The 144,179-nt window shown below is 36.8% G+C and overlaps 2 protein-coding genes and 1 pseudogene across 2 annotated transcripts in view; 1 reads left to right on the top strand and 2 right to left on the bottom strand.

Moving 5' to 3' along the window:
* Positions 1-16,455, top strand: part of ARID2 (AT-rich interaction domain 2) — a 165,581-nt gene extending 149,126 nt beyond the window's left edge. Inside the window, exons 17-21 of the mRNA XM_021704874.2 lie at positions 534-672; positions 766-851; positions 3,168-3,291; positions 3,379-3,470; positions 14,832-16,455. Coding sequence (XP_021560549.1) covers positions 534-672; positions 766-851; positions 3,168-3,291; positions 3,379-3,470; positions 14,832-14,976 — 586 coding nt within the window. The 3' untranslated portion in view covers positions 14,977-16,455. The remainder of the gene's footprint in view (positions 1-533; positions 673-765; positions 852-3,167; positions 3,292-3,378; positions 3,471-14,831) is intronic.
* A 12,779-nt stretch (positions 16,456-29,234) lies between these two features.
* On the bottom strand, positions 29,235-105,149 carry SCAF11 (SR-related CTD associated factor 11). The gene is made up of 16 exons (XM_021704794.1): positions 104,833-105,149; positions 85,074-85,127; positions 77,451-77,532; positions 74,715-74,872; positions 64,213-64,290; positions 58,266-58,366; positions 56,062-56,123; positions 42,214-42,272; positions 41,955-42,064; positions 40,893-40,994; positions 38,886-38,992; positions 35,504-38,206; positions 34,401-34,744; positions 33,168-33,386; positions 32,691-32,810; positions 29,235-32,426 (listed from the first exon to the last, which is right to left on the bottom strand). Exons 3-16 carry the CDS (start codon positions 77,509-77,511, stop codon positions 32,280-32,282), a joined length of 4,371 nt encoding a protein of 1,456 aa, XP_021560469.1. The 5' UTR covers positions 77,512-77,532; positions 85,074-85,127; positions 104,833-105,149; the 3' UTR covers positions 29,235-32,279.
* A 9,345-nt stretch (positions 105,150-114,494) lies between these two features.
* Positions 114,495-115,124, bottom strand: LOC110593583 (annotated as a pseudogene).
* Positions 115,125-144,179: the final 29,055 nt, after the last annotated feature.

The raw sequence follows: 144,179 nt of genomic DNA, 5'->3' as shown, positions 1-144,179 counted from the left end.
TTAGAGAAAGGGCTGTGGCTTCTTAAACATGGACAAATAATGTGAATTCAACTAAAAAGCCAGACTTAACCAAAATTTGTAACATTTAGATTGTTGGATCTAATATGCTAGAATTTATTATATGTAATATGAGGTCTAGTAAATGTTTAAGCAGCTTCTAAAAGTATAAGAGAATATGGTATTTGTTTGTAAAATAGTTTTCTATTGTGTTTTAAAATGACGTATTACTTTCAAGAGATTCTTAGCTGACTTTCACTGAAGGTAGGGAATTGAGAATGAAACATAATAAACTTAGAAGAAATTACCAAAAGTTTTCAGTATAGTTGAATGATTTGATTTAGAAATATAAACAAATTTTTAAAATAATTTCAAAATATTCCTTGAAATAAAATGAATGTGAGATTTGCCTACACTGTTATGCGTAGTATTTTTGTATATTGATCTGGGGCTTTTGTATTAGGAGAGCAAGTGTTCTGATTTAAAGAATATATGCAAATCTGCCAGAAAATTTCTACTACTTTTATTTTTTGTAGATGGTTTCAGACACCCTCACAGGTTTTCTACCATGCAGCAACTGAACACGGAGGCAAAGATGTATATCCAGGGCAGTGTCTTTGGGAAGGTTGTGAGCCTTTTCAGCGACAGAGGTTTTCTTTTATTACCCACTTACAGGTATACACTTCCTTCATACTATTTGGTCAGTAACTCACCTGGTTGCATTAAAGATCTTGATGCATATTCTTTTACTTCCTCTTTCTCAAAAAGGATAAGCACTGTTCAAAAGATGCCCTGCTTGCAGGATTAAAACAAGATGAACCAGGACAAGCAGGAAGTCAAAAATCTTCTACCAAGTAAGGACCATGAGTTTACTTCCCGTTGCACATACAAAAAGAAAAGTCAGGAAACTAGGCAAAACATAGTACCAGTGAAAGACAGCGTAACATATTGGGAGACCGAGACCTAGATTCCAGTTGAGCTCTACCATTAACCACCTGTGTGACCCTGTTCAAACTGCTTAAATTCTCCAAGGCATAACTTTTCATTCTGGCTAGAACACATAGTCTGTTAGAACTTTGTAGCTGTAATGTTTTGATTCTAATTTGTAGACAAGTCATTAGAAGTAATGACAGATGATATTTGAGAAATGCTTTGTAAACTGGAAATGTGTATATGGTTCTTTGTTCTTTGAGAAAGTAATTGAGTATGTATTTGATAATGGCAAAGAGATTTCTTCCTACAGCTACTCCTCTGAGGACAGGCCACGGTGTCATGTGAGAATTGTATACATATTACATTTACTGTATCGTTATTCATTTACCTGTTATTTCATGAGCCACATACTTGTAAGGCATGTAGTCAAGTTCTAGTTGGGTGTAGATTCCTGTAAGAGCCTTATTAGATTTGCACAGTTTTTATCTCCTATTCTGTTTCTAACTGAGACCTTTAGTTGTAGATTCTGTAACCTAAATAATATGCTTAACTCTCAAAATGTGAAGAGATATTAAAAAAAAAATGTGAAGAGATATTAATTTGTCACCATTATTGAGATAGAGTTGTGTACTTGGCATTGTGCCAGAGATACAGAAGTCTAAGAACAAGATCTAGTCTATAACTTCACAGAACTGAAATTCTAGAAGAAGAACTAGAAGTATGGGAACACAAGCTGCTTACACACTTCATTCATACCATTACTATTTAATGAGCATCTACTATGTGCTAGGCACTAAAGTATGGTATGAGGTATTTGTGACCAAGGTACGTTTTGCTGTTCAGTGTCTAGAGATCAAATGAGAGATATAAGTAATTCTTACTATCTAGTGTGATCACTACTAAAATGAGGACATGCTCAAGACACTGTGAGGGCCCATGCCAACCAATGTAGGAGACCAGGGAAGGCTTTCTGATAGAAAGTGCATCCAAACTGAGACTCTAAGAATGAGGAGTGATTAGCCGAGAGTCTCATTAGCCATAGTCATGAGTTTGGATTGTACCCTAAAGGCAGGGAAAGTCATTTTCCTGCCAAATGTATTTTTCTATAATTTTCACTGTACTTAATTTGTATATATTATGTAGTGTATAAGAATATGTTGGACTGTATTTGGTTTTGCTTAAATTTGGAGGAAAAGATATTTGGGATCTCAATTGCAATCAAATAAAAAATCTTTGTCACTTATACCTAACATCCAATAACACTTGTATCTGTATATAGATAATCGTATCTGTAGACGTATATCTAGATATGGATGTGAAGTGGTTTACAATTTTAAGATTGCTTTACATTCAGAATTAGTGTACTTATATTTAAAAGTGCCAGAAATTGCCACGCGTTACAGACGCGAAACCTGGAGCACAGAGGGGCAAGTGGAAATTTTCGAAGTCACACAGGTAGTTAGAGTGTCAGAAATAGACTGCATTTCCTCATGTGCGAGTCATGGCTCTTCCCACCATTGCCTCATGAGAATGCAATGGATATTGATGCAGTTTTTCTCCTTGACCAAGGAAATCTAGCATAGTTTGAATCTTTTATATAAAATCTGTCTCTGCACTCCCTCCATTCTGTATCTTTCATAAAGGACAGTAGAAATACACTGAAAGGATTGATTGATATTGTCAAATAATGATGAAAAATAAGATGATGTAACAAAGTAATAGTTTGAAATACAGTGGTTAGCATAATTTCTTGTTACTATCATGTTAGGTTATCTTTTCCTGGATGACCTATCCCTGTATCAACACATTCTTAGGTAATACTATTTTACTCTCAGATATTGTTTAGCAAAACTAACTTGCAACTGAAATTGTAGACTATTTTCTTCTTTGGTAAAATCTTCACATTACATTCAAAGATGTGAACTCCACAGCTTTGATACCATGTTGTATTGATTTTGATTGCATGTTTACTGGCACAGTAACTTTAAAGATGGAGTACACTAGAACAGCTGTTGTTTGCTTTAAAATTGTTAGATTGGAAAATAAAAGACTTGAAACTTCACCCTGATACTAAGAGCCCCTTTGGCTGGGCTGACACAAAGTAAACATTAATGCTGGGTCATGGGAGCTTTTATTTATTGCAAAGTAACCACCCTAGGGGCTGGCAGGTTGGTCATCCTTGTCAGTCTTTCTGTAGCATCATGTTAACAATCTCTCTCACTCTCTCCTCAATTTAGGCAGCCTGCTGTAGGGGGCACAAGCTCAACTCCTAGAGCACAGAAGGCCATTGTGAATCATCCCAGTGCTGCCCTGATGGCTCTTAGGAGAGGATCAAGAAACCTTGTCTTTCGAGATTTTACAGTAAGCAAGCCTTGAAAGCCTTATCTGTAAAGGTGTGAGCACTGTATGATTTAGATCTTTATTCTTTTCTTTTCCTTTCTTTTTAAGGATGAAAAAGAGGGACCAATAACTAAACACATCCGACTAACAGCTGCCTTAATATTAAAAAATATTGGTAAATATTCAGAATGTGGTCGCAGGTGAGTAATCTATTTTCCATAGCCAGAGTGAATTTAGATTATCTTACTTTTACATGTAAATCAATAAGATTAGATATCTGTGTTTTTATTCACTGTTTTTTCTCATCAATTTTGTGAATATATCCAAAAGCTTATGCCAAGGTCAGGCCATCATAATCTCTTAAAAGCCAAAAAAGTAGAAGTTAAAACAACCAAAAGGTGATCTTTTAATTTGTTTTATTAGGTTAATTTTCTTGCTGACCATAGAATTTAGAGCAAAAAGTAGATTTACTAAAGAGAAACCTTAGAAGTTTCTGGGGGACGGGAGGAGGAATGAATTGGAAAATGAATGTGTGTCATTTGAATCGTGTGGAATTAGGATGGAATTTAGTTTGGTGATTGGCATTTTCATGAAGCCATCAAAGTCATAGATATTGCTAAGATTCACTATAATGCTCTCAAGTTTAAAACTGACTTTCTGGGCTCCAGGGTGGCTCAGTTGGTTAAGTGTCCAACTCTTGATCTCAGCTCAGGTCTTGATCTCAGAGTCAGGGGTTCAGGCCCCACGTTGGGCTCCAAAACAACCAAACATACTTTTTAATGGATTTAATCAAGCAAGAGAAACTCAGGATTTTATACATCTGTAGAAAGTAGAAACTATAACTCTAATCCTGAGAGAGCAAATGTGGAAAGTCCTGTTGATGCCTTTTGAACTTTGTCTCCCTTGGAGCTTGTCTCTAATTTTCTAGTATTCCTTCTACATCTTCAACTGACTCATTTTAGGCTCTTTTGTCGAGAAGTTGTCCTTGGAGACATCCTGCCTTCTGGCTAGTGACTTTCTCTCTGTGTTTCGCTCCTCGGACATATTAATAGTCCCGTCTCCTAGATGTATCCTCCATCTACCTTACTTCTCCTCCCCCACTCCCAGTTGTACCTTGCCTTATTAGTTCTTTTACGTTTCTTGCAGTAACTTTCCAGCTGAATTTTCCCACCATGAAAACGGTGGACCAACCAAAGAAAGAAAAAAAAGCAATGATTTTGAGTATATCAAACTTCTGTAAAGTAAAGATGAATAAAACTTAAAACTGAAGTTTAAAAAACAGTATTTGCAATGCAAAAGTTACTGTATTTAGTGTATCCAGTGTTCTCACAGGTGAATAAGAAAAATTCTTAACATTCAAATAGAAAAATAAGCAACGTTTTTCAGAAAGAAAGAAGTATGAAGGTTTAGTCACCATACAAGAACACCAGCATCTTCCTTTTTCATTCATAACATGGTTTCTTACTACCTTTCTCACTGTATTTTCCCACCTTCCTTGTGCTTCATAGTTTACATTGTAGTTTCAGCCCAAATAAGCCACATACAGATTCCTAATCAAGTTAGACTCTTTCAGGTCACACTTTTGTACCTTTGGTTCCAATGTTCATACTATTCTCCCTGCCTAGCATGCCCTTTTCCCTGGGGTGCTGGCCTGCTGAATATCTGGAAACCCTTTGTGACTCAGCTCACATAGTAGCTTTTGTGTGCTGCCTCCTATGCTGTGTTCCCCTTCCCCATCGAGTTCATTCTTCTGTATTTTTGTAACCTGTCTTGTAACATTTTTTTTTGGAAGTTCTCAGTATTTTATTATTTTTCTAAATTTAAATTCAAGTTAGTTAACATATAGTGTAGTATTAGTTTCAGGAGTAGAATTTAGTGATTCATCACTTATATTTATAACACCCAGTGCTCATCCCAACAAGTACTACCCTCCTTAAGACCCATCACCCATTTAGCCCATCCCCCACCTCCCTTCCAGCAACCCTCAGTTTGTTCTCTACAGTTAGGAGTCTTTTATGGCTTGCCTCCGTCTCTGTTTTTATCTTATTTTTTCCTTCCCTTCCCCTATGTTCATCTGTTTTGTTTCTTGAATTCCACATATGAGTGAAATCGTGTGGTATTTGTCTTTCTCTAACTTACTTCACTTAGCGTGGTACAGTCTAGTACTATCCACGTCATTGCAAATGGCAAGATTTCATTCTTTGATGGCTGAGTAGTATTCCATAGTATATATGTACCACATCTTCTTTATCCATTCATCTGTCAATGGACATTTGGGCTCTTTCCATAATTTGGCTGTTGTTGATAGCGCTGCTATAAACATTGGGGTGCGTGTGCCCCTTCGAATCAGCATTTTGTATCCTGTGGATAAATACGTAATAGTGCAATTGCTGGGTCATAGGGTAGCTCTATTTTTAACTTTTTGAGGAACCTCCACACTGTTTTCCAAAGTGGCTGCACCAGTTTGCATTCCCACCAAAAGTGCAAAAGTGTTCCCCTTTCTCCACATCCTCACCAACATCTGTTGTTTTCTGAGTTACTAATTTTAGCCATTCGGACAGGTGTGAGATAGTGTCTCATTGTGGTTTTGATTTGTATTTCTCTGATGCTGAGTGATGTTGAGCATGTTTTCATGTATCTGTTAGCCATGTTTATGTCTTCGTTGGAGAAGTGTCTGTTCATGTCCTCTGCCCATTTCTTAACTGGATTATTTATTTTTGGGGTTGATTTTGATGAGTTCCTTATAGATTCTGGATACTAGCCCTTTATCCAGTATGTCATTTGCAACTACCTTCCTCCATTCTGTTGGTTGCCTTTTAGTTTTGTTTGTTTCCTTCACTGTGCAGAAGCTTTTTATCTTGATAAGGTCCCACCAATATTTCATTTTTGCTTTTGTTTCCCTTGCCTCCAGAGACGTATCTAGTAAGAATTTGCTGCAGCCAAGGTCAAAGGGTTTGCTGCCTGTTTTCTCCCCTAGGATTTTGATGGTTCCCTGTCTTATATTTAGGTCTTTCACCCACTTGGGATTTATTTTTGTATATGGTGTAAGAAAGTGGTCCAGTTTTATTCTTCTGCATGTGGCTGTCCAGTTTTCCCAACACCATTTGTTGAAGAGATATAACATTAATTACCATTTTGTAAGTAGTTTTTAGGGGTGCCTGGGTGGCTCAGTCAGTTAGGTGTCCAACTCTTGGTTTTGGCTCAGGTCATGACCTTATGGATTGTGGGATCAAGCCCCACGTCAGGCTCTGCACTCAGCGGTGAGTCTGCTTGGGATTCTCTCCGTCTGCCCCTCCTCCCACCTATGCACAGGCTTGCTTGCTTGCTCTCTCTCTCTCTCAAATAAATAAATAATCTTTAAAGTAGTTTTTATATGGCTGTTTTCTCCTGCTGACCTATGTGTAGACTTTGTCTGAGTAATCTTTGTAGCCTGAACACCTAGCACAGCACTTAATATGTAGTAGATAATCTCTACTTTCTATTCATCCTTAAGATTCAACTCAGGGGTTACCTCTTCCTTTCCTGACATCTTCCTCACTAGCCTGCCTATGACCTAGGGTGCCATAGGTACTCCCTACCACCTCACATGTTCCATATTACCACCCTAGATGGTGAGATAGTTGAAAGCAGGGATTGAATATTGATTTTCATTTTTGTGTCCTCAGTGCCTGGCATTTTGTTTGGAATGTACTAGCAATTCAGTAAGTATTTGATTGATAGATGGAAGGAAAGAAGCCTCACAAATTCACTCTTTTCCAGAGTTCTGATCTGGAATTTGTATAGATAATTGGAATTCTAAAAGTAATATTAAAAAAAAAAAAAATAAATAAAATAAAAGTAATATTATAACTTTTTCTTAGCATTTTTTCCTCACATTCAAATTGCACATTCTTAGGCTTATAGCAGAGCCACTTTGTCTAGATGTAATGTAATTATTGAGCCAGAAGTTTTCATTTTACTGTTTTTGTTTTGTTGTTGATTTTGTTATTTTATATTTAACTCTAAACCTTCCGGATGTCTTCTGGTATCTTTATAGTTACTATGATCTTAGAATAGCAGAATCAAAAGAATGAAAACAATCCATTAAATTCTTACCATTCATCCTCCTAGTGAAGGCTGAACTGTAGAACTTCATTCAGACATCTCCAGTGATGTGGAGTTTTGCTTAGCAAGAATACTGACAGAATCTGGCAAAACATATGTGTGAAGAAGAGAGTGTAGGAAATCACGTAGCTGCAAAAGATAATTCCCCATTGAGATTTCTTTCTCAACAGAGATGAGAATGGAATGAGTAACAGGGTTTTTTTTTTTTTTTTTAAGACTAAAGCCAACTCTGTTGGCAATAAGAAAATTGCACGATGATAAGAAGATATATGGAAATTTACCTTCATTCTTGTAGTATTAGTATACTGAACAATATGAAATGTGAGCATATTTAAAATTTGGAATTCAGAATCTGATTGTTTGAATAATGTAAAATGTTTAAATCCAGTTTATCTCCATTCTGATTAAGTTTGAGCTCTGGAGAATTGCAATATATTTCTCCTCCTTTTGATTTATATACCTTTTATCAAAACAATACATGGATCTTATTTAAAATCAAATGGTACTTTTCTATACACTGATAATGAACATAAAGAGATAAAGAGAATAATTCCATTTACAGTATATCAGTCTTGGGAATTCCTTCAATATTGAATCCATTTTTCTTTCTTTTTTTGTTTTTCAAGATTTTATTTATTTATTTGAGACAGAGAGAATGAGAGAGAGAGAGCACATGAGAGGGGGGAGGGTCAGAGGCAGAAGCAGGCTCCCTGCTGAGCAGGGAGCCCGATGTGGGACTCGATCCAGGGACTCCAGGATCATGACCTGAGCCCAAGGCAGTCGCTTAACCAACTGAGCCACCCAGGCGCCCGAATCCCTTTTTCTTAAATCTGAACTATTTCCTTTACTTGATTTATTCCCTCATCATACTAAAGCATATCCTCCAATAATTTTAAAACCCCACATATCTGAAAATGTCTTTATTTTTACTCATGATAGTTTGGCTAGATATAGAATTCTAGACTGAAAAGTTGTTGTTGTTGTTGTTGTTTTAAGTCTGTGAGGGCATTGCTCTTAATGTGTTCCAGCATGCAGCTTTGCTCTTAAGAAGTCTATTACATCCTGGTTCCCTTTCCTGTGTTTGTGATCTATTTTCTCCCCTAGAAATATTTAGGATCTTTTTTTTTTTTTTTTAACCTTACTTTCTGATATCCTGACGTTTTATGATGATGTGTCTTGGTGTAGGTGTTTTGTTGTGATCGCTCAAGTGGGCATTTCATTTCAGTGGATCCTTTCAATCAGGAGATTCAAGTCCTTCCATAATGGGAATTTTTCTTGAATGTTTTTCTTTTTATAATTCTCTGCCAACCATGGTCTCTATTCCCCATTTCTTGAATTTCTGTTGTTTGGATGCTAGATCCTCCTAGATTGATCCTCTAATTTTCCTTTCTCTCTTAGTTTCCATTTTTGTCTGTTTAATATATTTCCTGGAAATTTCCTTGACTTTATCATCAAATCTATTGAATTTTTACTTAGGCTATCCTACTTTCATTTCTAAGAGATCTTTCTGAGTGCCAGTTGTTGCTATTTTATTACACCCTGCTCTTCTGCTCCCTTTAAGTATAGTTGCTGTTTCCTCTAAATTCCTCAAATGAGCATTTGGGCTTCATTTTCTATATTAAGAATCAAATATCAGCAAGCCAATTAGAAGCTTTGAATGCTTGATCTCCACTTGTCACTGGTGATTGCCATTTTGGGTGACCCCTAATGAACCAATTTGTTTATTAGAAGTCCTTCAAATGTCAGTCTCTAGAGAGAGATTGTTTCTCCAGAGAAAAATCTCTGATTTTCTTGCCTTTGGAGGAGGGTCAGTGTAAAATCCTGTGTTATGGAAACAGAATGGGAGAGGGGACCAGGAGGACCTTACCATGTTAAGTATGTTACTTTCACCCAATCCTGTTTTTTGTCTGATTGTCCTACACCTCGCCTTTCTGGTTTAGTTTCTTCAGAAAATTTTCTTTAACTCATTTTGGTACTATTTTGGGAGGGAAAGGAGAAAAACCTGCATTCAAACTGCTAATTTGTGTCTTAAATTGTTTTCATTAATGCTTACAAATTATTTTTCATTATCTATTAAGTGTATTAAAGTGCCACAATATTTATCCTTTGTTAAACATATCAAAAAAACCTTGAAATTTGAAATTGAAAGAATACCATTTTATACAACAAAAGAGGCATATTTTATCTAGTGAGTGCTTATTTTTTAAAACGCCCAAAAGTAGAAGATATTAATTTATATCAAAAATGGAATTGTTATGGGGTGCCTGGATGGCCCAGTTGGTGGAACATGCAACTCTCGATCTCAGAGTTGTGGGTTCGAGCCCCATGTTGGGCATAGAGATTACTAAAGAAAAAGTAAAATCTTTTTTTTTTTAAAGAAAGAAAAAGAAATTGTTACTTTAAAATCATCCTGGTGATTTAAATTTAGTCTTCTAGTTTTATCCATGTGACATAAAAATAAAAGAATACTTTTTTTTTTAAAGATTTTATTTATTTTTTCATGAGAGAGAGAGAGAGAGAGAGAGACAGGCAGAGGAAGAAGCAGACTCCCTGCTAAGCAGGGAACTCGATGCGGGACTCAGTCCCAGGACCCTGGGATCATGACCTGAGCTGAAGGCAGATGCTTAACCATCTGAGCCACCCAGGTGCCCAAAAGAATACTTTTTAACATGTGGAAAAATTATTGTAATTTGTGAAATTTTTCATACTGAAAGATTTTTCTTTTTCAAAATGTTCATTAATTATAGAGGGAAAATAATTTGATCCCACTTTGTGATTGTTTTTATTATTGATGTTAGTTCACATACAGTGTTGGTTTCAGGTGTACAATATAATGATTGAACAATTTTATACATTACTCAGTGCTCGTTAATGTAAGTGTACTTTTAATCCCTTTAACTATTTTACCCATTTCCTCACCCACCTCCCTGCTGGCAGCCACCAGTTTGTTCTCTGTTTTTAAGAGTCTGGTTTTTTGTTTGTCTCTTTTTTTCTTTGTTTGTTCATTTGTTTTGTTTCTTAAATTCTACATGAGTGAAATCATACAGTATTTGTCTCTGACTTATTTTACTTAGCATTATATCCTCTGGGTCTACCCATATTCTTGAAGATGGCAAGATTTCAGTCCTTTTGATGGCTGAGTAATATTCCACTGTGTATATGTGTGTGTGTGCGCACACACTCATGCACTCACATTACATCTTTGTAATCCATTCATCTGTGGATAGGCAGTTGAGTTGCTTCTGTGTCTTGGCTATTGGAAATAAAGCTGCAACAAACATAGGGGTGCATGTATCTTTCAAATTAAATAAGTTATTTTTAAATCAAGTTTTATAGGACTATTTTTTCTTTTCCAGAAAAAATTGTAGAAATTTCATAGTTCATTTAAAAATTTGTTTAACAAATTTTTGAAGTAGATCATACCTAAAGTATTAAAAAACAGAAGTATAAAGCTCAATGAATTATCACAGAGTGAACCACCCACATAACCAACCATGCAAGTTCAGAAATAGAGGAACACCAATACCACAGAGCCCCTTTGATTCTCCACCTGTCTTTATCCCATTTTCCTCAATGGGACCACGATCCTGATGATACACCATAGAATTTTGCCTGATTTTGAACTCTATGTAAGTAGAATCGTATGGTGTACATTCTTTTGTACTAGCTTTTTTATTCAGCATTATTTGTGAGATTCATTCATGTTATATGTAGCAGTATGTTGTTCATATTGTTGCAGTATAGAATTCTGTTCTAAGAATATACTCAATTTTGTTTTTTCCATTTTACTTTTGGTAGGCATATTGGTGGTTTTCAGTTTGGAGCTATTAAAAATAGTGGTTCTATGAACATTCTATACATGTTTTTGGTCATATATATATGTATATTTCTATTGACTTTTAAGAAGGATTGGTGATTCATAGGATATTATAACTTGAGTACATAATGCCAAACAATTCCAAAGAGATTTTATCAATTTATAATCCCTCCAGCGATGTATGAGAGTCACAGTTGCTCCACATACTTGCCAACATTTGGTATAATTTTAATTTTTAGTTTTAGCCATTGGGGGGGTATGTACAGTATGGAAACTATATAAAAGCGAATATCAAAATAACAAAAAACATGAAAGATGCTCAACTCCTTTGTCTTTAATCTCCTTTTTTTTTTAAAAGATTGATTTATTATTTGAGAGAAAGAGAGAGCATGAGCAGGAGGGGCAAAAGGAGGGGGAGAGAGCCTCTGAAGGAGACTTCACACTGAGCGGGGGGGCCAGACGCAGGGCTCGATCTTATGACCCTGAGATCACGACCCGAGCTGAAACCAAGAGTTGGATGCTTAGTCAACTATGCCACCCAAGGGCCCCAATTTCCTTTTTTTTTTTTTTACAGTTGTTTTACTTCTTCCTTTGCTTTCGAATGGCAAAAATGGTACAATCCCCATGCGTTCATTTTGGCTTTGAATTTCTGTGTCTGTTCCCGTAAATTGTTTCCCTACAATGTTCGTTCAAAATGTAGAAGTCAAGCTCCTCCCTCTTCTTTAGTTTCTTTTACCCAGGGTTATTTTAATTAAGGCACTGCAGCTCTTAGATAATCTCATGCTGGTTGATTTTTTTTTTCCTGACATTTTTCTGACATTTAATGTAAAAGTTTTCACACATAAGGTAAACTTGACATAATTCTGCAATGAACACCTATATATACCAATCACCTAGCTTTTTTTATTGACATTTTACTATACTTTTCTTATAACTATTTCATCTTTCCATTTTGGGCTTATTTTTACCTTTTCTCCTCACCCCTCAGCATCACTCTGGTTTTTTGCTGGGCAGTTCTCACTTTTATCATTTCTCTTCTTTTTTTTTTTTTTTTTTTAAGATTTTATTTATTTGAGAGAGAGAGAATGAGAGACAGAGAGAACGAGAGGGAGGAGGGTCAGAGGGAGAGGCAGACTCCCTGCCAAGCAGGGAGCCCGATGCGGGACTCGATCCCGGGACTCCAGGATCATGACCTGAGCCGAAGGCAGTTGCTTAACCAACTGAGCCACCCAGGCGCATAGCCACATCAGTATTGTAATTTTAGGGGTAGAAAATTTCTTTTTTAAGTTTACAAATTAAAAAGAAATAGCTGCTTTTATGAGTAATGTCTCATTCAGGTGATAAGCTTCACTTAATGAAGGGAAAGAAACTTGAATCATCTCTAGAATATAATTTTTATTTTCATATAAAAGCAGCCGTCTTAGGGGCACCTGGGCGGCTCAGATGATTAAGCATCTGACTCTTGGTTTCAACTCAAGTCATGATCTCATGGGTTGTGGGATTGGGCCCTGCATCAGGCTCCATGCTCAGCAGGGGGTCTGCTTGAAGATTCCCTCTCTGCCCCTCCCCCCACACACACGTGCTCACCGTCTCTCTCTCTCTAATTAAAAAAAAAAAAAGCAACCATCTTATTTCTCGCCAGCTGTTTTCTAACATGATCTGAATTTTTATTTAATTTTGCCTTATTGTGGCAAGGACACTTAACATGAGATCTACCCTCTTAACAAATTGTTGAGTGTATAATACGTTATGGTGGAGTGTAGGTACAGTGCATCTGTACATCTCTCAAGCTTATTCATCTTGCTGAACTGAAACTTTATGACCATTAATCCTCATTTCTTTCTCCCCCAGCCCCTGGTAAACACCATTTCACTCTTTGATTCTATGAATTTGACTTCTGTAGAAACATGATCTGAATTTTCTGGAAGCATGCATGAAGCTTGTTACAGAATTATGCCTGGCAGTCTTCCCATATTTAGAAATGTACAACGGAGAAAAGTCAAATAGATGATCTTCCCTAATTCTGCTACTACTGTTTAGCTAGAAAGTCATTTCAGTTTGGTGTGCCTCAGGATAGCCTCAAATTCCTCTGTAAGTTGAATAGGTTAAATTAGTCATTTCCCAGATTCCTCCTCTTCCTGCATTACTGGGTGCGGAAGTATGTATAGTTTCTTTAAAAACTTTATATAATAGAGTTTTGTTTTCTCAGTTTTTTAGATTCCATATATTAGTGAAATCATGTATTTGTCTTTTTCTCTTTGACACTTTGCAGTTAGCGTAATACCCTCTAGGTCCATCCATGTTGTTGCAGATGGCAAGATCTCATTCTTTTGTTTCATGGTTGAGTGATACTGTTTGTTTATATGCCACATCTTTACCTGTTGAACTGTGGTTGGACACTTGGGTTGCTCCCATACCTTGGCTATTGTAAATAATGTTTCGGTAGACATAGAAGTGCACATATCTTTTTCAAATTAGCTTTTTTATTTCTTTTGGGTAAATAGTCAGTAGTGGGATTACTGGATCATATGGTGTTTTGTTTTGTTTTTAATTTTTGAGGAACCTTAAATATTTGGCAGAATTTACCAGAGAACCCCTGAACCTGGTGCTTTCTGTTTTGGGAGGTTATTATTTTTTTATCAATTTCTTTAATAGATATAGGCCTTTTCAGATAGTCTGTTTCACTTTGTGTAACTTTTGGAAGCCTGTTTCTTTCAAGGAAGTGGTATGTTTCATCTGGAGTTTCAAATTTGTGGGCATAGTGTTATTCATACTAATTCTTAATTGCCTTTAATGCCCATGGGATCTGTAGGGATCTTTGGTACCTTTCCCTCTTTCATTTCCAGTATTAGTAATTTATATACACACTCTTTTTCCTTAGATAGCATGTCTTAAAGACGTCTTGATTTTATTGATGTTTTCAAAGAATCAACTTTTGGTTTCATTGATTTCCTCTTTTCAGTTTCATTGATTTTGGCTTGAATTATTTCTTCTACTTACTTTGGATTTAATTTGCTCTTCTGTTACTAGTTTCCTAAGGTGGAAATTTTGATTATTGATTTTAGATCTTCTTTTATGATAATATACATCCAGTTAATGCTATAGATTTCCCTCAAAGCACTGCTTTCACGGAATTCCACAGATTTTAATAAGTTGTATTTTTATTTTATTTAATCCAAAATATTTTTAAAGTTCTTTTGAGATTTCTTCTTGACCAATGTATAACTTTGTGTTGCCCATGTGTTGTTTACGTCATGGACTTGGGGATTTTCCAGTCAACTTTCTATTATTAATTCCTGGTTTAATTCCATTTTGGTCTGAAAACTGACCACATTGCTACTAGCATTCTTTGAACCATCTTTTATACATGCGACTTCTCCGAGTGTATTAACAGCAGCAGTATGTGGTATGTGGTAAAAACATTTGTTCACTGAAAAATCGCTACATGGATACAAGGAAATTCTGTCACGCTTGGAAACATCTTTTATCCAAGTAAGTTTATAGTGTATTCCATTCACCAAAGTGTGCTGAACACATGAAATAAATATCTCAATGAAATAAAAAATGTTAGTTTTTAAATGTGCAAAGTCCATAAGAATCATCACTGACCTTGGAACCTCTGTTTTTTTTTTTTTTCCAGATTGTTAAAGAGACATGAAAACAACTTATCAGTGCTAGCCATTAGCAACATGGAAGCTTCCTCCACCCTTGCCAAATGCCTTTATGAACTTAATTTTACAGTTCAGAGTAAAGAACAAGAAAAAGACTTAGAAATGCTGCAGTGAAAAATAATTCCACTTCTGTAGTGGGGACTCAAAGTCACATACATTTCACATACTGTTACTGAAGAAAGCACCAAGTCTTAATGGAACAGAGACCATAGAATGAATTATTTTATCTCCTCCCATGATGCTGAGAGGAAGCTTCGTATTCTGATCTCTGAGCGAATCCCTTTGTTCTCTGTTTAAAAAAATCTAAAAAGAAAAAGAAAAAAAAAACTGCTGTGGGATTGTCAACCAGCTTATCTGCAGGATGTCTCTCAGATCTGATAAATCCTGATGGAGACTGGTATGATCAGAATTCAGTACCATCCACATTGGAATATACATGGAATATTGTAAAACCTACATGAGCAGATGAAATAGAAGCATTAAATATTTTTATCTATATCCAAAAAGGAGCACATTTTTATATTTACAAAACCGTTTAAGCTGGTTTGAATAATTAAAAAAAAAAAATTTTCAGCACACCTATACCCCTGATCTCAGAGGGGGCCACCAATATCTAACTATGGATTGTGTGTTTTGTTTAGAAATCAGTAGCTTGGTTTTCTTACTTGAGCCAATATATTTTCACTTATTTATTATCATAAAAATTTACCAGTCTGAATAGATCCTGTAAATATTTGTGAATAGAATGAACACCTTTCATGCCACTGCAGCCACTGGAAGTACATTCTGTGGTGTCCTAGAAGCATTATTGGTAGGTTCTAAAGTTTTCTAGACTTTCCTGTCAATTGTAAGTAATTGTGATATATTCTACGCAGTGGATGAATGTTCTTTAAATTTGTGTAAATATTTCTGCAAAGGTACTGATGCTGTAAAGTCAAAACAGTTTTGTGGAACTGTGATTTTTTTTCTTTTTTTTTTCCTTTTTTTTCTTTTGTTTCTTTTGTTTTGTTTTGTTTTGTATTATACACCTTGTAGAACTCATTTTGCTGGCTGAAAGAGTATGGAATAATATATCTCATGTCATTTTTGTAGAAGAAAAACTATTTGAAGGTATTTTTTGGTTTTCCCTAACATGTATCCACTGTAAACGTTTGTCATGTGCAAGCTCAGAGCTTGGACAGAATTTTTTGTATTTGTAAATTGGTTTAAATACATGGAATTTTATACAGGTTTTCTCCTGTGTTATATATGCATTATGTGCAGGTATGATATTTTCTTCACTACTTTTTCTATCTTAATATAGTGTGGAATTTTATCGTATTATTCTTCCATTCTTAATACTGTACCACATTCCTGCTCAGAAACTGCTCACTTCCTTAAATTGTCTTCTTCCCCCCCCCCAGCGTGAAATGTATCCATTTATAACTGCCTATTGCCTGTTCTATTAGCATCCAAAAATGTGGAAGGCCTCCCAACCACCATTTCTGCTGTGTCCTTAGGATGTGCAGTAAAAAATATAGACCTAACAGTTTATGTTATAGAATGGCTTTATTTACTTTGGTGACTGTTTATAGTTTTTAAATAAAAGACTGAACATTTTCTTGAGTCCTTCATTTCTGAGTATGCTGAAGACATTCTTTAAAAATATAGAGAGAATCCCAAATTTAGCTGAAGACAAGGTGCAGTCACCTATTTAATTATATGTCCATTTATGATACGTTAAATAGAGAACAGATAAAAGAGGTCCTTTACATGACAGATTTGCATGAGATAGCAGAAGATGGAGAGTATTTTCCATTTGTTATGATGTAAAGCAGAGCCAGGTTATTGTTTGATACTGTGTTTCTTTGATTGTTCATTCAGAACCACAACGCAACCAAATCTTCAACTTGAATTTAGGGGCAGATTCTTAGAGTAAAAGGATGATCTCAGTTTGGATACAAAAAAATTTTTTAATAGTTTGATTCAACTGGTATTGAAAGAAAATCTAATTTCTCCCTGCAGGGGGATCCCTGGAGCTACACTCTGCCGAGTAGTAATGAACGCTAAAGAGACTTTGTCAGCCAGCGTTAGCCACCATCATTTCCAAGGGTTGTGGGGTTTATTCTTGGCCCACCTCCCAAGATTGGGGCTACCCAGTAGATGCCACAGAGATCATGTGGATAACACTAAAATGGTCCTCAACTCCCGCAAACTTAAAAGGCTCTCAGTTGTTGATACCAGTTGGAGAGTATTCGTTGTACTTCTCTAAAAAATCTCAAATTTTTCTAAAGTAATTTTGTGTAACATCACTGTATGTTTTAAAGGTACATGTTTCTTTGCAAAATAAGAAACTGCAAGGTAATTAGAAAAGAGAAGAAACTCCGGGCTCAGAAACATGGTTTTCACACTCACCATTCATCCACCTCATTGGAATTGCATGCCGTAGTTCTAGCTTCTGTGCTATGATATGTAAATATGTCTGTAGTCCCTTTGAGCATTGGTCTCAGCAGAGAATTTTCTAAATGTATTTGACTTAATGAAACCAATTATGGCTTCCCACTTAGGTTTTTCTCGTGTAGCTTTATAGAACTATTATATAATGAAATAACGACTTTCTGGGTAATGGAATCAAAGTGCTCTTGCACAGTAAGTTCTGCATAACCCTCTCATTCATGAAAAGGTGCTCCTCGCTAGACAGAAACTTGCTGATTTCCAGTATTGTTATTTTGTCTAAAGTTCTGTAAATACATGCTTTAATGTTACTTTGAGAAATCTATGTAAATAATATAGTCTACAACATAGAGACTGTACAATTCTGTGTTATATATGTGCCTAGTGCTCTGTTGGCACTCAATAAATTTTAAGTAACAAAATCGATAATCATATAGCCAAGGCATATTTTTCTTCCAAGGTCTAGACAGGATGTGACTATATACTAATGAGACTCCGTAGTATAAGCCACACATGAAAACTCGTCTCATTACTTTATAGTCATACCATGTATGTTTTTTTTAACCAGAAAATGACAATAAAAATGATTTTTAAAATGAGAATGTTTTGGGTAAGTGTTCTGTCCCGATCTTAATCACAGTGATTCAAATATCAAACACCCAACAAAAAACACGACGTTCTTCATCTCTGAAACAGAAGCTGAAAAGAAGCAGGAGCATGGTCACTGGGTTCACCACGTGGGGCACCTGACACTTGACTGTTGGATCATCTTGGCCAAACAGTAATAAGGTGAAAGAGAAAAAAAATCCACTGTCTATCCTAGGGAAATTTGAGCTTGTCATGCTCATCTTACTTTAACTGTCTTCAGAGTACTTAGTCACTGAAATACTCAAAATTTTCACTACCTTTTCTGAGGCAGCAAAATGAAGACAGTGTTACTTTCTAGTTACATTACAACCAATGTTCACTTTCTCCACTCCCTTGGTATTTGTGACTCTTTACTTGGATTCCTAGATTCTCCTTTCATGAAGGAAAGGAACAGATGCTTCTTGGTAACAAGTCCAGGACTGCATTGTGTGCAAGTTAAGAAAGGCTAAGGCACATTGTCATATTCCTAGGTAAGCAGACCCATTTCTTCTGATAGTACACTTGAGTATTAAGAGAAAAAGCTATCGTGGTAAGTCAAGTCCTGGTTCTTGTGGATTTCAGTCTGAGACACAATTCACTGGATACATGTATTCAAAAGATCAACTGCTTTTAAAAAGTTAACTTTTGTGAATAGGTAATTCTACCGCACAATTCGAGAATCAAACAGTTGTTAAAAGATATTCACTGAAAAGTCTCCCACATCTTTCCCATCTCCTGGCTCCCACCCCCACTTCCAGATAACCGCTGGTCATGTTTCTTAAGTACACCTCTGGTATTGATTTTACAAAAGAGCAAATATGAGTGTGTAATTTTTATGCAAAATATTTTATACCACAAACACTGCTGCACTTAAAAAATGCTTAGTATCTTAAGACCTTTCCATATTCGTATATAAAGATCGCTCATGTCCTTTTTTACAGCTGTATGGTACTCCTTTATATGGGTACACCATGATTTATTATTTGGACCCCTTATTGACAGATATTTAAATTGTTTCCAAACTTTAATTATTCTGGTCATTAACATTTGCTTAACACAATTCCTGTCATTCACTACACTAAGCATTTTACATGTATTGTCTCAGTCTTTATAAAAACCCAATGTTAGCTAATGTTACAAGGTGGGTAGAGAGGGTTGGGATGACTGACTACCTTGACCAAAGTCAAATGGCAAGTAAGTGGAGCTATTTAATGAGCACACATGAAGCTAATTATAGAGTAATTAGAACTCTTTCCAGGAGGAGTCAGACATGAGACACTTGTTTTTGGTACAAATCTTTTTATTTGCTGCATTGTTTCTATTAAATATTTTCTTCCTATGTAGTATGTTGACTGTTTAAGATTTTCTGTAATTCCTCAGATTTTTTCCCCAAGTATTCCATTTATTAATTTGGCATCACTTAACTTCTTAGAGCCAGAAAAACTTTCTGGGAATTCCCTTAACAAAGGAACATTACTAAGACAACAGTTTATAGTAAACTGAAACCACAGTTTCCAACCAACAACTATCCACTCTGGTGTATAATTTGAACAACTGTTAGCTCATTCTTCTGGATAAAGTTATTCTAAACTTTTTTAGGATGTTAATAGGATTTTTTCCTCTGTTTATACTTCCCTTACATCTCATTTAGCTTAAGCATTGATGGAGTACCTCTGCTCTTCGTTCAGAAGATGGAGATGACAGTCCTGCTCTGAAGCTGAGACAAGCTTCCCAAGGCTGCCCAGTAACAAAGGTAAAACACGGGCTGTTATGAGAATTATAAAGTGTTTCATGAGTTCAGTCATGCGGTAGCCTTCATTTAATTGACAAGTGGGATGGGCTTCGTGGAGAAAGAAAAATGTCTTTTGGAGACTTTCAGGGCTGATAGAAATTTGACAGACCTAACAGTGATGAGAGAGTGAGTTTGGAGAGGTCTTGTTCAAGAAGAGAGGTTATAGATTAAATGGTGCAGTGTTAGATGTTGCTAAAGCAGAGAAATGCTTTGGCCACCAAGCAGAGAACCTAAAGGGCTTCATGAAGTGTAGTGTGGAAATCAATCATAACAAATAGGTTGAAACACATTCGGTGGGGGGTGGGGGAGGGTTTCCAGAATCTCTGGACTGTACTCTATGGTTTCCCTAAACTGATGGGGAAATGTTTAGCCTTGGCTTTAGGGAGCATTTACTGATTTTAATGATGGGATATGCCCTGTTTACAGGTAAACTGTGTGAAAGATAATGACTAATTTTGGGGTTGACCCTTTAAACAAATTCACTCTTGTTGGACTGGGAACAGGCAACTTTCTGAGCTGTGCAACCTTTGAAAATTGACATAGTTTGTTAAAATAATAACTGAAAGAAAGGAACAAAAGCTGCCACAATCTAATACAGAAAGCACAATTTTAAGTGTATACACACAATGACTTCACTCTTGCACGGAGTAGGCTCTGGCACATTTGGTGCTCTATTTTTCTGGTTCCAAACAGAAGGATATTTTATGTGATGCAGAATTCTTTCAGTGGCAATTTTCCCCCCATATGATTTTCTTTCCCCATCGGGACTGGCTTGAAAGAAAGGAAAAGATAAAGAATGGTAGATTGAATACCACAAATCTAAACAAGGGCTCTGAGCTAATTGTTGACCTTTTTTTTTAACACAAAGTTTTATTGTGAAATCCCCACCTCAGGGCGCCTGGGTGGCTCAGTTGGTTAAGCGACTGCCTTCGGCTCAGGTCATGATCCTGGAGTCCCTGGATCGAGTCCCGCATCGGGCTCCCTGCTCGGCGGGGAGTCTGCTTCTCCCTCTGACCCTCCTCCCTCTCATGCTCTCTGTCTCTCATTCTCTCTGTCTCAAATAAATAAAAATCTTAAAAAAAAAAAAAATCCCCACCTCAAACGCATATAACAAAGTGCATAAAATAATGAGTAGAGCTTTTTTTACTGTAAAGCAAATCGCTCTGTAACCACTGCCCAGACCAAGCAGTAGACCTTGGCAGTTCCCCTCCTCCCCAGAGGGCTTTTGTTCCAATCACCATCCCTCCCTTCCCCACACCAGTGACCACTCTCCTGATTTTAAGGACAATCACTTCCTTTAAAGTTTTTTTTTTTTAATCACCTAAGTATAGATCTGTAAATGCTATAATATAGTTGTCTATTTTTGAACTTAATATAGAAATGCAGTATTGAATTGTATTCTTTTGTTTCCATCATCTTTCAACTTGACTGTAAGATTCATCTGTATGGTTGCAAGTAACAACAGTTCCTTTATTTTCATTGCTGAATAGTATTCCAACATTGATGGCATTTGAGTTGTTTCCACCTTGGGGCTATTACAAACGATACTATGAGCATCCTTATCCTTGTCTCTTGGTGTACTTGGGAATGCATTTCTGTTGACCGTTTTCTTAGCTGTGGAATTGTATCTAATTATCTATTAAGATACTACCACAGAGAAGCCTACAAGAGTTAGCAAATCATGGATATAGTCCGTGTTCAGTGGTAAGAGATCCTGGAACTATCCAAAGATGCCACAAAGTCAGTTGGGTTGGGGGATGGGTAAGAGGATGGCTTAGCAGATTTGCTGCCTTCACCTGAACCTGGGCAGACCCATTCATAATGGTTCAAGATTTTGTTTAGAAGGTGTTCTGTAAAAAGTTTGTTGGCAATACAGCATATGGGAATTACACTGCTCAGACCAAGTATTTAATATTAATGGAATTAAATGGTTAAAAGAAGTCTGAAGGATGAACTGGAAGAGAAGACTAACTAGATAGAGGGACCAGCTGGTTAGACAGTTGAGTAGGTGAGTGATTGATTATAAGAACTTCATGTACCCTGGAGAGAGACAATAGAAGTAGTGAGTATGAACAAGCCATTTTTGGTGCCCAGACTGGGTGTATGTTAAGTGAGTAGGAGTAAGTGTGGAGCACATATGGTTGGGTAGATCTTGTGATGAGCCAAGAGGCAGCATTGGGACATAGTTACAGGCATAGACTTTGGACTCAGCCACCTCTGTGAGGTCTGAGTGATCCTGGCTAAGTAACTGAACCTCATCCTCATTTGACAAATGAGGTTAATAATAGGACCTACTTTAAAGGTTGTTATGAAGAGCCAGTAAGAAGCACTTGGTGTTAGTTCCTGCTGCTGTGATTGGTAATCATAATTGCACTTGCTAGAGCTAAGGGGGACATGCTATCAGCTATTAAAGTGTAAAAGAAAGACTTCCAGAAATGATTTAGAAAAAGCCATGTTACAGCGATAATTTTAGAAATGTCTAGAATTCCTTAGGCAAGTGTGTAAATAAAAGCCTGTTGAATTGAGCATACACAGGCAGACCTTAGCAACAGCTGGATTCCTACAAGAATTCCTACAAGAATCTTATTCCACCCTGGAACTGTGAGCACCCAGGAAATGTTCAAGATCTTCTCTCTCTGCTTAGTGGGATCTAAACCCCCTTGTATTTGAAAACAAGGTTTAAAAAAGAGTGAGAATAAACTGTCACGTGCCCTTGCTGCCTTTGAGAGGGAGGATAGAATCTAAATGGTTTTAAAGACAAGCTGTGATCTAATTAATTATGTTGTTCTAACAGAACAGCTGTGATCTACAGGGGCTCTAAAAAAGCTATATAGTGGTTTGCTTCTTGGCTACACATTAGCCTCCACCTGGGAGATTTAAACTATCCCAAACACAGAGACTGATTAAATTGGTCTGGGGTGACCCTATGTATTGCCTTTTAAACTAATTAATTCCAGTATAGTTACCATACAGTGTTATACTCATTTCAGGTGTACAATACAGTGATTCAACAATTCTGTACATTACTCAGTCCTCATTAGTATTAGTTAACTTTTAATCCCCTTTACATCTTATGCATATAGCAATTTATATTAAATCAATGGTGGCTTAAGTCTGAACCTATTCTTTACTCCTCCCCCCGCCCCGCCATGTTTGAGGTATATGGTGTCATACTTTATATCCTTTTATTTTGTGAATCCCTTGATGATTTTTATAGATATGCTTCATTTTACTGCTGTTGTGCTTCCTACTTTTCTTACTCCTACTTATGGTCTTTCCTTTCTACTCAAAAAGTCCCCTTTAACATTTCTTGTAGGGCTAGTTTAGTGGTGATAAGTTCCTTTAACTTTTGTCTAGGAAACTCTCTCTCCCTCTATTCTGGGTGATAGCCTTGCTGGGTAGAGTATTCTTGGTTGTAGGTTTTTTTCCTTTCAGCACTTTGAATATATCATGTCACTCTCTCCTGGCCTGCAAAGTTTCTGTTAAAAAACCAGCTGATAGGCTTATGGGATTTGCCTCTTATGTAACTGTTTTTCTTCTCTCACTGCTTTTAAAATTCTCTATCACTACTTTTTGCCATTTTAATTACTATGTGTCTTGGCGGGGACCTTCTTGGGTTGATTTTGTTGGGAGGATCTCTGTGCCTCCTGGATCTGGATTTCTATTTCTTTCCCCAGCTTAGGGGAAACTTTCAAGTATTTCTTGAACTACCTTTTCTTTCTTTCTTTTTTTTTTTAAGATTTTATTTATTTATTTGACAGAGAGAGACACAGCGAGAGAGGGAACACAAGCAGGGGGAGTGGGAGAGGGAGAAGCAGGCTTCCCGCGGAGCAGGGAGCCCGATGCGGGGCTCGATCCCAGGACCCTGAGATCATGACCTGAGCTGAAGGCAGGTGCTTAACGACTGAGCCACCCAGGCGCCCCCTGAACTACCTTTTCTGCCCCCTTCTCTCTCTCCTCCCTCTGGGATCCCTATAATGGGAATGTTATTATACATGATGAGTTGCTGAGTTCCCTAAGTCTATTTTTGTTTTTTATTATTTTTTTCTCTCTCCTGTTTGGCTTGATTGCTTTCCATTACTCTGTCCTTCAGGTCACTGATCCATTCTGCTGCTTCCTCTAGTCTACTATTTATTCCCACTAGTGTAGTTTTAATTTTTTTTGTTATCTCTGATTGGTTCTTTTTTTGTTTTCCATCTCTTTATTAAGGGTCTCACTGAGATCCTCCACTCTTTTCTGAAGTCCAGTGAGTCTCTTTATGACCATTAAATTCACAGACCTATTATTTATCTCATTTAGCTCTGTTGCTGTAATTTTGTCCTATTCTTTCAATTGGGACATAGTCCTCTGTCTCCCCATTTTGTCTCTCTCTCTGTTAGGAAACTTAGCTACGTCTCCTGCTCTTGAAAGTAGTGGGCCTATGAAGAAGAGGTCCTATAGTGCCCTGCAGTATAATGCCCTCTGTTCCCCAGAACCTGGCACTTCAGGGGTGTTTCTTACGTGTATTGCATGCTCCCTACTGTTGTGGCTGAGCCACTTTTCCCTCCAGTCCATCTGCAATGTCTCTCTTTGCCTGTTGTGTGCAGGGTTTGGTCCCCGTGTTGTTAGTAAGCCAGTCTGGGGCCACCTTGGGCTTGAGTGAGTCAGACCAGGTGTTTGCCAGATGCAGTAGCACCAAACTGCAGGATGCTTTCTGTGTTGTCCACTGAGAAGCTTTGCCCCTAGCCCACTATTGGGGCCACAGTTGAACTGGTGTGTATGGTTATCTTCCTCGTCCCCCAGAGGAGTCACTTTGGAGTGATGCTGGGCCCTGTGGGGGCTGCTTGCACACTGCCAGGCTCGTGGCACCACTTTGGAGGGGCTCTGGCCAGGGCATATTGGAGGGGTTAGGTCCACAGAGCACAGGGGTGGGACACGTGGTGGTAGCAAGGTCCGGCAGGTCTGCTGCAGGAAAGACCTGGAGCTGCCAGGGACCAGGGCTGGTGGTGTTGGATGGGGTGGGTGGATCCATAGAAGAGCTGGGGGTGGGCCATGCAGTGTCAGTAAGGTATGCACAGATCTGTTGTGGGAGGAGCCCTACAGGCCTGGCTGGAGGGGATGTGTCCACAGGAGAATGCAGGGGCAGGTGCACTGTTAGCAAGTTAGGTAGAGAGTGTTGCTGCTACACTGGTTCCCACAGGTGTCTGTGGGGGCAGGGCATGGGGGAGGGAGATGGCGCCAGCCAGCTCTTTTGTTCTTGGAAAAAGTCTCCCAAAGGTACCCGCCCTTAGTTTAACTCCCCACTATTTCTCTGCCCTTCCTACCCTCTTTGATGTGGCCTCTTCTGTGCATTTAGCTGTGCAGAATATGTTCTGCCAGTCCTCAGATCATCTTCTGGGTTATTTACACTGATGTGGGTGTTACCTCATTGTATCCATTGGATGTTAGGATCTTCCTACTCCTATAATCTTCCTGGAAGTCTCTGTATATTGGTTTTTTGTTTTAAAGCTCTGCGACCCTAAACGTGCAGCTAGATTTCAAGCCACTGGACAAGTGAGTTGTATTTCCATCATTATCAACATGGTGGGAAAACCAGTCTGGATTATAGGGCAGATTCTCCAAGTAAAAATACAGGAAATTACTTTCACATCTATTATCTCACTTAATCCTCTAGGTAGGTAGGCAGCAGTCCCTTTTATAGGCCACTCTGGCTCAGAGAAGTAACATACTCAGGGGCACAAAGTGTGCCTCAGTTTTTTGTGAGCTTTAAAGTCAAGACCCCTACTTACCTTACGTGGATTATCTTCTCTAGTGCTCACAGGATTGGGAGAAATATGCCCAAACTAGTTATGGTTTGGGAAGTCTACTTCCTTATGACTAAGGGATGTCTCAGCCCAGAAAGCCAGTGGGTATTGACTACTTACAGACCAGCACCCATCAGCTACCATAGGAGGCGCTGTGCTCCTCCCTGAGGAGCTGTGTATGGAGAGCCATCTATGAGACACCTATCACAGGTGCTCAAGCTGAGACCTTAGGCCAGTTCTAGAGTGGGAAGTTGGTAACTCCCTAGCCTAAAGCAAAGCCTCCTACCCATTCCACCACTGTCATGTCCCAAGCAATGAGGACTGCAGTTTTCTTAAAAAGTTTTTCTGATCATACAACTCTTACTCACTGTAGTGAAGTTGAAAGCTAAAGAAAAGCATTAAAAGAAGATCCTCTGCTACCCAGAAATAACCCCTATTAAGAATTTGTATTTTTTTTTGCCTTAAAAAAAGTTAAGTTGGAATATTACATATACAGTTACCCCTTAAGTAACATAGGTTTGGACTGCAGGGGTCCACTTATACATGGATTTTTTGATAAATATGCTACAGTACTAATAAATGTATTTTCCTTAGAATTTTAACATTTTTTCTCCAGCTTATATTAAAGAATACAGTGTGATAATACATGTAACATACAAAATACATGTTGACTATGTTGTCAGTTAAGACTCCCAGTCAAAAGAGGGCTATTAGTAGTTAAGTATTTGGGAGTCACAAATTCTATGGGGATTTTTTTTTTTTTTAGATTTTTTATTTATTTGACAGCGAGAGAGACAGTGAGAGAGGGAACACAAGCAGCGGGAGTGGGAGAGGGGGAAGCAGGCTTCCTGCGGAGCAGGCAGCCCGATGCGGGGCTCGATCCCAGGACCCTGGGATCATGACCTGAGCCGAAGGCAGACACTTAACGACTGAGCCACCCAGGCGCCCCTCTATGGGGATTTCTGACTGTACAGGGGTTTGGTGCCCCTAGCCCCTCGTTGTCCAAGGGCCAACTATAGTTTGTGTCCTGTTTTCCTCCATTTCATTTTTTTATCCCTGAAAACAGTTGCAACAGCTGCCAAATGCCTTCACATGAATGAACCACAGTTTAACCATCCCCTCCAATTTTCCACTGTTAAATACTAGAAAGGAGGACTATGTGAACCAGCATGTTTTATTATTATGGAAAAAGTATATGGCCCTTTTAAGGCTCTTTATACTTATTTTCAGTTGCCTTTCAGAAAACTTGTACAAATGGCCACCAGTACTAGTTCTTCATGGGACTCTTGCCAGAATTAAATTGATCAGTTTGATAAAAGAAAATGTGTAACATTAACTGTGAACACCTTTTCATATTTACTAACCACTTTCATTAAGCCATTGAAAGATTAGCAGAGTAATCTTTCAAAATGCAAATCTGCTCATATCAAATACCTTCTGCTTGAAAGATTTCAAAAGCTTTTCTTTGCAAAACTGATTGCCTTTAAGAACTCTCCACCAGTCTTCACTCCAGCCAATTTAGGCTTGGGGGTGCCATGCTTTCGGGCTCCAGAACTTTTGCACCTATTTCCTCTGCCAGCTTGTCTTTTCTCCTTGCCTAGGACCTATTCATCTTTTAGCTCTTGAGTGTCACTTCTTCCAGGGACTCTCACCAATCACTATTAGGTCCTATTACCCTATCACAGATTCTTGGATAATGCAGAGTCCTCTGTCATTCCTGAATCAGTTATTAAATATATAGCTGCTTTTCCCACAATATTATGTAGTTCTACGAGAGTGAAAACAGTATTGTTTTGCTCACTCTTCCCTAGTGTGTACACACACGAGGCTGGCACTGTGTGCTGAAATGTAGAATATGACCAAAGCTGTGCTACTGAAAGATGAGTCTTCAGTGTCTAAGACGAACTGATGCATACAGAATCTAAATCACAGTTTAGACTATTAAAAGAGGTCAGATGGTAACACTGCTAGGAACTAAGGGAGCTAGATTTTACTGCAAAGGAATTCCAGTTTGATATAGAGAAAATAAAAATTGAGAGAATGGAGATGGGATGAAAATGGAAAATGCATGAAGGATGGCTTCAATATTAAAAGCTTAGTATCTCCAGGACAGGAAATACAGAAGTGTTAAAAAGGCAATGAAACAACGTAGTTAGACACATTATAAATTTCCCTGCCTCACTTCTTCCCCAGTCAGCTGTGTCTTCCGTGTTCCCAGTATACTTTACTTTTTAAGTTCAGCTGTAACTCCCATGTGTTATAAACGTTCCATCTGGGAGCTCTGGGTAACACCCCACACCCCAAGTCAAGTACTGACTTCAGTGTCTATCAATCCCATATCTCAGTCCTGTCTCTATCACTAAGTAACTGTGTAACTAGGTAACTCAATGTTTTATGTATCTCAATTTTCTCATCAGAACAAAGATAACTATTAGAATTGGTTTTATAGGGGCGCCTGGGTGGCTCAGTCGGTTAAGCGTCTGCCTTCGGCTCAGGTCATGGTCCCAGGGTCCTGGGATCGAGCCCCGCATCGGGCTCCCTGCTCGGCGGGAAGCCTGCTTCTCCCTCTCCCACTCCCCCTACTTGTGTTCCCTCTCTCGCTGTGTCTCTCTCTGTCAAATAAATAAATAAAATCTTAAAAAAAAAAAAAATTGGTTTTATAAACCAAAAGAGGTGACACTTATAATGTCTGATAGCACACCTGGCACATATTACAAGCTTAATAAATATGCTATTACTATACTGTTCTTTTGAAAGATTGTGGTATAATTAATTCTGATATGTAAAGAATCCAAGAATCCCTGACACACAGTAGGTGTGCACTGTTTGATGAAATAGGTGTTCATTAAGACCTTATGACCAAAGGCAATCTTAATTTTACCTGTTCAGTCATAATATCAAAGGTGGAACTACACTCTAAGTTCAGCACTGTGATGGGACTATAAATTGGTATACCCCTTTCTGAGAGCAATTTGGCAACACTATCCAAATTAAAAATGTGCATATCTGAAATTCAGTGTAAGCACATACACAAAATAGGTTCCTAGAGCTAAGTCACAAAGGGTGCTCAGTAAAACATTGTTTCTAATAGCCAAAACCTGAACATAACTTCAATGTCCATCACCATGGGAACGTGATATAGCCATTATAAAACAGAACATGGACATTAAGATATATTTTCAATTTATTAAGGAGACTAGAGATGCAGAACAGTTTACAGAATATACTTCATGTGCTAGGGGAACAATCTGTGAAACCTATTTTCCTGGAAACTTAATAAGCATTTTTGTAAATGCATGAAGATCTAGGAAAGATACACAGAACTTTCTGACAGTTTTCTCTGGATAGAAAAATCAGCTTAGGAAAATAATGGAGTTTTACATTAAATATGATTGAATTTTAAAAATTATACGAGTGTATATATATATGTATTATATATATATATAATACATATATATATATATATATATATATATATAAAATCACATTAAAAATTCTTTTGTGGGGAAATAAAAACTGATCGGCCAAGACCGTCTACTTCTAGGAATTAATCCCCAGAGAATAATTTGAAATGGGATATATCAATTTATATACAAAGATGTTCACATCAGTCTTATGTTAGTACAATTTTTATTTTAATTTATTTATATTAGTAAAAACAACTTAATATCCAACAGCAGAGGGTTGGTTTAAGTAATGGTACAATATGTAACAGAATACTATATAGCCATTAAAAATCATGCTGTAGAATTTTTATTAAAATGAAAACTTCTAAATACATCATTAAGTGAAAAGGATAAGTTACAACAGTTATGGGCAGTCTGAGCAGTACTGTTACCTTTAAATGGCAGGATTACAGGTGATTTTTCTCCTTTTGTTTTTCAGTTTCTTCCCTCTTCTACAAATTTTTTTAAATAAAGCTTTCCTAATTTCCTACAATGATTTTGTAATTAGGAAAAAATGCTTATAGCTGACTCTAAGCTTGCTTTACAACTTGGAATTAATGTAACTATGGTGCTAGTTACTTTGGTACAAATCCAAGAAATACTTCAACATGGGTTTGGAAAGAGTTATAATGAGGTAAAAAAGTCACCATTTCCCAAGAATCTTAATAATAAAATGTTAAAGACACTTCTTTGTTTATCAAAAGAATTTATTAGAAAATATTACATACTACATATCTGTTTAAGAGTATTGTTTCAGTAGACAGCACTCCATCCTCGTACTACAAACAACGTCTCGTGGACCGTGGGGCAACCACTGTGCTTCTGAAGCTACATCTTTTGGATGGAACATTCAAACAGTACACACTGTGGCCATTTAAAGGAAGATAATGGAGAAAATGTGGTAATTACCAGAAAAAAAAAAATCACAAAACTTTTGGAATGTTAAAGTAATAAGTAATTACTTTTAGTCTCAATTTCTAGGCACTAGCCTAAAACACTGGTCAGTGTGACTAGTAAGTTAATGGGACCAAGGATTCAAAGGTCAAGTTAATACTGAATCTTAATAAATAACGAGAAATCTGTAACCCCACAAGATGTTTTTGTGCACATGCAAAATTAAATTTCTGAAAAAAGCAAGAATGGGGAATGTTAAAGCATTGTTTTTTGAACATAAAGCATGCACTTTCTAATACATTCTTAAGTATTTCTAAGTTTTAAAAGTCTGAATTCTAATCCAGTAACATTCTTCATTAGCATTTTAAATGCAGTCTAACCAAGTACCCCAAAGCAGATATGGAATACACACTTGTTATTTTCAAGAAAGGTAGAAATAATTCATGGCATTGCTACCAAAGATGTGAGACTTTAACTCTGGACCTCCACCTAGTTTTTTCTTCAAAACTTTTAAGCATGTTTGCAAAGCTAAATGGTAAAAGCAAATTTTAAAATGTAACCCTACTCCCAAACATCACTGAAAGAAAATGCAGGAAAAGTATGCCCTGTGTGATTATCTTAGGCAATTTGCTACAAAATTTTCAAAGTGTGAACCTGCTTTAACTGAAAATAGTTTGAAAGTTCACACAATTGTTTCTAGAGTTCAAAACAAACAAATGAGGTGTGTGCTGATATTTAAAAGTCCTAATATTTTATTAGAATATACTTCCAAACTTCTTTCCCCTTCGTATCTAAACACAAACTTTAATTAAAAATATATATATATAAATCAGTAGAATACCATATTACAAATGCCCAGAAATGCAGAGTAAAGATCAAGAACTGCTTGGATATATTTCTAGCACTTTTTGGGATTACATTCATAATCTAATAAAGATTATGAACTAGCACAATCATTATTGGGGCCAACAATTCAAAATATTTGCCTTATCAAAGCTAGCACCAAGAAAGTATTATGCACATAAACTTGAGAACCAGATCATCTTTACTTCAGAAAAGCACAGTCCTACAGAGTACTGCTCTCTAGTGTAGCTAGTAAAAGGGTCAATCTGTCTCACTGAGGCATACGTCTATCAGAGGCATTAACATCTTATCTGAACAGCTTTCCAGTTATTTGGTATCTATTGAAAATTGTTACTGGAATGAAAGACAGTTTATTATGGATATAACTCATTTTTCCTTCTAAGATGCCAATTAAAACAGTGGCTCTCTAACACTCTGAACTTACCTTTTGTAAAAATTAACATATTCTAGTATTTAAAAAAAGACAGTCAAATCCCTAGTCCCTGAAAGCCTAACCAAGTCCATTATTTAATTCCTCTCTCTTTCCAAAACACAGGTTTTAATGTCGAGAATTTTGCAACATAGTTAATGGCTACCACATGGTCACCTAATTAACACTTTATTCACTGTAAAGCATTTGGAGACTTCTCAAGTGTGAAAAGAATTTCATTAGTGATTAGATAGATGAGCAACTGAAAGCCACTGACGTGAGTTTCATAATTCTACCTTCGTCCCAAGGAAGGGAGGGTCACTACTCAACAGCAACTCTCCAGTTGGCACAAATAATTTATCATTTCTCTGATAGGTAGGAGGTATCATGAAAGAACACAATTTTTACAAATTTTTACATACGAACACTTTTTCCAAACTGATCTGTTAAATTCAACAGAGTTTTAGACTTCCATAGTTGTAAATCTAGCAAATCAAACTGCTTCATCTCAACTGGGGGGAAAAAAAGGCACAAAAGAAAAACAAGCAGCATAACCTTTATTTGGTGATACAGTAACAGTGTTCCAAAGTTTTGAACACTGAATTTTACTCATGTGATAATCTGTTTTCTATCTAGGCAATTTATTCAGATGTGTGCTTTAAAAATACACATTAGGAACCCTGCAATTGGTATATTCTGTTATTAGAAATATTTTTCATGGTAATACATTATTTAACTTTCTATAATTAGAGGGAAAAATCATAAAGATCATACTTTATTTTTAGCCTGACAGAATAAATGTATCATATATATCTTTTCCAAAACCAGTGCACTTAGAAGACTCTAATTTATGCACTCCATTGTTCAAATCAAAAAGCTGTACATCTTCCAGTATCCACACTATAACACAGTCCTAGTAAAAATGCACACTCCTTTAACCCCTTTACTTTCCCTTGAATTTGCTTTTATTTTCGGGAGGAGGAAAGGATGAAGAAGTTGCAGTGCAGAACTATATTTATTTAGAACAAAACTTTATATTCTACATTAAAAAAAATAATTTTATCAAAACCAAATTTCAATCACAGTTATGTATGATTTTCAGTTAAAGGTACATGTTGAAATTGCACTTTGCAGATATCTTGACAGTGTCCTTTATAGTGCTCCCCATTTCAACCTATGTTTTTTTCGGTAGACACAGGTTCTTCCAGAGTTTTCTTTTGGCTTCCCTTCCGTGAATATTTGTATTTGTCTACATAGGCTTTAACCAGATTTGCCACTTTAGTAGAATTTACTTCTCCACTCTTACTATGACAAACCTATGAAAAAAGGAGGGGGAATATTTTTCTCATACTTAAAAGGATTACAGCAAAATGGAAAGCTTTTTGAAAAACAACCCCTAAAAGATAATCAGACATTTTTGTATGTTTCATATCTCATATGAACTTATTTGAAAGGTAAAAAAGCAGACAAGAATTAGAAGTTAGTGCTTATTATTTTAATTAGACTTAAGCATTCCTTTATTAAAATAGAGATGATTCAAAACAATACATACATAACAATGCTAAAGCTATAGAACTTACTTTATCCACTGCTTTCCGTACAATCTCTTTATATTCTTCCTTGGTGATATCTTTATTTTGGTAAAATGGCTTAATGGCCAATTTTACCTCCTGTGCTGCTTTTTCTTGGATTTGTAATTTCTGGTAAGAGGAAAAAGTATAATTATTATTTGCCCAATCACATACTTTCAAAAAAGTTCTTTAAAAATATGAAATTGAAAACACACTTTTACATTATTGCAAAAATTCTTCAAATATTAGTATCATAAATACAAAAGTTATTTATTAACACACATATCAAACATTTCTAAAAATAATCATGAAATACTACCAGTAACTCATTGGACATCAACATATCTAGACAGAACCCTTCAAATAGCACTGGAATTTAAGACTATCAACAGTAAATTCCCTTTCCCAATTATACAAAACAAAACTGGTATTTTTTCATCTTTATCATATACAGAATATGTAGGTTGCTCTCAACCTTGAACTTGCCTTGTCTGTCTTCGAGCTATCTGCGCTGGCTTCCACTGTAACACTTACTTTGCTTTCTGTCAATTTTACAGCAGCATTAGAGGATTTGCTGTGACTTGATGACGAAGTATTACCAGAACTTGGTCCCTGAACTATTCCCGAATTTCCTGGGGCTGCTGTTGGAGCAGGCAAGGCTGGTGTACTCATGTTGTTACTTACATGAGAAGCACTAGGAATACCCTGTTTTAAAGAGTTATCATCAGTTAATTAATTACTTGTATTCAATAGAAGTCTTTTAGTCATTAGAAATAACAAAAAAATTCAAAGTGAGTCAACCTCAGTACTTAATTCTTATTTCAGGTCATGTATATCTAAGGGACTCCGAAGAAAAATGAGTAACATTCTTAAACAGAGACCTATGTAAATATGTTAAGTGACTTTTAAATTACACTTGCGAATTGTAATGTTCTGACAACACTAAAAACAACAAGAAGGAAAAGAACAGCATTTAAAGAATAGTAACTTTCCTGAAAGGCTCTTTATGAAAATTAACTAAAGTATGAGCCCTCACTTTAAAGATGGGAGAAAAGGAGACAGTGAAGTCAAATGGCTTGCAGAGAGCTGACAGGGGAAAAAAAAAAAAGGAGGTCCCAAATTCTGGAATCCTACTCCCCTTATCTTACAACTATACACTGCTTTCTAGGATTTGTGAAATGCAGGCACAGAACTATAAGGAACACAGTGTTTACAAACTATTATTCAAATTTTCTATATGCTTCAGTCACTTCTTTCTTTTTAGCATAGTAAACTCAGTGAAAATGAAACACAGATGGTAATGGATAATGAACAGCTTTATCTGGCATTTGTCCCAACAAGACAATGTAAGCTTCATCACAAGTTCCCACCCCCTTAAAAGTCCAATAAAGTAGAGAATTATTTTAAAGCACCCACCAGTTGATTCTAATTTGGCTCATAATTTGATCTTAACTTGAAAAAGCAAATCTGTTTGGACATCAATAACAGTATATATGTAGCTTAGATTTGATAATATGCATTCAATTCATTTTCTTATTTGAGGGGTGGGAGGTTTGAGGAAGGACAGTGAAGGGAGGCTATAAAGGTTTACCATAAACCTAATCAAATAAATAAATAAATGTTTGTGGATACCAGGAAGCCCTTTCTTGCACATCTGTCCCTAACAGTTAAATGCTTATAATGGCTATGTTGATTAAACTTTAGATGCTAAAAACATACCTGCAATTGCTTTCCATCTGGCTGTGAAGCAATGTAGCTGACTTGTTGGCATGGTGGGGGAGGGGGTGGTGGCGGTGGGAGTCCCTGAGATACACTAGTAGGAGCAGCTACCTGCATGAGAGGCACGCCTGTGTGCAGATGCAAGGGTAGCTGAGGATGAATGTTAAATGGACTGCGCTGGATGTTCATCAAAGGAGCATGAACACCCACTGGATATGGGAAGATATTCATAGGCTGTTGTGCATTCATCTGTTGCTGCATTACATTCATTTGTGGCTGCATCATATTTATAGGTAGCTGAGAACCATCTCCATGTTGGTTTGTTTGGTCTTTTAGGTTAGAATCTATCAAAAGAAAAAAGGCTTGTGAAGAAAAATCATGTGCAAACTTCTTTAGCCAGAGAAGCAAAGAACCAGTGATTATAGTAAGATTAAATAGCAATGAACAGACTCAGAACACCTAAACGAATCTCCAATCATTTAGTTTAATCTTGTCATTTCTAAATAATGTGGGCTGATTTTCTAACTAAAAAAAAAAATCAAAATTATTTTTAAGAATAAGTTCACATAACATCTGTTGACATTAGCAAAGAATCAGTACCTCACGAAATCTGCTAAAGAAATAATCCTATAAAATTTAATTAGATTATTGAATTAGAAGGTTAACCATTTTTTTAATCTTTAACAGCTTTTTTCTTGCAATGTTAACAAGAAAAGCCAAGGAAAAATAAATCGTTATTAGAAAAATAACTTATTTATATGAGAACAATGATCAATAAAATCTAAGTGTGCAGGCCTGAGATAAAAGAAATAGAAGTTAAATCCTGCACAAGAACGTCCCAAATTCTTCTATTGTAGCAAACTAGCAAACCGTACTTACAGAACTTAAGTCTTTGGCAAGGTCGGGGGGGGGAGAGGGGGGTGTGGTGAAAAAGGCAGTAAATACTGATGTGTATATATATCTATATAATGCAAAGTGACTGAGGGATTCAATTTAACATTATAAAACTATAAACACGGATCATTACAATTCATATAAATAAGATATTAAATTTATAATCTCTTTCTTCACATAAAACAGTGTTAATAAACAGAATATATTACCTTGTTCAGTTGTTTCCTCTTCTTGTCTCATCCATCCAGACTGTGGACCTGAAGAATTCCTCCCTCGTCGGGAATAATAGTTTTGCACATCTGCCGGTAGAGTCTTTCTCACAGCCCAACTAGATGCAGATGTCCACCCAGATCTATCTGCCGGTGTATCAAATGAAAACTCTTGCTCATTTTTCCGTTTATAGGGTTGTTGTTCCACAAACTTGAAAGACTCATTCCCTGAACTATTCGAATTCCCTGAGAGGGGTTTTCGGTTTTGCCACCGATTTTCACTTTGATCTGTAGAGGCAAAACCACCTCTGTAAGTGCCTCTGCCACGGTTACCTCTACCACGGTTAGACATCCAACCTGAACCAAAGTTTTTATTCCAAGAATTCCCTGAATTTTCATTTCTGTTTTCTTCCCAGTGAGAATCTTTTAACTTTTCTGGATTCCTGGTCCTTGGATCAGGCCCAGAATTTATTTTTTCTGTTACCCAACTGGGACAGTCATTTCTGTGTTTGTCAGCAGAATTTGGATCATCAGCATCGGAACTGTCATTTTTTTCCTTTCTTGTATTTTCATTCTGTTTCTCTGGGTCATTCTTTCTGTACCGATCATTTCCTTGTGGACATCTCCAACCATCATTTGCCCATCTTTCCTTCCACCGAGGAGAGTAAGTGTCTCTGTCATTTCTACCAAATGATGAACTCTTAATTTTTGTTCTAGATCTTGATGGTGACCTAGAACGAGATCTGGATCTAGACCATCTTCTGGTTCTCCTTTCTCGATCTCGATCTCTCCTTGGCCCATCTCTATCACTTTCTCTTTCTCTGCTCCGGGACCTGGATTTTTCCCTTGGGGAGGAATCTTTCACTCTTGACTGAGATCTTCTGTTTTCTCTAGAAGTGTCTCTTTTGGGGGAGAGTGATACAGATCTTTTGCCTTCCCTTGTACTATCTCTTTTTGGAGATCGAGACTGAGATCGTCTCCTTTCTCTTGCGATATCCTGTTTTGGGGACTGAGAACGAGATTTCCTACGTCCTCTTGCAGATTCTTTCTTGGGAGACTGTGATTGAGACTTCCTGCTTTCTTTTCCAGTTTCTCTTTTGGGAGATGGAGACTGAGACCGCTTCTTTTCTCGTGCAGTATCTTTGTTGGGAGACCAAGTTGTAGAGGGGGAGTGAAATCTAGATCTTCGGGTACGAGGCTTTTTGGCTTTCTCTATCACGTCTACTGGGCTTTCAGATGGTTGAGATACAGTTTCAGCTTTTCCACTGACAGGATCAGAAGATGGCGTATTACTTTGAGAACTGTGCTCCACAGAATTTTCCTTCAATTGTTTAGTATCAGCATTTACAGAAGGTTCAACTTCAGATTCATTCTGGTCACTGCAAAATGAATCACATTCCATAGGTATCATTTCATTATTGTCCTCACTAAAATGCTTCTGAATTTGTTCAATGTGTGTGTTAGGCAATTCTGTAGATGTGGGATGTTCAATAGGAGATTCAGTCTTTTCTCCTAAACATTTGTCTAATTTGGTATTATTTTTTAATAAATTATTTTCAGAGTCTTGAATACTATTGGAATTTTCATTCTCTGAAGTATCACATGCTGCAATTACTTCTACATCTTCAGTTTCAACATGCCCAGGCAATTGAACCTCTGAGCACTCTATGGATTTTTTGTCCACTGTTTGCATAATTTTACCCTCTGAAGATTCTAATTTAGGGCTGTCTACAAGCTGTTCTGTTTTTACTGTTGAATCTTTATGATCAATAATTTCTACTACAGGACTCTGCATAACTTTTGCTTCATTAACCACTGACTCTGCATTCTCTGGTAACTCACCTAAGCTTGGTACAGGTTCGTCTACTTTAATTTCAGATCCTGAACATGTAAGAAAATCATTTGAACGATGATTTGTACATTTATCCACCTTTACCTCTGATTCTGAAGGTCCAGATGTTTGGTCTTGATCTTCTAATGGATCATCTCCTTTTCTAGAAATATTTTTAGGAGTCTCACTTTCTAAATGTAAAACATTAGCCTCTATACTTGTATTCTCAACTTTTTGAATGTCCTCTTCCTCTCCAACTAGTACAGGAGGATCTTGGGTATGAGACTCAGAATATGAAGATTCCACTGCTTCCTCTGTATCATGGTTCTCAGTATGTTCCTCACTTTCTTCTACCTGCTCATTGCAACTTCTCAAGTCATTAGCAGACTCATTTTCTACACTTGCCTGCACAGTACAACTGTTACTACTTTCTACATCTGATTGGAGCTCTTTCTCTAACACAGGTGGTGTGTCAGATTCTGCTGTTTCTTCATCTACTGACTCACTGGAAGATGATTTTTCAGGGGGAGGTACAGAGCTCCTAAGTTTCTTTTTCAATAAAGGTGGTTTTCTTCCTCTTCTTACAGACTTCCGTTTTGGAGCCTGTCTTGTCTGCTTTTCTGATGCAGCTGAAGAGGAAACACTTACAGATGGATTGTTGTTATCTGGGGCATCACACCCAGAATTATTTGATATTGGGGATCTCTGAGACTGACTGACTGTTTCAGCTCTTGTGTTACGTGTCGATCTCCTTGTAGGAGTTGTTGCTGCAGGTTTTCGTCTTGTTCCTCTGGTGTTTGATGTACCAGAAGTTTGCTTCTTCTCTTCTCCTTCTTGAGTATGTGCTAATGCATATCCCTTGCAAGAGGTACCTAATAATATATATATTTTAAAAAGTAAAAAGTAAATATATGTTTCAATAAATGAGAATTGTTTGGCTTCAGGTTATGTTAGCATAAAATAAATGTCTATAACAGAGTGAAACAAAATACACTTATAAATCAAGTTATGAATAAATGCATAGCTACTAACATCTAAGTAATACCAGGTATTTATCAGGTTCTTTTAATGCTACAGAAATGAATTATCACAAGATTTGAATTCTTGTGGGCAATCTATAGGGGAGAAAACCAGAAGAAAATATGTTTGGTTTGATAACTACCACTGCTTTATGAATAGGCATTACCTAGGCAAAAAAACAAGAGAAAACAAGTTACCCACAAACATATAAAGACTGAAACTATTTGTTCATAATTAATAGGAGATGTAACTTCTAAAGATCTACATTTTGGACACTGAAGCCCTAAACAGAAGGAAGACTTCTAACCAGTTCCTCAAAGATTTGAAGATGTAATTTCTTAAAAGTAAAAAGATTTTCTACTTGGAACAATTTAAAAGTCCAGTCACTGACCAAATATTTACAGAAATATCTAGGACTTACTATCTTTACCTTACTTTATAGCTTTTCTAAGTCATTAACACTCACTTTCTGGATACTGAAAGAAACTAATAATAATTTTTTAAAAACTAGAAAAATTACACAAACTTTACCAAAATTTTCTAAAGATATGGTACTTGTTGGAAAAACAGTTCTTGGCAACACAGAAGAGATGAGAGGAAGCACTTGTGTTTCAATATTCCAGGGTATAAAACCAATTCTGAAAATTCAAAACAAAAAAAAGACATTTAAAAAATTACACCAACAATTTAAAATTATTAATTTCCCAAATCAGGTTAGCAACTTTAAAATACAGTGTACTTAAATCAGTTTTTGCCAAAATAACTAAAAATGTAAACTCAAGGTTACTCACTGTTCAAAGATGGCTAACAACTGGCTGCACAGACACAACCCTTAAAAGCATTAATAGCAAAAGGAGATCAAGGACAACTTCATATATAATACATGATTCTCTTGTAAATAATGTAGTATTTTGTGAAGACTTTCTTTTTAGCTTCTGCTTTTCTCCATTCTAAAAAAAATCAACTTGGATAATAAAATGTATAGATAAACAAAATACACAGATTTTAAGTGTACAGTTTGATGACTTCTGACTGATGTATATATCTGTGTAGCCACCACCATCCCCAACCAGAAAGTGCCTTCATGCCCCTTGCACCTACCCGTCTCCCTTTCTGGGCAAAGAGAAAATTTAGCCAAGTTAACCAAATCAAGGTTTAAAAGAAATCAGCAAGATTAAAAAGAAATCAGTCCATGAATAAATAACAAAACTTGGAAACAGAACTGTTATCACTTGAATTTGAAGCATATCATACATACATGGGTTATATTTTTTGCTACATTTGTTTTATAGCACGTATCAAAAGCAAAAATATCAAAATAAATACATTTTTTAAGAAGGAAAAAAAAAGAACTGATTTCTGTTGTTCTTTAGTATTGTAAAGTTCCTCAATCTAAGGACGATGGCTCTTCAAAGCTCCCAGTGTCCCTATTAAGTTTCTGCATCCAAAACCAATCCACTCTCAGCTTTTTTTCTGATTTATAATTGTTCAGTTCAGATCCCCTAATTAAAAAAAAAAAAAACAACTACTTTATCCCAGTATAAGGTTAGATTCTGGAGGAGGAGGAGAAAAGCTTCAAAAACAATGTGCAACTTACTACACATACACAAAAATATTTAACTCTGTAAGATCTCATACATATCCAGACTTCCTAATTTCACTTCTATTTATATTCCACTGTCATTCCTAGAGGGAAGGCCCTATGCAGAACTATATTACAGTGTTATATAAGATAAAGTTATAATGTTAGAGGAATGAGAGTGGCAAGGACTTCAATCTTTATGTAGGAACTTGATTTAAGTATATATAGAATACACCTAGCAATGTGCAGTAGCTTTAGGACTTAAACTAAGAAAAGAAAGAACTACATTATAGAAAATCATGAATGCCAGGGCAGAGTATAAAGACTCGGTCAAATAAATATTAAGAAGAATCTTTTGGAGGGGAAATGTCATGACCAAAGTAGTGTGTCAGCTAACAGCACACAGGTTAAAATCTGAATGGGCAAAACAAGAGAAGGATGACAGATCTGAATGCTATTATTAATAATGAATCTTATCATTTTGGTGCTCTCCCTTTTATTTCTTTTTAATTTTTATTTTTTAAATTTAAATTCAATTATCCAATGTATAGTACATCATTAGTTTTTGACATAATGTTCAACAATTCATTAGTTGCATATTAACACCCAGTACTCATCACATCACGTGCCCTCCTTAATGCCCATCACCCAGTTACCCCATCCCCCCACCCACCTCCCTTTCCTCAACCCTGAGTTTGTTTCCAGGATTCAAGAGTCTCCCTTTAAATGACTCAAATATCTACATTTATTAAACAGATAAAAAAGATACTTTTCAAGGGGGTCTTTAAATAGCCATCTTCTTTAGGCAGTTGAGACAACAAGTTTAATTTGCACAAAACTTTCTTAGAAACACAACTATTGATTAAGATACCTCTGTTACTTAAGTATAAGTATTAATGACATCTTTTGCTCATTGTTAGCATGTAAACACTTTGGTAAAAAAAATTTTTTTTTACCTTCCAATTCCAGGTGATGTATGAGGAAACCATGACAATTCCAATTCCTGTCTCTTCTGTCTAATCAATGCACTCATTTCATCGATCTCTATAAATTCTGTACTAAAAGATAAATTTCAGACCTTCATCAGAATTCCAAATATTTAAGTTCGGCATAACACCTAGGTTATATCATGATAGCAAAAATTTTTGTACCTAGCAATATAAACCACATTTAAAAGAATAAGAACCTTTTTCTAAACATTTCAATATGAACTCATTCCTAATGTAAAATTTATTACAAATCAAAATTCTATTTATCTGACTCACAGAAATAATGCTTGAATTGATATCTTGAAGTGACAGAATTTTTAAAAAGTCAATTCAGAATAATATCCTTATTACTGAGAGAAAAAAGCAACACTATTTTCTACCCCATGGATCAAAGCTACAGCAAGCAGTCCCAGCAGAAACTGTATCTGCAATAGTTTCCCATCTGAAACTAAGTGTAAGCCAAAAGGAAAAAATAAAGGAAGGTATAGTTCCTATAACCAAAATTGGGTATAGTTCAGCTTTTCAAAAGGCTACTCTGATGTAATTTTTGTCTTTGGTACCCTGAGCCAAGCACTAAAATTAAATCACACAATCTTAATCTGTCTTGTTCGTTCAACTAAAGCTAGGTGATTTTAAAACCCCAACTTAATATTCAAATTCCACAAATATTTACTTAGTAATCTACATGCCAGTCACTACAGATTCAAAGATTACTGGATCTACCCTAAAAGGGTTCTGCTTGATTACAATTTAATAAGTAGCTTACTTCTCCATCACATAAAAAGCCTGTGCAGAACAATTTATTATTAATGAAAACAAAACCCACTAGATCATAGGCAGTCACTGCATACTAGAGAGGGTCACAAAATAGCAGGTTTTCTCTTTGCTAGAACTAGTTTATTTTCCAAAAGAAACAGAAATAAAAAACAAGGTGGGCTTTCATGTTTGAGCCAGAACTTAAATTTTTACCAAAAGTTAATTATAATAATGAAACATCAAGAACAAACACATAAAGTAGAAAATACTAACCAGTAAGTTCTACAGGTAAAAGAAGATTCTCCAGTGTGACTACCAGAAGAAAACATATTGGAGAAAATATTTCTGAAGCACTGACTGGTACACTGATTTGATCTTCGAGGCTAGAAAAGTAAAAACAAGTTAGTGAAAGAGCAAACAAAAAATCCTCATAACTAATAGCTATATTTAAATATTTTGATATAGCTGAGTTATAGAGTTATGTACTAAACAACCAGAGTGTTTTTATCTAAAAGATTTTACATGAACAAACCTTATTTATTTTAATTGTTGCATTTTTCTTTCCTTCCATTTCACTGTGTGCAGAATTTCCTGTACAAAGACACAAAAAGACTCAGTTACCTTGTCTTATTTTTTTAATATTCATTTATTTATTTTAGAGCAAAAGCAAGAAAGTGCACTCAAGCGGGGGGAGGGGGGGGGGGAGGAGCAAAGGCAGAGGGAGAGAATCTCAAGCAGGCTCCAGGCCCAGCACAGAGCCCTACACAGGGCTCCATCTCACAACCCTGAGATCATGACCTGAGCCAAAACCAAGAGTCGGACGCTTACCGACTGAGCCACCCAGGTGCCCCTTAATTTTTATTTTAAAAGGTTGTACCCTACTACTCCCTCCCCTGCCCTGCTCTCTCTTAAAAAACAAACAAAAACAGTAAAAACAAAACAAAACCAAAAACAAAACAGAAAGGGGTGATCTAAGGTCATGATCTAAGGGTGATGAGATGGAGCCCCATGCTGGGCTCTGTGCTAGATATGGAACCTGCTTCAGATTCTCTTTCCCTCTGCCCTCCCACCCCCACTCTCTCTCTCTAAATAAATAGTAAAAAATAAAATAAATAAAAAAATAAAAGGTTGTAAACCAGAAAGTTAAAATACGTAGAAAAGTTCCAATTAAAATAATAGTACCTGCATTTTATAATTTTTCCTAATGCTAATTTTATCTTGTTAAGCTGCAGATACAAAGAAAATTTAAAAAGCCACAACACAGAAAATTGGTGTGAAACATGTACAAGTGCTGTGCTCAGAGCATGAGTATTAAAATTCTAGTCAACATTTTCTGGCAGCCAATATAAACTTAAACTACCTTGTTACAAGAAGTATATACAAGATGTGAAATTAGTATCAGTAATGCAATGAATATGTCCCTTCCTGCTATAACTTAAAAAACAGTAACTGTTAACCCACCTCAAATGGAGCTGACCCGAGGAACTGGGGCCATCAGCCCTTGTCAACCAATTCATTTAGCTACTGGCACCAATGTCAAGTACCCTGGTTCCTCCTCAAACGTTAAAAGTAGGAAGAGCAGAAGTGTTGATTAAAATAGCTTTCTGTTATAGCAGTGTTTTTGGCTGCACTGCTTATGCTTTGGGTTTTTTTGGTCTTACCTGTCATATCAGGAAATTTATTTCTATGGATACATACTTCCAGATTAAGGGAGATAAAAGACAGTTTCTGCTAACCACAAAAATTGTGTTAACATCTCTACGGATGACTGCTTTTAGTTTTTCTTCACCACGGAGCCGATGTTCTTAGTCTTCTCTACCTCTCAATGCATTTGTTGTCTGCGATAAACCGCTGCTGCTACTGTTGTCACTGCTCTCCCCTCAGAACTCTACAAAAAGTGCACCGTGCAAATGACAACAGACCTTTCAATCTTCTGCCCTGCTTGCCTCCCAAAGGGCCTAGTGACTTTGTTCAAAATAAATCACTCTAACGAGGAGGCCTGTTTCCCGCTATTTGTAAGACCATATGCATTTGGGGTTTCTTCTGTCAGTCCAGTTGATAATAGGTTACTTTCTACTTAAGAGCATACTGATTTCTTTTTAAGTTCCTATACAACAGCTGTTTGGTTTCCTGCTATTATCCATCCTTCACACATCCCATACAGAACTGTTCTAACGAATGTAATTTCAACATTGGGCAAAGGGGTACTAGCTGAGTTCCAGGAACTTATTTTCTTACTCTTCAATGTATATTTAAAAGACGATACTAATTTTATTTATAAAAAAGATTTTATTTATTTATTGGAGAGAGAGAGAGAGAGAGAGATGAGCAGGGGGAGGGGCAGAGGGAGACGGAAAGCAGACTCCCCACTGAGCCCGTAGCCTGACGTGAGGCTCGATCCCAGGACCCCGAGATCATGACCTGAGCCAAAGGCAGACACTTAACCGACTGAGCCACCCAGGTGCCCCAAACTGATTTTTTAAATTGCGCATCAAACCAGGAATAAAAATGTGTGATAGGTATCCAGCCACATTCCTAGAAGTAACTATTTTGGGGCACCTGGGTGGCTCAGTTGTTAAGCATCTGCCTTCGCCTCAGGTCATGATCCCGGGATCCCGGGATCAAGTCCCACATTGGGCTCCCTGCTCTGTGGGAAGCCTGCTTCTCCCTCTTTCACTCCCCTGCTTGTGTTCCCTCTCTCTCTCTGTCTCTCTCTGTCAAATAAATAAATAAAATCTTAAAAAAAAAAAAAAAGTAACTATTTCCTTCAACTCTGCTTGAATTGCTGTGTTGTTGCAATAGTTTCTTTTATACCCTAAGGGTATTGAGTTGTTTTCACTCAGGTTTCATTCACTTAATACTTATGAGTTTGTAAAGTTTACATAACACTCCTTCACTTGAAAACCTATCTCAGGAAGCCACCATTAGACAGAACGCTCTCTATGGGAAGAACTGTTCATTTTCTGGCCAATGCTAAATGTGAAAATTTAGTTCAAAAGGTATTTCACCTATTTCTGGGTAAATCTCAGGTAATTACTGAGCACCTCCAATAACAATATTCAATACTGGTAGATATATCTAAATTGTGATCTCCTAGAGACCATTTCACATATCCACCCTACTAATCTATCTGCCTTGGGACAGCAATGATAGGCCTTTACATTTCATTTTTTATCAAAGTAATGCATGTACAAACTTTAAGAAGTCAAACAGCACTTCTAGGCTTATAGAGAAAAACTACAGAAATTCCCACTCCCTGAAAGCACTCATCAAACCCCTTAACTGTTTCTTCTAATATTGGCCTCTTTATTTCTAAATAACATGCTTGTACTACTCTACCTCGATTTTTTTGGTTTCAGATATTTTCTAATTTTTTTACTATAGAAGATAAAGACTTTTCTCTTAGACCACTGCCCCACCCACTTCCTTAGCTGCTTCCACCGAATGTTCTTTTTTACATATCAACATTTGATATAAGCAATATTACATTAATATAACTGTATAAACATTATTCACGGCTGAACCATATACTAAATTAATATTATTTTTCTTGTACAACTGCTTGCTTTTCCTAGGGTTAATTAACTATTTTGTTTTCTCTTTTCCTTTTTTCTCTTTATTACCTATGAGTAATTTAGCTAACTCTACAACAAAAGTATAAATCTCCTCTTAATACATTCAAGCCCCTCAACTCATCCACAAAGTCTGTTTCCCACTCTCATGGAAATGCTATTCCTTTGTCCTGCTCCAGTCTGAACTGGTAACTCTCTAAAAGTTGTTTAATGGTCATTCTGATCTATCCTCTATCATCAACCTGATAATCCCATTTACCTTTTCCCTAAGCCAGAACTCATTTTTTGAATCTCACACTGTTCATTTACTTTCTTATTTAGTGAAGCATGCACATCCTCCAGCAAAATTCTGAGGAAGGGTGTGTGAGAATCAATTTTTGAGCTCTTACATGTTTGACAATGTCTATTCTACCCTAACACTTTGATTAACAGTTTAACAGGGTTTAGAATGTCCTGGGTAATTATTTTCCCCAGAATTTTCAAGACATCGCTCCAGTGCTCACATCCATTGTTGATAACATTCTTTTATACATAGCCTGTTTTCTCTCTCTAGAACCTCTTAGGATCTTATTATCTGCAGAGTTCTAGAATTTTATGAAGCACATTAGTTCTTTCCTCATTTACCAGGTATTAGGTTATTTCTTCATCCAGATACTCCCACCCAGCTACTCTGGGAAATTTTCCTTTGTAGTACCTTTTCTTGATAACTTTCTGCCTTTTAGCTTTTTTTCTTTCTGAAATGTTATTATTTGGTACTGAACCTCATAGACTAATACCCTATTGTCTCGTCAACTTTTTGTCTCACCTTCTCAGATTTCTCAGTTTATCCTCTATCCCTGTTGAATTCTACTATAACATTTTTGATTTCCAAGAGTTTTCTTTTTTTAGTCTTTCTTGTTTCAATGATGAACTATCCCTTATCTCTGAGAATATTAATTTTTAAATTGTTCCCTGTTTCCCAGCACTTGGTTTATTCTATCCAGTTCCTTTTGTCTCTGTTTTGATCTCTCTTATACTGGAGGTTTTCCCCCAAATATCTGGTGATCCTTGATTTGTGAGACACTAAAATACTGATTGAAAATGGTGAGGATGGGTGGTCAGAGCGTTTCGACTAATGGGTTTCACTGTAGGGTGATCAAGCAGAGATCTATTTCATTTGGAAATTCCCAAATATCAAAATCTCAAGTCTTTTCTCTTAGGTAAGAGAGTACCTCAGAAGATGCCTCCTATTTCCCAATCTGGGAATAAGCAACACTGCAAGTGCCATGGGTAGAGAATTAGAGGCCTTAAAATTTGACTTAATTTCCCTCTCTTTACTCTTTTGTCTCCTCTACCCTCATTTGTGCCAGAGTTTAATCTGATTTAACCACTCACTCTACAGAGTAAGGCTCCAGTCTTTGCCTGGGTGGAATCCTCCCCTACCCTGTTCAGCCAAGACTGCAGGATAAAGTCCTTTAAAACACTTTAACCAATTCTGTTTTTTGGCACCACCCATATCCCTGCTTTCAAAGATAATGGAGGTCCTCAGACCCAAGACTGCCTAAGGTTCTATGGTATGTAAACCGATTTCTTAACTCCCTGCTCCCCATGAAAGGTTCAGCTTACTGCTGAGACAATTTTTTTTTTTAAGTAAACTCTACCTGCAACATAGGGCTTGAACTCATGACCCCAAGATCAAGAGTCACAAACTCTACTAACTGAGCCAGCCAGCCGCCCCATCTGCTAAGACAATTTATCATTCACCTCACACAATCACTTGCAAGTTTTGTGGACATCTCTTATCTGCTGTCTCTTCTCCCTCGTTCTCTGGTCTTGTAGCTTAAAATTTTTCTTCTCATTCTTTTGTTGTCATTTTAGTAGGGTTCTGGGAAGGATTAGGGAATTAAACAGGTGCTATGCTTATCAATCTGTTACGCTTAGCTGGAAGCTTGTCTTATTTGTTTGAATTCAGCACATCCTAAACATGTTTCATGAAATACTAATCCCAAAAGATGTTTCATGAAAACATCTTTTCTACAATACAAACAAGTATGAAAAAGGCTCTTAAGCTTAGAGCCCATTACTTGGCAGGTACCCAATTACAGCTTGATTAATTGATTCCAAAGTTAATAAAGCCATAATTAAATGGATCTAGCATGTACTTAAAGAAGCACTCCATTAAGAAATGTCTGAAAAGGGGATACTTTTTACAAACTACATCAATTATAAACTATTAGCCCAAACCAAAGATTAATGTTCATTCTAAGAACTAAGTACATAAAGGACTTCAAAATTAAAAAAAAAAAAAAAAGTATGACAACTCAGTTATCTAGCATGAGTAAAGAAAGTAACATTTCCTTAACACATTTGCCAAAGGTATGCTATCTAACCTTTCCCAGTATCTTCAAGTGAGGCACCAGTATCTTTATCAAATGAAGAAACCAGAACAGTTTACATAATTTTACTACAGTCATAGATGATTTAATGGAAAACGAGTACAAAACCCAAGCAGCCCAACTCCCAATAAAATCTATTAGGCCTGCTACAATTTTAATGTATAATTTCTAATTCAGATAAAAGAATTTCACAGTTTCATATGCTCTATTCATTAGTTTGAGTAGTGTATAACATAAAGATAAATAACTTCAGGCATAAAGTCACACATAAATGTTCACAGAACAGTCCTTTCCTCCTTCAAAAAACTTTAAGAAATGGAAGAAGCTACACCGAGTTGCTTCTAAAATCTACTTAAGCAGTCCTAGGTAAAGAAACAAGGTTTTCTCAAGAAGTTTTATTATAAAAAGAAATTTAAATTATCTTTAGGACACAATGGCTCCTGTTCAATGTAACTGGGTAAGTAAATAAAGATGTATTTAATATGCTTAACTTGCCACTAACTCTACCTTCACCTTAATCTCTTTGTTCTGTGCTCAGTCATCAAATGCCTACATTTAAGGGTCCAAGGTTGCTTTTCTCTTGTATAAAGGTTCATTACTGCCCTAAACTTTGAGACAATTACAAGTGACATTTATAGGTTCTCTTAGGGTCTTCTAATGAGGCAGTTTGTTAATAAAAAGTATCTAAGAAATCTCATGCGGAACATGAAAAAAAAAATTTTTTTAAAAAGGAGAAAATTTTAATGTAGTAGAACCAATGAACACACACTTCAAAAGAAATGTTTCCAGCAAAGGGCAGTGATCAGACAGGAGCACCACTAGATGCTAGTAGCTCTCTATGTCACTGCCTTACATTGAATGAAGGGGCTGCTGACTCGCTTTTTTTTTTTTTAATTTAAATTCAATTAATTAACATATAGTGTATTACTGTAAAGTTCAGTGATTCATCAGTTGTAATATAACACCCAGTGCTCACTACATCATGTGCCCACCTTAATGCCCATCACCCAGTTACCCCAACCCCCCACCCCCCCTTCCCTCTCCCTTCCAGTAACCCCTCAGTTTGTTTCCTATGATTAAGAGTCTCTTATGGTTTGTCCCTCTCTCTGATTTCATCTTGTTTTATTTTTCCCTCCCTTCCCCTATGCTCCTCTGTTCCATTTCTTAAATTCCACATATGAGTGAAATCATATGATAACTACCTTTCTCTGAATGACTTACTTCGCTAAGCATAATACCCTCTAGTTCCATCCACATCGCTGCAAATGGCAAGATTTAATTTTTTTGACGGCTGAGTAATATTCCATTTTATGTATGTATGTATGTGTGTGTGTGTGTATATATATATACCATATCGTCTTTATCCATTCATCCATCGATGGACATCTGGGCTCTTTCCACAAGTTTGGCTACTGTGGACATTGCTGCTATATGCATTGGGGTGCAGGTGCCCCTTCGGATAACTACATTTGTATCTCTGGGGTAAATACCCTGGGTCGTAGGTGATGTGGGAAACAAAGGCAGAAGAAAAATTAAATTTACTATCTAGAGCCCACTGACAAGTCCTTGAAAACAGGCAGAGTGACATTCCTCTAGGGACTCAACTGGCAATCCTAGCCTGAGCTGTAAGTCTACTTTAATGTATAAGAATTCCTTTGGAAACTTCCTTTATCTCTAAACCGTCCAAGATATGTGATGGTAATCACCCCCCAAGCAGATGGCCCACCGATATACATCTGAAGGGTCTCATGACTAAGGTTTTATTAGATGGTAATAAATGACCTTTCCCCCACAATAGCTAGCCCGCTCAAGGTCCTGGAAATCTTGCTTCCAAAATTCCTTAGAGACTTGCGCTATCCCTAACCCCCTCCCAACTTGGAAGTATATAATGGGCCACTCCTCATGACCCTGGTACAGCTCTTTCTGCCCACGTGTCCTGTCCCCATGCTTTAATAAAACCACTTTTTTGCACCAAAGACGACTCAAGAATTCTTTCTTGGCCATTGGCTTTGAACCCTAATAATGTCTTTCCTATATCAGTAGGGTAGCTCTATTTTTAACTTTTTGAGGAACCTCCTTACTGTTTTCCAGAGTGGCTGTACCAGCTTGCATTCCCACCAGCAGTGTAAGAGGGAGGAAAGGGAAAAGTAAAGGTAAAAACTCTTAAAGGTCCTATTCCTATAGCTGTGGTTTATGAACTTTAGTCTGGAAAAAAAAAAAAAAAGACTGATAACACATTTCTGAAAGGTAAGGCAAAATAAGGTTAATTGATCTATTAAGTAGGGAACAGACATGATGCTATCAAAATGATAGTTAATTTTATATTAATTATTTTTTAGCTCAAAAGTACATCCAAACAAGAGCCATCAAAATAAATAAGATAATAATTTGAGTTATAAAGGCTGCAGACAACCATAAAGTGAAAGGCTTAAGATGGGGAACATTACTAATATCAGGCTTTAGTATTACTGTGTGGTGGGAAGAGGCACCGGATATGGAGTCAGAAGACTGATCAAATTCTGGCTGCTCCAACTGTTAGCTGTGTGATCTTGGCCAAGATACCGAGCCTTTTAAAACTGTCTGAAAGTTTACAATTATGAATGATTCTGAACATTCCATAAAGTACAAAAAATGACACCTACAAAGCAGATTTGACTAATGTTAACATTTAGCCATTTTTATTTAACATTAATCTGTCTCCTTCCTTCATTAAAGGAAACTATTTCCCTGAATTTGGTGGTATTGTTCTCATGCATATTTTTATTACTTAAGCTTCCTGAATCTCAGTTTTCTATCTGTTACACCTATAGATCAATTATCTTTTGTTATCGGGTAGTTGCAGCCAAGGACAATCAAATAGTAAGTAAGTAGTTTATAGTCACTACCACTTTGCATGATACCCTGGAAAATGCCATTTAGAAAATACCCACAAGAAACTTAGAATCATATAGGAAAAAACTCATACACCCAAGACAATACACCGTATTTTGATGAAGTTAACTATAAGGTCTTGAATAACTTTATGTAACAATATGGGGGGAGGGCGGAAACGGCCAATTAAATTCTCACAGTACATTTTTCTTTAATTACAGAAAACTTCAAACAATACAAAAGTAGACAGAATAGCATAATGAAATCCCCATATACCCACATCCCAATCTCCAAAATTATTAATTCATATCCAGTGTTAATTTATCTACAACCTTCTCAGGATCATTTGGAAACAATTCCGGACACTGTATCATTTAATACGTAAATATTTCAGTATATAATTCCAAAAAGACAAGTGCTCTTTGGGAAAAAAATATCCTTAATACCATTCTCACAAATAAACAAAACCCCAGTAATTCCTTAATATCAAATACCCAATGTTCAATTTTCCCCAATTGTCCATAGTTGTATTTGTTTTTGTTTTCTAAAAATTTTATTTATTTAACAGAGAGAGAGAGAGATAATGCACGCACAAGCAGGCAGAACAGGAGGGAGAGGGAGAAGCAGACTTCCCGCTAAGCAGAGAGTCTGATGTGGGGCTTGATCCCAGGACCCCGGGATCATGACCTGAGCTGAAGGCGGACACTTAACCAACTGAGCCATCCAGGTGCCCCAAGTTATATTTGCTTCCTTTCTTTTTATGACATGTTAGAATAAGGATCCAAATAAGATCCATAAATTGTGATTGCTTAATGTTTGTCTCTTTAATTGATGGGTTCTCCATCCCTTTTAAACTCCTTGAAATTTTCGGACTGCAGAAACCAGGTCATTTGTGTCTAAAATTTTGCTGATTGCATTCCCTTGTAGTTGCTTAATATGCTTCTGTGTTTCTATACATCCTGTAAATCAGTAGTCAGATTTTTAATCAGATACAGGGTTTTTTGTTTTTACTACTGTATATCTGTTATTTACTTCCGTAAGGAGGTGTTTAATGGTTGCTGCTCTCTCCTTTGTGATGCTAACAGCCATTGCTGATCACTGCCTAGGATCCATTAATTCATCAGAGTTTACAAAATGCTGATATTCAAAATCTGTAATTCCATCTAAAATTATTTGCTGAAATATTTCTAAAAAAAATTAACTTTCCTTTATTACTGTTCAATTATCCTGATGTACAGTTTACCTAGGAAAGGCATGAGAGATGCTTTGATATTTTTCTTCATATACCGGTTTTCAAAGTAAGTTAACCTCCTAAACAGACCAATTAGTTAGTCTGTTTGCTTATAAGGTAGCAAGATGAACTCTTGGACTTCAACATATCTGTAAGGTCTCAATAACTATAGTTATTACTCTTCTTGATGCTGAAATTGCCCCATTTTTGGCTACAGGGAGCCCAATCAAATTGATTCCAAAGACTTTTTGTTATGATGCAAGTAGTGTTTAAAAACTTGCTTTTAGAAAAATGTTCTAGGCACATCTTATTTATTACCTCAAACCTGGAATCAGTCATTTATTTCAAGGTGCCCTGGTACTTTCATTGGAAAATGGTATTTGGAGAACACAATCTAGGCACCAGGGCTGGGGTACACTGTTTTCATATCACTTAGAAATTTTATTTTATAAATACTAAAACAGCTCTTTAGTGAACTTGTACTGGAAAGAATCCCCCCCAAATTCATGTCCACCTGGAACCTCAGAATATTATGACATTTAGAAATATGATCTTGGGGCACCTGGGTGGCTCAGTTGGTTAAGCCTCTGCCTTCGACTCAGGTCACCATCTCAGGATCCTAGGACCAAGCCCCACATGGGGCTCCCTGCTCAGCGGGAAGTCTGCTTCTGTCTCTCCCTCTGATACTCCTCCCCGCTTGCACTCTCTGTCTCAGATGAATAAATAAAATCTTAAAAAAAAAAAAAAAAGAAATAGGATCTTGGCAGATGCAATAAGGTAAGACTGATATGAGACCATACTGGATTAGGGTGGACACTAACTAAATTCAATGAGAGTGTCCTTATCAGAGACAGAAAATTATATAGAGGGAGACACAGAGGAAGAACATATAAAGACAGAGACAGAGATTCCAGTGATGCAGCTACAAGCCCAAGAATGCCAAGGATTGCCAAGAGACACCAGAAGTTAGGAAGAGGCAAGGAAGGATTCTTCCCTAGAACCTTCAGAAGGAGTATGGGTCTGCCAACACCTTGACTTCAGAATTTTAACCTCCAGAATGGTAAGAAAACAAATTTCTGTTCGTTTAAGCCAGCAAGTTTGTGATTAATTTGTTATAGCAGCCCTAGGAAACTAATATTGATCTACTCATTGTTTTTTTTCCTGTTTTTAAATAAAATCATAAATAAAAATATACAGGTATAATAAATAGCTGAGGTATTTGTAAAACTTCCTTAAATGTAGAATCAAACTTTTTCTAATTACACACCTTCCTTGACTTACAATGGGGTTATATCCCAATAAACACACTATAAGTTGAATGAAAATACCTTAAGGTGCATTTAATACACCGAACCTACTGAACATCACAGCTTAGCCTAGGCCTACCTTTAACACACTCAGAACATTTCCATTAGCCTATAGTTGGGCAAAATCATCTAACACAAAACCTATTTTATAATAAAGTGTTGACTATCTCATGTAATTTACTGAATACTGTACTGAAAGTGAAAAACGGAATGGTTGTACAGGTACAGAGTGGTTTTAAGTATATTAGTTTTTTTACCCTTGTGATTGCATGGCTGACTGGGAGTTGCCCAGTATCACAAGAGAGTACTGTGCTATATATCGCTAGCCTTGAAAAAAAATCAAAATTCAAAGTGCACTTTCTACTGAATGTGTATCACTTTCACACCACTAAAAGTCAGAAATCCTAAGTCTAAGCATTGTAAATTGCAGACCATCTGTAAGATGGCCCGAAGATAAATAGATCTTATTTGCATATGACATGCAAACATCCATATTTCTTCAGAGCACCTCTACTTGGTTGTAGAGTAGGCATCTTACATAAGTTCAACAGAGAATTCCTGATTATACCCTTCTAATCATTCAACCAGCCTTCACCATTTCAGTAATCAGCAACTCCATTTTAACAATTCATCAGGCCAAGATCTCAGAATCAACCTTATACCCAACATCCAATCCATCAGCAAATCCTGTTAATTTCACCTTTACAATATATTCAGAATTGAACCACTTCTCACTACTTCCACTAATACCTTCTTGACCCAATCTACCATGATCTGTGGCCTAGAAAATAGCCACCTAACTGGTCTCTCAGTCCTCTTATGATCTATTCCCTTCTTAACAGGCAGAGTTATCCTTTAACCATATGTCAGATCATGTTACCCCAGAAAATGCTTCTCATCTCACACAGGCCCTAAAGGCCCTGCCCACCAATGTCTTAATTCTTCCTCCTCTACCTATCTAACTCAATCATTCCAGTCATATTGACCTCCGTGCTATTCCTTGACTATACCAAAGTTGTTCTTGTCTCAGGGCTTTTGCACTTGCTGTTGTCTCACCTAGAACACTCCTCCCTGAGATATCTTTATGGCTTCATCCCTTAATTCTTTTAGGTTGCTATTCAAATATAAACTTATCCAAGAGGATTTCCTTGACCCCTTAATGAGATATCACCTCCACGATGTCATCACGCTTTATCACTTTACCCTGTTCTATTCTTTAAAGCACTTATCACTACCTGTCATATTATACATTTATCTTTTTATTGTCCACAGAAGGTACTCCGTGAGCAAGCACCTTTTGTCTCTTTTATACACTACTATACTCCTAAGAGTCTAGAACTGTGCTTAGTATGGTTTGTTGAATGGGGTGAGCTGATCTCAATTCTCTTTGGCTCTACTAGTATGAACATCTCATACTGAGTACATGCTGTGTACGGATTTAGAACTTAAATCTGAGTAATTTTCATTAAATACAATACCTAAATACAAGCTAACTATGTCATCAGGTATGATGATTGAATCTACTTCAATGCAAGAAGTAAAACTGGCAATGCTGGATGTATTAAACTCCCCAAGTACAAAGCAGTATCATAGAAAAAACTAAAAGGAAAATCACCAAGTACCCTCAAATCAATCCAGATGTATAAATACATTTGCTCATAATTACCTAGGTATTATTAGTACTTCTGTAGTATCCACTCATAAAGCATAATGAGTATCTCTGAGTACCCTAAACCAAACAAATAACTCAGGCATCTTAACTTAAGTAGACACAGCACTAGGTTACAGGGCTTGGACCGTATTAACCTTCTGGCAGGAATAGTTTTCTCTCCCTAAAAATAAGGCCTGCAGAAGCTATATGCTAAAGGAAATTACAGTAGTCTTAAAATTAAGATTAATACAGTGAGAGCATGCCAAATTATTTAAAGAAAGTCTATAACATCATTTAATCTTCCTCAGCAGTAAATTTTATATCAGATCCTAGAGTTACTGAGCAAAGGCTATCCATAAAAAAGGATGCTAATCTATAGCAATGACAGAAAAAGTTTTGATATCTAAAGTTTTTAGCAAAGAAAATGCTGTGTGACCACAGAAGTCCTTATACTGCAATTTTATATAAATAGTAAATTCAAAGGTAGTAAATCTGAGGATCAATGAACCTGAGAGATCATGTTAATTCCAATCAGAAAAAGGAACAACATCCAAATCTCATAATCTATAAAAAATGTTGATTATCATTTACTCTTAAGAACAATGAATTCATTAATTCTTTGGATCTATAAATAGAAATTCATTGTAACCTAACCTGGAAAATAAATGTTCACCCCCTTGCTTACAAACAACTTATAGTAAGTTTTTCTTTGCAACAGAAAAAACAGCCTAAACCCTGAGGAAGAGTCACAAAGCACTGTGGTGCCATTTTTCTCAGGCCCTTGCAAAGTTTTCCTACATTAGAGGACCATGCACTAGACAAGAACAAAAGGAATATTTAACTGCTCATCTTCGTTTCCAAACAAAAGTTTCAAGTTAGAAGTGTGGCTAGAGGCCAAACCACAACTTCTTCTGGGAACTGTGAATTAACTTCCTACTGCCACAGACCTCTCTCAGTAACTATAAGGCTACTGCTTACAGTTTCTGGCCCACAAGGTATGTTACCTCATCTCCCCTAAGGACTTTTGCACTAATGAGTGGAATAAGACCATATGCAGGCTGCTAATCACCAAGTAATTAGAAAACAGTCTTCTCTCCTTTTCCTTTTCTAACACACACACAAACACCCACGTGTGGGCACATGCACTCAAACTCAAATCTCTTCCCTCCCTCAAAGCTGAGTATAAAAGGTGGGGGGGGGACGGCATAAATGATTCTATGAAAGGTTTATAGAAGACTGAACACAATGTACAGAGCTCAGTAGAGTTCTGTGTATGACTATTTTCCAAACCAAAATGTAACCAAGAAGAACTTTAACACAAGCACTAAAGAAACAAAAAAAGGTAGAAAACACAAGTAAAAAAGGTCACTTACTATGTGTCATCTTCAAGTCATTAAGTTTTGCATTTAACAGATCTTCTTTTAGGACTTTTTTCCTGTAAACATTAATAAAGAGGTGAAATAACTAAAAGAAAATTGTTGTTCTGCTCATTTATTTTTCAATTCACTGCCAAGCAAAATGAAATGGATTATGCACTGAGTTTTAAATTCTAGCAAAGAAAGCATGACCAGTTGCCACTCCCCACTCAGTTGCTACTCTCCACTCCAATGACTTACAAGGGAGTTTCACTACCAAGAAAAAAAAATACCACAATCCCTTTCCCTGGAACTGGTAGAAAGCATCAGAAAGGAAGGGGTGTCAGGATTTTTGTACTACTTTAGAAGGGAGAGGCAACAATGAATGGATATCTAAGTGCTGTAGAGACTAGGTTATATGCAGTGAATTTAAGATTGAATGAAAGGAATGCTAAAAACATCCAAAGACTCCAAAATAGAATATACTATAAATATTCAACAGCTGACAGATATACTATAAATATTCAATAGCTGACAGATTTTCCACCTTGGGAGAAATCATGAAGGGGCTGACTTGGTAGGCAAAAGCAAATTATTATTTTGCATCTGCTACTTCTCTGTACCATCCTGCTACCACAAATCCCTGAGAAAAAGCAGTTAAGCATATGGACTATCTCAGCTGTTAGACCCACTGTATGGCCCTGTTATAGGACATACAGTGATGACCACTGCACTCTCAGTAAGGGCCAGAGAATTGTGGTAATTCAGAGGAAGCATAAAAATGTATATCCATGACACAGTCATAGCTAGTGATAGGAGATGGATCAAGAATGAAGCTAGCAGAAGTTCTTCAGTGTGCTGGGAAAGCGTGCTACTATTTTCTATGTAAACATAAATGCAAGAATCAAAACTGACTCATAGTTAAAAGAAGATGTTAATAAAATTTGCTCTAATGCAAACTGGGTTTATGGCTGGGCTCTTTGAATGGGTGTTCCATGAATCCCTTAAAATCACATACAAAGTTTTGTCTGTAAGTATATTTTATGACCTGTTTTCCGGTAGAAGGTGTCTATAGCCTTCTTCAGATCCTCAAAGAAGTCCATAACTTCCAAAAAGATCTAAAGAGCTGCAGTGTTATAAACTGTGGCTTGATTTAATAAACCTTAAGAACTACTACCAACAGTTTAGTACCTAACTAAATCGACTCTGTTAAGAAATAGTATTCTGGGGGTGCCTGGGTGGTATAGTCTGTTAAGTGTCCGACTGACTCTTGGTTTCAGCTAGGGTCGTGATCTCAGGGTCGTGAGATCAAACCCCAAGCGAGGCTGCATGCTCAGCACAGTCTGCTTAGACTCTCTCTCTCTCCCTCTGCCACTCCCCCTACTAAATGAATGAATCTTTAAAAGAAAAAAAAAAAAAGGAGTTAGTATTCTGATTAAATGTACTAATGAATCATAGGTTTAATTACGAATTTGACAGTATGTATTGTCTTAAGAATACAATTTTTGGACAGCTCTCAATATATGTCAGATCAAAATGGGCTTAACTTTTAAATGTATTAGAACAATTTAAGTATTAGTTATAAATTAATTTCCAATACATTATTAACTCAATTTAGTTCAAAAAATATGTTAAATACCTATTAAACTCAAGTACTAAGCACTGTATTTCTAGGCAATTACATTTTAACAACAGTAATTAAAGAAACAAATCCAAACATGTTAAAACAAATGGTTGTTATGGTAGGTACCAAGTGCCTGCTACAATACAAAAAAAGAAAATTATAAAGATAATAATAAGCAGTTTCAATTAGAACTGTCTCATGAAGAATGTTGTGCTATATCATTATTTACTTTCTACTTTTTGTACATAAATACTAGAGCAGTGCTACTCAAAATGTGGTCAGTGTACCAGTGCTTATTCATTATTGGTTTGTCATATACAGAAATGAGTAAGCTTTAATTTACACTGCTATAACATTTTCATTTTACAAAAATATCTAAACAGATTACAGAAAAAAACAAAAAAAACTCCTCAAAGAGAGTTCAAATTCTATTCTCAGATTTCAGCTGACCCTTTCTTAAATTATCATGTGCCTTAAAAGAAGTTAATTAAATACATTTAAATCCCACATCGTTAAATAAAAAAAGAGAGTACTCTTTTTTATTAGCTATCTTCTGGTTTTAAACATTCGCACTCTACTTCTAAAATTCATCACTAACCTCATACAGCTTTTAGAATTTTCACAACAGGAGAGCTGCTTCTTTAAAGAGCTTTCAGTTTTCTTGTCTTTTGTTTCTCTCAACTGTCTTTTTACTTGAACCTAGAAGAAAAGCAAAATCCCTTATTTAGAGTGATAATCCAGCATCACAAATGATAACCTATCAATTCCCCTTTGAAAGGATAAAAAATTAAAGATACAAAATTTTCTGAATGAAAGGGTAGCCCAAACACATATGCTTATTCATTCAAGCATGCTAAACCGTAAGACTGGTAAGTGTGCTAAGCTCCAGGGAAACAAAATAGTGAGAGGCATGTAAACAGAAAGTGCTCATGAGCACAGATCTCTGTGTGTGTGTGTGTGTGTGTGTATACACACACATACATATGTATATAGGACTGAGAAATTAACTCTATTTGATGATAACAGAGAAGACTTTAATGAGTTGGTCTTAAAGAGTAGGAATTTGGGGGCACCTGGGTGGTTCAGTCCCAGGGTCCTGGGATCAAGCCCGCATCGGGCTCCCTGCTCAATGGGAAGCCTGCGTCTCCCTCTCCCTCTGCTTGTGTTCCCTCTCTCACTGTGTCTCTGTCAAATAAATAAATAAAATCTTAAAAAAAAAAAAAAAAGTAGGAATTTGTCTAAGAAAAAAAATACTCTGAATGGAAGAAAGAACACAGTTACAAGGACAATGAGAAGCCAATGCAGATAGGGAAGAAAATATTAGCAGGATATGAAGTTGATGTAATATATTAGGACCAGATTGTAAAGGGCTTCAAAGAAGAAAATAATTCCATGGGAACCAGCGAATAAATGGAGGTATTAAAGCAAGTGAATGAAATGACCAAATTTGTTTTTCAGGATAAACTTTGCCAGTGATTTGGAGAATGAACCAGTTAAGGAGAGACTATAAAGGCTGGGAAACCAGAAGAAAGCTCTTATAGTTGTGTAGATCTACACTGCAGGAGACAATCACTAGCCATATGTGGCTACTGAGCACTGAAATGTGGCTTGTCTCAATTGAGATGTACTCTAAGTGTAAAATATACACTGGATTTCAAAGATCTACAACAAGGTAAAACGTTTCAATATTTCTTTAAAAATACTATATGTTGACATAATACGTTAATTATGTTGAATTAAATATATTATAAAAATTTATTTTAACGGTTTCTTTTTACTCTTTCAATGTGACTACTAAAAGTAAAAAATTTAAATTATAGTGGCTTGTAGTATATTTCTATTGGCAGAACCAGTCTAGATGACAGCATGAAGGCCTACAAAGAAGTGACAAAAGAGGAATGAAGAGAAAACAAATTTATGACATTGCTCAGAAGGACTAGGCAAAGATGAGGGAGAAAGAAAAAACTGAAAACTCCCACATGAGTTCTGGACATGTTAATGTTTACATTCCTCGGTATGCTACATGGATGGAGATGTCCAACAAGCAGATGAAAACATAAATCTGGTTCTGAGGAAAGAGATCTGGGCTAGTGATAGTTTTAGAAGCCATACTAATATAGGTAAGAGCTGAAAGCCACTGGAGTTCTTGAGAAGATTTAGAGAGAAAGTATCCCCAGAAAATTGAAAGGAATTTAAAATTTAAGAAATGATTTTTAAAAAGGTAAGGAAGGCAGAGAGATGGTAAAGACTGTGAAAGGTCAGAAAAGTAAAACAAATGAACACTGATACAAACATTCATAAAAGGACATCCTATAAGCCAAAGAAAATAAAGGGTAGTTAAGAGCACCACATGCAGAAAACAAAAAATTATTCTAAACCTTAGTGAGGACACGTTTACAGAGATAAATGTTCAATGTGAGTTGAAAAGCAATTATGAAAAGAGAGTAACCAAGTATAGATGTCTCATTCAAGGTTAGCTGGAAAGGGATAAAGATAGTAAAGGGAAGATTCAGAAGTAAAGGTCAAAGGAAAATATTAAGAGCATGTAGTTAATATCACATAGTAAGAAATAATTGTTAAGTCTGACTAAATTAGGTTAACCCTGCACCAAACTTTTAAAAAAAGATTTATTTATTTGAGGGAGGAGGGAGGGGCAGCGGGACAGAGAGAGAAAGCCCCGAACAGACTCTGCGCTCAGCGTGGTACCCGACCTGGGGCCCAATCTCACAACCTTGAGATCACAACCCAAGAGAAAACCAAGAGTGGGATGCTCAACTAACTGCACCACCCAGGCGCCCCTGGCACCAGACTTTTAAGTAAAATACAAACCATATTAAAGAAAACGTAAATTGTTAGTCCAAGCAACAAAACAAAGTTTTAGAGGAAAATATCTTTGGAAGCTAGTTCATGCCAATACATCTTCAACATAATATATATAGTCTGGAAAAACAGAGAATCTGTCTTTCAGAGAAGCCATGCTTTAATTTTTATCATAGTATTACACATTTATATTAAATCTTTTCTCCAAGACATACTAATTTATATAGATTTATAAGTACACAATGACAACAGGCAAAATCATTTTTTACATATGTCATGTTATTTGAATTTTAGTCTCATTTGTTCCTTGTCAATGAGACTGATTTGGTAAAAATATATCAAAACAAATTATAGATACCTACACTGAGGAGATCTTATGCTTAAATAGTCATATGTCGCTTCCATACCCCTTCCTACTCACAAAGACAGTAACCAAGCTGTTAATGGACTTATCATGCTACTTGGGAACAGTCCCCCGCCTCTGCCCCCCATCACTGGCATCAGGTATCTATATAGTAAGAATTTTTTTTTTTTTAAGATTGTATTTATTTATTTGACAGAGAGAGACAGCGAGAGAGGCGAGAGAGGGAACACAAGCAGGGGGAGTGGCAGAGGGAGAGGCAGGCTTCCCACGGAACAGGGAGTCCGATGCGGGGCTCGATCCCAGGACCCTCGGATCATGACCTGAGTGGAAGGCAAACGCTTTTTTTAAATTATGTTAATCACCATACATTACATCATTTAGTTTCTGATGTAGTGTTCCATGATTGTTTGCGTATAACACCCAGTGCTCCATTCAGTACATGCCCTCTTTAATACCCATCACCAGGCTAACCCATCCCCCTACCCCCTTCCCTTCTAGAACCCTCAGTCTGTTTCTCAGAGTCCATAGACTCTCATGGTTCGTCTCCCCCTCCGATTCCCCCCCTTCATTTTTCCCTTCCTATTTTTTTTTTTTAACATATAATGTATGGTTTCAGAGGTACAGGTCTATGATTCAACAGTCTTACACAATTCACAGCGCTCACCATAGCACATACCCTCCCCAATGTCTATCACCCAGCCACCCCATCCCTCCCACCCCCCACCACTCCAGCAACCCTCAGTTTGTTTCCTGAGATTAAGAATTCCTTGTATCAGCAAGATCATATGATACAAGTCTTTCTCTGATTGACTTATTTCACTCAGCATAATACCCTCCAGTTCCATCCACGTAGCTGCAAATGGCAAGATTTCATTCCTTTTGATGGCTGCATAATATTCCATTGTATATATATACCACATCTTTTTTATCCATTCATCTCTTGATGGACATCTTGGCATCATTAGTTTTTGATGTAGTGATCCACGATTCATTATTTTCGTATAACACCCAGTGCTCCGTGTAGTACATGCTCTCTTTAATACCCATCACCGGGCTAACCCATCCCCCCACCCCCCTCCCCTCTAAAATCCTGTTTGTTTCTCAGAATCCATAGTATCTCATGGTTCGTCTCTCCCTCCGATTTCCCTCCTTCATTTTTCCCTTCCTTCTCCTAATGTCCTCCATGCTACTCCTTATGTTCCACAAAGAAGTGATACCATATAATTGACTTTCTCTGCTTGACTTATTTCACTTAGCATAATCTCCTCCATGTTGATGTAAAAGTTGGGCATTCATCCTTTCTGATGGCTGAGTAATATTCCATTGTATAGATGGACCACATCTTCTTTATCCATTCATCTGTTGAAGGGCATCTCAGCTCTTTCCACAGTGTGGCTATTGCGGACATTGCTGCTATGAACAGTGGGGTGCATATGGCCCTTCTTTTCACTACATCTGTGTCTTTGGGGTAAATACCCAGTAGTGCAATTGCTGGGTCAGAGGGTATCTCTATTTTTATTTTTGAGGCACCTCCACACTGTTTTCCAAAGTGGCTGTACCAACTTGCATTCCCACCAACTTGCATTCCCACCAACATTTGTTGTTTCTTGCCTTGTCAATTTCTGCCATTCTAATTGGTGTAAGGTGGTGTCTCAATGTGGTTTTGATGTGAATTTCCCTAACGGCTAATGATGATGAATATTTTTTCATGTGTCTGTTAGCCATTTGCATGTCTTCTTTTGAGAAGTGTCTCATCATGTATTCTGCCCATTTTTTGACTTATTTGTTTTTTGGGTGTTGAGTTTGAGAAGTTCTTTATAGATATTGGATACCAGCCCTTTATCTGTAGTGTCATTTGCAAATATCTTCTTCCATTCTGTGGGTTGCCTCTTTGTTTTGTTGACTACTTCCTTTGCTGTGCAGAAGCTTATCTTGATGAAGTCCCAAAAGTTCATTTTTGCTTTTGTTTCACTAGCCTTTGGCGATGTATCTTGAAAGAAGTTGCTGTGGCCGATGTCAAAGAGGTTACTGCCTATGTTCTCCTCTAGGATTTGGATGGATTCCTGTCTCACGTTGAGGTCTTTCATCCATTTTGAGTTTATCTTTGTGTATGGTGCTAGAGAATGGTCGAGTTTCATTCTTCTGTATATAGCTGTCCAATTTTCCCAGGACCATTTATTGAAGAGACTGTCTTTTTTCCATTGCATATTTTTCCTGCTTTGTCGAAGATTATTTGACCATGGAGTTGAGGGTCCATAACTGGGCTCTCTATTCTCTATTAATAAAAGAATAAAGTCATCTGCCCATGACAACCCTGAAACTGTGAGAAGTCTCTCTCAAGATCTCTACAAATCCCTGTATCCTTCCCCAATTGCTCATTTTCCTTCAAATACCAGCATTTAAAAACAAAGATACCAATTTTTTTTTTTTAAGATTTTATTTATTTATTTGACAGAGAGAGACACAGCGAGAGAGAAGACACAAGCAGGGGGAGTGGGGGAGGGAGAAGAAGGCTCCCGCTGAGCAGGGAGCCCGATGTGGAGCTCGATCCCAGGACCCTGGGATCATGACCTGAGCCGAAGGCAGACGCTTACCGACTGATCCACCCAGGCGCCCCGATACCAATTTTTTTTTAAGATTTTATTTATTTGACAGAGAGAGCAAGAGAGGGAACACAAGCAGGGGGAGTGGGAGAGGGAGAAGCAGGCTTCCTGCTGAGCAGGGAGCTCGATGCGAGGCTCAATCCCAGGCCCATGGGATCATGACCTGAGCCGAAGGCAGACACTTAACGAGTGAGCCACCCAGGCGACCCAAAACAAAGATACCATTTTATATTTAGTTTTATTGGCTTAATCTTCCAAACATCATAATGCTTTTCATGAAAAACAATTTTTGGGTATTTCAAACTTAAGCTTTTGTGGGGTTGGTCTTTTAATCTAATATTCCATTTCAAACCCCTTTTCAATGGAAAAATGTATTCAAAGCACTATCCAATTAATTAGTAAATGTTTCTGACATATAAAAGTCCTCACACTAAAAACATTCTAAAAATGTACACCTCCTGCAATTTAAGACTAAATGTGAAACTTCTTTTAGAGCATCAGAAGTAATTTTGTGGAAAATCATAAGGTGACTACCATGGATATGTCTTCTTTAAGAGGGCAAAGAAAAAAAAAAGGTTCAGAATTTTTGTAGCCTTGTAGAAAAGTCTGGGCTTGCCATGCTGAAGAGGAATAATAATCACATATTAAAACTAAAGTTGAACAATTCATAAATATACTCAAACTGGCAATCTATTAAGGGAAAATCAAGTTTATACAGTTTATACAGTTCATGTTGCAAAGCAAAACATAAGCCTTACCTTAACACAACCTTCCAATGCACTCAATTTAAACACTGCCTGAAATGGTTTTCGGTCAACAGGACATGAAGCCAGTATCTGAAAAATGATTAGCAAATTATAACTTCACAAATGTTTCTTTAGAATAGATCAAAATTAAACTATAACAAATGCATTTATAATAAGTTTTCCCCTGGAAAAGGAAACAGAAAAATAATTTCTCTTCTTTCAAAGATAAAATAATTTCCACCTGTACCATGTCAGAGTAATAAATGTCTTAAATTTGTTCAATTCATTCAGACATTTATTAAGCACCTACTGTATGCTAGATAAGTGTACCTACTGTATGCTAGATAAGTGCACTACAACAATCAACGAGAGATAAAATCTCCATTATCAAGATATCAAGATAATACCATTTAGACCTGCTTGCCCAGCTGAGAACTACTGGTATACTGAAAGGAGAACTACACTGAAATCAACAGCTCTTATGACCTAAAGCACTTGGGCAACTGTAGATCAGCTGCAAAAGAATGGTTTGGACAGGTCCCATACAGATTTTGATATTCTATGACTTAGTATTTCTCCCCAAATCAATTCTTTTGAATAAACAGTTATACCAGCAATAACTTCTCCAGAAGTAGTTTCCTATATATCCTTTAGGGGTAGCCAACACATATACGTATATATGGTGTATCTTTTAATATATAGATAATATTAATTCATATGCTGAACTGAATTTTTTCTCTTAATTATCTATCTTAAATTGGTTTATATTATTATTTCTGAATGGTCCCATTCTCAATTAATAGCATGGTATACTTAAGGGTTTTAATTTACACTTTCTTTTATATAAGTAAGACTGGGCATATTTTCATATTTTTAAGAGCTTTTCAAAGTTCCTTTTTTTTAAAATTCTTTATTCATGCCCTTAGCCTAACTTTTTTATTAGGTTTCTGGCCTTTTTAAAATTGAATTGTATGCATTCTTTACAGATTAAGGAAAATTTTCTTTTTTTTTTTTTTTATTTGAGAGAGAGTGAGAGAGAGAGAGAGAGCACATGAGAGGGGGGAGGGTCAGAGGGAGAAGCAGACTCCCCGCCGAGCAGGGAGCCCGATGCGGGACTCGATCCCGGGACTCCAGGATCATGACCTGAGCCGAAGGCGGTCGCTCAACCAACTGAGCCACCCAGGCACCCCAGGAAAATTGTCTTTTGATCACTCTGATTCTAAATGAACTTTACTTCAATAAAATTATTTCCTATACTTTCAAAATAAATACATATCAACTATAGGAGTTTCTGTGATTAGAGTATTTAAATATTTGTATAGGAATAGGTTTATATTATTTAAATAATTTAATATGGAGTATGTTGCCCATTAGAGTAGGAGGGAAGATTCTGTACCATATAAAAATACCAGAAGGTGATATTATTAGTACTTACGGTTATAAAAGTAAAACAGGATTTCAACAATGTAATAGCAACAGTCCCACAAGATAGTAATGGAATTTGATAAATTATATTCTCTAGTGAAAAATGTTGTCATTTTTGCCTCTCTGGACTTTGGAACGTACCAAGATATGCTTATACAAGCACAGTAGATCAGACTACATGAGCCTTTGATCATAGAATACATTTTCACAAAGTCTGTGAATCACTTTGGGAGCAGCCAAAATATAAATTGAGTTACTTTTTACTACTATAAAAAGTAGTTTTTCTTTTCCTGTTAAGTAGGCCTTGATAAAATGCTTTACCCACATCTGAATTAGGACATGTGACCTTACTGCATTCAATCAGTTCAGACTGGTAGAAGCCAGCTCAGCTTACTTCCACGTACTATGGATTTAGGATGCTATTACTTCCCTTACAGAAAACTTGACCTTAAGAAGCTTTGCAACAAGTAGTGACAAAGCTGTCCATGTCTTTTTTAGTAATGCACTGCAAATAGCAATTCTAGTTCAAGGAATTCAACTATGTGTTTGTTGTTTACCATATTAGCATTTACTGTATGAAATTTCTTAAACTAGAAGTTGTATTAATATATTTATAATTCAAAATAGTATTTAGAAGTAAAAATTTTCAGGGCGCCTGGGTGGCTCAGTTGGTTAAGCGCCCAACTCAGGTCAGGACCTCAGGGTTGTGGGGTCAAGCCCCGTGTCAGGCTTCACGCTGGGTGTTGAGCCTGCTTAAGATTTTCTCTCCCTCCTGCCCCTCCCTCTCTCTGACTCTCTCTCTAGTTAAAAAATTTTTTTTAATTAAAAAAAATAAAAACTTTCAAGTTCCTATAAAGTTTCAGAATATACTTATTTCTATTTTAAAGGTAAATTCAGATAAACATTCAAAAAAAGATAAAACAAGGGCAGATGAAAACTTTGTTTCTATCCATGTTTTTTAAAAAACGATTAACAAAGATGTACGGAAGCTCTGATTTTACTGTCTACTTTCATATCTTGCCCTGATAAGTAACCCTGAGCAAGTTATAGACTTTGTGTGTCTCAGTTACCTCATCTGTGAATATGCAGATAATAGAACCTCTCTCTAAGGTTCTTATGGGAATTAATGGAATTAATCTTAGAAGAGTGTATGGCATATACTAAGCACTGTGTAAAATCTTCTAAATATCAACTAACTTCACTGCACAAACAAAAACAAAAAAAGCTTAGTTCATTAACAAAAAGACAACCTACCATATGATGTATACATGCACGTGAGAGACAGGAGTTCTTAATGATTTTTTGTTGGAATTTGCAAAGTTCATGACATATATGGAAACTAAAATATTTCATTTTATCTATTTCAATTTGTAACACTAAGATGGAACAAAGAAAGAAAGCCACTGTGTTCAAGAAATTTACTCTATATTAGGTGCATCGAATCTTTCAAAAACGCTGAAATTACATAACTGTATTTTCTTCCTTATGAAATTTCCTCGTTTGAAACCAGCTAAATGGCACTCCTGCCTTGAAAACTGGCAGTCTGAACCTGAGCCATTCCATTTTGATCGGTTTCAAATAATAGGGTTCTGAGTAAGATTTTGGTTTTGTTCTCTTCTCCTTAAGCAAAATTGCCACAGATTTAAGGTTTCATTTGAAGAAAAGGCTCCACTGCTCTTACAAAAACAAAACAACAACAACAACAAAAATAGTCGGAAAACCACTGTTATCTGTTATCAACAATTTGTATATACTTAGATTTTCTAAATCTAGTTAGTACTAGAAAATAAGTTAATAGATTTTCTTTAGCTCAGGCTCAGCCATCAGAAAAAATGCTGAAACCAAGTTATCCTCCCCAGTTAAGGAAAGCATAGGTCAGAAAACAAGCTACCTATAGTAGACAAAGTATCTTTGCTATGGCTACTTAGAAATGATGATATCCAATTCTGACCTCAGAACAGTTTAACAAAACATTTCAAAGGGGAAACAGAAAAGAAATTCGGTTATCCGAGTTAAGTCTTCATAACATACTTCAATAAATTAAGATTGACTAAAGAAGAATACAAAAGAAATCAAAACAGATTTTTAAAAAATTAAGTAGATCACTAATTTTTTGTTAATGTATACTATAAGAAAAGTACACATGGCAAAGTTCAAAGACACCATCATTAACAGGTATTAATGCATAAAATTACACATAACGTGATGATCAAATGCCTTTACTAGAAAGTTTTACAAATAGGGTTTTAAAAATGGTTTACATTGGCCTAATTTTAAAGCATTCCCAAGGGTAACTTCACCCTTATATCCAACAGATATCCATTCAGAAAATGTCAGATATTTTAATCTTAGTTTTCATGGTTTGTGTTACTAACATAGCTGATTTAGTTTTCAGTTGTGTGGTTTTAAAAATGCACATTTAAAACTAATGTAGAAAATTTTGAACTAACATACTTATTGTGCTTAAAAATGTAATTTTAGTTTTGAAGAAAATTATCACAAATTTTGTTTTCCTTTTATATAACAAAAATAAATACCCCTTGATTATTCACCATTTTGATTCCTTATATACATCAAAAATACTCTTCAATTAATCACCAATTTAAGCCAATGACTTTCATTTCAATAATTTGTGAAGTATCTAATTTAGTTTCATAATCAAGGTAGTTAAATATCACCATTCAACTTGATAAAGCTACAAAATTAATAGAATCTGATCACTGCTTTACAATGTAATGTGTATTAAAAAACAGAGCATAATTTTATTGTGAAAGCTCTGTACTAAGGTTGTATCAGTGAAGGAGGCAATTTTGATAGAAATAAAAAAATCTTCCTAATGATTTCAGTAAAACATACCCTAGTATTCTGAAGCGATGTAAATTCCCAGCTCAGACAAACCCATATTTAAATGTAAGAACAGGAAACCTTCCTTATTTGGAATTCAGGATTCTTGATTTCTAATATTTCTTGCTTCCTGTTGCTGCTCTATCCTCAATCACAAAGGCTGCCTACAGATAGCCCCTCCTAGAGAGAGAGAAGCAAGTGTTAAAGGTAAGTGCTTAAAGACTAAATCTCAGTACCTATATTTACAAGTAGGTTTGTCTGCTCATGGGAATCTCTAGAACATTTATCTTTCCTGCTAACAATAGAGCACATTATATAAAACTACAGTTCAAAAGTAAATAAAAAGGATTTAGGAATGCATACCATTAGAGGCTTATTTTAAAAATCTATTCACAAGAACCTATTTTCCTTGTTGATGGTTCTAAGATACCTAGCCTAGACACCTCCAAAGAAAGTGTTCACCTGTAGTCAGACAGACTACATGTTCCCTATCACACTTAACCAGTTCAAGACAGTCCTTGTCAATCCACATTAGTAAAACTGTGGTTCTTTCTAACAGGTTTCAAGAATATATTCCTAAAGAACAAATGACTGTCAGTGATAAAATTAACACTAAGAAAGCATTTTATCTAACTACTCAAAGGGAACCCTTTCTTGTTCTTGAAGATACAACAGTTGGGTAAGAATTACTTTTAATTCTAGTTTCTTTTTACATTTAATAGTTAATTATTTCTTTAGAAAAATAAAAACAGTAAATTCCTTAACTACCTACACAATCATTTAAAAATTCTGACATTTAAAACTAGGCTATATAGGAATACGCCTTACTTTACCTAACTGGTAAAAACAGTATTAAATAAAAATCGATGACATTTATGCTTTAGATAATGAGTGTTCACTTTAAATAATGAGTGGTTCACAATGTAAAAATGTAAAAATACTCTTTGTTCTACCAAAGGTTTTACCAAAGGATTAATCCATGAGGTGAAAACAACAGGGGATTTGGAATAATTATAGTCACAAATACAAGTTCTGAAGGACCCAGAACTAGCAACCTCTCTTATTTTAAGGATGATGATAGAGTCCTGAATCACCTCTTGCACAAGTTGTAATAATTAAATGAAATAATGTATTTGACAATGCTTTACAAAGTTTTAAAGATAAGAACTAATAGTATTGCTCCACAGATGTTTAAATTCTTGTTCACAGAGAACTACATAACAGAGAGGTTTAGTTTAGTTCAGGAATAAATAAAAATTAAAATTCCAGGAAAAACTGAAGAAATCCAGACAATATACAGCTTTGAAAGGTATTCTAATCACCAGAATGTGTAAATTTCTATTCATTGCATAAAAGAACATCTGTACATGAAACACATCACGTAGTCAACATATAAGTCAACTAGTCATATTCTGATTTTTTGGTATGTATTAATTAAAAATATATTCCTCACCTGTCTGCACTGAACACTGTCGTTTGACTTCTTCAAGAACTGTACTCATCATAGTAAGACCCTCTTCATTTCTAGTCTCAGAAGAGAAAACATACCTTCGCCAGCTGTCCAAATCTGATTTAACCTTACTTTCTCAAACTGAAGCTATCAGCATTTGATATGAAATGGAGGACTGAGATAAATAAATTGAAGGAGAATAATTTGCTTACAGCAGGAAAGTTAATCACATTTAAAAAGTTACTTAAAAGATAAGGGAAATATTTTATATTACCTTAAAGACAGAAAATCCTAGGGGATATCAGAACCTCCTGATCACATGTGTGTCCCTTTAAATAAAATAATCTCTTAAATACTTCAAACATAAAATGCTTCCAAGGCTTTAAACTTTAACCCTTTTAGGGCCAAAATTTTAACCACTTCTTGGCAATCTGCCAAATCATAAATCCTATTTTCTCAACCTGCGTGTGTGTGTGTGGAAGTAGTATCTTATTGTCTATAGGGAATCACATTTATAGATCAGCTGTCACTACTACAGCTGTGTGTCACGCTTCTCTAGCCTTCACCTTTCTAAATATCTACTTTAAAATGTGCAAACTCAGGGGGCGCCTGGGTGGCTGAACTGGTTAAGCAGCTGCCTTCGGCTCAGGTCATGATCTCAGGGTCCTGGGATCCAGCCCCAAGTTGTCGAGCTCCCTGCTCGGTAGGGAGCCTGCTTCTCCCTCTCCCTCTGCCCCTCCTCCCTGCTAGTGCTCTCTGTCTCAAATAAATAAATAAAATTTAAAAAATAATAAAATGTGCAAACTCAGAGGATCAAGGTTAAACTTATAGGCAAAGTAAAAACTGTCAATATGTTTAGACTGTACAGGTATAATATAGGTAAAATATATATAGGTGATATAGGTAAAAATATAGGTGGATAAATTTGGTAAAATAACTTTTTGAGTGGCTGATAAACTTTATAGTGTATTGCTCTGTGCATATTTCATCAATTCAAAGGTCTTCTTTGTTTAGTTTTAGATTCTCAGCTCTAATATTAATGCTTTAAATTAATAAAAATTTCAACTTTCCTTAAGTGTTAATTACTGCTTAATTTAATATTCTATTTCTACATCATCATCATTATTATTTCACAAACCAACAGGCCTACCATGCAAGAGTTTCTTGAAATTAAACATAGTCATAGTAGACATGCTTAATCTGTTCTAGTGTCCCCAAGGGCAGGTAATTAGGTTATGGGCCATGAAGGCCACCATAGGTTCCATTATCCTGAATCTTTCTGCCCTGGGGAAGGCAAATTGTATAAAATACCAACAGACTAAAGCTCAGTTACTTGATCACTTGAAAGGCCTTACATGGCTTTTGTTTTAAATAACCAGAGAACCAAAATTTTAGAGCTTGAAAAGATTAAAACTAACTTTGACTTTGGATATAGATATTTTGGGCGCCTGGGTGGCTCAGATGGTTAAGCGTCTGCCTTCAGCTCAGGTCATGATCTCAGGGTCCTGGGATCGAGTCCCGCATCGGGCTCCCTGCTCCTTGGGGGCCTGCTTCTCCCTCTGCCTTTCTCTCTCGCTCTGTCTCTCATGAATAAAAAAAAAAAAAAATCTTGGATATAGATATTTTAAGAGCATGAAAAATTTCAGGAGGGTGTCTGATATAAATACACTACGCTACTCTATACCGTAAGTTTACTTGTTTCTTACAGAGGAGAATTTCTTCAATGCCTAAAATATTAAGGTGGAAGTAAATAAATAAGTACTTCTTTTTGGTTCTTGATACCCATTCTGAATCCTATTTCAATGAACCTGGAAGACAAATCTCAGATAGCTCAGCTGCATTTCTTAAAGACACATAAGCTAGGAAGATGATTCTCAACACATTTTATACTGTTTTCTTATTATGTAGATTTCTAACCACTATAAATCTCACTTTGATTTCTACCTTCCTACTAAAAGTGAACACTGGTAAAATTTTAAACTATGGATCAATTTTTTAAAATTATTTTAATTTCAGGCTATTCCTTTAAGTATTTAGCAACAAATTAGAGTTCAGAATCCTTGCCCTGAATATTAAATAAACACTAACAGTGATTTAAATGAAAGAATATTTTTAAAAGCCTTAGAATAAGGCCTGGCTGGTTAGGAGCCTCTAAATACAGACAGGTATATCCTAACCATGAAATCCAAAGTAAACTGCATGCCCCTCTTTAGAAAACAGAAGGCGGCTAAGGAAAATGAGAGGACCGAGCTTAACAACTAATGGCCATGAAGAAAAACCACCAGTGAATCTGAAATCTGATTCTATTTGTCAAAGCACATATATGCTTCAAAACACATCCAATTTTTATCATACCAATAAAAGATTCAAACGGAAAATTTAATTCAAAGCCGAAGTGATTTTGTTAACCAATATTCATTTATTATTTATATGAACAATTTATTGGATTGTGCTCTTCTTACTGCTCAATTTAATGATGGCTGCTATCCTGATTAGGGACAATGAAATAATTCAGAATATTCTCTGGTTATTCTCTGCTTTCAAGGTTAATCACTTTTGTTTAAACAATACCACCATACCCCTTGTCCCCCTACTTTCTTTTAAAAGCAGTTTGGCTTCAATAAAGATTTATATCCAAAGGAGTAACACAAAAGAGAAAATATTACATGCAAGAAAGGTGTTGACTGCAATACTATATATGTTATCAAGTATTTCAACTTAAAAAAAAATATTCAGGGGCACCTGGGTGGCTCCATCGGTAAAGCGTCAGACTCTTGATTTTGGCTCAGGTCATGATCTCAGGCTCCTGAGATTGAGCCCCCCATTAGGCTCTGCGCTCAGTGGGGAGTCTGCTTGGGATTCTCCCTCTCCCTCTGCCCTCTGCCCTTTCCCCCCACACTCCCACACTCTCTCTCAAATAAATAAAATCTTAAAAAAAAAATATTCAATGAGTTAAAAACAGGTAAGTTTAGAACTGAGTAGAAAATGTGCATAGTCCACAACCTACTAGTAGTTCTACTTCTAGATATATACCCTAGAGAAACTTGGAGGATGTACACCATGATAAAGTGTATGATTATGCTGAAGGTGCATGTAGAGCATAACAATGGAGAATCATGTCTATTTTATATATTCTAATTTCATAGAGAAAAGCACATACTCAGACTATGCTGCTGCACCTTACAATTATGTGATCACTAAATACAATCTTATAAAAGCACTGAATTGAACCTTCTACCCATCTAATAATGTTGCTTCTCTACTGGAAGCAAAATCTCTATTTTTAAAATATTTAATCATGAAGCAAACCAAGGTGCATTAAATTCAACACAGATGAAATCTTTAAATGGGTGGCAGAGAAAAATATGCATTCATTAGTCAATGCTCCTGCAAACACATGGAGATTTATAATTATATTAAATAATTAAATTAAACTCAACATATTTTTTCCCAAAATACATTTTTACCTCTCCTTAGTCCCTTCTTGCCAAGACCAGTTTAGGCCTTAATCTAATCAGAACTGTTTCCAAGTATACTGCTATGAATTCGATTGGTATAACAAATCTTTTTTCCTCCTTCCAGAACTCAGCCACAGCATCATCAGTATACAGTTATATTCTCCTTTCTACACTATTAATGAAATATAAGTAAAACACAGAACTTTGAAAGCCCCAATTATGTAAGAAGCAATTAATTCCAATGTGCTTAAAGACATCAATTTGAATGCAGCTACTGTTGAAAAAATATTTTTGTGATTTATCTCCTTTATTCATTTTTACACACTGAAAGACTACTAACTCAGAAAAATACAGCATGATTCATATGACAATGAATTTTTTTATTTCACAATTCATAACAATAGGGCTTATAATGCGTATTCAGTGATTCAATGTACCAGTACCATGATCTATTTGGCCTGAACTAAATCAACATAATACATTAAAAGTCCAAAATATCCTTCACTTACAACCTATAAAAAACTCAGTAATATCATTAACTTGGACTGTGAAATTAGTTCATACTACATTAAAAATAAGAATTAGAAAATGGCAGTTCTAAATTCACTTCTGCCTCTTTAAGCTATGAAATCTTGGTCAAGTTCTAGAACACAAAGTCCAAGTTCCTCATCTGTAAAATTGAAGAACACTACTACATCTGCTCTTGTTATTCCACAAGGCTGATACAAGAAGAAATCAAATAATCTATGTAAAAATTCTCTGAAAAATATAAAACACAAAACAGACAGAAGGTGTTATTAGTAGTAAGCAGATATTATCCCAAGAGGGTAAGTATACCAAAGATGAATTACTGCATTTTTATCACCCTCCCAAAATCTGTTATTCCTATAAGGTTTTGTTTTGTTTTGTTTTTTTTAAGATTTTATTTATTTATTTGACACACACAGAGAGAGAGAGAGTGAACGCAGGCAGAGGAAGAGGGAGAAGCAGACTCCCCGCTGAGCAGGGAGCCTGACATGGGCCTCGATCCCAGGACCCTGAGATCATGACCTGAGCCGAAGGCAGACGCTTAACCGACTGAGCCACCCAGGCGCCCCAGGTTTTGTTTTGTTTTTTAAGATATGCACTTAAAATTTTTTAACTATAGAAGAACAAAAAAGATGTGTAAAAAAAAACTAGAAGAAACTGTACTGACAGAATTTGAATAATACAGGGAGATTTGTCCACAGTAAGGGGAAAACATGTTATTTATAAAAGGCATTATCAACTCTTTAGGTGGCATGATACCATGCTAGGGAATTAAAATACAATAATATTTAATTTATTCTCAGACTCACCTCTGCCCATTTAAGAATACAGGTCATGCAGAAGACATGATTACAGCTTTCTGGAAAACCAACTTCTTTCTCTAACAGGCAATTAAGACATATTGGACATCTGTCAGCTTCACTGTATAACAGACCAGTGGTAGCAGTATTATCTTTGTTTTCTTCACCTATAAAGTAAAGCAGCCATATATACTTTCAAGTTTTCCAGACCAAATGACATGTTTGTGGCAGTATCATGAACTAGATATTCTAAAGGGCTCCCCTATTACAAAGTAATTAAATCTTACAATGTAACAAACATACTTCTTGAGCACAATATCCCAACATTTACTAATTTACATTTTTTAATTTTTTTTTCTAATTTACATTTTTAATGGGGAAGTAAAAAGAATTTTTTTATGGAATTAATTTTAAGTAATAATCAGATGGTTCAAAAATTTTAAAGTAAAAAAAAGGTTCTAGTGACAAATCTCCCACTCAAATCTACTACCATCCATCCAGTCCCACTGAATGCAACAAGTAACAACTATTAAGTTTCTTCTGTGTTCTTCCAAAGATTTTTGGTGCAGAAGCAACTCTTAAAACATATCCTTTTAAAGCTCCTTCTTTACACAAATACTAAAACACTATACACACTAGTCAGCATTTTTTTTGTTTTAACTTATTGATGGACATTCACTTGTTTTCAATCTTTGGCTCTCTCAAACAAGGCTACAATGAAAAACTGTCATTTCTTATTTTTAATAGCTATCTATAGGATAAATTCCTAAAACAGGAATTGCTAGATCAACATGTATGTACAGCTGTAGTTTGAATAGATACTGTCAAATTTTATCCCTTAGGGTTTGTACTAATTTAAATGCCCACCAGCAATATAACCACCATACAAGAATATGTACTGTGGGCTCAAAAGTAAATAAAAGAAACTCCAAAATTCAACGTAAAATGAAACAAAAATAAAGAAATTGTCAGCTGAAACGCGAACAATATACACCAAGCAAATGAAAAAGTGGGGATTGTCCTGGGAGCAAACGTTCTTATTAGGGTTCACATCTAGAGACTTACAACCAACCCAGGTAGGGTAACTGATCCTAAGAGACTTCCATATTAGGTCAAGACCCCCAACACGGCTAAAGTAAAGCATGGGTTCAGGAAAAAGCAAATACAAATCCTCTGAAGGAAAACATCCCTTAGGTAGGCCCTCAGAATTCTACAGATTAAATTGATCAAATATGAGTTCATAATCAAACATTGCCAAACCTAAGAAAATAAGTTACCTTGAGTAAGAATCAGCAGAAACAAGAATTTATTTAGATTTATTTTTTTGCATTTTATATATTATACTTACTCTCAATTTAGATGCCCACCAGCTTCAAATATCAGAATTTGCAAATACAACATAGAATGATTAAACAGCATATTAGACCCAGAAGAAAAGAGTATTTGTGAACTGGAAGAGAGATCTGAGAAAACTATCTAGACTTCAAGAGACATACAAAGAGATGTAACCTGAGAAAGGAGAGTGGGAAATGAGGTCAGAACAAAGTCTAACATACTAATTGAAGCCCAGAAGAAGAGAATAAAGAATATGCAACAGTTAAAGCAGTAATGGCTGAGAAATGAGAAAACAAAACAAACAAAAAAGATCCAAAAGATAAAGGACATACAAGGTATGGTAACCAAGAGAAATGAAAATAATCCATGCCAGAAACAACGCAGCAGATCTGTACAATGTCAAAGACATCAAAGATAAAAATAAGATCTAAAAAGAAAAATGAGGGAAAAGACAGATCATCTCTAAGGGATTGACAATTAGGCTGAAAAGAGATTTCTTGACAGCAAAAAGAAAACCAGAAAAATAGTTAAATAATATCTCCACAGTGCTAAGAGAGAAAACAAAACAAAACAAAAACCTATCAACCCAGAATTGTAGATCTATCTTTGAATAGTTTTGAAGAGGATAAAATAAAAACAAAAACTTAAGAATTTACCCCTAATAGACTTTCACTAAAGGAACTTTTCTTTTCAGGAAAGAAAAAAGAAATGGGGGGCACCTGGGTGGCTCAGTTGGTAAAGCGACTGCCTTCGGCTCAGGTCATCCTGGAGTCCTGGGATCGCGTCCCGCATCAGGCTCTCTGCTCAGCAGGGAGTCTGCTTCTCCCTCTGACCCTCCCCCCCCCATGCTCATTCTCCCCTTCTCAAATAATAAAATCTTTAAGAAAAAAAGAAATGGAGAAGAAATCCCCCCAAATACTATCTATGTTAAAATATCGACTAATCTGTGGTGTTTCAAAAAAAAAAAATAATAACGGATGACTATAACCTATGAAGAGCAGGATGATCAGAGTTAGTGTTCTAAGGTTCTTTACTGTTAGCAGTGAATATTAAAATATTAACTTTAGAAGCAGAGAAAAGATCAATGCCAACTATTTTAAAAACCCAAAACGGAAAATTACAACAACAAAAACAGATTAGTATATTCATAAACCAGTAGGGAATAAAAATTTAAAAAGAAAGAGTTCAAGGAAACCAAAAACCTCAATCAATCAAAAATAAGACATGGGAGGAGGGGAAAAAATGTATACACTTCTTCAGTGTATATATAGCGTATATTCAGGCAGCTTATTTCAGAATTTAAGACCAATGAAAATAAGTGAAAACAAAAAACTCTTTGTGAATTTTGAAATGTACACAAATGAACAGTTTAGAAACACTAAGAACACACAAGCTTTATAAAAAAGTTACCTTCCATATCTTCATACTCCTGATCTCCCACATTTAGGGTATATATAGTTTTCTTCTTCATTTCTCCTTGAAAAAGGGTTTCCTATAGGATGAATTACAACAGAGAAATTTTATGTTTGCGTTCTCCCAGTATCAATGAAAAACAAAAACCCAGAACTGTAAGAAATTATTTTACACATAAAAGAACATAGTAGAAGCCAAGCCAGTAAATTTTATGGATAATCCAGTACTCTTTTATACTCCTTGTCATCAAGCAGTCTTACTGAAAGGAAAAACCTTGTGTAAGTATTAAGCAACAAAGACTAAATGATAGCTTTTGTGGTACAGGCATAAATATAATTGGAGCTTAGGGAAAAGAGATCAATTTGAACTGGAGTTTTCATTGAAGGTGATAGGTTATGTGTATTGAGCTTAAGGCATTTAAGGGGCAACATAGTCTAAAGTAATAAAATAGCATTTAACTAGGCCAATCTGACAACAATAAGAAGAGTAAAAGTATGAGAGAGAGAGAATGTGTACTGAGGAGGGATATATGCTAAGAAGTTCATCTGGAAGACTATAGTAATGGGTAAGGAAAGCAATACGCAAAACAATGTAAATCAAGTAGGGACAGATTACAAATGGATCTCCAATGATTGAGAAGTTTAGACCCAATCTTAGAGATTCCTCTGAAGAAGACTGAAATGATAAAAGTAATATAAATGAATCTTTTAAAAGAATGATCTGTCAGCAAAGCACAGAAATGGATTATAGCAGGGAGAGATTAGAAGCAGAGCGATTTGCATAGCTAGAGTAATTGGCTATGAAGTGAATAAAAAAGCAAGAAATTAAGAATTTCTGAGATATGATGACTAAATACGGGGAAGGAGTCAAAGATTACTCTGGCCTTGAGGACTAAGAAAATGATGATTACAAGAGGCAAAACAAGAAATGTAGGAAAGGAAATGAATTTGTTAGTCAAGGGGAATAAGTTTATGAGGTAAAATTATTTTTTAAGTTAACTCAATTCTTTCTTGAACTGATGCAAGACATATGATTGCAATGAGCTGTTCAAAAACACTTTGGAGTATCTCAGCACAAGAAATCCCCAATTTCATCAGTTATAATTCTCCCGTATTTATATGAAGTAATTTTTCTATTAGTTTCTTCAATAATTTAAACATACTAGTTTCTACATTAAAGGTATGTATTGCCCAGGAAAATTCTTTTAGGCTAAATAAGGAGAAATGCAAAGACTCACACTTTGGTTCAAAAACCAACTGTAAAGCAGAAGAAACTTAGTAGCACATAGACTTAAAGGTTTTAGTAGTTTAAAAAGTCAAAATCGGTAAGGATTAGAGTTACTTGAAAAAGTTAATTTAGGGGCGCCTGGGTGGCCAGGTGTTAAGCGTCTGCCTTCGGCTCAGGTCATGATCCCAGGGTTCTGGGATTGAGCCCCACATCGAGCTCCCTGCTCAGCGGAGAGCCTGCTTCTCCCTCTCCCCTCCCCCCTGCTTGTGTTCCCTCTCTCGCTGTGTCTCTGTCAAATAAATAAATAAAATCTTAAAAAAAAAAAATTAAAAAGTTAATTTAATCACAGTCTGCCTTAATAAAAGCAGACTGTCAAAAACAAAGGAAAACTTCCCCTTCAGCCTACATTTGCAACATTTGTTTTAGTTCTGGTGCTATTTTATTTAGGGACAAACAACAAAATGATGAATGTCCAGGGAAGATGACTAAACTGGTGACAGCCTTGGAAACCATCTCATATGCAAAAAGGTAAAGTAGTAAGAATGTTTAGCCTGGAAGAACAGAAAGCTTAAGGAGAAGGTTAGCAGTTACCTTCAAATGGAATGGGCTGTTCTGAAGGGAGGTGTAGAAAAACCTATCGATGAAGGTATTCAAGCAGAGGCCCAATGACTTCCTCCTGGGCTTGCTTTTTTTTTTAATTCAAAGATTCACTGAGTGCCATAGGTATACTATTAGGCAATGCTTTAAGTATAGCATTGAACAAGACAGAAATTCCTGACTACATTCTAGCAGGGGAGATACAATAAACACACTAAAACATCTAGTATGTTGAGAAGTTGAGAAAAATAAAACAATGCAATTATAAAATAAACATACAATTATGGAGAAGGTGTTATTTCACACAGAATATTTAGGGAAAGCCTTTCTGATAAAGTGAAATTTGAAATGGCAATCAGAAACAATCAAGGGACAGAATTATGTGAATACCTAGAGGACCTGCATTTGAGGCAGAAAAGAACAGCAAATATAAAGTCCAAAGGCAGAAAAGAGAGTGTGTCTGATATGTGCAAGGAAAAACAAGGAGACAAGTGTGGTTAGAATAGAATGAAAGAGATGAAAAGTAGTAAATGAGGACAGAGAGGTAATAAGATCATGCAACACCTTAAGGGCTAAGGTAAACAGACACACTGGCTCCTTCTCTGAGTGACATGGGCCAGTAGCAGATTTTAAGCAGAAGAGGAGGCAAAGGTAAAAGAAAGTCAACTGATCATCTAGGGAAGGAGATGACAGCGGCTTGTACCAGAGTAGTAGCAATGGTGATGAAAAGGAATCAAATTCCAGCTATTTTCAAAATACAGCCATCAGGATTTGCAGAAAGACTGAATGTGAGGTATGTGTTAGAGAGCAAGACTCCAGAATAATTCCAAAGTATTCTGATCTGAGCAACTACAATAATGGAATTACTGATACAGAAGATTACTTTAAAAATATTCAGACAATCACAGATTACTTGATATTCACTCAGAAGGACAGTATCAGTATCACTTGGGAACTTGTTACAAATGCAGGATACCTCAGCCACCACTCCAGACCTAGTGAATAATCTGCATTTTATCAAGATCTGGACATGATTAATACCTATGTTAAAGCCTGAGAAACACTGCTCTAGGCAACTTCCCAAATTGATTTTGAAGGCATACTGTGCTCCTGGTATGATCTATAATTGAGTGTAATCTTTATGTGGTGAAATTCATACCATACCAACTCCCCCAGTATCCTAAGTATCTAAGAGTAAAAAATATTTGAGTTAATTGTGATAAAATGTCAATTTGAAAATACAATATTTTAAAAATCTAGGAAGTTCTCAAAACATGCAATATCCTATTCCTTTATGTAGCTAAATAACTTATGTCCTATTGGATACTCTAGGCTGTTTTCATATTTTATATTAACATATAAACTATAATCTATAATTAACATTTACAGTAAATACTGCCCTATTTTAACTCATGCAATGAAGTACATAAGCAATAGTTTATCACTGAGAAACTAAGAAGCCTCAATCAATTTACAGACTCCCTTCCCTGTGAGAAATCTGCTTAAAAAACTAAGTGCTCCAAATCCTTAGAAGTTGTGTGCTTCTTCTTGAATGCATCATGTATTAACTGCGGCCATCTAATTAAACCAATTATGCTACATTACCAGTTTATTCATTCAAAATGACAGGGTTTTAGCATTTCACTAGATAAAAGTCACAACTTTCAGTTCAACAACTTATAGTCAGAACTTGCTCATATTTATTTGTTGTATCTGCCTAGATGCCAATTTTTAACCTAAGGACTCATGGTTTTTAATACCAGTTCTGCTTTAAATTTCCAGTAACAGAAGCACAGGAATACAATACAGATGCATGGTCCTAAGCCAATAATTTGTGGTCAATAAAAAAACTTAAGAGATAAGCTGTGGGTGGGCAGGACTATCCCTCCTTGTGGTTACCCAAGAAGTTAGATATAACTTGATTTCATGATATTAACTATTAATGACTCTTAATCATATCATATTCTACCTAGACTCCTTAATAGTTTGACCAAGTTCTGTATATTAATTATCTATAAATCAAACAGAATTTTCTTTTAATTTTGGTTTACCTCAAATGAATCTCAAAGAATGGTTGTTCACTCTTGATTTTAAGTTAATTCTGTTTACTTTTCAAAGGACTTTAATTTCCCAATTTCAGTCTTTAATATCTCTTCCCAGGCTCCACCTTTCCAAGCTAAAGCATCTTTTAAGTCTTTTATCCCTAACATAATGATCTTAAAGCACTTATATCTTCCAAGCTGCCCTTTTTATTTCATTATATATTGCTTCTGTTATATATTAGAAATACTATTCCAAATATGTCCATAAAAACAGTTTCAGGGGCACCTGGGTAGCTCAGATGGTTAAGCATCTGCTTTTAGCTCAGGTCATGATCCCAGGGTCCTGGGATCTCTGTCTCCTCTCTCTGTCAAAAATAAAATCTTAAAAAAAAAAAAAAAAAAATTTGGGAAAAATGACCTAATTTAAAAATTTTATTTATCATAAAAGCATCAACTTTTAGATGTGGAATAAAAAAAAAAAGAGCACTAGTATCAATCAGTTTTCAGAATTCAGAACTCATTCTCCCACACAAACCCTGGAATACATGGAATTGAGAATCCCAGGCCAGCCATTATAGTGCATTCAAGTAACAATAGTGTAGAAAATAGTTCAGTTTTCTAAATCAGGACTGCCCGACAGGGAACTGTTCTATCAAGCACCTGAAATGTGGCTAGTACAACTGAGGAACAAAATTTTTCGATTTAGGTTTTAATTAATTTAAATTTAAGTAATCCAATGTGGTTACTGGTTACTATGCTGGACAGCACAGTTCCAGGATATAAAGAAAATTGTTTCAAGTTACACCTAAGACACTAGCAATGTATTTCCTATTGTAGTAGTTGCTGAAGCACCTCAAGCTTCAAGGAATCAGAGAAGGGACCAGAGGTTCCCACTAACAGAAACTAAACATTTTAGCCTTGGCCAGCTCCATTTAAAATTCCTATCCTTCCCTTCTCTCCATCCTTTTCTCTTCCAAAGCCTGTTTCCTTCCATCTACATCCAGTTCACTTCAAACCTCGCTCTCCTTGCTTCCTCCTACTGTCCTTCAAGCAAGTCCACGGTATCTAAAGATACAAACATCCTAGTTAAGACTTAGACCTACAGTCAAATTGCAGCGGCACTGCCATGCAGTAAGTAGCTGTTATTATCATTATTATTTTTTCCTAAAGTTTTTTTTTGAGGGGGAGCTGGGCCCCAGGCCCGCGGGGGGGGGGGGGGGGGGGGGTGTGTAGCTGGAGAGGGAGAGAGAATCCTCAAGCAGACTCTGCTGAGCACAGAACCTGACATGGGGCTTGGTCCAAGGATCCTGAGATCATGACCTGAGCCGAAATTAAGAGCCGATAGCTCAAGCAACTGAGCCATCCAGGTGCCCCTATTATTATTACTCGTGCTAGTAAGAACAGAAAAATAGGGAAGGGTAATAAAAGTGCTGACTGCCCAATTTCTTTGTTTTCCCTAGACAGAAGTGAGACAAAGGCAAACATAGGACTGAAAAAACACAAATCAACACTTCTGAGTAACAAGTAAATTGATCAAGTCTACTAATATTCTGTCAAAAGAGTAGTTAGATCCTTTGGGTACAAAAATAGAAGACATACAAAAGGCCATGAGGAAGTTTAGCTCTATTTCCCACCCCACTCTCAAACCCAATCCTGCCATTATAGAATCTATCATAGAAGGGCACAGATATGATAAATGGGAGCCAAGGTTGAATAAAAGGGATACTGGGAAAAAGTAAGAGCTGTCCCTATGTTGGGCATACTTATGCCAGGACAAAGCATATTTCTTGAAGATGCTAAATACTATTTTGATTCACATGGCTAAGGTCTTCAGAGAAGCCAGTGACTCCCAGAACCACTCTCAAATAATCTATTCTTCTTTCTCCTTTATTTCCAATCCTCTATCCAAGATAAACAGGTCCCCAAATTCAATCCCCTGTCCAAAAAATTCAATTAAAAAAAAGGGGGCATTCAGTAAGGTACTCTGAGTGGTATATTTCAGTAATTAATGACTTGGGCACTGGTTCCAGGCAAACCTGTGCTTATGACATTGTCTTGCAGTAATAAACACTCAAATGTTAATAACCATTACTATTAAATGCAGGATCTTTCATCTCAATCCCAGTCTTAAATAAAGCCATTAACTGCCTCCCAATTATCTATTAAAAATTTGATCCTCCCATTAAGAATGTTATTTTCACTTGAAGAAACCATAGTGAGGCTATTTTTTATTGATGTCCAGGGAGGGATAGCATGCACTATTATAGGCCAGTGGTCAAAAAACTGGCCGAGTTTTTCTGTAAATAAAGTTTTGCTGAAGCACAGCCATGCTCATTCCTTTAGATATTGCCTATGGCTTCTTTTGCACAACAACGGTGAATAAAAAATAACTGTGACAGAAACCATATACTCTGCAAAGCCTAAAGTATCTACGACCTGGCCCCTTCCAGAAAAAGTTTACAGATGTGGCTCAGTCTCTCACTGCAGAGGGCTCTTCAAGCTTTCTAAAGTATAGGCATCTCTACATCTATATTCAACCTGTACTCTGGCCCAACAGTTAACTTATTACACATCTGAGTCAATGGTTCTACAATGTTGTCCTTGAGTTCCTTTTAAAACACCCCTGAAGGCTATGTGATTTTGTTGATTTATCTACATTTATTTTATCAATCTGGCTTAAACTATCACGGGTATTTGCTCTAGTGCCTTCAATTAATTCACTTCAGAGTAAGGTTAAGGCAATTAACTCCTTCAGCTTAATAATTATTTCCTTTCCAGCCTCTCTGCTACATAATCAACTCAGTCCTGCTCTACCATTGTTGATTTTTAAATCCCTTACAAAATGCTCCCAAATTTTTTTTTCTACCTGTACAACAATTTTATTAGAGTTTGTAAGTAGACTTCTTTGCTTCAACTGAGCTATTCTAACATGTTTTTGTTTAAAATATCCCTCACCTGCATGTTTGTTGCTGGAGCTTTAATACCAGTATAGAGACAGGAATGTCCCTTTAAGCACAGGTTTTAGAAAAAACTGTCCAGGTTCAAACCACAACTAATCTGCCACTTACTAACTGTGTGACCTTAACCTCTTTAAGCCTGTTTCCTCATCTATCAAATGGAGATAAATGTAGTAACCACTTCAGTCATTATGAAGACTAAATTACATAATCACCTAATCCTTTTTAAGTGCTTAGCACAAGACTAGCACAAAAGAAGTACCCAACAGCTAACACACAGGCACAAACACATGAACACCACCCCACCCCAAAAGGATCTTCGGTATATCATAGGATATAAGACTGTAAATCTGTATGACTCTCACTAAGAAGGGATTTTCATTATTTTTAAAACTCCTGTATTTCAAAGAATATCCACATAAAGAATGTGAGGAGGAAAGAGTTCACAAAATTTAAATTGTCAAATAGCTTTTCAAACAGATCTTATGTAAGGATAAATATGTTCTTTATTCTACACTGACAGTATTTATCAAGATTCCTATTTATCTGGAAACAAAAATGTTGAAGCAAGACAAAATCTAGGTCTCAAAAGAAAATAGTCCTAGGATTTTTGCATCCTATTTCCTACTTTATATATGTATAAGAGATAAAACACTAAATGGTTTTAACATGGCAACTCCAGCAAAATAGAAGAGGTCATAGTTAAGTGAAGCTATAACCACAATTTCCAAGGTAGTACCTACGAGTGTCATTTTTAAGTTTTTCCTAACTATACAAATATTCACAAGCCCTCTTACCTTTAAGATTCTTCAGGTGGAACAGTCACGTAATCAGTTTTCCATCAAACTATTCTGGGGAGGGAATTATGAAAATTAGTCCCATTTTACTTCACTTTCACCCAGCTGCTACCCTATTTATCTTGGGTTCAGAATAAAAGAGAACAGTTAAATATAAAGAATGATTTATTCCAGAAGGCCTTAAACAGTGAATACAATTTATTTAGAATGTAAGACATTTTGACACAGTTAAGTATATGCCTTCAACTATGAAAATACACACAGGTAATGGAGGCAAAGAATAAGGAAAACATTTTGTTTAGTAAGAGAAGCACAAGAAGTCACATTTCAGCATATAGGAAAAAACCAATTGAAAACAAAGTAACAGAGAATTAGAAAAAAATCTACCCCAACAAATAGACTGGTCATATCACCTAAGAAGACAATTTAGAAAAAGATACAGAAATTCAACAACTACTAGAATTTAAATTACTTCCTGAACTCCAGACCTTTAGTATGCTTAACCAATAGTCACTTTTCTCTTTCTCTCTCTTTATTCAAATAGGCCCTATACCAGATTCCCTACCTTGCTACAGCCTGTATTTATTCATTTAATAAATATTTAGCCAGTGCCCCTATTTTCTAGGTACCATTAGGCCTTATGCACTGATACACAAAACAAAAACAAAAATCAACAATTACAATATAGTACAGTATAGCAAATGCTATGATGGGGGTAAGCACAAGATGTAACAGGAGCATATAATAAGCACCAAATCCTTGCAACATATGTACATTTGTAAAAAAGGCTTCCCAACTGAGACTAAAGGGATTAAAAACGTATTTTTCTAACCCCTGACCATTCTGTACCACTGCCGCATTTCCATCTTTAAAGGACACAGAACTGGAATTACCAATTCAAACATGATAGTGAGAATTTTAATTTTCAAAACAAAGGAAGGATACATGCAAATCAGAGCACATAGGTAAGTTCATGTGCTTGCTATGTTAGACTTCCTATATGGAAATGACCACTGGAAAAACATAAAAGACAACACTGTGCCTGACCCCACACCATAAAGGCTTAACCTCCAAAAAAGGTTTTCAGATAATGGCTGGACATACACACTGGTAAAAGAGAAGTATCTTTTCTCTTTCAACAAGTTTTATAAAATAGTACATTCCACATAATTATCTGAGTATACTGATTGTCCAACTGAACACCATACATTTAAAAAAATAATCGGGGCAGGGTGCCTGGGTGGCTCAGTCGGTTAAGCACCTGCCTTCTGCTCAGGTCATGATCCCAGGGTCCGGGGATCAAGCCCCGCATTGGGGTCCCTGCTCAGCGGGGAGCCTGCTTCACCCTCTCCCTCTGCCACTCCCCCTGCTTGTGCACTCTCTTTCTCTGTCAAATAAATAAAATCTTTAGAAAAAAAAAATAATAATCAGGGCACCTGGGTGGCTCAGTCAGTTAAGTGTCCAACTCTTGATCTCAGCTCAGGTCTTAATCTCAGGGTGGTGAGCTCAAGCCCCACTGGGTGAAGCCTACTTAAAAAAAATTTTTTTTAAATAACTAATAGGTCTTTTTATAGTAAACAAAATGTTTGTCCCTTTAACACATCAATTTCTCTTTATTCATGATCACAATTATGTATTTTTTCAACATCACATTTTTTCAGTTAAAAATAAAATTCTTAATCAGAAAGTACAATGAAGGGGTGCCTAGGTGGCTCAGTCTGTTAAGTGTCTGCCTTCGGCTCAACTCATGATCCACGGTCCAGGGATCGAGCCCACATCGGGCTCTCTGCTCAACAAGGAGCCTGCTTCTCCTCTCCCTCTGCCTGCCCCTCTGTCTGCCGCTCTACCTACCTGTGCTCTATCAAAGAAATAAAATCTTAAAAAAAAAAAAAAAGTACAACGAAGAGCCAGCAAATTATGGTATGTATTTACAAAAACAGCAACAGAATTTTCATTTCTACCAAGAGTTTCAATTTCACCCCAACTTTATAACTACAACCAAGAGTAAAACTGAAATGGGTAAGACTTTCAATCAATTTCAGCTTTAGTGAACTCATTCACATGCTGTTATGGTCTGAATGTTTGCATCCCCCAAAATTCACATGCTAAAATGCTGAATATGTGATAGTGTAAGTGGGGCCTTTGGAAAGTGCTTAAATCATAAAAGTAGAACCCTCATGAATGGGATTAGTGCCTTATAAAAGAGGCTACAGAGAGATCCCAAGCCCCTTCCACCACAAGAGGATGCAAGGGAAAGTCTGTGACCTGGAAGAGGGCCCTCACCCAACCACCCTGCCGCCAGAACTCTGAGAAATAAATTTCATTGCTTATTAAGCTACCTGGTTTGTGATATTTTGTTATAGCAGCCTGATAAGACATATCCTCTTCTTTCAGTTACTTTTGCACATCAGTCCCTGGAAATACTTTCTAATTTAGTTTTTGATAAGATCTTCAGTGATCTGGTTGCTTCTTAGCAACTGATCAACAACAGGATTTTCTGGGAATCTTTCATATTCAATTCCTTCATTCTGGGCCTATACCAAAAAAAAGCTTGTTTCCCAAGCACCATTCATTGATGACCAAATAATCTTATATCTTGTTGTTTACCAAGGAAACTGAAAATAAAAAAGATGAAGTCATCTACACTTATCAGTCTTATAATAAAATCAGCTTCCCGTATCAATCTAGGAAGTGAAGATATGCTTCAGAACGTCTCTAAAATTCTCGTGCAGTGTCTGCAACATCATGTGAGAGCCAAGAGTCCACTAATATGAAGCATATCACCTCATACTAAACTCTACAATGACCAATAACCTAATTACTGAAACAATTTTTTTTTTTAAAGATTTCATTTATTTGACAGAGTGCGTGCAAACATGGGGGGGGGGCAGAGGAGGAGACAGAAGCAGACTCCTCAATGAGCAGGGAGCCCAACGCAGGGCTCAATCCCAGGACCATGAGATCATGATCTGTGCCAAAGGCAGATACTGAACCGAATGAACACCCAGGCACCCCCAAAGCAAATCATTTTTAAAAGGTTAGAATGAATAAAGAATAAAACAGTTCCAAAGTGAAGGGAACTGGAAATCCTTAGGCAGAACACATAGATTAAACTGAAAATAGGAAAACAAGTTTTTCAAATGTAATATAATTATGGAAAATTAGATTTCATGAAGACTATGCTCTAAAAGAGAAATTAATTTTCCTATTTCCTTTTACATTTAATGTAGCATCATCTCCTCAATAGGGCTTGCACTGTTACACACAGGATCACGATATGTTAAAAAAAAATGTAATTGACAAACCAAATTTAAACGAAATAAGGAGATTCAAGTTGCCATTACATTCTAAAATTGGTAATAAGTAAACAGGGCAGTTCTAGTTCTGGGTAAAATGGAGTAAGCACATTCCACCTTGTTAATCTCACTGACTGAAACTATAAAACCCAGACAGAATAAATGGAGCAGCTAATTGAAATTTTGAAAGTAAATAATAGCAGGTGGATTGGGGAAAAGCCCAGAATCTGATATATTATCAGGCTGGTAGTGAGCTCTAGTTTTTCCATCCAGTTTTGCCCCCAGCCTGGACTTAATGGCACCTGAAACCCAAAAAGTGGCTGTTGGGAACAGCAGAGAGAAAGAAAGCTCTAGGAAAAGCCCTCTATCTCTGTCCAAGGAGTGGAAAAGGGGCCTCCTAATTGCTTAGAAAGAGTAAGGGAAATCTCTTCTTTTTTCTATTCCTCATTCCCCATGACCCAATTCCCAAGCAATCCTGACAGCTGCAACAGTGGCAGCAACAGACCTAGCAGGAGCCTAAAACTCTGAGGGAAAGGTACCATCCTTACTGACTCAAGAAACTGGACTAATCTCAATTTTTCTCCTGTCTTTCTGTCACTTGCCTCCAGATGAAACTGTAGTAAATACACACCACAGTGGAATGAATGAAATGAAGACTGGGGTTTCCAGCCAGAGGACCCGGGTGTGTGTGTGGGGGGGGTGTCCCAGAGATCTAGAAAACACCATGCGCATAATAGAGGGGAAAGCATTTAAATAATTATAAGTTGTTTATGAACTCCTAGCTCACCCCTGAGCTGTAAATCTACAGGTTTAACCTTAAGCAGCATACCATAGACTCTGAAGACTAAAATATAGGATAAACCGCCATGCAAGTCACAGATTGGCTACTGGGTAATACATATTATGGGAAAAATCCAAATGTACTACAAACAAAGGTTTTGAAAACAGAACTGAGATTAAAACTACAACCTGAAGAAAGCTGGTTGTAATTGTGGCCTAAAACCTAACTGAATCAACTACCTGCCCAAACAAAAACATTAACATTCTCCATTGCATTTAAGCAAGACACTAAGATTCATATCATAATGTTCAAAATCTCCAAAACACAACCCAAAATTACTTGGCACAGAGAACAAAAAATTCTCAAACTCCTGTGGAAAAAGAGAACCAACAGAAAACACCACCAAGATAACACAGATATTAGAGCACTGGGTGAATTATCTGACAAAAGACTTTAAAGCAGGTAAAAACATGCTCTACAAGTAAGAGCAAATTACCCAATCTCAGAGCAATAGAAAAAATATTGAAAAAAATATTAGTGCCTCACAGACCTGTGGGACAACACCAAATCCCTAATATTCATGTCAAGAGCCCAAGTAGAAGAAAATGAGTTCGATACAGAGAAAAAAGATGAAGAGAAATAATGGCCAGAAACTCCCAAATTTGGTGGAAGATATAAACCTCTAAATTCAAGAGGCTCACAAACCCCAAACAGGATAATGAAATCCATGCCTAGAAACATCACAGTTGGATTTGTGAAGATGGAAGAACAACAGAAATGATAAATATCTGGATTAATATAATTAACTACCCTCCTCTTGAATTCTTTAAAATATGTTTGGCAATGAAAAGCAAATATAACAACACTTTCCAATAAGATTTCCAATACACGTAGACGTAACATAAGACAACTACAACATAAAGGTTAAAGGGACCTACATGGTGATAAGGTTTCTATATTTCACTTAAAGTGATAAAATATTGATTCTAAGGAAACTGTGAAAATATATGTATATGTATATTCTTAGAGTGATCACTAAAAAAAACGATACATAGGCAAAAACACAATAAATTTAAATGGAATACTAAATGGAATACTAAAAAATGTTCAAATAACCCAAAGAAAGAGGTTACATAAGAACAAAGAGGAAACCAAAAAAATAAAACAGGGGTGCCTGGGTGGCTCAGTCGGTTGAGCATCCAAATCCTGATTTCACCTCAGGTCGTGATCTCAGGTCGTGAGATTGAGCCCCTCACCAAGGGCATGGCGACTGCTAAGGATTCTCTCCCTCTCCCTCTGCTCCCCACCCCCCTCACACGTGCGCACGCACTCTCTCTTTAAAAAATAAAAAAATAAAAAAGTAGAACTAAATCCAAATATATCAATAATTATAATATGTGAGAGGCAGGGAAAGCATGACTCCATCAGAAAAGGTCTCAAATCAATGATCTAAACTTCTATGTTAAAAAACTAAAAAAGAAAAAGATATACAAAGCAGGCAGAAGGAAAGAAAGAGAGCAGAAATTAATGAAATCGAAACAGAAAAATCAATGAAACAAAAGCCTGTTCTTTGAAAAGAAAAATCAATAAAATTTAAACTTCTAGCAAATAGCACTGAATAGCCCTAGCACTGTTTAAAGATATTAAACCTGTAGTCTTCCAAAAAAAGAAATCTCCAGGCCCAGATAATCTCCCTGGTGAATTTTACTAAACATTTAAAGAAATAACACCAGTTCAACACACTCTCCTCCAGAAAATGGAAGATAAATACTTCCCAATTCATTTTATGAGTTCAGTATTATCCTGATAGCAAAACCAGAAACAGATAGTACAAGAAAAGAACACACTGATATACTACATTTAATAAAAATAAACTATGGGGGCGCCTGGATGGCTTATATGGTTAAGCGTCTGCCTTCGGCTCAGGTCATGATACCGGAGTCCTGGGATCGAGTCCCGCGTCGGGCTCCCTGCTCAGAGGGAAGCCTGATTCTCCCTCTGCCTCTCTCTTTCTCTCCCTCTGTCTCTCATGAATAAATAAATAAAATCTTTTAAAAAAATAAACTATGGTACATTCAGCCATACAATGGAATACTATTCAGCCAAAAAGAAAGGAATGGACTAGTGCGTCACTTAACAACTTGAATGAATCTTAAAGGCAATATATATTCAAAGAAGCCAGTGTCAAAAGGTTACATACTACACAACTGCATTTATATGACATTTTCAAAAGGTCAAAACTGTAATGACAAAGAATTCTTTGATCAGTTGTCACTTGGGTTTGGGTAGGGTTGAACTACAAAGATACCATGAGGGAGCTTTTTGGAGGTAATGGAAACCATTCTGAATCCTGACTCTGGTGATGGTAATACAAATCTACACATGTATTATAATTCACAGAACTACACAACCAAAAAAGATCAATTTTACCATATGTTAGTAAAATTTAAAATGTTTTATAAGTAAAGACTAACATGTGAAAGTAATTTGGGGCTAGAACATAAATTGTTAATGTTTTCAACAAAGGTACTTTTTTTTTTAAAGATTTTATTTATTTATCTGACAGAGAGAGAGAGAGCATAAGCAAGGGGAACAGCAGGCAGAGGGAGAGGGAGAAGCAGGCTCCTCGCTGAGCAGGGAGCCCGAGGTGGGGCTCGATCCCAGGACCCTGGGACCATGACCTGAGCCGAAAGCAGATGCCTAATAACGGAGCCACCTAGGTGCCCTGCAACAAAAGTACTTTTTCACTGACAACTTCATGGTCTCAATCTTTCCAATGGCTCCATACTATCGCCAACACATAGAGGTCACCCATATTACATCGCCACTGATGAGCTTGAGAGGAGGTATCTGAATTTTCTATTTCTGGTTCTTGTATTTCTATAACACTGAAAGGTCATGTATTCTAGAGCCCATGGAGAAAGAGAGATTAAAAGCAACAGGCACAACTTCACAACCCCACTAAATTCTAAGGCAATGCTGTAGAAATAGATCAGTTCTGAGACCCTAGTAATGGTATGGAGCTAACCATTTTTCACTGTTTGGGGGAAGACAGGCACTACAGCTGACTCCCAACTGGGTGACAACCTCCCCCTTTTTTTTTAAAGATTATTTATTTATTTATTTATTTGAGAGAGAGTGTGCATGGGAGCAAACAGAGGGAGGAGCAGGGAGGGAGGGAGAGAAAAGGGGAAACAATCTCAAGCAGACTTCACACTGAGCACGGAGCCTGACCAGGGCTCCATTCCACAACTCCGAGATCATGACTTAAGCCGAAACCAAGAGTCAGACGCTCAACCAACTGAGCCACCGAGGCGCCCCTGGGTTACGCTCTTATGTGACAGGTGTCCACTCTATGAGACGAATGTATCTATGATGCAATATTTTCTTTTAAAAAAGAAACACGAGTGCCTTCTATATGCCTGGCTACTTCATCATGAACAGTTTGATAAGGAAATCATATGAAAGGCTTCCACTATTTCTCCAAATGAAAAACACTATAAAGCAGTATCATGTTACATGTCCTCCAATAATTTCAACATATATTTATGCAATTCTTCTCTAATAACCACACCACCCCTGCTTAAGGTATGGTGGAGGGAATAGAAAGGAGGAGCTGATTGTGCCATCTGCACTTCTCTTCAAGATTCTCATCTCCATTTTCTCATCCCTATTTACTAAAACAAGATGACATAACTAATTCAAATGGTAAAGGCAAAGCTAAAGCTCTTACTTTTTTGGTTTCTTTCCATCAGCAATTCCTCAATGCCTATTACAGGTCCCTTGAAGGGAAGAGTTATAAATGTGGAAAAGCAGAATTTACATTCAGAAGATTAAGCATTATGCCTATTAAAGACAAAAAACAAAAGAACAGTGAGGTGGCAGAGACTCATTTCACAACCAAACTTTCCAGGAGGACTAGCTATAGAAGCCCTTGGGATCAAAAGCACCATACCCTCTTATCTGGCAAGCAGAACAGCCAAGAGAAAAAAGTCATCCTGGTTGGAAGTATGAGAAGTAGGGGAACTGATTATCTTTTCATCTTTTTTTCTAATCCAAAACAGAAAAACTGTCAATTATATCTTTAATTTAACCTAGAAAGACGCCCAACCTGAATTGGCAATCCCTGCCTACCCACCTCCCAAAAACATATATAGCACAGGAAACACTTGCAAATAAACAAATAAATCCTAAGAATTGAAGAGGATTTAATGACAGTAAATGACCACATACAAATACTTGTTACAATGGAATGGAAATGGATTTCACCTATAACAGGGAAAAAAGGGACAATGTTCAAAACACTGCTTCTGAAATACTGCTTTGTTCTGTTTAAACAAGATTTTAAAAACCTTAATTATAGAGTTTCAACTTCAGAAATTAGTCTCTTTTCTGCACAGATGCGAAAGGTCACTCTTTGGTTCCTCAAGAAATGTCATTCTCTAATCCTTTGTAAATTGGTACAAATTGCTACAGTGAAACTAGTACTGAGAAGAAAAAAGCAATTGTTTTGTGCAGTGAACAGGACATTTACTCTCTCTCTACTCCAGTTCTGCCTATTATCTGAATTTCTTAAACTCACCTAGGTAGTTATCTTAGATAAATATAATTTTATGTTACCTAAGTATATAATCAATGTATTCTCAAATGAATATTTCACCATAACTTAAAGAGACATTTCACAATCCTACTTCTGTAAAACATTAGTATTCTAATCTGGAAATATTATCACTTACTATGAAAACTTACTTAAAAAGTAAAAAAGAAAGAACACTCTTCTACATTAACATCAGGCATGGGCAGATACTGGGAATCTTTCCTAAATGTAATCTTATTATAAATGCTCCAAATGCCCCAAGAGCTGGACTTTTGGGTATGCATTCCATACTATTTCAAGATACTACTTTCTGACATTTCCTAAATTATCTCATTTAACTTTTACAGTATTTTGTGAAAACGTCTCCATCCTGTATACAATGAAATTAAGTAAATTGTCTAAGGTCACAAAGCCAGTTCTAAGTATCAGGATCAGAACTCAACTAGCCCTCTGGCAGAAAAGAAAACAAATATTAATCTGGGTCACTATATATTAAAGGAAATCAATGGAAAGGCAGGGGTTCTCAGGAGAGAAATAGTGGCTATAAAAAACAGAGAAATAAATGGAAATTTTAAAACTGAAAAATACAGTATCTGAAATAAGATCCCAACAACAGACTGGAAATAAAAGGAATGAGTCAGTAAATGTGAGGATACCTCAAAAGAAATGATCTAATCTGAACAACAGAAAAGTGAAAGACTGAAAGAAAATGAAGAGTCTCTGGGTCCTGTGGACAACATCCAAAGTTCTATTTATGTCATCTGAGTTCCAGAAAAATAAGAGAAAAAGACTGCTACATTTAAAAAAAAAAAAAGGTGAAGAAATAATTTCCAAAACCTCCCCAAATTTAAAAATTCACAAATTTTGGGAGATACCAAATAGGATTAACTCAAAAGAAAGATAAACATGCCCAGACAAATCATAATCAACCACAAAAAAGCAAAGGTGAAGGAAAAAAATCTCTAAAATAGATAAACACAACATACAGATTAAATTAATGATTCAAATTAATGACTCAAATTACTGAAAACTTCTCATCAGAAACAATGGGATCCAAGAAGGCAGGACATCTTCAGTGATAAAGAAAAAAACTGTTAACCCAGAATTTTGTAACTGGTAAAGAAATCCATCAAAAATGAAAGTGGAATACACGTTTTCAATTAAGAAAAACAAAGAGAATTTATCACCAGCAAGGTATATAGCATAAAAGATACCCTAAAGGAAGTTCTCCAAGCTGAGGAGAAATGATATGAGAGAAACTTGAAATTCCATTAACAAAGAAGACAAATAGTCAATAGCTACATATAGATAAGAGACTATTTCTCTCCTCTTAAATTCTTTAAAAAATATATGATTACTGTAAGCAAAAATTACATTGTCTAGTGGGGTTTTCATTCCATATACATGTAATACATGCAACAACTTTAACATAAAGGTCACTGGAGGAGTTGTTTGGCTTCTACAGTCACTTCAAGTACTAAATATTAATTCTAAATAGATTGTTAATGTTTCAGTATATATATACATATATATAATTCCTAGAGCAGCACTGTCCAATAAAAATAATGTGAGCCACATATACAATTTTAAATTTTTAGTAGCCATATTTTAAAAGTTAAAATAAAATCAATCTAGTATATTTTATTAACCCAATATGTCCAAATATTAACCAGTAAAAAACTTATTAAATGAGACATTTTATAGGGCGCCTGGGTGGCTCAGTTGGTTAAGCGACTGCCTTCGGCTCAGGTCATGATCCTGGAGTCCCGGGATCGAGTCCCACATCGGGCTCCCTGCTCAGCAGGGGGTCTGCTTCTCCCTCTGCCCTCTTCCCTCTCGTGCTGTCTCTCATTCTCTCTCTCTCAAATAAATAAATAAAATCTTTAAAAAAAAAAATGAGACATTTTATATTCTTTTTGTGGTAGTAAGTCTTTGAAATCTGCTGTGTATCTTACATTTAGTGTATCTCAAATCAAACTAGACACATTTCTAGTTGTTAAGAGTTGACCTAAAGCAACCACTAAGACATAATTCAAAGAGATATAGTCAAAAAGTCAACAGATAAATTTAAAGTAAAATATTCAATATATGCACATAATCAAAAAAAGGGCAGGAAATCGGAAACAAATTAGTATATCATACCAATAATTACATATAAATAACCTAAACATACTAATTGAGAGATTGTCAGATTAGATTTTACAAAAACACTGGGTTACATACTGTCTACAAGAAACTCAACTTTTTTAAAAAAAAATTTTTGAGTATAGTTGACACACAATGTTACATTAGTTTCAGGTGTGTAACATAGTGATTCAACTTCTCTACATGTTATGCTATGCTCCCCACAAGTGTAGCTACCATCTGTCACCATACAATGCTATTAAAATATTAAGATTATAATCTCTATGTTGTGCCTTTTATTCCTGTGATTTATTCATTACATAGCTGGAAGCCTGTATTTCCCACTCCCCTTTATCCATTTTGCCCAGCCTCCCACCCTCCCCTTCCCTCTGTCAACTATCAGTTTGTTCTCTGTATTTATAGGTCTCGTTCTGCTTTTTAAGAAACTCACTTTAAATATTAAAACATAGGTTAAAATGAAAGTATAGAAAAAGATATGCCATGCAAATAGTAGTCAAAGAAAGTTGGAGTGGCTATATTAATATAAAATATATTTTTAACTTCTCTTAAGGGCTTGACTAGATTTCTCCTTCATTTAGTTTTATTAGTTTTATCTACTTCTGTAGCAGTTTTGAAAGAATAAAGCTATTTTCCGTTTCATGCATCTCCCTCATATTACTCATGTTGATGTCTAAGTAACTGAACACGTACAACAGTTCCTAAAGAAATATGGCCTTAATGCATTAAAGCTGTCCTATCTGAAGGCTCGTCTACGGTAAGGTTTTCAGGTGAATGATACCTTACAAATTTTTTAAGTTTTTAATATTTATTCCCCATTAGAACAATAATTTAAAGAAACCATTTTCTTGACAGGCCATCTAGGCATACAAAATAGTGTTACAAGTATATTTACCTTAACAGCTCATTTATCATTTGTAAGCTGTTTCACTGAGCCCAGAGTATTTTCAAAGCAGTGTTGCTGTGGCTGCTCTCTTTAATATTTATATTTCTGTTTTCATTTACTTTAAGCTGCTGAACTACTACTTTGGCCAGGGTATTAAGGCTGGCTTGGAATACAAAGACAGATTAAGATACTATAACCCTTCCTGCTGCAAAAACTAGAGTTGGAGAAGTAGCACACAAAAGATGAACAAGATAGCATATGCTAAGTGCCAAATGTGAACAACAGGCATTTTTCAGGACTAATTTAGTCAGAAAGAATTCATTTAGAACAGCAATAGGAAATAAGGGTAAAGACATAATTATGGGCCAGAATGTAAAAGGACTTAAAAGTTTAAGTCCAAGGTAGGACTTAAATTATGTTTTGTAAAAAGTAGGAAATCGCTAAGAAAAAGTCCACCTCAATCCCATTTATCTATTTTGACATGTTTAAACTGGGGGTTTTGAAAATAATGCAGCAACAGAAAGTGGAGAAAGAGAGGAAAGTATGGAAAACTAATTAAGAAAAAATGGAAGAACACTGGGGAGCAATAAAGAAGGCCTGATTAGGACTAAGCCTCTCAAGGGCAAAGACCATATTTCATCCCCAGACCTACTAGACACAGATATCAACAAACCTATAGCAGAAGATTATGGGTAGGGGAAATGCCTACTTTATATCAGGCAATAAACTCTGACATGCCTTTGCACATTTAATCCTCAAGACCCCATACTGTATAACATTTTAAAAATTAAAACACCACCAATATTCAACACTAGTAATACTACATTAAAAAGGTTTGAAAATCACTAAACAGAGTTAACTTAAAGTATGAAACAAAAGAGACTGGAATTAGCTGCTATTACCACTGGACTTCGGTAAGTGTTCCTTAAAAATTAAAATAGGTGAGGACACTGATTAAGTCACCAATAAAAGGTGACAATCACTATCTGGGACAACTAGAATGCAAAGCTAGGTCTGACTGACTCCAAAGAACCAATTTTTACCTTACTGTCAAAATTATATTAAAAAGACAAAATTATATTAAAAAGTAAGTACATCTGAGAACTCCTGGGTAAAAGGGAAAATAAGGAGGGAGATTAGTGTTATCACTAACAGAGATGTCAGCATCTCAAGAGGATTTAAATTTTAAAAGTTGAGAACATATTTGATCATAATTTTCACTACAAGTTTTGGTGTGATAATCTTTTATAAAAACAAGTGAGTATAATCTTTAAGAAAACATGTCTATATGTTGGTATTCTGCCTGGAGGTGCTGGAGCCCAAGTTAACACCAGTGTCCATATGAAGGATGGTGAGGGAGCCCAGAGTGAGGTACTGGAGCTCAAGCAGAATGGTGAGATCCTCAATATGAGGTATCTGAGGGGCCTAGAGTGAGGAATGCATCTTGGCACAAGTCATCAGAGCCTTAAGAAGAGTGAATACACAGGGGAGGAAGCAATAGTGACAAAAGGAATTTGGCTACATCCTGGTGATTGATCATTAAGTAAATACACTAAGGATACTGGGAGTCAGGCTTCCCCTTGTAAGAGAAGGATGTTATAAATCTGGAGAGGGAGAAAATGAAAACAAACGCTGGAACACAAACATTGAAACTGGAAAAATTAGTACCAGCTCATGGGTTTTTGTATATACAGAAATAAAAATAGCACCCAAATCTTGGTTTTCTAAATACCTTTCTTCACTGAAAGAAATCCCTCCTTGGAGAAACAGCTGATTCCAGGGTCATAGCAGGGAAAGTATGTACAAGGTGACCCTAGAACATTTTCTTGTGTCACACTTGCTCAGAGCAAGTCAAAAGAACACAGAAACCAGCTTGAAGGGGCTTTCATTGGTCAAAGCTGGGACAATTTGAGAATAAATAGCAAATTTGATAAAGAATGGGCTATTTATAAAGTATCAAAATACTGTCCCACAAAATACTATTAGTTATCAAGAGGGAAAAAAAAAAAAACTTTAGTGAAGAAGCTTGGGAGACTTCACCTTAATCAAAGTGTATATCATCAGTTAGGGCACAAACAGAAATTGTATGCCATCCAATAGGATGCAATGAGATCACAGCATCATTACTGAGACACTCCTGTGAAAAAAATGCACAATTTGAATCTAACCATGAGGAAATACCAGGCAAATCTAAACTGAGAGACATTTAACAACAAAACTAACCTGCAATCTTTTAAAATGTCAAGGTTATGCAAATCAAGAAAAGACTGAGGGATTGATTATTCTAGGTTGAAGGAGTGTAAAAAGACATTACAATTAAATGCAACACAGAAATGTGAACTCTTGTTAACAAACGAAATTACTGTGGAAACTGGCAAAACCTGAAAGAGGTCTGAGAGTTAAATTGTAGTAATACAGCAATGTTAATTTCCTGATTTTGATATATTTATGTAAAAGAAAGTCCTTATCTTTGTTTGGGGTGATGAGAAGGCATCTGTAACTTACTCCCAAATGGCTCAGGGCTTGTAAAACCTTCCCTGTACTTGTACTTGAGACTTAAGCAGGACTGTGTCTGCAACTTACTCTCAAATGTTTCAGGGAAAAAAGTCCTTTGTATTGTACTTGAAACTTTCCTGAAAGTTTAAAATTGTTTTAAAAAAAAGAAAAAGATTATCTATAATATTCATTTACAGCACCTAAAACTAGCATATGAGTAAAGCAGTACTCCTTCCAAGTGAGTATGTGTTTCCATCTCTTTTTATTATAAGAAAAGACTCTGCTTTATTATTTATGGGATTCTTAATGACTTTTGATCTGCATCTGCACTGTAACGACTATTCTGTTCCTCGGCTGCACTGGCCATATTTCAAATGCTCAACAGCCACATCAGCTACTGTATTGGTAGCACAGATACACATTTCAATCATCACAGAAAAGTCTACTACTTGATAGCACTGACTTGAGTTTGAAAGGCCAACTGATACAATGAATAAAGACCCAAGAGTCAGATGGACTTGAGTATATATTCTTAAAAAGTGCTCTGACACTTAGCAAGTAATTTAACTTCTCTAGAGCCTCAGACTCCTTTCTGTAAAATGAATTAATACACCCAATATTGCAAGGCTGCTGAAAAGGTCAAATGAAAATTTATGTAAAATGTCTAAAACAGAGTGGTTGGCACATAGCAAATACTTGACAAACATTCGGTCTCTTCTGTAATGTGGACAGATAATTTCTTAATCTTTTTTTTTTTTAAGATTTTATTTATTTATTTGACAGAGAGACAGTGAGAGAGGGAACACAAGCAGGGGGAGTGGGAGAGGGAGAAGCAGGCTTCCCGCTGAGCAGGGAGCCCGATGAGGGGCTCGATCCCAGGGTCCTGGGATCATGACCTGAGCCGAAGACAGACGCTTAAGAACTGAGCCACCCAGGCGCCCCTATTAATCTTTGATCTCAGTTTTTTTACAACTAGTTAAGCAATTACAGGAGCATCAATTTGAAAATAAGAAGCTTACTATCTTACTTATTCAAAAGGCCAATGAGCTCCTTGTTGTTAAATTCAATGAAAAAATCTTTTAGCTCTTGGGGCATCTGGGCGGCTCAATCGGTTAAGCATCCCGACTCTTGATTTCGGCTAAGGTGGTGATCTCAGGGCGGTGAGACTGAGCCCCTTGTTGGGCTCTGTGCTGGGCATGGAGCCTGCTTAAGATTCTCTCTCTCCCTCTCCCCGTCTTCCTCCCCCCAGCTCTAAAAAAAAGAAAAATCTTGGGATGCCTGGGTGGCTCAGTCAGTTAAGCATCTGCCTTTGGCTCAGGTCATGATCCTAAGGTCCTGGCATTGCGTCCCAAGTCGGGCTCCCTGCTCAGCGGGGAGCCTGCTTCTCCCTCTCCTCCCCACTTGTGCTGTTGCTCTCTCTCTCAAAAAATAAAACTTAAAAAAAAATCTTACAGCTTTTACATTACTCAACTCTCATCAATACTTGACCCTACTGATTACTCTCCCCTTGAAATACTCTCTTCCTTTGGTTTCTCTAATACCACACTCAACTCCTACTTCTCTGACCTTCACAGTATTCTTTGGGAGCTTACATTCCTCCAGCAGACTTTTTTTTTATGTTAGAGGCCACTGTGATTCCCTTCAAGTTATATTCCCTCCCTTAGGCAATTCGACCTTAGTTTCGACTATCTATGTAAGTGACTCCAATTTTCTATTTCCAGCCCATAACTCTCCTCTGAAATTTAGAACCCTATTATCTAATTTCCATCTGAAAGTTCCAAAGGTATCTTAAATGCAATATGCCAGAATCAAAAGAACCTTGGTCCTTCTGTGGTATCACCATCAACCTAGCTGTTTCCCTGAGTTGATGGTTGAAATTTCTATGTCCCTCAATTTCCATCCATCAATAAAGGCCTGGTGATCTCAAATCCCATTTACTTTTGCCCACCTCCACAATGCGCATCCTAATTCAAGCTATCCTCATCTCTTCTGGACTACTACTGCAAGAGTCTTAACTAATTTCCCTATACCCACTCTTGCTGCTTCTCCCTTTCAATACCCACTACCACAATCATAATTCTGCTTTCTGGAACTACCAAAAATAAGTATAATTTGGCTTCTAAATGACACTGTCTTACTTTTAAACAGTAAGACAGTTATACCACTTTACCCTTAGCTAAGTATTCTTAGTTCTGTCTATATCCTGATAAATCAGTTTCAAGATCACATTCTATCATACCCTCCTTTGAAAATGTCCCCTGAACTGAATATAAAGCATGGATAATAAGTAACTTAGCAGTTCATGCAAAAGACTGAGACTAGCACAGTTTAAAGTTTCAAACCACAATTAATATTTTAAATGTTTTAATGTTTCCAGCTGAAAGCAGGTTAATCTATTAAGTATTAAATATAAGCACCTACCATGTATCAGGCATTATTCAGGTATTTGGGGACAAAAAAAAATGACGCAAACTGACAAACCCTGTTCTCACAGAAATTCATTAAAGTAAAGAAGAAAGACTATTAACTTAAGATAGTAATTTATACAATATGTTAGAAAATGATAAAACGCGGGCGCCTGGGTGGCTCCAATGGTTGAGCGTCTGCCTTCGGCTCAGGTCCTGATCCCAGGGTCCTGGGATCGAGTCCCGCATCGGGCTCCCTGCTCCTTGGGAGCCGGCTTCTCTCTCTGCCTCTCTCTCTGTCATGAATAAATAAATAAAAATCTTAAAAAAAAAAAAAAAAGAAATGATAAAACGCTATGGAGAAAATGTGGCTTAAAAAGTGGTAGGAAATGTGGGAGGAAGGTCTGCTATTTTATACAGAGTAGTCAGAGAAAACTTCAGTAGCAGAGTAGAAGTTGGTTGAACAGAGTAAGATAATCAAGTCAGAGAGGAAGAAGAGACTTAAAACACTCAGAGCCTGGTAAACGATAGACTTGGATTTTACTGACTGAGAACAGAAGCCATTTGAGAAGAGAAGTGACATGGTTTGACAAATTTCATCAGGATCACTCTGGCAGTTGAGTGTTAAAAACCATATAGGTAAGCAAAGGCCATAGTGAGACTTTTTAGGAAACTATTTTGCAAGTGAGAGATGATGGTACTGTTTTTACATTTTATAGTAAAACTTTATGTGCCTAAGTACTAGAATTAACAAAGCCACAACTTTAAAAAAAAGACAACAATGACAATGCAAAGATGAGTCTTGGGAATACTGAGAATACCAGGTATTTTAACTCTGAGCTCTACTGAGTGCTACTACCAGTTAGTACAATTCAGATGCAAGATAAGGTGCAAAGCTACTAATTTATTCTTTTGGACAAAAGGTATAACTAAGAATTTAGGTTTTAAGCTTATTTCACTGGGCAAGGTAAGTCAAGATCCAATGTATGTGACTAAAAGGCAAAGGTGGATGATGACAGAGCTTGCTAAAGGGAAGTTACAATGAAAATTATTCTAAGGCTGACTCTTTTTATTACCTCTACATCTGCCACTCTCTTTGGTTAGGTTTTACAACCATTTCTCACTGCTGTACCTAAAAAGTTCAGTATAAAGTCGATGAGTAGTAAATACTGTACTCTCCTACTATTAGAACATGCTACTGATGGTGAGTCAACATCAGTCAACTGCACTGTTTCCTCCTATCCCTAATTAACAGCACAGCTTTTCAGGAAAATTGCCTAAGCCAGGCTAGTGCCCAAAAAATAATGAGGAAGCTGGGTGATCCCTGACGAGTTTCAATCTTAACTCATGGACCCCACTACCACCACCTAAAGACATACCCAAAAAAATCACTCTTAAAATTTTCTCCATTACACATTTCAGGAAGGCAGCATATTTATGAACAATTTTCTATTTTCCTATCCAGTTTTATTCCCCCTTGACATACTGAAGAATGCTTTTAGAGTGTGAGTACACTAGGAGTAAGCAAACATCCAAATCTTACCCTACCAAAATCTTAAAATGTACTCAAAATCTTTATTTTCATGTACTCAAATTCTCAGGCAAAAAGGTCATCATCTGAATGTAAAACTGAATTACTATTAATATACTTGCAAGCACCAAAAAATGTAATGAAAAAGTGCAGCTACAGTAAGAATAATTTTAAAAACTCATACTGCATAAACATAAAGTAAATTTAGATTATCTTTAAGAGTATAAAACAAAAGAAATCCAAAGACAATTTCAAATTTTCATCTGCCCAATAAATTAAAGCAACAAAAATAAAAATCCCACAAACTTTTTACTGTAGCTCTTAACCAACAGCAAAAAAGTGGGACGATTAAGCCAACAGCCAAAGAAACAGGAAAGAGAAAGCAATGGTCTAGAAAGAGATTTGATTCTTATCAAAATTTTTAATACAATTACCAATAAAACACAAAAACTACCAGTTATTTAATAACGTTTTGCCTTCAATATTCTGCTGAAGTAAGCAGTCATATGCTTGAATTAATTTTTAAAATGAAAAATGCATCTATTAATATGCTTTTTCCGAAATTCGGTCAAAATTCCGAAACTGGAATTAAGATCAGCGTCCAATAGCCAAACATTAAAAACTTTTGGATCAGTTTTGCTTAAAAATCTTAGGTCATGGTAGTATGATAAAGATATTAGAAGCAATCCAAAATTAATGATAATCGCTCAACTCGCAGACGCTGTAAGAAGTCCACTACAGAAATATGTTGGGGGTATTTTACAATTCAACATTTGAATCTGTTAGTATTTTAATCAACTACTTAAACCGGGCATTTACTTTTAAAACAATTTTTCCAAAACATGTGTGGATAGCAAGACGGCCAGCAATCTCTAAGAAATGTCTGTAATGGTTCAAAATTCCTAGGTGTGAGGAGGCGCGACTCATTAAGCTAAGTTTAGATCCGGCCCTTTTGTTGTCAGCCCAGGAAACGGGTTTAAAAACTGGGGGTGGGAGAAGAGTTTGAAATTCAGGACGAGGTAAACGCTGATGCCTAGCAGCGCCGGCTCTTCCCTATTCGCGCACTGAGAGGTCACGGCGTAGTAAAGTTTGGTTTCACGAGCGGGCTTGGACACTATTGACAAAAGCAAAGTCTACTAAGTAAAGCGAACTCGGGGGTCGGGGAGCGCCCGGAAGCCCAGCAAGACACGTTTCCACTGCAGGGCGGGTGTATGTGTGCCGACTCGGTCGTGGAGCCTCTTGCCTCAACCCCCCCCCCCCACCGGACCCCTCACCCAGGCGGGGACAGGCTCCGCCGGCAGAAGCGGCGGGAGCCGGGTAGGCCACAAGTAGGAAATGGGACGGGGTGTCGACAGAGAGGCGGCGGCGGCCGGAGCGGGGCCTCCCTCGCGGGGTAGCGAGAAGGAAGAGGGGCCCTCCCCGCCGCAGCTTCCCCCGCCTTGAGAGGCAGCTCCAACTTTCCTCCAAGCGCAGGACGCCGTCTGGGCCGCGCGCGATTCCGAAACTTTGTCCGCCCTCCGGTCGCCCCCGGCTGGCTCCTCCGCTCCGCGCCAGCCCGTAACAGCCCCCACTTCGCCCCGACAGCTGCCGGAGCCCATCCGCCCCCGGGGTCGGCCCGTGTTTACCTCAGGCCGAGGTCGAGGCGCTTGCTCCAGCGGCGGCGGCACCACTGCAGGTCCCTAGGTCCCCGTCACGACGCCAAGTTCCCCAACATGGACTCCTTAGTCCGCTTTGAGTTGTTCCGGAGGTCGCTAGGGCGCCGGCTCTACCCGCCGAGTCGGGAGGTGGCGGCGAAGCAGAGAGCGGACCCGGGCTGCGCCGCTCCGCGCGACTTGCGCCACCGCTCCTCCCCCTCCCCCCGCCTTGTCTGGCCTCCTCCCTCCCCTCGCGTGCCCTCCCCTTTCTCCCCCTCCGCCCCGCTCAGCCGCGCCGCCACATGTCGGCGCGCTACGGTGACGACGGCGGCGCGGGCGGCAGAATCCGCCGCACTCTCCCTACTCGCTTGCCGGGCCCTGCGCGCACCGCTGCAACGCTCAACCGGACCACGGGGGGGCGCTGGCAAACCACCCTTAGCGACCTAGGAACGTGGCGGGCGGAGTGACGTCATGCGGCCTGTGAGCGGGAGGGAGAACGGCAGCGGGCTTCTGGGAAACGTCTTCCGCGGGCTGTCATCCTCCCACCCTGCGGATTGTGCGCAGGCGCCGTGCGTGCGGCGCTCGAGTTGGCGCTACGCTGGCCAAGGAGCCGCTTAGCTGCCGCGGACAATGAAGGAGGCCTTTGGGGACCTGGACGTGAGGTGGTCTGCGTGGCATTTGCTACACTCTCTTTATGGTAATCCGATATTGAAGAGTGTTCTTAGGCTGTTTGGCGGTGGACTGAGTTTTCACCCAGCACCGTTGCCCAGCTGAAATACACCTTACCGGGAGGTTGAAGTGTCCTTAACTTGAAAGCCCACCTCTTTCTTTTGTCCTGGCGGCATTTAAAAAATGCTTAGGGGAGAGGTTTTCCCTGTGGTACATCGAGTCTACGCATTTCCCCGTCTTAATTCCCACAACAAAAAAATTAAACTTGATTATGATTAACTTAAGAGGACTTCCACTCTGTGGTCAGGCAGCGGCGTGATTTTTCGATAATTTGTCGGGACCTGCGACGTGGAACCTGTGTGCCTTGTTTATTCCCCGTCGGGTCGTTAGATCTTTTGTTTTACTTCAGAAACACCTTCACAGGCTGCTTTTTCAAAGTCACTGACTCTTCAACCTCATAGTTTCTCTTCCGGACAATTTCGGCACGCTCCTGACTGCTCCTCCCGCACCGGCGTCCACCCCCTCTTCTTCCAGGTGGTCCTTTCAGTCCCCCGCGCACCCCGGGGTCCTGCTGACAGCCCCCGCGGGAGGAAGCTCAGGCCCCGGGCCTCCCCGGGCCGCCCCGCCGACGCGGCTTACCCCAGGTCTCAGTCTCAGCCAGCCGTGCGGCTCGCACCTTTCCCTGCCGTCTGCCCCATCCCCCTTCTGTGCACGCTGCGCCCCCCTAACCACGACTTGCCCAGAATGACTCTCCTCCCCACCTCCTCGAGACCCCGCCGGCAGGCCACCTCTCTGCCGCCCTCGCCCAGACTAGGCTGGTTGCCATGTCCCCTGCTCCCCGGACTGTGAGGTCGCTTCTATGGCACCCTCATCCTGTGCGTCCAGTTTGGTCCGCTTCGTGTCTACCTCACACTGTGAGCTCTGGGACAGTGTCTCCCAACAGCTCCTGGCACAGTGCCTGTCACTCAGTGAGAACTTGGTCAATAATTGCTGGAGGAATATATGAATGGCAGCCTTGTCCCGATCTCAAAGTCTTTGGAGTTTTACAATGTATAGTTTTTGATACGAGGTTTGGGGATTTAGATGGGCTTTTCTGTGTTTGGAAAGTTTGAAGGAATGATGATCTAGAGGAGTTAAAATGGTTTTTTTCTAATGGAAGAACAAAAATTTTTATGGACGGCCTTTCCCTGTCACTATCGGAGCAAACAGAATTCTGTAAAATAACCAGGTCAACAAGCACGATGATGAGCCATCCAACAGAATAAGGGTGTAGCTTTTTCATGTATACATGCATATCTTCACCCTAGAGAATGCGACCTCTGGGAATGTAATTTCAGGTGGAGACTAATGGGGCAACATTCTTCTGTGGATATTTGACATGATAATCTTTATTTATTTCTTAAGAAAGTATTACTTCTTAAATTTTAATTAAAGGTCAAATGACAATATCTGCCAATAGAAAACTATAATTTAAAAAAGGCAGTAACAGTATACCATTTCAGCAAAACTAAACGATATAAATCCTTTTTTCCCCCTGGGGCCATTTCCCCTTTATCATTTTATTTTATTTTGTTTTCATCATGATAAATGTAGTCTTTAATCCCTACCCACCTCCCCTTTGGTAACAATCAGTTCTCTATAATTAAGAGTCTGTTTCTTGGTTTGTCTCTCTCTTATTTTCTCTCTGCTCTTTTGTTTTCTTAAATGCCACATATGAGTGAGATCATATGTTGTCTTTCTCTGACTTATTTCACTTAGTTTTATACTCTCTAGCTCTATTCATGTTGCAAATGGCAAAATTTCATTCTTTTTATGGCTAGATAATATTCCATTGTATATATGGACCACGTTTTCTTTATCCATTCATCTGTCGATGGACACTTGGGTTGCTTCCATAGTCTGGCTATTGTAAATAATGCTGCAATAAACATAAGGGTGCATGTATTCCTTTGAATTAGTGTTTTTATATTTTTTGGGTGAATACCCAGTAGTGTGATTACTGGATCATAGGGTAATTCTATTTTTAATTTTTTGAGGAACCTCTATACTGAACAATAAGAATTTTTGGATATATTTATTCTCTGGCAGATAGTTAATTTTCCACTAGGTATTATGTGAGAATATTTTAAGAGAAAAATGCTTTTGATGCTAATGTACTAGTGGTTTCTACTTTCATGTGGTTTGTAATAGGCCATCTCTTGCCTCCCCAGGGAAAAGACTGTGTATTTCTGTACCTGCAGCATCCTCCTAGTTATGCTTGCATGTGAGGATTTGTTACTCTTTCTGTGGTTTCAGTATTTTTTATTTACAATATAATAAAGAGATACATAGGTTTAAATGATGAACTATAAAATGCGGGAGTAAAGACTGATATATCAACCATCACTGTCAACATTTAAGATTTGATTATAACCATAAATAACACAAATGATACGCATCATAAAGCAACCTTCAACTGAATGCCCAATTGGCTTATTGTACTTTACCCAGCACTTAAACTATCAAACATGTCACACAGCAACAGAAACCCATACTGGCATCTTTAAAAAAAAAAAAAAAGAAGAAGGGTAATCAGTATGTTGATTTTGAGAAAGCTTTACCAGAGATAACTGCTATTATTAATTTAACTACTATAAGTTGAATACAAAATAACATTGAAATTAAGAGGTGGAATCACTGTGTAAAGACACTGAATTGAGTTGGAAATATGACTCTCATATGGATGATACCCTTGCAGTTTTGAACAAATTGCCTAATTTTTCTGGTCCTCAGTTTTCATATCCATTACAGTGGAAAATTGTATTTTAATGATCTCTGTGGCATTTTTATAACAGGAGTGTATGAATTCCATGGGTGTACAGTTTAAGACTCTTACAAGCAAAATATGACCAAATATATAGTATCTTGGTAAGGAATGAAAAATACATGCTATAGGGAAAAGTTAGTTTACAGGAATTTAAAAAAAAAATGCTGGTTTCTCTCTGTTTTCACAACTGTGCAGAATTTTAATCAAGATGATACTGATTATTACCCAATCATTTTCTATGTGGAATTAAATTTACTTCAGCACCAATCAGTTGGGTGTCTACTATTTGGGAGGTGCTGTGAGATGGTTATAGATGAATGAACAGAGTCTCAGAGACAGTTTAGTGGGTACAGATAAGTACAAAAACAAACTAAGGAAGAATATAAGTGTCATAAAAGGAATAAAAGCAAAAGTGCTGGTTGGGAAAGGGGGTGTCAAATGAGGGAGAGAATACAAAAAGGACCAAGGACAATTTCATAAAAGGACAAATCTGAACAAAATATAGTCAGATATTATTCCATATTAAAAGCTCCAGTTTCTCTAAGGTTGGTTTCCCATCCCCCACAGCACCTCTTACCATTTTTTTTTTTTACCACTCCCCTCAAGTCTCAACCTCACAATTACTCCTGCAGAGCCCCTCAACCCTGACCCAGCAAAAGATCTCGCCACAGTCTTTAACTTTCTTACCTTCTTTCCCTATACCTGCAGTCTATCTATAACTGTCTATATCCACACACACTTGTTGTCCTCTACCACAGAGGAAACACCTCTTGCTTAAGGCTTACTTAGCTCTTTCTACTTGTGCTGTAGATCTGTTTTTTCCGGACTTTGGGATTTACAAACCATTAGCATTTCTAACAGTTTAGGAACTGACATAGGTAGGGCTGCTAACTTTTTCCTTTTTTTAAGATTTTTATTTATTTGAGAGAGAGAGAGATAGACAGCGAGAGAGGGAACACAAGTAGGAGGATTGGGAGAGGGAGAAGCAGGCTCCCCGCTGAGCAGGGAGGCCGATGTGGGACTTGATCCCAAGACCCTGGGATCATGACCTGAGCCAAAGCCAGACGCTTAACGACTGAGCCATCTAGGCGCCTGGGCTGCTAACTTTTTAATCTTGACAAATAATGGTATACATTTTTAAAGTCTTCCCATCTCTTATCACCCTCAATTCCTTTTAAAAAATGCACTTACAACATTAAAGAACTAAATTTTTATGAACTATGCTGTTTATTTGCGTTTCCCTCTGGAACAGTGAAGCCATCGCAGCCCTGGTACTTTCGGGACTCTGCTCTGAAATGGATCCTCTCTATTCCCTCAGGGCCCACCTATGGGTTACTCTGTCTCCAATATTTTCAATCTCTGCTTTACTGGGGATTAATTTATCTTTCTTCTCTCCAAATCTAAAAATAGTTTATATCTAAGACTACTTCCTCATTTCACTTTCTACTCATTTGTTTAAAAGGTAATAAACATTCATTTTAACAATTCAGACAACACAGAAGTATAACAAAGTATATTTCAGAAGCAAATAAAGAAAAAGATAGTTTTCCTCTCCCTATCCCAATCCTAGATAAAATCAAGGCTGAAAGGTTAATGTTTCCCTCCATACTTTTTCCAATGGTTATAGAAACACATATTAATAGAAATTTTGATTTTTACAAATAATGAATTACACCATATATATTTTTCTGAACTTTTTCTTATTGAGGTTTATAATGGATACTCTTATCTAGCTCATTCTTTTAACTAGCTGCACAATATACTATTAATGTACCATAATTTTTAAGCCATTCCTTTATTGATAGATAATAAAGATTTGTCCAGATTTTGTGCCATTATAAACATTGCTAGAATGAGTGTCCTTATACATGTATCTTTTTAAAATTGTGCAGTGTCTTTCTATAGATGCAAATCCTTAAAGTGAGATTATTGGGACAAAAGATATGTGCACATTTTGATAGATACTGCCTGGAGAGAATATGTATGGATTTTTTTTTTTTCTTGTTTGTTTTGACATCCAGCATCCATCTCTTTTTCTGGTAACAGCACCTCATTTTCTTTAGAAGAATTAGTCCTCCTCTATTAACCTTTGGAGTTACAAATGGTATTGACTCCTCCATTGGCTTCTACAATTGATCAATGAGAGTACAATATCACAGAGTTATAATATTCTATAGTTCAGGGATGGACACATGACTCAACTCAGGGCAGTAAGAATTAGATCAAGGACTTTTCTTCTCTGCTAGACTTGTTGCTCTAAGGATGTAAGCTCTCTTCATAAAGAGAGACCATTACAGAAAATGACTTCCACTCAGAGGAAGACAGAACTAAGACTTGGAAAGAAACTAGATTCTAATGATAACATTTTAGTAGATTCCATCTAGCTATGTCTAGATTTTCAGTTACGTGACTATATAAATAACTTTTGGCAGGGGTAGGGGGATGAGTTGGGTTTTCTGTTACTTGTGACCAAAGATGTTTTGAGTGAGACACTGCCAGATTACCTCTAGAATTATTGCAGTTCACATTCCAATCAAAAGGTAGAAGAATGTCTATTTCTCTATCTCTTACCAGGACTGAAGCATGAATCTTTCATCTTTGTTGGTGTAATGTGCATTAAATACTATCTCACTAATATTTTAATTAGTGTTTCCCTGACTACTAATAGGGCTGAAATTGTTTTCATATATTTTGAGGCTGTGCATAATCTTTTTATGTTTTTATATTGTTGTTTGTCTTCATCTTTTTCTGATCTTTTTATAGGATCTTTTTTATGTTAGAGCTCTTAACTCTTGGTGTTCCATATATGTAGATACTATTTTTTTTCATAATCATCTTTTGACTTTGCTCATGGTGGCTTTTGTCATAAGAAGGTTTTAATTTTTATATTGTCAAACCTGTCCATTCACTCTTTAAACCCACGACAATTAGGCTTATGTCATCACCACTCCACTGAAACTGCTCCTGGAGAAAATCACCAGTGACCTCATACTGACCAAGTGTAATGAACTCTTTATAGTCCTCAGCAAGCAGTTGTTGTCTTGTATTGACTGCCTGCTGTGTACCAGGCTTTGTGCTGGGCACTGGTAGTATAAATAAGATATTGTTCTTGCCCTTAAAGAGTTGACAATTTATTGCAACAGTCAACCAGATGAACATATTTCAATATGTAATTGATGCTGATGTTGAGTTTGTGTTATGGGCTGAATTGTGTCCCCCCCAAAAGTTCATGTGTTTAAGTCCTAATCCCCAGCACCTCAGAATGTAATTGTATTTGAAGACAAGGTCTTTAAAGAGGTGATTAAGTTAAAATAAGGTCTTTAGCGTAGGCCCTAATCCAATATGACTGGTATCCTTATAACAAGGGGAGATTAGAACATAGACATGTGTGCACACAGAGGGTAAACCATGCAAAGGCAGGAAAAGATGGCCATCTACAAGCCTAGGAGAAAGGCCTCAGAAGAAATAACCCTGCCAACCTCTTAATCGCAGACTTCTAGCCTCCAGAACTGTAAGGAAATAGATTTCTTTTGTTTAAGCACCCAGTCTGTGGTCCCTTGTTATGGCAGCCCTAGCAAAAGAATATAGTTTGTCTCCACAACATCCCTTCCATCGCTCCCCCTGGTGAAGCATCCATGTGGTTGTAGAAGGCAAAGATTAAAACATACCAACAATTCCAGGAATGAACTCTGATTATTTTAAAGCACTCAAGGTAATCCCATACTTCTTGCCACAGTGAGTGGTTTAGGAAACCCAGACTTTGACCAGTTTGTGTCTGTGAACCTTGAATTGCTCTTGACTCTGAGAAAGATTTTTCCTTATTCTTTAAATAAAGCTGCTAAAGCCTGCTCTCTTTCCATCTTTCCATTTGGATGGTGAGGGTTGAGAATATAAACCCTGGAATTACTGCAGCTACTGTCATTGTGAACAAAGCTGGCTTTAGGATAATGCTGATTCTCTCTAAGGCAGAGCAGAGAAGGAGCAAAACCAAGTCCTTGACATTATTAAGCCACTGAATCAAATCAATCCTGATACCTGCTCAGTTATGTGAGCCAATAAATCCCCTTTTTTATTTAAGCAACTTTTAGTTTTTAAAAAACTTACAAAAGGTCTTAACAGTTATAAGATACACAGGGAAGGGAATCTATCACAGATTGAATTCCCCAGGAAATACACTTTGACACAGAGATTCAGGTGCAGAAATTTCATTGGAGATTGCTCTTGGGACCCACCTCTGGAATGAGTAAGGGAAGTAAGATTGGACAGAGGAAGAATTTAAACTGTGATGCAGTCTAGCAAAGGCATCAGCCTTTCCTACAGAGAGTTCTGAAGACTTTATGCTACCTCAATGACCAATCATTTTGGCCAAACCCAGAAAAGTAAGGAGGCCCTCTTGAGCCAAAGGTAAGTTCTGGAGTAGGATTCAGTTGAAAGTTATCAGCCTCTAATACTTCTAGCAGCTGGTGGAATGACTTTGGTCCTAGATGGGGAGATCTCTGCAGTGTACCACATTATCTATGACCATTCACCTCTTTACATATAATAAGTTCTAGAAGCAGCTCTTCCAAAGTTCCATTGGGTCTCTTCCTGGAGAAATTTATAAGAAAAGTGTTCGTAGGATTAACTACAGCCCTTGAAGCTGCTTTTGGGGCCATAATTGAAGCTGATCATCTCCTTCCTCTGCTACCCATTCTAGATTCCCCTCACCCTCTCCTTCTCAAGGTAGTTTATTTAGTGCAGTGACCTAGACCTTCTTCTCTGAGGGGATTTAGCCCTTCATCACTAGGTCCTTCTCAATTTGTGGCTGTTGCACTTGTCCATGTACCATCTAAATTGGTCAAGTGGAAACCTAGACACCCAAATGGATTACTTGAGTATCAAACATATTCTTTCCTGTCTGTATTGTATAACAGCAGTCCTACTGAAAATTAGGGTCAGTTATACTTTCCTGCTGGTTTCTTGGAATGAAGACCTTGAAGTGACCTGGCACTTTAGCCGGCAGTAGCTGGGGTTTAATGGGACTCTTCCTGAGGTAGCCAAAACCTCTAACCTCTGGGGAAAAAAGGTTAAAAATTCCCGGAGTGGATCCCTAATAATCGGTATACAGAAATACTCCTACTTCCACCCTTCAGCTACTGGACCCCCATGTATTCTCCCTATTGGGGACCCTGTACCATGTAATGAATTGGGGACCCTGTACCATGTAATGAGTTTACCTTGAGTCCTGGACGATGATGTCCCTCCTCACAAGGTATCCTTTGCAAGCTAGCACCTCAAATGAATCTTCAACAAGTCATTCCAGTGCTCTATCAGTCTAGCAGTTTGTCTAGGTGGTGTAGTTTATGAAAAGATCAATGGATCCCATGGTCATGTGCTCACTGCTGTATTCAATACCTGGTCATTGGACCAAACACTTTAAATCCTCAATGGTACTGGTTAAGAACCTTCAGGCAGGAGGTCTAACTTGGAATATGTTGATATTCCAGTCAAGGTAGACTGATACTACTTCCAGGGTGGAATGAATCCAATGTAGACAACTTGCCACCAAGTAACTGGTAGGTCTTCTAAAAGGATGGTGCCATATTGTGGGCCAAACATTGGTCTCTGTTGCCGGCAAGTTGGAAATTTATAGTGGCAGTAGATAGATAAGCCTTGTAAGTGGGCGTCCATGCTATTGGTCCTATGTATAATCTCCATTCCTGCCCCGATTCTTATCACGTCCTTGTTGGCGCAACACCAGTGTAACCAATGGCAGAGACTGGGTGATGTTATCTGGGTGACAAGTTACTGTTTCTTGTGGTTGTTTAGTGCCTCTTCTGTGATGGATGCTCTCTGTTGGGCATTAACATGTGAAACAAAGATCAAACTTCATATCCACTTTTATAGATTCAACCACATGCCTCTTTCCCAGACCTCTTTATCTCCTCTCTTTCTCCCTCCAGACTGTGACCAAGCAAACAAGCCTTTTGCCAGTGCCCATAACTTTCCACTCAGAGTATACTACCAGATGCACAAGTCAAATCTCTGCTCACTTAGAGGTATTCCCCTTACTTTCAGGGCCACTCTTAAGTGGCTGCCTGTGGCACTTGGACAGTGGGACTGCCACGTTTAGGTCCCCCACATCCTAGGGTACCAATGGAAGATGGGAAGGCAAGACCAACCATGAGAAATAAAGTCTTTATTGGACCCAAACAAGGAGCCCATGGGTCTTGAGGACCTCTTTGTATTTATCAGTTGTCTTCTCCACATCCTTCTTGGCCTGTTTCTGCTACCTCATGACCTACTACTTCTTCCTATAATGGAACTTGGGCTTCTCCTTTCTCTTTTCCTCTAGGGTGGCCATCATGGTCTGTACTTCCAGGAAACCTTGCCAGCCAGGTGCCCCAGGTATGCAAACTTCTGAGTGGGCTTCAGATGCACAACCTTGAGGGCAGTAAAAACCACCATTCACTTTTTCTTCTTATGAGGTGGGGGTGACAGGAGCAGGAGTGGGATCCCATCAAATACCATGAGGCAGTCAAGGTGGCTGGGTCTTACTTGGTCTTGAGCAGCAAAATGCCTTGTACCATTCTGCCAAAAGATGTAGCTAGGGGCCCAGAAGTAATAGGAGACTGGAAGTGGTAGAGCCCACAGGATGAGTTGGTGTTCATGCATTTGTGGAAGAAGACCAGGTACTGCAACTTGTTTCAGTAGAAATTGCCAGAAATGTGGATGCCCTCACAGTGCATGACCACCAACTTCCTGCCTGGCAGTACTACTTAGCCATGATGCTCACCTGACAACACAGGAGATGGCCTTGGCTATCCATGTACTGTGACTAGCCCCAACACCATCTTTGGTATCTGCATGGAAAAGGCCAGGAACCATTCAACAAAAGATATTTAAGACTCCACTGCAGATGACATGACTTCACTCCAGAACCCAAGGGATCTGTGTTGTGATTGTCCCACTGGGACTTGCCATAAGCTTTTAAATTTATATAGAGGCAAGAAGGTTCAAATATACAAGCAGAAAGCAAAAATCTTTATGAATTTCATCATTAGAGACAGTTCTTGTCATCAACATCCTAGTGAGCATCTCTTTAGATGTAAAGAGCATCTCTTTTCCCATGTAAAACTACCTATATGATTGCTGTTTTACAACCTGCTTTTTTGTTCAATAATACGATAGTGAATCTAGATATGCATCATTCCTTTGTTTGGATATATCATAATTTAACCAGCTTGCTGTAGATAATGAGTTCTTAACTGGATGGTACTGCCCTCTAGAGTATGTTTTGTGTCTAGAGTATTTACATTTTGAAATACATAATATTTTGTTACAAATTGCTTTCCTTTTATTTCTCTTTAATATTACAATTAGGTATATTTTGTTTTAGGCATCTATGACTTCCATTTCAGGACTGTAAAGGAAGTGTTAACAAAATATTTATTATAAAAGGACTGAATTGGCTAGGATTGAGAAAAATTGCTTATAGATGGACATAGAGTATTTCCAACTTTCAATATTACAAAGCATGATTTAATGAACATCGATATGCATTCATCCTTTGGAGTAGGTTTGCTACATTAAAGGGTATGGATGTTTAAAATTTTGACACATTGCACCAATTTACCCATACACCAACAGGGCATGAGTTCCCTCATACACTACTCACCAACAGGAATGTAATCCTTATGTCTATCCTATTGCTCTTCACATAAAGGCTAGATAAAATTTTCTTAAAATTCATTTTATGTCTAGGATAAATCTAGAGTCTTCCTCATGATTCTGAAAGTTCCAGGAATTTACTTTATTCCTTGTCACTTCTGGTTTTAATTTCTGACTTAACTAATTTCTCTTTCTCTTCTGTGCTTTGTTTTGTTTTGTTTTTAGTAATAGCTATTTTGAGATACACTTCCCACACCATACACTTCACCCTTTTAAAGTGCACAGTAGAATGGTTCTTGGTATATTCAGAGTTGTGCAAACATCCTTGCATCAATGTTTTTTTTCTTTTGAAGATTTTATTTATTTTAGAGAGAGAGCATGTGCTCAAGGGAGGGAGGTGGGGGGATGTGGGGGGGGGCGGGGAGGAGTAGAGGGAGAGGGAGAGAAAAACCCAAGCAGACTCCAAGCTGAGCATGGAGCCCGACATGGGGCTCAATCCCAGGACCCTGAGATGATGACCCAAGCCAAAATCAAGAGTTGATCGCTTAACCGATTGAGCCACCCAGGTCCTCCCCTCAGAATCAATGTTTTAAGAGCATTGTTTGCATCACCCCTTCCCCAAATCCTATACCCACTAGCAGTCACTCCTTATCCCCCAGCCCCAATCCTCTAATGCTAGGCAACTACTAATCTACTTTATGTCTTTATGGACTTGCCTCTTCTGGATAGTTTATATAAATGGAATCATAAAATATGTGACCTTTTCTGACTGGCTTTCACTTAGCATAATGTTTTCAAGGTTCATTCATGTTCTAGCATGTAACAGTACTTCTTTTTTTATTCATGTTTAATTTGTTGAATAATATTCTGTCATATGGAGATACCACATTTTATTTATCTATTCATCAACTGATGGGCATTTTGGTTGTATCCACTTTTTGGCTATTATGAATGATGCTGTTATGAATATTCATGTATAAGTTTTTGTGTGAACATATGGTTTTATTTCTCTTGGGTATATACTTATACGTGGAATTGCTAGGTCCGTATGGTAACTGTGTTCAACCATTTGAAGAACTGCCAAACTCTTTTCCAAAGAAGCTGCACCATTTTATATTCCCATCAGTAATGTATGAGGATTCCAATTTCTCCACACACTCAATAACACGTGTAACTTTCTGTGTTTTTGATTACAGCCATTCTATTGAGTATGAATTCGTATCTTGTTGTGATTTTAATTTGCCTTTCCCTGATAGCTAGTGATGTTGGACATCTTTTCGTGTGTTAATTTGTCTGTATATCTTTGGAGAAGTGTCCATTCAAATCATTTACCAATTTTTTTTAAGTAGGTTCCATACCCAGCATGGAGCCCAATGCAGGGCTTGGACTCAGGATCCTGAGATCAAGACCTCAGCTGAGATCAAGAGTTAAACACTTTAGATGTTTGGTAGAATTCCCCTGGGAAGCCATCTGGCCCTGGGCTTTTGTTTGTTGGGAGATTTTTGATTACTGCTTCAATTTCCTTAGTGGTTATAGGTCTGTCCAGGTTTTCTATTTCTTCCTGGTTCAGTTTTGGTAGTTTATACATCTCTAGGCATGCATCCATTTCTTCCAGATTATCTAATTTGCTGGCATATAGTTGCTCATAATATGTTCTTATAATTGTTTGTATTTCTTTGGTGTTGGTTGTGATCGCTCCTCTTTCATTCATGATTTTATTTATTTGGGTCATTTCTCTTTTCTTTTTGATAAGTCTGGCCAGGGGTTTATGGATCTTATTAATTCTTTCAAAGAACCAGCTCCTAGTTTTGTTGATCTGTTCTACTGTTCTTTTGGTTTCTATTTCATTGATTTCTGCTCTGATCTTTTTATTATTTCTCTTCTCCTGCTGGGTTTAGGCTTTATTTGCTGTTCTTTCTCCAGCTCCTTTAGGTGTAGGGTTAGGTTGTGTATTTGATACCTTTCTTGTTTCTTTAGAAAGGCTTGTATTGCTATATACTTTCCTCTTAGGACTGCCTTTGCTGCATCCCAAAGATTTTGAACAGTTGTGTTTTCATTTTCATTTGTTTCCCTGAATTTTTTAAATTGTTCTTTAATTTCCTGGTTGACCCATTCATTCTTTAGTAGGATGCTCTTTAGCCTCCATGTATTTGAGTTCTTTTCGACTTTTCTTCTGTGATTGAGTTCTAGTTTCAAAGCATTATGGTCTGAAAATATGCAGGGAATGATCCCAATCTTTTGGTACCAGTTGAGACCTGATTTGTGGCCTAGGATGTGATCTATTCTGGACAATGTTCCATGGGCACTAGAGAAGAATGTATATTCTGTTGCTTTGGGATGGAATGTTCTGAATATATCTGTGAAGTCCATTTGGTCCAGTGTGTCATTTAAAGTCTTTATTTCTTTGTTGATCTTTTGCTTAGATGATCTGTCCATTTCAGTGAGGGAGGGTGTTGAAGTCCCCCACTATTATTGTATTGTTGTCGATGTGTTTCTTTGCTTTTGTTATTACCTATTCTTCTGAAACTGTTCCAAAAATAGAAATGGAAGGAAAACTTCCAAACTCATTTTATGAGGCCACCATTACCTTGATCCCAAAACCAGACAAAGACCCCATCAAAAAGGAGAATTACAGACCAATATCCTTGATGAACATGGATGCAAAAATTCTCACCAGAATACTAGCCAATAGGATCCAACAGTACATTAAAAGGATTATTCACCACGACCAAGTGGGATTTATCCATGGGCTGCAAGGTTGGTTCACATCTGCAAATCAATCTATGTGATACAATACATTGATAAAAGAAAGAACAAGAACCATATGATCCTCTCAATAGATACAGAAAAAGCATTTGGCAAAGTACAGCATCCTTTCTTGATTAAAACTCTTCAGAGTATAGGGATAGAGGGTACATACCTCAATATCATAAAAGCCATCTGTGAAAAACTCACAGCAAATATCATTCTCAATGGGGAAAAACTGAGAGCTTTCCCCCTAAGGTCAGGAACACAGCAGGGATGTCCACTATCACCACAGCTATTCAACATAATACTAGAAGTCCTAGCCACAGCAATCAGACAACAAAAAGAAATAAAAGGCATCCAAATCAGCAAAGAAGAAGTCAAACTCTCACTCTTTGCAGATGATATGATACTTTATGTGGAAAACCCAAAAGACTCCACCCCAAAACTGCTAGACCTCATACAGGAATTCAGTAAAGTGGCAGGATATAAAATCAATACACAGAAATCAGTGGCATTCCTATACACCAACAACAAGACAGAAGAAAGAGAAATTAAGGAGTCGATCCCATTTACAATTGCACCCAAAACCATAAGATACCTAGGAATAAATCTAACCAAAGAGGCAAAGAATCTGTACTCAGAAAACTATAAAATACTCATGAAAGAAATTGAGGAAGACACAAAGAAATGGAAAAATATTCCATGCTCATGGATTGGAAGAACAAATATTGTGAAGATGTCAATGCTACCTAGAGCAATCTACACATTCAGTGCAATCCCCATCAAAATACCATCCACTTTTTTCAAAGAAATGGAGCAAATAATCCTAAAATTTGTATGGAACCAGAAAAGACCCCGAATAGCCAGAGGAATGTTGAAAAAGAAAAGCAAAGCTGGTGGCATCACAATTCTGGACTTCAAGCTCTATTACAAAACTGTCATCATCAAGACAGTATGGTACTGGCACAAAAACAGACACATAGATCAATGGAACAGAATAGAGAGCCCAGAAACGGACCCTCAACTCTATGGTCAACTAATCTTTGACAAAGCAGGAAAGAATGTCCAATGGAAAAAAGAGTCCCTTCAACAAATGGTGTTGGGAAAATTGTACAGCCACATGCAGAAGAATGAAACTGGACCATTTCCTTACACCACACACAAAAATAGACTCCAAATGGTTGAAAGACCTAAATGTGAGACAGGAGTCCATCAAAATCCTAAAGGAGAACACAGGCAGCAACCTCTTCGACCTCAGCCACAGCAACTTCATCCTAGAAACATCACCAAAGGCAAGGGAAGCAAGGGCAAAAATGAACTATTGGGACTTCATCAAGATAAAAAGCTTTTGCACAGCAAAAGAAACAGTCAACAAAACCAAAAGACAACCGACAGAATGGGAGAAGATATTTGCAAATGACATATCAGATAAAGGGCTGGTATCCAAAATCTGTAAAGAACTCATCAAACTCAACACCCAAAGAACAAATGATCCAATCAAGAAATGGGCAGAAGACATGAACAGACATTTTTCCAAAGAAGACATCCAAATGGGCAACAGACACATGAAAAAGTGCTCAACATCACTTGGCATCAGGGAAATACAAATCAAAACCTCAGTAAGATACCACCTCACACCAGTCAGAATGGCTAAAATTAACAAGTCAGGAAACGACAGATGTTGGAGGGGATGCAGAGAAAGGGGAACCTCCTACACTGTTGGTGGGAATGCAAGCTGGTGCAACCACTCTGGAAAACAGCATGGAGGTTCCTCAAAAAGTTGAAAATAGAGCTACCCTACGACCCAGCAATTGCACTACTAGGTATTTACCCCAAAGATACAAATGTAGGGATCCAAAGGGGTATGTGCACCCCGATGTTTATAGCAGCAATGTCCACAATAGCCAAACTATGGAAAGAGCCAAGATGTCCATCAACAGATGAATGGATAAAGAAGATGTGGTGTATATATATATACAATGGAATATTATGAAGCCATCAAAAGGAATGAGATCTTGCCATTTGCAATGATGTGGGTAGAACTGGAGAGTGTTATGCTGAGCAAAATAAGTCAATCAGAGAAAGACATGTGTCATATGACCTCACTGATATGAGGAATTCTTAATCTCAGGAAACAAACTGAGGGTTGCTGGAGTGGTGGGGGGTGGGAGGGATGGGGTAGCTGGGTGATAGACATTGGGGAGGGTATGTGCTATGGTGAGCACTGTGAATTGTGTAAGACTGTTGAATCACAGACCTGTACCTCTGAAACAAATAATACATTATATGTTAAAAAAAAAAAAAGAAGATAACAGGAAGGAAAAGATGAAGGGGGGGAAAACGGAGGGGGAGACGAACCATGAGAGACTATGGACTCTGAGAAACAAACTGAGGGTTCTAGAGGGGAGGGGGTGGGGGGATGGGTTAGCCTGGTGATGGGTATTAAAGAGGGCACGTACTGAATGGAGCACTGGGTGTTATATGCAAACAACGAATCATGGAACACTACATCAAAAACTAATGATGTAATGTATGGTGATTAACATAACATAATAAAAAAAAAGAGACACTTAACTGACTGAGCCACCCAGGCACTCCTCATTTGCCCATTTTTTAAAAAAGATTTATTTATTTATTTGACAGAAAGAGACACAGCGAGAGAGGGAACACAAGCAGGGGGAGTGGGAGAGGGAGAAGCAGGCTTCCTGCCGAGCAGGGAGCCCGATGCGGGTCTCAATCCCAGGACCCTGGGATCATGACCTGAGCCGAAGGCAGATGCTTAATGACTGAGCTGCCCAGGTGCCCCTCATTTGCCCATTTTTAATTGGGCTATTTTTCTTTTTATTTTTGAGCTGTAAATTTTTTATATATTCTAGATACAAGTCCTTTATCATATATTTGCTTTGTAAATTTTTTTCCCACTCTATGAATTATCTTCACTTTCTTGATGGTGTTCTTTGAAGAACAAATTTTTAAATTTTGGTTATGTCCAATTTATCTATTTTTGTTGTTATTGTTTGTGATTTGGTGTTGTATCTAATAAACTGTTGCCCCTTCCAACATCACCAAGATATATGCCTATATTTTCCTGTAAGAATTTAGTAGTTTTAACTCATACATTTAGGCCTTTGATCCATTAATTTTTGTATGTGTATATGCATAAATTTTGTGGATATGCAACTTCAGTGTTTTGCACGTGGATATCCAGGTGTCCCAACATCATTTGCTGAAAAGACTTCCTTTCTTTATTAAAAAATCATGGCATCCTTGTTGAAAACCAACTGACCACAAATGTGAAGGTTTATTTCTGGAATCCCCAATTCTATTCCATTGATCTTTATGTCCGTCCCTATGCCAGTTGTTTTTTTTTTCTTGATTATAAATAGCTTTGTAGTAAGTTTTGAAATTGGAAAATATGGGTTCTTCTACTTTGTTCTTTTTCAAGATTGTTTTGGTTATTCTGGGTCTCTTGAATTTTCTTATGAATTTTAGGATCAGCTTGTCAATTTCTGCAAAAAAGGCAGCTGGGATTTTGATAGTGATCAGGTTGAATCTGTAGATCAGTTTGGGGATTATTGCCATCTTAACAGTATTAAGTTTTCCAGTCCAGCACATGAGATGCCTTTCCATTTATTTAGGTCTTTAATTTTTTTCAACAATGTTTTTGTAGTTTACGGAGTATAGGTTTTGCTTTCTTTTTTTTTTTTTTTTTTAAATTTATACCTATTTTATTCTTTTTGATGCTATTGCAGATGAAATTGTTTTCTTTAATTTTTCAGTTTGTTCACTACAGGTGCATAGAAATAAAATTGATTTTTGTGTATTGATCATGTTTCCTGACATTTTGCTGAAAACATTTTAGTTCTAATAGATTTTTGGTGGATTCCTTAGGATTTTCTGCATACAAGATCATGTCATCTGTGAGTAGAAATAGTTGCACTTCTTCCTTTCAAATATGAGCTTTTATTTCCTTTTCTTGCCTAATTGCCCTTGCTAGAATCTCCAGGACAATGTTGAATAAAAGCAGTGAGAACTGACATCCTTGTCTTGTCCTTGATCTTAGGGGGGAAAGCATTCAGTATTTCATCATTAAGTATGTTGTTAACTATGGGTTTTCATAGAAGTCCTTTACATTGATGAAGTTCCCTTCTGTCTATGAAGTTAGTCTGTTGAATGTTTTATCATGTGTTGGATTTTGTCAAATACTCTTTCTGAATCTGTTTGAGACAATCATGCCATTTTTCCCTTTATTCTAGTGATATGGTATATGAATTGATTTTTTGGATGTTAACCACCTTGCATTTCTGGGATAATTTCCATGTGGTCATGGTGTACAATCCTTTTTATATGTTACTGGATTCAGTTTACTAATTCATCTCTGTATTTTGCAGTTTATTCTTTATTAATGTCCAGGTATTAGCCCAAATATGGGGCATGGCTGCTTCTCTTTGATTTTTCTCCAAATATCATTGTAGTGACCATTTCTTGTTTATTCTGGTACCTAGAATCTGAACTCTATGAGTCTTGGTAAGAGTTAAAGTCCATTTCTCACTATAGGAATTACAACAATTCACTTTTGCAACCTCCCTTGGTGCACAGCAGAGGCATATGATCAGTCAGAAACACTTTAATTTGGGATCTAATGACACTAATAGTATGGTTAAATTCTCTCACTCTTGCTCTCTCTCTTTTTCTGCACACTGTGAAGTATTTCCCTGCCAGAACCAGGTTTGGACATGATTTGGTTGTTTTTACCAGCTGCTTAGTCCCAAGCCTAGTTCTCTAGCTCTCCTAGTCCCTTGTGTGAGCTGCCCAATATCCTTCTATTAGATACCTTTATGATTAATTCAACCAGAGTCCACTTTTATAAACAGCAACTAGTAGCCTTGCCAGATATAGGCAAGGCATTACTGTTACTTGACTTGAACTAATTTAGGAGGTTATGTTAGATATTGCATCAAAGAACCATACAGGAAATAATTTAAAATCAAATATTTGACTTCTCCTTTTTAAAAAAAGAAACTTGACTGAGGTGGCTGGGTGGCTTAGTAGGTTGAGTGTCCTACTCTTGGTTGTGGCTCAGATCATGATCTCAGGATCGTGAGATAGAGTCCCACATTGGGCTCCACACTCAGCAGGGAGTCTGCTTGAGATTCTTTCCTCTCCCTCTTCCCTCTCACTGCTCAGGCATGCTCTCTCTCTCTAAAATACTAAATAAATCTTTTTTAAAAATAATAAAATAAAAATAAATAGAAAGGAACCGTGACCATTTCTCCTAACACAAGCTCTAGCTTTCCACAGGTGCTTTATTTCATTCTCTTTCTTTTTTCTTCTCTCCACCTTGTCCAAAATTCCTGTTCATTTTTTAAGTAAAGGGGCTTATCCAATTCTGCTTTCTCCTGCCAATCCAAAATAAGTTATCAAGATCTTTTTGTAAGTAAAGACAGCTCTTTTCCTAAAACAAACCAGTCACATAATTTTTTTCATTCCACCACATTGGATATTCCATGTTGTTTTGTCATAACCAATCTGACAATTAACAAAGGATAACACACTTGTAAAAATTTGCATTCATCGGATTATTCTTTTTTTTTTTTTTTTTAAAGAGAGAGTGCTCATGGGTGCATGCCAGTGGTCCAGTGGTGGTGGAGGGGTAGAAGGAGAGGGAGAGAGAGAATCTTAAGCAGGCTCCATGCCCCGTGGGGAGCCTGACCTGGGGCTCAATCTCACAAAACTAAGATCATGACGTAGGCTGAGATCATGACCTATGCTGAAATCAAGAGCCTGAAGCTTAACCAACTGAGCCACCTAGGTGCCCCTGGATTATTCCATTAAAAAAAAAATAATTGGAGACTAAGATTTCTTTTGGAAATTGCCTGTGATTTTATTCTTTTTTCCTATTGGAATATTTGTCTTTTTCTTGTTATTTTGTAAATTCCTTTAAGCTCTTTATATACAGGGAATATTAGTACATGATCATATTTGTTGCAAATACCTTCCCCTGGTTGTTATTTGTCATCATCATTGTTTATGATGAAGTTCTGTTTGTTTCACTAAGTGGAAATTTTGGTTTTATTTTTTAGGAAATAAAACCTTTCAGGCTTTTTTTTTATGGCTTCTAGATTTTGTCATGCTTAGAAAAGCTTCTCCTACTCATTGCCTCTGGCTTCAAGATCATACAAACATTTACCTGTCTTTTTTTCTCTACCCATAATTCATTAAAAATTAAGAAACCAATGGTCAGATTTATAAAGTGACTTGTCCATGGTCATACAACTAATTAAAGTTAGGAATAGTCTACAGAAAAGATGGCAGTCCTTCTCAAAGCAGTCCTAAAGAGTGGTACTTTGTTTAATTTTAAAACTTTTTTTAATGTTAAGTGAGATTTTCACCCTTTAAAAATTCTGGCAATTTTCCAGAAGCTCTTTCAGGAAATAAAAAGAAAATACTCTTTCAAACACTGATAATCCAAAAGACACTGATAATCCAAAAAACACTGATAATCCAAAATAATAGACAAATGTATACTCATCCTTGAGAAATTCCTTTATTAAAACATATGGGGGAAAAACATATGGGAAAATTTCATCAGTTTAATAAACCAGCCACTTCTCTTAAGTCTCATTTCCATAGAGCTATCCTATAATAGTTAGAGCCAATAGAAGACAGATTATTTTTAAAAAATGACTGTATTCTTTCTTAAAATGTTGTTTGGCATATAAAAATTATTTACACACCAATTTTCAGCTGACAGCAATACTTTTGTCAGCTTCATAAATTATTATTTTACTATTTACCAGAATCTTATATCTTATATTCTTATTTTTAACAAGGGTATTTGCACACCTCTCAAGCCAACAGAATGTTAACATGCAATAGGTACAATCTGCATGTCTTCTGAATTTACTATATGAGTTCCACTGATTTTTGCTTTCTCTTATAGATTTATTTTTAAAATAACATAACAAATCCACGAGATAAAGCTATTCTCAGAAGGATCTATTAATATGTAGACAAGCAATAATTGGCTATTTTCCAAAATAAACCTTTTCTTAGGTGAATTTGGTTTCAAAGTAATTTAATCTTTATGTTTCCTATAAAAATAAAAACTTTTATTTTTTAAAAGATTTATTTATTTGAGAGAGAGTGCACAAGCTGGGGTAAGGGCAGACTCCCCACTGAGCAGGGAGCCCTACGCAGGGCTCAATTCCAGGACCCTAAGATCATGACCTGAGCCAAAGGCAGACACTTAACCAACTGAGCCACCCAGGTACCCAACAATAAAAACTTTTAAATACAGTCTTCACTTCGATTAAGCTTTAACATCCAAGAAACATCTTCAAAACCTGCCTCACTGGAATGTTCCTTCTAACAATTATGATGAACATTCAACAGTGAAGCAACTGTGGAATACAGAACAGGAATGATCAACAATCACCATCTCACTATGCAATATTTTTTTCATTTATGCATGTTTTCTTTCAATATTTCTTCGTATAGTACACACAGCACATAGTTACAATTCAAGTGTTCATAATTTTATTTTCCTGTTATCATTATGTCATGAAACTTGTGTTATTGCCATTTGATTGACAGGAATTAAATTATGACAATATTCCTATGAGGATGTTTCCCAATTTAATTATTGCTTTTCTTTCCAGCTACTAGAAGATTTCAATTATGTCTTTGTTGTTTATATTACACATACTTTAAAAAGGATTTGAGGCTTTATAAAAGCAAAACATAGATAATTGAAATAGAAATAAAGAAACCTTTGTAGGGGCACCTGGGTGGCTCAGTTGGGTTGGGCGTCCAACTCTTGATTGCTGCTCAGGTCTTGGTCTCAGGGTTATGAGATCGAGCCCCGCATCAGGCTCTGCACTCAGCATGGAGTCTGCTTGAGATTTTCTCTCCTTCTCCCTCTGCCCCTCCCCCAACTTGCATGATCTCTCTCTCTCTAAAATAAATAAAATCTTAAAAAAGGAGAAAACTTTATAAAGGGTTTAATAAATAAATATGCTAAAAATCCATGTTACTTAACTAAGTAGCTTTAAGTTTCATTCCAGAGTATACTTTCAAACAGCTGTTATAATAAGTCAACCTAGGTAGAAGAGTATGAGCCTACAGGTACATAAGTGTGAGTCTACAAATATTTGGGAGTGAATTTTTTTTTTACAGAAATATTCACTTCCAGCTGTTTCAAAAAATGAAGCTTCTTCATTTTGTTTAATACTGTCTCAGTCAGATTTTTTATTTTGGTAATGCTATCCTCATAAAATGAGTTGAGAAGTGTTCCTTTATTCTCTAATTTTTGAAAGTTTGTATAATATTAGTACTGTTTCTTCCTTAAGCATTTCATAAAATTCACCAGTGAATCCATATGAGCCTAGCATTTTCTTTGAATGAAGATAATAGATAATAGATATTTCTTTTTGTCTGGTGTCAGATTTGGTAAGTTGGATTTCTTAAGGAATCTGTCCATTTTGGCTAAGTTGTTGAAACTGTTGGCATAATATTATTAAAAATATTCTCTTATTTTCCTTCTGTTATCTATAAAGTTTGTAGTAAAGACCCCTCTTTCATGCCTGATATTAATAATTTGTGCTGCCTTTCTATCTTGATCAGGGTAGCTGGGACTTTAGTGATTTAGTTGATCTTTTCAAAGAACCAGCTTTTGCCTCTATGAATTTTCTGTTTTCTATTTTACTGATTTCTGCTTAATTATTATTTCCTTCTTTCTACTTTAGGTTTCATTTGCTAATAAAAAAAAAACAACAACAACTTTTAGGGATGCCTAGGTGGCTCATTCAGTTAAGTGTCCACCTTCAGCTCAGGTCATGATCCCAGGGTACTGGGATTGAGTCCCACATCGGGCTCCTTGCTCAGCAGGGAGCCTACTCCTCCCTCTGCCCTGCCGCTCCCCCTGCTTGTGTTCTCTCTGTCTCTGACAAATAAATAAAATCTTTAAAAAAAAAAAAACTTTTAAAGGGCGATCCTTAGGTCATAGATTTTAACATCTCTTTCTTTAAAGATTTTATTTCTTTATTGAGAGAGAGAGAGTAAGTGCACAAGCAGGGGGAGGGGTCGAGAGAGAGGGAGGGAGAGAATCTCAAGCAGACTCCCCAACTAAGTGCAGAGCCTGATTCAGGGCTCTATCTCACAACCTGAGATCATGACCTGAGCTGAAATCAAGAGTTGGGTGCTCAACCGACTGAGCTACCGAGGCACCCCTGAACTTCTCTTCTAATATAAACATTTTAAAGCCAAAAACTTTACTCTGAGCACAGCGTTAGCTGCATCCCACAAATTTTGATATATTGTTTTGATTTTTACTCAGTTCTAAATATTTTCTGATTTCCTTTGTCATTTCCCTTTGACCCATGTATTTACAAGGGTGTTATTTAATTTCCAAATATTTGAAAGTTTCTTCAATAACATACATATCTTACTATTATTGATTCCCAGTTTAATTTCACTATTTTCCAAGAGCATAATTTGTGTGATGTCAATCATACATTTATTGAGACATTTTTTATAGCCAAGTATATTTGTCTGTCTTGATAAAAAGTACCATGTGTACTTGAAAAGAATATCTATTCTGCAGTTGTTGGGTGTAGTGTTCTGTATTAGGTCAGATAGTTGATCATGTTGTTCAGGTCATCCATGTTCTTACTGATATTTTACCTATTTATTCATAAATTGGTAAAAGAGAGATATTAATACCTCCAAATATATTTATATATTATCTTTCTCTTTCTTTAATTCTGTCAATTTTGCTTCATGAATTTGAAGCTTGGTTATTGAATGGGTATGCAAATGTGATTGTTATGGCTTCCTGTGAATTGACCCTTTTTCATCAGTATGAAATGCCCTCTGTGTCTCTGGAAATACTCTGTTTGAAGCTATTTAACATACTAATTTGGCCATTTCATCTTTCTTATACTTACAATTTTCATGGTTTTTTGTTTTCATTTACTTTCAACTCATCTGTATATTTATATTTAAAGTGTTTTATAGAGACCGAATGGTTGGGTCTTCCTTTATAAAAACCTATGCTGATAATCTTTGTCTTTAATTGGATTGTGTAGTCAATTAACATATACAATTATTGCTGTGATTGGAGTTAGGTCTACTATTTTATTATTTTGTTTACTATTTGCCCTCCCCATTTTTGGTTCCTCTCTTTCTCCTTATCTTGACTTATTTTGGATTATTTAGTTATTTTTTAAAATTTCATTTTATTTTATCTAGTGTTTTAAAAAATTTTATCTAGACTTTATTTTATCTACTTTTTTTAGTTACCTTTTTGCATTTTTTTTAGTAGTTGCTTTAGGGATTACAATATATACCTTTAGTTTTTCACAGTCTACCTTCAATTAATAGTGTATCACTTCACATAAAATGTAAAAACCTTGCAATTTTATTGGTCCATTTTCCTGCTCCCTACTGTCCTTTTGGCCATAATTGTCATGTGTTATATTTACTTATATTAAAAATTTCAGGGGCACCTGGGTGGCTCAGATGGTTAAGCATCTGCCTTCGGCTCAGGTCATGATCCCAGGGTCCTGGGTTTGAACCCCACATTGGGCTCCTCGCTCAGTGGGGAGCCTGCTTCTCCCTCTCCCTCTGCCTCTCCCCCTGCTCATGCTCTCTCTCTCTCTGTATCTCTGTGTCTCAGTGAATAAATAAAATGTTTTAAAAATATTTTTAAAAATTTCATAAAATGTTATAATTTTTGCTTTGAATTATCCTATGTATTTTATTTTATTTATTTATTTATTTATTTATTTATTTTAAAGATTTTATTTATTTATTCATGAGAGACAGAGAGAGAGAGAGAGGCAGAGGGAGAAGCAGGCTCCCAAGGAGCAGAGAGCCCGATGCGGGACTCGATCCCAGGACCCTGGGATCATGACCTGAGCCGAAGGCAGACGCTTAACCATCTGAGCCACCCAGGCGCCCCTATCCTATGTATTTTAAAGAAAATAAGAGGAAAATAACCCTTTATGTTCATCCAGATATTTAGCATTTCTAAGGATCTTCATTCTTTCCTGAAGATCCAAGATTATCTGGTGCCATTTTTCTTCAGTATAAAAAACTTCCTTCAGCATTTCTTATATTGAAAATCTGATGGAGATACATTTTCCAAGTTATCTTTTATCTGTGTTTTTATTTTGCCTTCATTCTTTTTTTTTTTTTTAAGATTTTATTTATTTGACAGAGAGAGAGACAGCAAGAGCAGGAACACAAGCAGGGGGAGTGGGAGAGGGAGAAGCAGGCTTCCTGCTGAGCAGAGAGCCTGATGTGGGGCTGATCCCAGGACCCTGGGATACATGACCTGAGGGGAAGGCAGACGCTTAACAACTGAGCCACCCAGGCGGCCCATTTTGCATTCATTCTTGAAGGGTATTTTCAGTGGATAAAGAATTCAGGCTTGGTGAGTTTTTTATTGTTAGCACTTTGATTGTGTTGTTCCAACACCTTTTGGCTTCCCTTGTTTCTGATGAGAAGTCAGCCATTTGAGGCACCTGGGAAGTCAATTAAGCTTCCAACTCTTGATTTTGGCTCAAGTTATGATCTCAGGGTCATAAGATTGAGCCCTGCATCAGGCTCCATGCTTGGCAGAAGTCTGCTTGGGATTCTTTCCCTCTTATTCTGCTCATCCCCTCACTCTCCCTCTCTCTAAAACAAATTTTTAAAGTCAGCCATTAACCATATCATCTATATGTTACATATCATTTTGCTCTTACTGCTTTCAAGATTTCTCTTTATCTTTTGTTTTCATCAGTTCAACTATGATATGCCTAGTCATTATTTTCCTCATATTTATTATTCTTGGGATTTGCTGAGTTTCTTGTATCTGTATTTTTTATTATATTGACAAATGGAGTACATTTTCAGACTTTTTTTCAAACTTTTTTTTTCTACTTCATCCTCATTTTCCTTCTGTAATTTCAGTTTCTTAAATTTTGGACCTTTGGTATTGTTACACAGGTTCATGAATATCTGTTTATTCTCCTTCTGTCATTCTTTCTCTATTTTTCAGATTGGAGCATTTCTATTGATTTATTTTCAAGTTTACTGATTCTTTCCCTTGTTATCACCATTCTGCTGTTAAGACCATCCAGTAAATTTTTTGTTTCAGTTATTGTTTTTTTGTGTGTGGAAGTTTTCATTTGGTTCTTTTCATAATTTTTCTCTTCTGAGCCTTTCTATTTTTAATTTATTACAGTGTATTTTTCTTTACCTCATTAAGCATAGTTAAAATAGCTTGATTAAGTGCTTGTCTGCTGGCATCACTCTGCTAATACCAACATCTGAGTCATCTTTAGATTAGTCTCCATTCATTATCTTTTCTTTGAAAGATACATCACAGTTTCCTGATCCTTTATATGTCACATGATTTTGGATCGTATCTTGAATATTTTGAATTTAATGTTGTGGAGATTTTATTTTCTGTTTTAGTCCTCCAAAAAGTGCTGATCTTTTTGTTTGAGCATGCAATTTACAGCAAACTCTTTTTGGTGACAGCTCAAATTTCAGTTTAGTTCTTTTATACCTGAGCTATGTGCAATGTGTTCATAGTTCAAGGGTCAGGTAGAAACTTGATTATATTTTGGAAACAGAATTTAGGGATCTCTCTTTGGTTCTTTCTTTTCTAAGGTTCCATTCTCACCTTATAATGATGCAGGTTGTCCTGAACTCTGTATTTTGGGTCTTCAAGCCGGAAAGACTACAGATTATTGGAGCCCTGCATAGTGCCACAACTTTGGCCTGACCTCAGATTAAACCATCTTCCACCCAAAAATGTGAAATGGCTTGTGTCACTGTCTTCTCCCAGTTTTTCAATTTTCCTCCCAAAACTACCTGTTGTTTTTTTTACTTTCTTTCCAGAATCTTCAAGTAATTTTTGTATTTTGTCCAAAGTTTATCTGTTATCTATAGAAGAGTTAGTGTTTTAGGAGCTAACTCAGCCATCTAATTCTCTATTCGATTTTTTTCTTTTGAAAAGATGTTTAAAAATTCTCACAAGTGACCTCTGCAAACTGCAAAAGAACATGGACATATGCAGAGGAAAAGTTATTCCCTTCTTTCTTTACTAGTCAACTCCCACCCACTTGGAAATATCTATTATTAACAATATAGTCTCCCTTCTTACCAATCTCTAGACTCACACACACAGTTATATTAAAATATAAAGGATTTTTCCTTTTGAAAAAGGAATCAAACTATACTCATTACTATGTAGCTTTCTTTTCTTAGTGTGTTGTGAACAGATTTTTAGGTTAACATATACACATCTAACACATTTTCAATAACTTCAGAAGTCTAGATTTTTGACTATCCATATAGAACATTAACAAATAATGTCTTGAAGATAGAAGTAACATTTCCCATCAGTTCTTGAGAGCTCAGACCGCAGCCCTAGTCTGGATTAGCAGAGAGGAAGAAACAATCTCAGTACTGATTCTAGAATCCTTCTAGGTTAAAGAAGACTGGGGTTTCGGGACACCTGGGTGGCTCAGTTGGTTAAGCATCTGCCTTCAGCTCAGGTCATGATCCCAGGGTCCTGGGATTGAATCCCACATCGGGCTCTTTGCTCAGCGTGGAACCTGCTTCTCCCCCTGCCCCTCTTCCTGCTCCTGCGCTCTCTCTCTCTGACAAGTAAATAAGTAAGTAAGTAAGTAAATAAATAAATAAATAAATAAATAAATTGAGTTAAAAAAAAAGAATGGGGTTTCTTTCTATAGAGGATTAGAATCACTACAGATGGAAATTGTATAGTCTCTTCCTCATGCAAAGAGAATTTCCTGAGAGTATTATAAATAATCAGAGCAAAACACAGAAGAGAATTTTACATTAAAACAACGGGTGAAGCACTTTTTATGACAACACTCTAAAGCTTTATGTAACTGATCTCTTTCCCTCGGATGGTGGGGTCATTAGAGTCAACTGAGAGTATTTCCATGATAAAATAGGAAACTAAGAATAATAGGACTGGATTTTTTTAAGTCAGATGATTTTATGGCCATTTGTGGAATCCTTAGCTGCAAATTATAAGTTTATCTTATCTGATGCCTATCTAATCATGTTGTCACTTGAAGAGCTCAAGGAATAAATTTTACTAAATCTAACATCAGTTGAGATCTTTATAACACATTTAGTTTATTTTTTCTTTTGATCGTATAAAGTTTTAGCTCTTTTCCAGAGATATGAGCCTTTTTCCTAAGAGATCTATGTGCATCAGTTTGTTTAAACACAATGCCAGAGCATTCATTCTGGGTATTATATTCCAAATATGAATATATGTTTTGACTATTGTAAATAATGCTGCAATGAATATAGAGATGCAAATATCTCTCCAAAATGGTGAATTCATTTCCTTCAGATATATACCCAGGAGAGGAATTGATGAATCATATCATAGTTCTATTTTTAATTTTTTGAGGAACTTCCATACTGTTCTCCATAGTGGCTGAAACTTAATTTTGATTGCATAAAAACTCAACCCTTTCACTCCTTCTCTATGTTTCTGATATCACAATATATCTCTTTTGTATTCTGTATTCATTAACAATGTATGGTAGCTATATTTATTTTTATTTTTATTTTTTTTAATGTTCTTCACTTTTGCCTCTTTTTTTTTTTAAAGATTTTATTTATTTGACAGAGAGAGAGTGAGAGAGCACAAGCAGGGGGGAGCAGCAGAGGCAGAGGGAGAAGCAGACTCCCTGCTGAGCAGGGAGCCCAATGCGGGGCTTGATCCCAGGACCCCAGGACCATGACCCCAGCCGAAGGCAGATGCTTAACCAACTGAGCCACCCAGGTGCCCCACTATATGTATTTTTAATATTTTTGTTGCTTAAGCCTCATTAGAGTTAAATGGTTAACACACCACCATAATAGAGTATTAAAATATTCTGAATTTGATTATATCTTTACCTTTACCCATGTGTTGTATATTTTCACATGTTTTCATGGTACTAATTAGTGTTCTTTCATTTCAGCTTGAAAAACTCCTTTCAGCATTTCTTGTAAGGTAGTTCTAGTGGTGATAAACTTCCTCATGTTCACGAGCTTCATGAACTTGGATGCCCAAATCTCTCCCCTGATTTGTAAAGTTCTCGGCCATTATTTCTTTAAATAAGTTTTCTGCCCTCCTCTCTTTCTCGGACTGACTCCAATAATTCACAGATTGTGTCTTTCAATGTTATCCCACAGATCACATAGGATTTCTTTATTCTTTCTCATATTTTTCTTTATTCCCCTCTGACTGGATAATATAAAGATCCTGTCTTCTGATTCAGATTTTTTCTTCTGTTTCATTCATTCTGATGTTGTTGATGTAATCTATTGCATTTTTCATTTCATTCATTGTATTAATCAGATCCAGAATTTCTGTTTTGTTCTTTTTATTTATATCTCTTTGCTAACCTTCTCATTTTATTCATGTATTCTTTTCCCAATTTCATTGCATTCTCTTTCTTTGTTTTCTCGTAGCTAATTGAGATTTCTTAAAACAGCCATTTTGAATTCTTTGTTGGGTAAACCACAGATTTCCATGTCTTTGGGGTTGGTGACAATGATTTTTGTGATCATTTGATTGTGTCATGTTTCCTTGATTTTTCATGTTCTTTGATGTCTTGCATTGTTGTCTTCACACACTTCTTTCTGTCTTTGCTGGGTGACTTTGGGAGAGAAATATCTACCATCAGCCTTGCTATAGATTCTGAAGCTTTCTCAGACCTTTTATGGATATGCCTGCTGAACATTTCTTGCTTCATCTTGTGGCAGAATTCTTAAGCTTCTTTGCTTTCTTTCAATTCTGCAACATACCTTTATGCCAATAGCCTACCTTTTGCTTTTCTAAGGACAATGCTAAAGCTCAAATTTGTGGTCTCTCTTTGACTCATGGATTCAGTCTGGCTTTCTGTCTATATTCACTAGATTACTCTCACTGCCACTGAGAGTGCACATAGGGAGCCAGCCACAGAGTGGGGTACGTGGGTGAGGCAGGTTGAGTGCTGGGGATACCTGTGTGCAGTTGGAGTGATTTGCAGGCAAAGTGTTCCCAGTAGCTTGTGGGCAGGCTTCTTGATGGAGTTCATGATGCTGTTAGTAGGATACATGTCCCTTTAATGCCATCAGAGAGTTCTATCTGCTGCCCTTCCATCCTCCTTCCACCTGCCAGTTGTGCAGCTCACGACTCAGTACTACTTTGGGTGGAGTGAGAGAGATATGAACCTCTCTGGTCGCATCCCACACAGTCACACACATTCACTTTCCCTGCAGGAGAAATCATATGCCAATTAGTTCTCTCTTGACACTGAGCTGTGCCACCTCAGATGAAGTGATATGAGTAAAGTCACTTTTTCTTACTCTCTCCCATGTGTCTAACTTGTATTTTTTTGTTCCAGCAGTGTGCTAGAACTTCTCTGCTAGACTCCTGGGCTTTCATAAAGGCTCTGCAGGTGATTGTCTAAGACAGTGTTCTTGACGGGCTTCCAGACCACAGCCAAGAGGGACTGGAGCTGGTTTATGGACCACCGGAGGGGCCATAGCCAAGACTAAGGTCAGTATGTCTGCTACTGAAGAAATGGGGTGGGTGATACTCCTCCCAGGTCCTTTGGTGTATGGTGATGGATCCTGCAGCTCCCACAAAAAAACTTTTTTTCCTATTTGATGGAGACCAAATTGTTGTTGGGGGCTTACAAGTGAGCCATATCTTATTTGGCCATTTTGCTAATGTCATTCCACACTGCATTCTTGTTTGCATGGTTTCTGAGAATTTGGGTGTTATTCTTATCTTTGCTCCTTTATAGGTAAGGTGTTTTTTAACTCTGATTTCTTTCAAGATTTTGCCTTTATCTTTGATTTTCTATAGTTTTTTTCTATGCCTAGGTATAGTTTGTTTTTCTAGGGTTTTTTTGCACTTTTCCTGCTTAATGTTCTCTGAGCTTTCTGGATCTGTAGTTTGGTGTCTGATATTAATGTGGGGAAAATTCTGTCATTATTACTTCACATATTTTTTCTTTACCTTCCTTTTCCTTTTTTTCTTCTCCCACTCTCTCTTCTTTCTTTCTTTTTCTTTTTCTCTTTCTTTCTTTCTTTCTTTCTTTCTTTCTTTCTTTCTTTCTTTCTTTCTCCTTCCTTCCTTCCTTCCTTCCTTCCTTCCTTCCTTCCTTCCTTCCTTCCAACATTCCCATTATATGTATGTTACACCTTTGGTAGTTGTCTAGGACAAAACAATCCCTGGTTTTTCTTTATGCTTACACTACTACTGCACTTCACTTCTAAAAACAGATATGTGGGCTTCCTCCCCCCCCCCCATGCCTACACACACACACACACACACACACACAAACTCCAGCTGGTTCTCCTACAGTTCAATTCAATTCTGACACCATCTGGAGTTAGTGTAGACCCCACAGGTTAAAGGCTTGGTCTCAGAAGACTGCCCTTCCCACCTTAGGTGTCATTTGCAAGTCCTAGCTTTGTCATCTTTTCCTCTGACCAACCAGCTATAAATTGGAGGTTTCTATGCCCCATGCCTTGGGTTCAATCTTTGGTAGGACAGCTCACTGAACTCACAGAAACAGTTACTTATATGTCTGTTATATAATAAAGGATATGAAAAGGGGTACAGATGAATAGCCACATGAAGAGATACATTGAATGAGGTCCTGAAGAATCCTGAGTGCAGGAACTTCTGTCCCTATGGAGTTGGGTGCACCACCTTCCTGGCACACGGATGTATTCACCAACCTGGAAGCTCTCTGACCCCTGTACTTTGGAGGGTTTTATGGAACCTTCATCATATAGGTATGCTCAGTCAGTAACTCAGTCTCCAGTACCTCACTCCTTCCTGGAGGAAAGGGGGCAGGTTGGAATTTCCTTGTTCCTTTCTGCTGAACAGCTCTCATCCTAAAGCTATCCAAGAGCCCACCAAGAGCCACCTCATTAGAACAAAAGACACTCCTGTCACCCAGGAATTCCAGGGAATTTAGGAGCTCTGTGTTACTGACTGGGGTCAAAGACCAAATATTAGAAGAAAAGATGCTCCTAATATTCTTATCACTTAGGAAATTACAAGGTTTTTTAGGATCTCTGTACCAGGAACTAAAGGCAGAGACCAATACACGTATCTTTTCTATTATGTCACAATAATTGTCCCACAGGTCTTGGATAGACTGTTCTGGGTTTTTTTGATAGTGTTTTTCTCTTTTCCTTTCATTTTTGGAAGTTTCTATTGTGATATCTTCAAGCTTGGCTATCCATTTCTCAGCTGTGTCTTTATTTCTATTACAATGTTTTTTTACCTCTAGCATTTCTTTTGATTCTTTCTTAGAACTTTCATCTCTTTGCTTACATTGCCAATTTGTTCTTGCATGTGTCTACTTTATGCATAGAACCCTTAGCATACTAATTGTAGTTGTTTTAAATTCCTTGTCAGATTATTCCATTATCCTTGCCACATCAGAGTCTGGTTCTGATGCTTTCTTTTTCTTTTTGAACTGTGTTTTTTGCCTTTTAGTATGCCTTGTGATTTTTTCCCTGTTAGTCATTCATGATGTACTCTGCTATAGACTGAATATTTGTATCCTCCCCAAATTCAAAATTCCCCCCAAAATGTTGAAACCTAATCCCCAATGGGATGATATTTAGCAGTAGGGCTTTTGGAAGGTGATTAGTTCATGAGGGTGGAACCCTTACAAAGGAGACTAGAACACTTATAAAAGAGACCCCAGAGAGCTCCCTTGCCTCTTCTGCCATTTGAAGACACATCTAGAAGATGGCTGTCTATGAACCAGGAAGTAGGCACCTACAAGGTGCCTTGATCTTGAACTATCCAGCCTCCAGAACTGTGAGAAATACTTTTTTTTGTGGTTTATAATCCATCCAGTTTATAAGCTACTACAAAAAAAATATATTGTAGCCTCAATGGACTGAGACATACTAGGTGAAATTAACTGCTTTAAGTAGGTCTTTAGGAATATGATAGTAAGTTATGGGGGTTGTAGGAAATATTCTATAGTCCTATGATTAGGTCTCAATCCTTTTTTTTTTTTTTTAGATTTTATTTTTATTTTTTTATTTATTTTAAGTAATCTCTACACCCAACATGGGACTGGAACTTACAACTCTGAGCTCAAGAGCCATATGCTCTACTGACTGAGCCAGCCAGGCACCCTAATTACATCTCGATCTTTTAGTGAAGATTGCACCTCTGGACTGTGGGCTTCACAAATGCTTCTCAGTCCTCCCACTTCCTCTTTAGGTGGGACCAGTGGGCCGGAGTTGGGTATTTCCTTTCCTCCAGGTCAATTAGTCTCTGATGAAACTCCAATAGTTCATGCTCTGCTAAAAACAGAATGCTCTGGCATATTTAGAAATGATTCCTTTTCCTCTCTCCCTGCTGGAATCATGAATGTATTTTTCTCTGATATTCACTATGAGAACTGGGTAGAGCTCCAGGAGTTTAAACACCAAAGTATGGGAGCTCTTCTATGAGTGGGTCTTCCTGGAGTTTTTAACTATCAGACTTGTCCACACTGAGCTTCCAGAAATTCATCAGTGACAGTTTAGGCTTTCCTACCTTGGCCCTGGCTCCCCCTGAGGTTTCTGCTTGTGGGTTTCTGCTCTGGTAAGTTATAATTCTTTGTATTCATCTGTGTGTCTCTCCAATTTGGGGGAACAGTGATTTGCCTCATGACCTCACTTCTCTGACAGTCATAAGAGTTTTTGGTTTTTCAATTTGTTCAGCTTTTACTTGTCAGGATTGAGTGGTGACTTCTATGCTGCTTATATGTTGGACTAGAAACTAGAAGTACCATGATGTCATTTTAATGATGAAAAAGCTGAAGGAATAACAAAGAATTGTTGAATGAAAAATAAAGTAATTTAAAATTCAAATATTATCTCTCTGTACATTTCAATTCAAATATCATCAATATTTGGTTCAAATATTATTCCCCTGTATATTTAGTAAGAAAAAATAATTTCTTAATACTTCTCTCTAATTAAGCATAGTAGATTCTCAGGTTTAGATTTGGCCATATTTTCTGCTGGTGGAAGAAGGATTCTGAGTACAGTTCAGTGATTATTACTCAATCTGTTTTGGGTCTAGCCCCCTGAACATGTTTCTGAGTCCCAGGCGAGAAAAAACCACAACTGAATAGCTCTAAGTAGAAACCAAAAGGGTTGTTTCATTAAAATGTTTAGCTCACTGGGTCCCAAATGTCTTTGGTACTGCACTCAAAGTTAGAAATCTGAGGGAGCCATCTGCCCACCCCTGCTATGGACAACAATGCAGTTTGGGCACCTTGAGAGCTAAGTGTGGTTGCCTTTGGAGAACTGCTGTGCCTGGCAAGGCTGGAGGAAGGACTATGATATGCAGAGGAATAGCACGTGATGGTGTTAAGTTCCCACCAGTTCTCAATAGAGCAGGAGTAGTCATCAGCAAAGAATTGCTTTGCTAGATGGAACTGTAAGAGAGTTTTGTTGTTGTTGTTGTTGTTGTTGTTGTTGTTGTTGTAGCCCAGTAGAACAAATATGGTGGAAGTTTAGGGCAAGCAAGACATCATAGGAATATTTAAGGGATACTTTGGAAGGAATCAGAGATGCTATTATCATCAGTAGGAAGCAACTAGGAAGTAAAATTTGAGCCTTAATAAGACTGTGACATAATTTGTGGTGCCAAGTGAAATTTGGCTGTATTATGTTAATATCCATTCAACATCTTGACACATAAGCCCTTTCTACCCTTGTTACCATTAGTGAGAAGCAGCAGTTTTTTTTCGTAGCCTTAAAGTTATTATCAGTGAATGTATAAAGTGAATAAAGAAAAGAACCTCTGCTAAAATGTCATCACTCAACTGCTAAGAGGATAAAGTAAAACTCATGTTGGCTTACACATAGTGTCAAGAGGGGTAAGGCAAGCCAATATTTATTATTTATAAGTCACAATATGCCATTTTCAAAATGAGTTTTATATGAATACGTGTTAAAGAAAAGACATATTCTAACTTTTTTAAGCAAAATTGAAGAATTACTCCTTCCACTTGCAAATACATTTTAAAATAAATGCAATCTTAATTTAGAGACCACCAACATTAACACTGGTCCTTTGAAATTAAAAAACACAAAGGAAATTTTAATAGCATCCAACAGAAAATAGTTATCTCATTATAGAACCTCTAACAAAGTGTTCCTGTGTTTTGGAGGAAAAATGAAATGAGATGTTAGGTAATTGACCATATAATGGTATTTTGCCATATTGTCTCCTGAGGAAGATATTGGATAGATGGTTTTCCTTAAGTAGAGACCAAGCTATTTCAAGTGGAATCCCCACTGATTATTTTAATATCATATTGTTTTAGTTCTAACATTTAACATTTCCTGAAGATTCTGAAACAGTACTAAAGAAATTTATATTACTCAAGGAAAGAAATGAGCATTATGATTCTTTTTAAATGGTGATAAAAATAAAATTTCCTGAGCTTTCTTGCTTGTTTGAAAATCCACCCTTCTGAGTGCTTGGACTAATTTGGAATTAGGAGCATTAATTCTATGGCAGCCTTGAATTGCCCCTTAAGCTTAAGAACATTTTACAGTCCTTTAGAAGAATCTTCTGTCATGTTGGCTCTTTTTCTCAGATTTACTCAAGTTTTCCAGAGACATCAGGAACAAGTATAGGGCATTTGTTCATCTTAGCAACAAATTCACTTTAAAATTTCTTCACTGGAAAAATTAGTATGGACTATGACAGACTGTCTCTTATGTGCTTTTTGTCGCAGACATTACTTTTAGATAAAAATCCTAACACTCTTAGTTATTCTATTTTTAAAGGATAGGCTTATTTGGAAGATTTTATATGTTAATTCTAGTAAAATTAGATCAAGGTGTTATAAATGGTTTTGATGATAGTGAGTAGATTCACAAATTCAGACATTAAACTAATAAATCTTTTGACCGATAATTGTGTATGCAACTTGAGGATCTAGGATCATAGTGTTAATAACTGTACATATTCCAGTGGTGTAGAGTAGTAATCCTCATAAATTTTCCACCCTTCCTTATGTCTTTTCAACACACTGTTCTTTTTTTTTTTTTATGATTGTATAGCAAGGGATCCTTGGAACATGTCTATTCCTTTTTCTCAAACACATTTACCTAATATTACATACTTTAAAGTTCACCATGCCTGGCAGCTGTTCTGTTATGGTGTGTTTAAAAAAGATAATTAAGGCCAAAGATACAGATCTGAACATATAATAACCAACACAAAACTGAAAAAGAAGAATAAAATTGGAGAACTCACACCGCCATATTTCAATACTTACTATAAAGCTACAGTAGTCAAGCAGGATGGCATTGGCAAAATAATAGACACATAACTCACTGAAACAGAATAGAGAACCCAGAAATAGAATATCACAAATATAGTCAACTGATTATTGACAAAGGTACAAAAACAATTCAATGGAGAAATAATAGTCTTTTCAATAAATATTGCTTGTACAACTGGATATCCATATGCAAAAGAATTAATGTAGACACAGACTTTACACCCTTCACAAAAATTAATTCAAAGCAGATTATAGATCTAAATGTGAAATGCAAAACTGTAAAGTTATAGAAGAAAACATACGAGAAAATCACAACTTTAAGTTTGGTGATACTGTTTTATTATTTATTTATTTATTTATTTACTTATTTATTATTTTTTTAGGGAGAGAGAGAATGTGAGTGGTGGGGGAGGGGCAGAGGGAGAGAGAGAATCTCAAGCAGGCCCCATGCCAAGCACAGAGTCTGACATGGGGTTTGCTCTCACGACCCTGGGATCATGACCTGAGCCGTAATCAAGAGTTGGACTGACTGAGACACCCAGGTGTCCCAGTGATGTGGTTTTATGTACAACACCAAAAACATGATCCATGAAAGAACACATGGATATTGGACTCTATTAAAATTCAAAAATTTTGCTATGCAGAAGATCCTGTTAGAAGAATGAATACACAAATCATTGTCTGGTAAAAGATTTGCAAATCACTGGTATCCAAAATATACAAAGAACTCTTAAAACTCAATAATAAGGAAACAATTTAAAAATAGGCAAAAGAGAGATAGATCAGTGAAATGGCATAGTAGGGAACTCTAAAAGTCCATCTCTCTCCATAAAAGCAATGAGTAAGTGGCAAAAAAAACCAAACCTGTCACAATAAACCTTTTCGGGGGGATTCTGGAATCTAAACAAAAGCTTGCAACAAAGCAGAGCAACCATTAATAAAAAAGAAAAGCTTACTTTTAGAGAGAGGATAATTAAGGTCATATGGGGAGAGGCTAATCTGATAGAGATGCCAGAGATCTCTTTCAGGGCATGCATGCACAGAGAAAAGGCCATGTGAAGACACAGAGAGAAGGTTTTATCTACAAAGCCAAGGACAGAGGCCTCACAGAAACCAACCCTGCCTGATACTTTGATCTTGGGCTTCCAGCCTCCAGAACTATGAGAAAAATAAATTTCTGTTGCTTAAGCCATTCAGGCTGTAGTATCTTGTTATGGTAGCCCTAGCAGTCTAAGATGACCAAGAATTCTATATCCAATCAAACTATCCTTCAAAGATGGAGAAATTAGGACATTCACAGATAAACTCTGAGAGAGCTAATAGACCTGCTCTACAAGAAATTCTAAAGGGAGTCCTTCTTGCTGAAATGAAATGACATTGAACAGTACTTCAAGTCCACATGAAGAAATAAAGAGCATGAGTAAAGTAATTATATAGATAAATGTAAAGTAAGTATTAGTATATTTTTGGCTTGTAACTCCTCTTTTTTTACATGATTGAAAAGACATGTATGAAACAATAATTGTAAATATATATTAGTAGGCACACAATGCATAAAGATGTAATTTGTGAAAATAACATCATAAAGGTGATGGGGCTATGTAGAAGCTAAGTTTTTGTATACTACTGAAATTCAGTTGGATTTTAAGTTCTTATAAATGAAATTGTTAATTGTAATCACCAGGTAACCATTAAGAATAGCTATCAATAATAGCATTAAATGTTAGTGGATTAAACTCTTCAATTAAGACATAGAGATAGTAGAATTAATTTAAAGAATGATCCAACTATAGGTTGTCTGTAGGAGACCCACTTTAGATCTAAAAACAAATACATTGAAACTGAAAGGATGGAAAAGTTTATGCTATACAAATTCCAACTGAAAGAGAGCTGGGGTGGCTATGTTAATATCAGACCAAATAAACTTTAAACCAAAAAATTATTTCAAAATACAAAGAAGGATGTGATACATTGATAAAAGGGTGAATACATCAAGGAGATGTAACAATTATATATGTACCTAACAACAGAGCCCCAACCAAAGTATATGAAGTAAGACAGAATTGAAGAGAGAAATAGACAGTTCAATAATAATAGTTGGAGACTTCAGTGCCTCATTTTCAATAATGGATAAAACAATTAGAAGATTAAGAAGTAAATAGAGGGCTTGAACACTATAAAATAGCTAGACCTAACAGACATACAGAATACCAAACAATGGAAGAATGCACAGTCTTATCAAGTGCACATAGGACATTCTTCAGGATAGAATATATGTTATGCCACCAAACAAGTCTCAATAAACGTAAAGTTATAAAAATCATTCAAAGTATCTTCTCCAATCACAGTGGAATGAAAATAGATATCAATAACAGAAGGAAGTCTGGATAATTCACAAATAGGTGGAAATTAAACAACACACAACCAAAGAAGAAGAAATCACAAAGGGAAATTAGAAAATATCCTGAAACAAATTAAAATGAAAACACAGCATTTACCAGTGGTTGGGGGGGTGGGGGAAGTGGGGAAATGTTGGTCAAAAGGTAAAACTTCCAGTTATAAGATGAATAAGTTCTGGGGATCTAATGTACAGCTTGGTGATTATACTTAATAATATTGTATTATAAGCTAGAAGGTTGGTAAGAGTTAGAGCCTTAATTTTCTCATTACAAAAAAGAAATGGTAATTATGTGACATGAGGGAGCTGTTAGCTAACTCTATGGTGACAATAATTTTGCAATATATAAATGTTTCAAATCAACACATTGTGCACCTTAAACTTATACAATGTTATACATCAATTATATCTCAATAAAACTGGGAGAGGGAAGAAAAATCAACATACCCAAATTTGTGGAATTCAGTAAAAGCAGTGCTAAGAGAGAAATTTTTAGTTTTAAACAATTATATTATTATTTTTTAAATTTAAATTCAATTAGCCAACATATAGAACATCATTAGCTTCAGATGTAGAGTTCAGTAATTCTAAACAATATATTAAAAAAGATGGAAGATCTCAAATCAACAACCTAGCCTTTAACCTTAAAGAACTAGAATAAGAAGAGTAAATTAAACCCAAAACAAGCAGAAGAAAATAATAAAGATTAGAGTTTATA

Source organism: Neomonachus schauinslandi, chromosome 5, assembly GCF_002201575.2.
Source record: "Neomonachus schauinslandi chromosome 5, ASM220157v2, whole genome shotgun sequence".
Lineage (NCBI taxonomy): Eukaryota > Metazoa > Chordata > Mammalia > Carnivora > Phocidae > Neomonachus > Neomonachus schauinslandi.
The sequence above is the reverse complement of the archived record's forward strand: the minus strand, read 5'-3'. Positions and strand labels throughout refer to the sequence as shown.

Excerpts from the sequence above, each read along its gene's own strand:
- SCAF11 (XM_021704794.1), bottom strand. The coding sequence starts at position 77,511 with ATGAAGAAGAAAACTATATATACCCTAAATGTGGGAGATCAGGAGTAT. Across the intron at positions 64,291-74,714 it reads GTATTCTTAAATGGGCAGAG|ATACTGGCTTCATGTCCTGT; the intron begins GTGAGTCTGAGA and ends ATCATTTTTCAG. Across the intron at positions 33,387-34,400 it reads CAGATGGAAAGCAATTGCAG|GGTATTCCTAGTGCTTCTCA; the intron begins GTATGTTTTTAG and ends TCTTTAAAACAG.